A 144,179-nucleotide genomic window follows, 5' to 3' on the forward strand; every position below is an offset into this window, starting at 1 on the left:
GCCAGCGGGAAGTACCCTATAGGTTTTGACGGGGGAATTTGCGAGCATCAAAGTATGTGACTTAGAAGCTGTCTTTTCTTACAGCGTCAAGGGCCTATAGGTATTAGCACGTAATATGAATTTTAACTTGATACTTTACCCGTTGCTGAGAAAAAGGGTTCTTAATAGCCGGACGAAGAGAGAGTCTGATAGGAATGAAATAAAATTTCTTTCTTCTGATAGAATAAGAGATCAATAGTTTTCGAATTTCTTGCTTAGCTTGTACTGTCAAGCCTTGATTATTGCCAAATTAATGATTCTAGGCCAATGGAAAGTACCCTCTATGATTTAATGCGTGAGTTTGCGAGTTCGAAAAAATCAGACATAAATGGCCGTGTCTTTGGATACAGTGTCTTAGACGTTTCTATTTTTTACAACGCGAAGGAACCTTAGGACTTAGTATGCGCCATAAATTTCAACTTCAAGCGACTACCCGTCCCTAAGCAAAAAAGGTCTTAACACATGGACTAACAGAGTCAGATAAGAAATGAGAACAAAGAATATCGTGTGATATTATTACAAATTTATAGTCTTCGGGCTTTTTTCTTTGGTTTTACGGGCAAACCTTTCTTTTTGGCAAATTTCGTGGTTCTAGGCTTACGGGAATCACATTACGGCTTTCAAAGAGTGAGTTAACGAGTATCAAAAATTAAGGTATCTTTTGAATGCATTACTACAGAAGCTTCAATTTTTTACACCACTAAGGAGCCGCAGGCCTTAGCATGTACCATAAATTTCCACTTGATGCGTCTACCCGTTCGTAAGAAAAAGAGTTCTTAACAGATGGACGAACAGGCAAAAAATTAGATAAGAAACGACAAGAAAACTTTTTCGTGTAATATAAGATGAACATCAACAAAAGCAAAACGAGGATAATGGAATGTAATCGAATTATGTCGGGAGGCGCTGAGGGTATTAGATTAGGAAATGAGACACTTAAAGTAGTAAAGGAGTTTTGCTATTTGGGGAGCAAAATAACTGATGATGGTCGAAGTAGAGAGGATATAAAATGAAGATTGGCAATGGCAAGGGAAGCGTTTCTGAACAAGAGAAATTTGTTAACATCGAGTATAGATTTGAGTGCCAGAAAGTCGTTTCTGAAAGTATTTGTATGGAGTGTAGCCATGTATGGAAGTGAAACATGGACGATAAATAGTTTACACAAGAAGTGAATATAAGCTTTCGAAATGTGGTGCTACAGAAGAATGCTGGAGATTAGATGGGTAGATCACATAACTAATGAGGAGGTATTGAATAGGATTGGGGAGAAGAGAAGTTTGTGGCACAACTTGACTAGAAGAAGGGATCGATTGGTAGGATATGTTCTGAGGCATCAAGGGATCACCGATTTAGCATTGGAGGGCAGCGTGGAGGGTAAAAATCTTAGAGGGAGACCAAGAAATGAATACACAAAGCAGATTCAGAAGGATGTAGGTTGTAGTAGGTACTGGGATATGAAGAAGCTTGCACAGGATAGAGTAGCATGGAGAGCTGCATCAAATTAGTCTCAGTACTGAAGACCACAACAACAACAACAACAAGTACAAATTAACAGTTACGGGATTTTTTCTTTAGTTTTACTGTGAAACCTCCCTTACTGGCAAACTGCATGTTCCTAGGGGATAAAATATCTATGCCTAACTATCCAGAGCGACCTTAAGTGGAATGACCATATAAAACAGACAGTAGAAAAAGCAGACAGCAGACTCAGATTCATCGGAAGAATCTTAAGGAAATGTAACTCATCCGCAAAAGAAGCGCCATATGGGCTCTTGTTCGCCCGATTCGTGAGTATTGTTCATCTATATGAGATCCCTATCATGTAGGACTGATAGAGGAGACAGAGAAGATCCAACGAACAGCGCCATGCATCGTCACGGGCTCGTGTAGCTGGAGAGAAAGCGTTACCTAGGTGGTAAACAAAGTCCACTGGAAGACGTTACAAGAGAGGCGTTACGCATTACGGATACTTTTACTATTGAAATTTCGATACAGCACTTTTCAGGTTCGGGAGGAGTCGGACAACATATTACTTTCCCCCCCCCCCCCCCCCCCCTCCGCCACACACACACACACACACACACACACACACACACACACATACACACACATTGACAACGAGGAGAAATTAGATTCAATACAGAGGCTTACCGACAATCATTCTTCCCACGCACTACTCGCGAGTGGAACAGGGTTGGAGGGATCAGATAGTGGTACCGAAAGTACCCTCCGCCACGCACCATTAGGTGGCTTGCGGAATATGATGTAGATGTGTACACCCATTCCTGCCAAAAAAGTTTGTAACAGTCGGACAGACAGACAGACGTAGAACGAAGTGATTCCATAAGGGGTACGTATTTACCAACTGAGGTACGGAACCCGAAAAATGAATGTACGTATGGATGTACGTACATATTTATCTATGTGCGTTTGTCCAACCTCTCTTGCTAAACCACTGGACCCATTTCAACTAAACTTAGTAGACATATCACTCACTATCTGGAAAGAATCGCTGTTGGGGAAGGAGCCACCTACCTATCATGGGGTGGCGATGGAAAAGCAGTGTAGCTCTCGACGCACGAATGCCCATACCTTGTTCCAGTATCTGAGAATTTTAGCACTTAAGGACTTGCAACAAACACTACACATAATTTCAAACCTTTACAGTTTTCTGGCAGGTAATGCCCACAAAATGAGGAATGGGAAAAGTTTAACTTGCTACATTTTCGCTGTTCACACAGTAAAACTGCAGATGAACCTTGACTTTTAATTTATTTCTTTTTTGCTACTGACTGTATTCACGACACATTTTGCAGGTAGCACTCACTTATATCTCTGAATGTACCAGCAAATATATCATTTTACGACACATAGTTTAGCAGATATAATACAATGAACACTGAATGTACCAGAAAAATTATATTACGACACATAGTTCAGCAGATATAATATAATGAACACTGAGGTCGTGAGAAAACGCCGCATCAGGCACGACGGTTAAATTATTACTTCTTTACTACTAATTCTGTTCGCAACATATTAAGCAGACAGTATCCACATACGCTGCCGAATGTTCCTACAAAAATATTTTATTGTGTGACACATAGTCCTGGAGATAACACGTCATAGGCTCTAAATGTTGAGTATGTGAAATTGAAATTGCAGGGAGAAATTTGCTAGAGATACAGGTGAAGTATGTGTACAAATACGGTGAAATATTTTAAACACGTGTGAAATACACTCCTGGAAATGGAAAAAAGAACATATTGACACCGGTGTGTCAGACCCACCATACTTGCTCCGGACACTGCGAGAGGGCTGTACAAGCAATGATCACACGCACGGCACAGCGGACACACCAGGAACCGCGGTGTTGGCCGTCGAATGGCGCTAGCTGCGCAGCATTTGTGCAGCGCCGCCGTCAGTGTCAGCCAGTTTGCCGTGGCATACGGAGCTCCATCGTAGTCTTTAACACTGGTAGCACGCCGCGACAGCGTGGACGTGAACCGTATGTGCAGTTGACGGACTTTGAGCGAGGGCGTATAGTGGGCATGCGGGAGGCCGGGTGGACGTACCGCCGAATTGCTCAACACGTGGGGCATGAGGTCTCCACAGTACATCGATGTTGTCGCCAGTGGTCGGCGGAAGGTGCACGTGCCCGTCGACCTGGGACCGGACCGCAGCGACGCACGGATGCACGCCAAGACCGTAGGATCCTACGCAGTGCCGTAGGGGACCGCACCGCCACTTCCCAGCAAATTAGGGACACTGTTGCTCCTGGGGTATCGGCGAGGACCATTCGCAACCTTCTCCATGAAGCTGGGCTACGGTCCCGCACACCGTTAGGCCGTCTTCCGCTCACGCCCCAACATCGTGCAGCCCGCCTCCAGTGGTGTCGCGACAGGCGTGAATGGAGGGACGAATGGAGACGTGTCGTCTTCAGCGATGAGAGTCGCTTCTGCCTTGGTGCCAATGATGGTCGTATGCGTGTTTGGCGCCGTGCAGGTGAGCGCCACAATCAGGACTGCATACGACCAAGGCACACAGGGCCAACACCCGGCATCATGGTGTGGGGAGCGATCTCCTACACTGGCCGTACACCACTGGTGATCGTCGAGGGGACACTGAATAGTCCACGGTACATCCAAACCGTCATCGAACCCATCGTTCTACCATTCCTAGACCAGCAAGGGAACTTGCTGTTCCAACAGGACAATGCACGTCCGCATGTATCCCGTGCCACCCAACGTGCTCTAGAAGGTGTAAGTCAACTACCCTGGCCAGCAAGATCTCCGTATCTGTCCCCCATTGAGCATGTTTGGGACTGGATGAAGCGTCGTCTCACGCGGTCTGCACGTCCAGCACGAACGCTGGTCCAACTGAGGCGCCAGGTGGAAATGGCATGGCAAGCCGTTCCACAGGACTACATCCAGCATCTCTACGATCGTCTCCATGGGAGAATAGCAGCCTGCATTGCTGCGAAAGGTGGATATACACTGTACTAGTGCCGACATTGTGCATGCTCTGTTGCCTGTGTCTATGTGCCTGTGGTTCTGTCAGTGTGATCATGTGATGTATCTGACCCCAGGAATGTGTCAATAAAGTTTCCCCTTCCTGGGACAATGAATTCACGGTGTTCTTATTTCAATTTCCAGGAGTGTATATTTGACTTGAAAAAACAGAGGCAAAGCCACAGGTAAAAAGCTCACCCTAAGCACAAGGAATCATTTTAGTAAAATTTGGTACACATATTATTTACGATCTGGAAAGAAATATTATCGGTAAGAACCGCCAGCCTCCCTTTGGGCTGAGCATGATAATGTGGAGAGAGGAGAGGAAAGGTGGAGATAGACAGACGGTGAATGAAAAGGGAGATGGACAGAGACAGGGTGAGGAAGAGATGGACAGAGAATGGGAGAGGGAAAATGGACAGAAAGACAGATAGATCTAAATGGACAGAGAAATGACAGAGGAGGAGATGGACAGAGGCAAGTGGGGAGAAGAGATAGGTAGTTAGAGGGAAAGCGGAGATAGACAAAGAGAGGGAAGGAGGAAATAGTCAGAGAAAGATAGGAGGTGGACAGAGAGGGGAGATGAGAAGATGGACAGAGGAACGAAAGAGGGGAAGACGGACAGAGGGCTGAGGAGGAGATGGATGGCGAGAGGAGGGAGGAGAAGATTGTCAGAGAGAGAGGGGTCACGCAGATTGACGAGAAGGGTTAGAGGAGGAGGTGGGGGGGGGGGGGTGGTGGTTAGTGTTTAACGTCCCGTCGACAACGAGGTCATTAGAGACGGAGCGCAAGCTCAGGTTAGGGAAGGATTGGGAAGGAAATCGGCCGTGCCCTTTCAAAGGAACCATCCCGGAATTTGCCTGAAACGATTTAGGGAAATCACGGAAAACCTAAATCTGGATGGCCGGAGACGGGATTGAACCGTCGTCCTCCCGAATGCGAGTCCAGTGTGCTAACCACTGCGCCACCTCGCTCGGTAGAGGAGGAGGTGAACAGAGGCAGAGGAGGCGAAGAAATGGACACAGAGTATGAAAATGTGAAGAGGAACAGTGGGGAAGGAGGAAAATGGATAGAGAGTGGGAGGAAATAGGAGGTGGAATTAGAAATAGGAGGAGGAGATGGACAGAGGGTAAAGGACTACTGGGTGTTACAAAAAGGTACGGCCAAACTTTCAGGAAACATAAAGATGTTATGTGGACATGTGTCCGGAAACGCTTAATTTCCATGTTAGAGCTCATTTTAGTTTCGTCAGTATGTACTGTACTTCCTCGATTCCCCGCCATGATTTCATACGGGATACTCTACCTGTGCTGCTAGAACATGTGCCTTTACAAGTACTACGCAACATGTGGTTCATGCACGATGGAGCTCCTGCACATTTCAGTCGAAGTGTTCGTACGCTTCTCAACAACAGATTTGGTGACCGATGGATTGGTAGAGGCGGACCAATTACATGGCCTCCACGCTCTCCTGACCTACACCCTCTTGACTTTCATTTATGGGGGCATTTGAAAGCTCTTGTCTACGCAACTCCGGTACCAAATCTAGAGACTATTCGTGCTCGTATTGTGAACGGCTGTGATACAATACGCCATTCTCCAGGGCTGCATCAGCGCATCAGGAATTCCATGCGACGGAGGGTGGATGCATGTATCCTTGCTAACGGAGGACATTTTGAACATTTCCTGTAACAAATTGTTTGAAGTCACGCTGGTACGTTCTGTTGCTGTGTCTTTCCATTCCATGATTAATGTGATATGAAGAGAAGTGATAAAATGAGCTCTAACATGGAAAGTAAGCGTTTCTGGACACATGTCCATTTAACATATTTTCTTTCTTTGTGTGTGAGGAATGTTTCCTGAAAGTTTGGCCGTACCTTTTTGTAACATCCTGTATATGGACAAAGAGAGAAGTATCATTTTACACCAATGTGTGATTCTCCTCTATATGGCTCTGAAACATATACATTAAGGAAAACAGATGAACAAAAACTGCCAGTTTGCGAGAGAAATTACGAAAGAAAATATTTGCTCCAGGAGGGACACCTACTCACATGAATGGAGGATATCAAAAAACCAGGAACTTTCAGACCTATACACAAGAGCTGGTATTTTCGGAAGGATGAAGAAAAGAATACTAAAGTGGGCGGGACACTTCATCATAATGTATGAGGACAGACTACCACAAGCAAAATTTTCAGGATCTGCAGAGGGCAGAATGGGCCGAGGAAGACCTCGAACATGATGGAGGGATATTATAAACAGGTATATGGAGATAATGGACCTGAGAAAAAGAGAATGGACCACGAAATTCAGGAACAGAAATTATCGATGGAGAAATGTAGAGAATGCGTATGGTCACTCATGCGAAAGCGATAACTGTGAAGAAGAACTAGGCACAATGCATTTAGTAAACATTGTGGAAGGCTTATTAAATATTTCAGAGAGAGAATTTAAGGGAATGGAGGTCAGAGAACAAACTGAATTCAGAGCAAGGCGATCAGCTACAGACCATAAATTTTTCGCAAGCAATACTTCAAAAGAAAAATACTTGAAATCAGCCTCTTCACTTGGTACATATAGACATAGATAAAGTCCATGGTAACACACATACAAGCAGCTAGTGGAAGGATTTTGAGATAATTTCATATTAATATGATAATTAAAGAATTTAGAACCTCTATGAAAATTCTACCGTAAGTATAAAAACAGAAACGCATCTCTCACCTGGATTTAATGGTAGAAATTATGCCAGAGATGGGGCCTATGGCAACACTTTCTTGTCATGTACGACTTTGTACACAACTGTAAGGAGAGGTGGGTTACAGAGTAGTACGGCAACTGTAATGATAATAAAGGTGGACATGACCAGAAATGATTAGCGAGTAAATTAACACAGTAAATACACTACTGCCCATTAAAATTGCTACACCACGAAGATGACGTGCTACAGACGCGAAATTTAACCGACAGGAAGAAGCTGCTGTGATATGCAAATGATTAGCTTTTCAGAGCATTCACACAAGGCTGGCGCCGGTAGCAACACCTACAACGTGCTGACATGAGGAAAGTTTCCAACCGATTTCTCATACACAAACAGCAGTTGACCGGCGTTGCCTGGTGAAACGTTGTTGTGATGCCCCGTGTAAGTAGGAGAAATGCGTACCATCACGTTTCCGACTTTGATAAAGGTCGGATTGTAGCCTATCGCGATTGCGGTTTATCGTATTGCGACATTGCTGCTCGCTTTGGTCGAGATCCAATGACTGTTAGCAGAATATGGAATCTGTGGGTTCAGGAGGGTAATACGGAACGCCGTGCTGGATCTCAACGGCCTCGTATCACTAGCAGTCGACATGGCACGCATCTTATCCCTATGGCTGTAACGGATCGTGCAGCCACGTCTCGAACCCTGAGTCAACAGATGGGGACGTTTGTAAGACAACAACCATCTGCACGAACAGTTCGACGACGTTTGCAGCAGCATTGACTGTCAGCTCGGAGGCCATGGCTGCGGTTATCCTTGACGCTGCATCATAGACAGGAGCGCCTGCGATGGTGTACTCAACGACGAACCTGGGTACACGAATGGCAAAACGTCATTTTTTTCGGATGAATCGACGTTCTGTTTACAGCATCATGATGGTCACATCCGTGTTTGGCGACATCGCGATGAACGAACATTAGTAGCGTGTATTCGTCATCGCCATACTGGCGTATCACCCGGCGTGATGGTATGGGGTGCCACTGGTTTCGCGTCTCGGTCACCTCTTGTTCGCATTGACGGCACTTCGAACAGTGGATGTTACATTTCAGATGTGTTACGACCCGTTGCTCTACCGTTTCATTTGATCCCTGCGAAACCCTACATTTCAGCAGGATAACGCACGACCGCATGTTACAGGTCCTGTACGGGCCTCTCTGGTTACAGAAAATGTTCGACTGCTGCCCTGGCCAGCACATTCTCCAGATCTCTCACCAACTGAAAACGTCTGGTCACTACTGTTGATGAACTGTGGTATCTTGTTAAAGCTGCATGGGCAGCTGTACCTGTAGACGCCATCCAAGCTCAGTTTGACTCAATTCCCAGGCGTATCAAGGCCGTTATTACGGCCAGAGGTGTTTGTTCTGGGTACTGATTTCTCAGGATCCATGCACCCAAATTGCTTGTAAATGTAATCACATGTCAGTTCTGGTATAAAATATTTGTCCAATGAATACTCGTTTATCATCTGCATTACTTGTTGGTGTATCAATTTTAATGGCCAGTAGTGTAGAGGATTTACTTAACTTGAATTGCTCCAAGCATAAGAAGACATTATAAAAAGTGCAGCAAGAAACGAAGTCCTCAACGAAGAGTCTCTCTGAACCAAGGCATGAACGATGGTGTCAGTTCCAGTGGCTTCTGAGCAGCTTCATGTAAGAGAAGTGGTTCCGAGTACGAGTGACTTGTGTGACTGCCACCGCCCGTCCTATATCGTGGCGGCAGATGGCTCGTGGTATGGAGCTGTGGTATGGAGGTGTGGGTCAGTGAGTGTCCACCACTGGCTCCGCCGGTTCTCACACGAGCGCTGCTAGCCTCTGACGGAAACTTGCGTTGCCATTGGCCACTTTGCGACGCTGGGAGCGTGGTATCAGTATGTGATACTGCATTTATAAAACTGATACTGTGAATGTTTTGGAAAATTGAATTAAGAACTGTAAGAACATGGGAGTCACAATGAAATGGAAGGAAGGTTAGGGTTTAATGTCCCATCGACTTCGAGGTCATCTGAGACAGGGTACAATCTAAGATTGTTGCAAGGGTGGAGTTGGAGATTGGCCATGCCCTTTGAAAGGAACAGTCCTAGCATTTGCCTCGAGCGATTTAGGAAGATCACAGGAAACATAAATCCGGATGGTTAGGAACAGATTTGAGCTGTGATACTGCCGAGGGATCCCAATATACGATATTATTATAAATTTACTACGATTTGATGGTGAACTGCTAATTTGGCACAAGTTCAAGAATGTATTAAGTACATCAGCAAGAAATTGGTAGAGGAGTATAAAAGTAGGACTTTCCGGCCAACATGAACAAAAACAAAGCGAAAAATTGTAGGAGGAATAAATCAATATTTGACGCTGCAAGAAATGATTGGGACGATTACACTCACTGAAGAGTACAAACATCAAGGACTAAGTATCACACAAAATAACAAAGAAGACAAGAAAATTGATTCAAGACATTCTGTAAAGTGCATTATTACTAAGCTAAATCAAATTTAATAGGATCAGCGAATCAAAAAACAAACAAAAGAATAAATCTTCATAACAAATATTAGAAGTTTCAGAAATATGGACGGTTAAATCCCAATTAATGAGAAGACTGATGGCAGCTGAACTTTTCGATACTGTCTGCAAGGATATTCTGGTTGAAGACGGTGAGAAATGAAGTCATCAAGAAGAAAATAGGTGTCGCAATTTCTATTATCGATTTTGTGACGAAAAGCAATTCATATGATATGGACACATGAAAAGGTTGTCAGAGGAGACATTGCTACGAATGATAATGGTATATAAACTAATGGTAAGGAAGAAAGCAGGGAGACCACTGACAACATGTATACAAGGAACTCAGATGTTTACAGAAGATGAAATAATGAACGAAATTTATGGTCTGATAGACGAAGATCTATAATGTTAATGATACTTGATTTGGAGCACTGAGTTACCGAAAAATGTAAAAACGTTGTAAAACCGGGAATAAAAACATTTCGTTTATCTAAATCTGACCAAAACCTGCTTTAATCAAATGAGACACTCCCTGGTTGCAATTTACTCATACACTACGTAGGTTTCACTATGGGTCACGTTACTGTCTTTAATTTACAAATTAATTCTTAACTGTACGACCCTAATTTTACGTCTGCTCATCCACGATTTAATTTAGTATAGAACTTCTGAAGGTGATGAAAAATCTGCCGAAATCGTTTAAGTGCAGTGAAGCACTTCAGTTATGCTGCAGACAACGGATTTTAAATTGAAAAATTAAGATTAGAATGGCCCAAACTGATAGGAAAACAAAGTACATGGCGTTTAAATGGGCGTATAAGAACAAAAACTAGTAAAGAAGATAGTCTTGTTGTATAAAATTGTGAAATAAAGCTTAGAAGAAAATTTGTAAAAAATTGTGTCTGTCTACAGAGAATACAATCAGATACCACATATAAAATTTTAAAATAGTAAGTAAAATTTGACATACGCATTTTCAGCCCAAGACAGAATGAAATGAAAAGAATTAATGAATATTTTTAATTCGTGACCGCTTGAGGTAACTGATTCATTCTTATAATGCTTTGATGCAAAGCATTTTACACTTTAGCAAGTACATCAATGTATGTACTCACGAAGCCACAGTACTCAGCCAGGTAGAAGGTACTTCACTCTGCATGGTTTCTAATATCCAGTATCATATTGGTGTCGTTTCTACCTTACGTGTTGACTGATACTAAAATATTAACATATCTAGTTTACTTGCAAATATCTGAATGCTTTAGCTGGATTTGATCCTAAACTTTCCGTCGTGAAACTACAAGCATTGAAACAAAATATCAGCGGAGTCACTTACAGGTGCCTTCGATATTCGCATTGTGTTTTTGAAATACAACGTAAAAATCTGTCCTTCAATTGAATGATCCGTTATATGAAAGGAAATCTCTCGTGAAGGAAGTCACGATCGCGTTTAACTATTACTGGGAGGTCCATAACGGCTAAAGAGATACCAGTCACGGTCGAAACAAAACGGACCTGCCGCTTCTTCCTCACAGCGCAGAGGTGACCTTCGAAGATCGGCAAGATATTTGCCTGCTCTAACGCCGGCAAACTTTTGGGAATGACGTGGACGTTGTGCATAAAGTTCATGATTTCCAATAGACGCTTACTCATCTTCTTTAAGGCAGAAGGGGTTTTCAAACTCTACGGCGTGGAGGCATCAGTAAACTGATAGTGGCAGTTGTAAAACAACAAAGTGCCAGTATAACAGCACGCGAATGATTTGCATTGATAGCCTTTAAAAAAAATCTACACCAAGCGTGACTTGAACTTCTTCCAAGTGAACGATACGGTACGTCTCAAGAACCAGTTAAAATTTCTACCTGCCCCTTACTGAATTGTGCTCCTGCCATGTCTTATACTGACTGCTGTGTTTCTAGTCAAACACTGATCGAGCTCAACACTATATCTTCTTTAAAATCTATATGAAGATTGACGTCCGAAAAAACAGATACCACTGGTGATCTTGCAGCCCTCGAAGAATGCAATTACAATGAAATCCAGACCATTAACTGCTTACAGGAGTCGATAAATACACTCCTGGAAATGGAAAAAAGAACACATTGACACCGGTGTGTCAGACCCACCATACTTTCTCCGGACACTGCGAGAGGGCTGTACAAGCAATGATCACACGAACGGCACAGCGGACACACCAGGAACCGCGGTGTTGGCCGTCGAATGGCGCTAGCTGCGCAGCATTTGTGCACCGCCGCCGTCAGTGTCAGCCAGTTTGCCGTGGCATACGGAGCTCCATCGCAGTCTTTAACACTGGTAGCACGCCGCGACAGCGTGGACGTGAACCGTATGTGCAGTTGACGGACTTTGAGCGAGGGCGTATAGTGGGCATGCGGGAGGCCGAGTGGACGTACCGCCGAATTGCTCAACACGTGGGGCATGAGGTCTCCACAGTACATCGATGTTGTCGCCAGTGGTCGGCGGAAGGTGCACGTGCCCGTCGACCTGGGACCGGACCGCAGCGACGCACGGATGCACGCCAAGACCGTAGGATCCTACGCAGTGCCGTAGGGGACCGCACCGCCACTTCCCAGCAAATTAGGGACACTGTTGCTCCTGGGGTATCGGCGAGGACCATTCGCAACCTTCTCCATGTAGCTGGGCTACGGTCCCGCACACCGTTAGGCCGTCTTCCGCTCACGCCCCAACATCGTGCAGCCCGCCTCCAGTGGTGTCGCGACAGGCGTGAATGGAGGGACGAATGGAGACGTGTCGTCTTCAGCGATGAGAGTCGCTTCTGCCTTGGTGCCAATGATGGTCGTATGCGTGTTTGGCGCCGTGCAGGTGAGCGCCACAATCAGGACTGCATACGACCAAGGCACACAGGGCCAACACCCGGCATCATGGTGTGGGGAGCGATCTCCTACACTGGCCGTACACCACTGGTGACCGTCGAGGGGACACTGAATAGTCCACGGTACATCCAAACCGTCATCGAACCCATCGTTCTACCATTCCTAGACCGGCAAGGGAACTTGCTGTTCCAACAGGACAATGCACGTCCGCATGTATCCCGTGCCACCCAACGTGCTCTAGAAGGTGTAAGTCAACTACCCTGGCCAGCAATATCTCCGGATCTGTCCCCCATTGAGCATGTTTGGGACTGGATGAAGCGTCGTCTCACGCGGTCTGCACGTCCAGCACGAACGCTGGTCCAACTGAGGCGCCAGGTGGAAATGGCATGGCAAGCCGTTCCACAGGACTACATCCAGCATCTCTACGATCGTCTCCATGGGAGAATAGCAGCCTGCATTGCTGCGAAAGGTGGATATACACTGTACTAGTGCCGACATTGTGCATGCTCTGTTGCCTGTATCTATGTGCCTGTGGTTCTGTCAGTGTGATCATGTGATGTATCTGACCCCAGGAATGTGTCAATAAAGTTTCCCCTTCCTGGGACAATGAATTCACGGTGTTCTTATTTCAATTTCCAGGAGTGTATCAACGGAGACAGTTGAAAATATGTGGCCCGAACGGGTCTCGAAACTGGGATCTCCTGCTTACATGGCAGACGCTGTATCCAACAGAGCCATCGAAAACACAGAAGTGAGTGCGACTGCAGGGACTTACCTCTGACACGCTCTCCATGAGACCCACATTACCAACTTACTGTCCACCTGGTACATTTGTAGTGCCCTTTTCAGACTATTAACGGTACCGGTTACGTCACAATTCAATAAATAACTGTAATACTGAAAACTCAAATGCCTGCATTGCTACTGGATTGCCATACAAGATCTGTTGGTTTCCATGCAAGAATAATGAAAATACGCAACAACAATACCACATAGTGCGTTTAACTTCTGGAATTCACATTCAGAAAGTTGATGTGTGGTATCTCAGCCATCTACTGAGCAGGGCATGAGCATCTCTGGTGGTCAGAGTATATGTATGGGCTTTTTAGAAATGTATGGCATGCGATTACAAACTTAATGCATCAAAACACTTCAGAGCATGTCTCCACTACTAATTTTGATGTGTCTTGTTCTTCAGTATACTGTATGTATGTTGCATCAGCATCGTCACTACCTGATACTGCTAGGTCGTTACATGAATATATTTGCTTATTTGTATACCTTACAATACTAGCTCAAATTTTTAAAAAAGGAAAATAAATGAGTATTTATCTTCCTAAACTTTATTTTATCAAAAACTTCAAACATGTTGAATAAAATAAACAGTAAAATATTACTAAAGCACAAATGGCAGCTTGAATGATTTACATGTTCAGTAACGTAGATAAAAAGGCAGTTGGGATGTATCTTTAGCAGGAACTAGAAACGTTTGCCTGTGGGCAGGAGTTTACAGAAGAAATGTGGGTCAAGTTTAAATGAATAGTTGTCCATGCACAGGATACATACATTTCTAGTAGAGCAGTTCTTGATGTAAGGGGCCATGGCTTCAGAGGCCAGTTATTGCTATACCGAAAAAACTTAGCACATTTTTCATTACTTTAAACTAAATACTTCAGCTGTTGCAGTGTTAAAGTGTGAGAGAGGTATGACAGTTGTTGGAAAAGTACCCCATGTCATAGTGAAGTCCTAACAAATTTCTTCATATGTAACAAAATTCCCCTCAGTGTACATAAATGCTAAGTAGCTTTACAAACGGAACTCTCAAAACAAAGTACCTCAGATTTCCACTGTATAACAGGTGTAAAAGCATAAAACTACAGCTTGAAAGGAACTTAATAGTCCAAGCTGTTGCTACGTTCATGGGACGTATTTTATATGCGATAAAACTTAATAGTTCAACTGTCGCATTGTCAGAGAAAGTCTTAACAGTTCATACCTTTTCAATTGTTCTCACTGTGTTAGAGAAACTAGGCAGTTTATGTATTTTCAGCTACTGTTGGATTTAATAGTTCATTACTGGAAGAAATAAAATATATGTGGAAAGTGGTTGCTCAAAAAAGTCCGTACAGGTGTACCATGCAAGTTGTCTACAAGGGGAAGAGACACAATGTCCATACACAAGTGCCACCCTTAAGCCCGTTTCACACCAGACGTGCGACTCTCACAAGAAAGTCGTCATCTACTGCAGCGCTCCAAGCGGTAGACCGTTCAACCACAAGAAGGCGTTTATACGTCACGTGTTATGTAGTCGTCTCCTCTACGTGTTTTCTCCTTTGTTAACAGCTTCCAGCACGTGAATTGACAACTTTAGTTCACATTCAAAACTATCAAGTATTTTACACCTTTTTATAAGGGCACTACATTAATTTGTTCTTTAGACGGTCACTATGATGCTTCTATTGTTTTCATGCAGTTTATATGAAACTTTCGGTAGCTCACATGTGTAAATGCTCTCATTAAAAAAGGCGTTTAAATACTTCCAGAAGACGAGCCTTAGAACGATGGGAGAAGATATCGCGTTAGCTCTTATTACCGTAGGTGCGACTTTCATCGTAAATAAAAAGCCGGAAGAAAGACGCTGCAAAAAGAGAAGGTGCTGGGTTCGGCCCTGCCTTCAAAGAAGGAGTCAGGAAAATGGCTGCTATGCCTTATTGATGAAGGAGTCGAGGCTAGAGGATACACTGCAATTCAAAACTTTTGTGAGAATGGATCCAGCTTGTTTCACAAGCAGTTCATCGAGCCGAATATTTGCCTGAGGGAGGTAATTTCACCAAGCAGAAGGCAAGACTTTAATTTTGTGTTTATATTTTATCAAATGATTGTTTGTTCAATTATATTAGCTGAAAAGTCTTATATTTTATTCGTTTCTAGGTTAGCAGTTACATTGAGATTTTTGGCGACTGGCGAATCCTACAAGAGCTTGTCATTTGCGAATTGTATTTCAGCTTCGAGTCTGTCGAAAACTGTTAATTACACGTATGCTGTGAAATCCGTAACGCTTTAAGGGATAATTATTTGAAGGTACATGTTTCCTGCATTACTGACTTTACAAAACAGAACCAAGTGAGAACTTTCACTTCACTTCTGCTTTCTTACAGGCTCCAACAACTGAGGAGGATTGGTTTCAAATGGTTTCAAACAACAGCAGGTTTTGATAAACTGCAGCAGTTTCCAAACTGCATAGGTAAGCTGCTTACTTCAAAAATATATTGTTTCTTTTCTTATCACTTACGAGACAACAGTAAAATTTAGGAATTAGTTGAACCATGATTGAGGTACTGATTCTGGGCATTTAGTGAGGCGTGTTACTAATACATTATGATACCATTAGGCTTGTGTTCTCCAATGTAATAAAAGTTTAGATTATCCCACCCTCCTCCTTTGTTTCATATTAAAACACTATACGTGTCTGGAAGGATTTGGTTGCATTTAAGCACAATATATTATAACCATTGCGTATATTTTTTCTGACTGCTGTCCTACCTACAAAGCCAACTTGCACATACAGTCTGTGCAGTCAGACTTAAACGTCAGACTGCAGTGCTCTTATTCTGATCACTGGTCAACTGTAAAGTAGTGCGAAGCAGGGAAATTCAATTTCTATCATAATTTTTAATGGTGCTACAGTTTGTCTTAGTTGTCAGTCATGGATTACTTGAAATGTTACTTACTGGGACACTCATGGGATTTCTTCAATGTGTAGCCATCTGCTGCAGCAAGAGTTACTTGTTAATATCTGCCATATACATTCAGTAGATATGCAATAGTTTTAAAATGTGTCACTCTTAAATGCATATTGTATTGAGACCAGTGTTCTAAATAAATAAAAATAGTGAGACATTAGGTAAACAAAGCTGTGCAAATATTTTATCTGCAGTTAATGCAGCTTGTTGGCGCACTTCATTAGACATACTTATACTGACTGCTTCATTTGTACATGTGCCCTTAGTTGATGCATTGTATGTGTCAGAAATACATATTTCATAGTGTTCATATCATGTGGTATGGAAGATATTCATTTGCTTAAATGATATCCCTTGTAAACATCTCGATTGTCGAAAATACACTCTTTGACCGCACAGACAAAATGTGTGTCTGTGTTTTCTTTCATCACACATTAACTGTAACTACAGTCTGGTAATGAGTACTATATTGGGATGTTTTTTTTTCTTTTTTTTTTTGCTTTAATAAAAAGGTATGGTTGCTGTAAAACACAGCCCACAATCTGCTTTGCGATGTGATTGGCCCTGCATTGGCAGGTTTCGATTTGTTTGGTATTACCTCACTATATAAGAAAAAAATCTATTTTAAAGGTTTTCCATTGTGGTGAACATAACAAAATGATTTATGATACTTCATAGTTATGGCAAAGTGCACCAGCAATGATTTTCTATAGAGTAAGCATGGTGTAGAGCATCAGTGCTTGATTTGTTATGACCACAGAAGCTATTTAGTCATGATCATAAATTTAAAACAGCTGATAATTTTCTATTAAATTTGATGCCACCTCACAGAATTAAGGATCTTTTCAAACCTCTTCAATTTACTTTTAAGGTGCTACAGATGGTAAACACATTGCATTCTCCTTACCACAGTTTGCAGGTTCACATTTCTATAATTACAAAAAATTCAGTAGTGTTGTGCTGCTTGCAGTAATGGATGCACGTTAGACGTTTCAACTTGTTGACATTAGATGCAATGGGCGTGTGAGTGACAGTGATGTTTTGATGAACAGTAAAATAAGTGCTGCCCTGAGAGAAAATCGGTTGAATGTGCCACAGGCAAAATCCTTGGAGTGCAGCAATATTACTGTACCATATGTAATTGTGCCTGATGATGCTTTTCGGTTGGAGCCACACATTATGAAACCATTCAGAAATTGTGGTGGTGATGAAACCAAAAAGTTTTCATCACAGACTATCACAGGCAAGAAGAGTGGTGGAAAATACATTTGTCGTCCTTGCAAATAGTTTCAGAGTTCTTCTTCTGGGTACGATAAGGCTGACAGTTGAAAAAGTGGCGCTAATTGTGGAGACACTATGTATCTCACACTATTTTTTGGTAGATAAGCAGATGGAACATATTTTCTGGCTACAGTTGTGGAGGATACAGAATTGTGCATAGTGGAGGAAGGAGCGTGCAGGATGGATGCTGCTCTACAAGGCATTGCTCAACAAAGATGTGCGTGATAGGTTCTGTCAATATTTTAATAGGAGTGGGTATGCCCGATGGGAATGGGAATCGCTAAAAAAATTAATTGTATAGGAATATACCTATGAATTTAAAATGAATTTTTTGTGTTAAGAAATTAGGAAGCCAGTTAAAAAAGAGGAAACAATGCTGAAAACGAATTTCTTGGTTTTTAATAGTCTTTCTCAGTTAAATAAAATGAGCATTTTGTTAATGAAATTGTATGTAATCAGCATTTTAAAATATCAGTCAAATTCAACTCCTGGATTCCATTGTGTATTATAAAATTTCACACGTCAGGTAGTTGTATTTACCTTTTTTCCCCATTTGCATGTAACACCTCATACCAGTGTAAGTTTCTCTGTGAATATTCCAATTTCTCTGTAATTATGTAGCATGAGTAGTGAAGGCCAAGCCTTTTATGTTTGTGACTGCAAAATTTCCATGTCCTCAAAACATCCATTGTCAGAGTGTCAAAAACAAAGTACATGTGTTCAACACACCATACAGCCGTTCAAACGAATACAATATTAGCTGCTGTATGCAGTAATTCATTAAGTATTATCAAATGTTTCTCATGCCTCTGTAGTATGTGCTGTACATTGGTAATGAGTAAAAATGCAACTGTACCACAATGACTTTTTGGACATCAAATATTTTTCCTGAATATGTAGAATCTTGTCATTCACATGAAGCCCCAAGTCAGCCAAATTACTTTTGTCAGCTGGAAAATGTAATTCAGGTTGCTGAATATATGAACAAGGCTATGAAAGAAGGTCTAAAATATCAGCCAAAGAGCAGTGGGTCATCCTGGCAAGAGCCATCATACAGAAAAGTTTCCACTGTTGTGTACCCACCATTTAACCCTTTATTTTTATTAACTGTTTTTCTGTGTAAGAGATCCTGTTTCATGATTATATGGCTTGATTTGTCAGAAATACGTGGAACTTGGAGTAACAGGACACTCACACATAAATCTATGAGCACCACTATAGGTAGTACGTTCCTTAGGATGGTTACAATGTGTAAACATTCAAATACCACATGTAACAGTGAAATGTTTCCTTAGTAAAACATTCATATATAGGATAAGCATTCAAGGCCCCAAGCAGGAGATTTCAACCTCCTAGCCAATAGATGACTGTTCAGCTTAATGCTGTAAAGTGAAGAAACTTTTTTCATGCGTAACATATTACAGTGCAACCTTACAGAGTAAATAACACCAGTAAATCCGAGGACAAACCAGTAAATTTTACGCAGGAATTAAGGCAGGAAATTTGAAATTATACAGGAGCTCACTTTTTAAATTTAAAATCGATTTATTTCTCCAGTTCAGCAAGCAGCTCACTCTGCCCTTCCATTAACACCTTAAGGATTTTGTTTTTTGTTCTTAAGTGAATAATCAGCTTGCACACAATTTTTTTTAGTTCACTGGCAACAAATTTATCAACAGGTTCTTTGGCACCCATTTCGAGCCTGGCATTCGCTTTCTCCAGAACTGCTGCCACTAGGGCTTCCCTCTTGCAATTTTTTCCTTGCCTGGAGTAATGTGAAGGTGTATTACATTCATAACTGGCAATTTGGCCAGTTCTAAGTGGAAATCAACCACAAAAGGGCTGTTCTGCAAATAAAAGTATATAAATTAAATTACTAATACATTTACTCTGTTGGGTGGTTTAAATACAAATGTTGTTACTATTACTGCAAGTGGTTTTTGTGACTAAAATCAAACAAAACACTTTCAATGGAGTTTAATTAGAAATAAGTCATGCTTTTTTATTTGTGTGTTTATTTAGTCTAACAACAATAAAAATAGGTATGCTATTCTCGACATAAAATTGTTGAAGACTGTCTCACTATGCCGCCGCAATGTATCAAGTAGTTTCACTTACAGTCTAACTGTCTACGGTGCTATCAGTTGGCACTAGCAGCTGACGTGATTTTGATTCCTGAAAATAAGATGTCCCACTTAATCTAATAAATTTTAACCCCAGGGATAGAGTGGTATGAATGGGCAACATTATACAGAGCAATTGTAGAGTGAATAATTTTCATAGCTACTGTCACGGAATACAGTTGTTGACCGGCTTTGTATCCGAAATTATAATGTTTGCAGTTCATACCAACAAAAATGTTCCAGATAGTTATATCTAGTGTTAATTTCAACTTACATTGTAACTGTGGTCGACGTGGTGGACAATCTCACACTCTGTGTCAGTGCGATAGGAAGCAGGAACCTGAAAAATAAATTTCACAGCATATTCAATTTCAGTTACATTTGAGGTACTTCCATGTTCAAATAGTAGTAAGGTTGTCCACATAATTTGTGCAGTTAATAACTGACAGTTCATAGCAATAGCATACACTGTTTAGTGTAGTTAATGTTTAACCTCAACAAGTAATCCAGTAAAGTATAATAATAAATTTATTACAGGCTACAACTATTCATTGCCTGTATATGGACTAAGTAAATAATTTTAAAATCGGAGTACTTATAAAGAAAAAGAACGTTCTCAGTTCCACAAACAGGTTGAATGAAATGGGCTATTCTGTCTAATATGAACAGAGCAGCCATGTGTCTGCTCCTCTTTCTGCCAGTCAGTGACAGACTTTATTTTAAACAATTGTGCAATTTTTCACCGATAAGAATGTTTTCTTAATGAAAAGAACAGATCAAATGATACTTTTTGTAAAAGTCCATAAACTGTTGATCTCATAAGTTACCTCTCAGCTTAAAACTCGTTTACTTCCAAAAACTAAAACAAAAAAATTAGTAAATCTACAAGAATTACATTTATTGAACTGGTTACTGATTAACCTTTTACAGTGGAAGACACCTGAAGTAGTTATTTTAGAATGATTGCAGTCAGCAGCTATTGTATGAGATCTGCCAGATGAAACGTCATCTTACAAAACTGTATATTTTAAATAAGTGAGAAAGGTATTCACTGTGCACAGGAAATATAAATGCAAACACGTGTTAAAACTGTGTTTCAATTAAAATAATAGAATTATTCCTCAAGCCAGTCCTGTCAACCCTTATCAGTTGTAGTCCTTAGGCAAATGCAAGTGAACACTGCAACACCACATGTTACATATACTGCCCAAAAGTATTAGGTACAAGCCAGTGAAAACTAATAAACAGTAAGTAAACTGCGATGTATCAACTTACTGGTACTAAATGTTATTCATATTTTGCTAATACAAGAACGATAATGTAAGAAATAAAATGACTCTGAGCACTATGGGACTTACCATCTGAGGTCATCAGTCCCCTAGAACTTAGAACTAATTAAACCTAACTAACCTAAGGACATCACACACATCCATGCCCGAGGCAGGATTCGAACTTGTGAGCGTAGCGGTCGCACGGTTCCAGACTGAATCGCCTAGAACCGCTCGGCCACAACGGCTGGCTGTCAGGTATGTTTATTGAAGTGTTTCTTGGAATTATGTGGTCTTTTAAAAAATGGAGAAGTGGAAACCACAAAACATTTGGCTTATAAATTATATAGTACCAACACCACTCGCGCGAATTCTCCTCCTCTCTGCTCCATAATGCTATTCTAAAGAGGAAAACTTCGTTTCACATTCTTCCACTGTGATGCCAGGCAACATTACTCTTACTTTTTTCGCCATCTCCATCAGTTTTTCTTTTCTTACATGCTAAAGAAAAGTTATTTACTTTATGTAAATAGTTTATTCACTTTATGTAAATAGTTTATTCACTTTGTGCTCGCGTTTACAATTTCAATGAACTTATAAAACGTAAAAAGTAACAAAAGATACAAAAATGTAAATACTGTGCAACTATCGATGCACAAGTCTAAAAATAGTTATTACTGCCTTACCTCATTATGGTACAAAGGATCCTCTGTATTATACTGGTATGTTGCAATCAGCAATTGCACTGATCTTCTGTTCCACTCCACTTATACAAAATAATATATGCACACTATGTACAAATATTATTCATCCACGATAAACCTGAAAAAGTTTCTATGAAAGTCTGTCTACTAATAGACCTGTGACTGAGATAAAGTTTTAAATAATGCTTACCGAAAAGTACAGGTGTTTCACAAGTTAACTATTTGTGAAACGAACAACCTACTGTACTACGTTCCACTGAACAGGAGCCGAGACACACATTGGATAATGCACATAGAACTTCGCGCCGTTTGTCAGCTGTGATCCCCCCCTCTGTCGTCTGGGTACGAAACAACTACACAGGCGTGAGAATAGGATCCATCCTATACCGCCTTCTGGCGATCGTAAGCGTGAATCACATGTGGGTCCCGTTTACATGGTAGACGCCGACAGAAATGGTGCATCATGGGTAATCTTGCAAGCTCACACGTCCAATGTTGAACGGTGTTTACGGATAGGACAGTATGACGTGGCAGTGTTCACAGATGCAGTGCCTGGATTAATGTGCATTGGAACACTTTAGTGATTTTTTGTGGGGTTAAGTTGATGCGGATATAAAGGACATGATATTTTTAACACTCTTTCAGTGCAATGTCCTCTTTTATACTGAGTGAATAGATGAAACTTCGATAGTAATATGCACCCTGAGACAAACGTAAACCAATACACGTCTGAGAACAGACAATCTTTAGAAGAGCATTCAACTACCATTTTTGTTCTGGTCTTGAGTGTGGTCAACACTAACTGATCTTCAACCTGGAAATAGTTGGTCTTGTTCTCGGCGGTGGTATACATACAATACCCCATCAAATAAATCTGGATATCTACTAGTGCACATTAATATGCATTGTCGATGGTGTCCCATTTCACTCCATTTCAAGTGTCACTTAACACTGACTGCAGAAATGTGTGTCTTAGGAGGAGCTGCTGGACAACTGTACACAATTCGGTTTCACTTCTTGCGCACAGTCATTGTGCTAGCTGGGCTACTGGTAGTACTTTGCAACTCGCGAGTGATTTATTCTTCTGATTTCATACCATTTTTTCCAGTTACCATCCTGTTCATCAGTACATAAAGTTTGCCTAGTCTTGGTTTAGCTGTGGTTGTCACTTCGTGTTTTCACTTCACTATCACGTCACCAAAGGTCAATTTGTGAAAGTTTATAGAGGTTGAAATGCCTCTGATGGTTTTCTTGCTGAAGTGACATCCGATGACTAGCGGACGTTAGAAATCAGTCAGCATTCGTGACCGACCTCTTCAGCTGCTACTGGGTTGGGTTGGGTTCTTTGAGGAAGGAGACCAGACAGCGAGGCCATCGGTCACATCGGATTAGGGAGGGAAGTCGGCCGTGCCCATTCAAAGGAACCATCCCGGCATTTGCCTGGAACGATTTAAGGAAATCACAGGAAACCAAAATCGGGACGGCCGGACGCGGGATTGAACCGTCGTCCTCCCGAATGCGAGTCCAGTGCGCTGCTACTGCTTCTCTACTGACAACATAATACAGGGTGTCCGAAAAGTCTTTCCCTGATTACATAATTGATAACTCAGGCTAGAAGTAAGATACAAATATAAAACTTGTGTCGAATTGTTTACAACTACCAAAGTTTATTTTTCTGTTTTAGGTTCACGGTACATAAGTAGTGGATGAGGTGCAGTGCCCAAGAAGCCATGTTAACCAATCAGGAGAAGGCACAGTGTGTCCTATGGTATCATGAGACTCGATCACCAACCACAGTGCAGAGACACTTCTAGACAACATTTGGAAGGAATCCACCTGATGTCAAGAGCATTAAAGTCTGGTATGAGAAGTTCAAGAACACAGGATCGGTTGCTGACCATCCGAGGTCTGGTCGACCAAGAACCTCAGCAGGCAGGGTGGAAGCTGTAAGGCAGTCTTTTCTGCGAAGTCCGAAGAAATCTGTGCGCAGGGCCTCACGTGAATTACAGATACCAAAAAGCTCTCTCCATGACATTTTACACAAACATTTATTGTTTCGTGCATACAAAGTGCAAATCGTTCAGGCCTTGTTGCCCAATGACAGTTCATATCGATATGACTTTGCGGTCGAAATGCTATCACGTATTGAGGACGACGATGGTTATCTCAGACGAATTGCCTTTCCCGACGAAGCGACCTTTTTTGTCAGTGGAGTAGCGAATCGCCATAATGTGCGCATTTGGGGTTCAAAACCCCCTGGATAGGTCATGGAGTGCACCAGAGGCAGTCCAAAGGTGAATGTTTGGTGCTCGCTATTGCGCAATCGAATTATCTGGCCATTCTTCTTCGCTGAGGCTACCGTCAGACCTGCAGTGTATCTGGACATGTTGCGACTGTATGCTGTTCCTCAGCTGCTTCAGTATCACACCGATGTCTTGTTTCAGCAAGACGGTGCACTTATTGGGGTTTGGACGTCCGTGCCTATCTCGATATGACCTTTCCTGGACGATGGATTGGTCGTGATGGGCCAACGGTTTGGCCTCCACGCTCTCCTGACATAACCCCATTAGACTTCTTTTTGTGGGGTTATGTCAAGGACGAGGTCTACCGAACACGTGTACCAGATCTTGAAACCCTAGGGTAACGGATAACCACAGTCGTTGAATCGATCCATCCAGTGATGTTGGCTAATGTGTGGACGGAAATTGAATATCGCCTAGATGTGCTACGTGCTACCAAGGGTGCTCATGTGGAAGTTTACTGATGTGTGAAAAAAACTTTGATAGTTGTAAACAATTAGCCATATTTGTATCTTACTTCTAGCCTGAGTTGTCAGTCTATGTAATCAGGGAAAGACTGTATTCGCCGTCTCCGTTTATAGGGGGGGGTCCACTTCTCATGACATTTGGTGGTCACTTTCATAGAGTGGTGGCTCATGTATAGAGACTGGAGAACTGCAGCACACCCTACTTCGACTTGATGTTAACAATAATATTTAATATAATATGCTCTCTACAGTTAAATTCTTTCATTATACTTACACCATATAAAGCCCTTATGCTTTATGAAAGAAAACACAAAAAAATTTTGCCTGGTGTTTGGCTGTTGTGCGCATCCACAAATTGGGAGCCACGCTCAAGGCTTGAAGTGAGAGAGAGCACTGTCTGTTCTGCAGCGCAAATTCTCGCATACTCGTGCTGGGGGAAGGCAGCATGTTTAAAAAATATAAATCCGTGTGTGTTGTGCTTAAATGTGTCCGATTTTGTCAAATAATATAAAGTGTGGAACTAGATTATTATTATGCATCCAGCTGTTCTATTTGATTTTTTTTCAAGTCGCTCATTTTTCAGAAAACTTTAGAAATTGACTTCAACCCCAGGAAATTAATTCTGTGACTGTACGTGAACTTCAACATCTTCAATTTTCACAGCTGCCTCTCCAAGAGAAAGTTACAGTTACGAAAGGAGGTCGTTCAACACCTGATCTTCTAATATATCCGTAAGACACAAGCAACAGCAACTAATATTTTTGTAACTTTAATTCTTAATGCTTCGAATGGAAAAGATGGATTGCGGCTGTGAAGTAAGAAATGTATTATTTTTCTTTCCCTGTTTCTGTTTGGAGGAGACGTAACGTAGAAAAAAGGTGGTTTTAGAAATATAATCAAAAGGAAATAAAAATAAAAACAAATAAAGAAAGCATGTTGATAATGTTATTTCGCAGTCATTTTTAGGAACCGTTAGAATTAAGGAGAAATTTAGTGAGCCACACAGACTTTCAGTCAATGGGCACAATATAATTCTTAAAAATAACAGTAAAATTTTGTCCAAAACAATAGAGTGCAGTTACTTTTGTAAAACTTCCTGCAACTTGACTGCTTGCTACAAATGAGATAAGTATGGAAACTAGAAAATGCTTCTTTTGTAGCTCTCATGGCTCATTACACAGAAGTTGTTTCGGAACACAAGCAAATGGTTCTTGTTCTGCAGTACATATTGAATATAGAAGTATTTGAGTGATATTCAGAAATCTTTATTCCAGAAAATGAAACTGCAATTGGTATATCGAAACCTATTATTTTTTAAATAAATAAATAAATATTTTGGAATAACAGGACATTATCTTCCAGGGAAAGGGACAAAATCTGATGCTCAAACCTTTCGTGGTGCAAATGTCACGAAACGCAAAAAATCGGGGATTAAAGCAAGAATCAAAGCAGTTTATAGTAATACACGTTCCATTCACTGTTATACACATCGAATAACTTAATAATTAGAAATGCGCGAAACTCAAGAATATTTTTCCTTAACATTCTGGGTTTTCTTCTCAAGATCAGCGCAACGTGTGTCCATTCTTAAGAATCATATGGACATCAACGTTCCAAGTACACCTGCTTCACGGTGGAACTTCAAAATTTGCAACCATTAAAAATAGCCTTCCTCAAAATTCAGTGAACATCAAATGTAAATCAAACCATTGCAGAAGCAACAGGAATTTTAGGAATTTTAAAATACCTAAACTATGATCATTTGAAGTTTTGGTTGTAGATTTTCTATCAGATTATGACTCATTTTGAAATAATTTACAGTCAAATGCAATCTCAATAAATTAGTGTGTTTGGAGTCAATGAACTTACAACAACATTGAAAATGCTATTTTACATGTAAGAAACTCAAAATTGTCAGAATCTTTTAAAGAAACTATGGTAGAAGGTAAAAAGCATGTGTATATTTGTTGACATAATGGACAGGTAGTCTTCCATTAAACACTTACTAGCAGCTAAATTTTTCAGCAAGAAATGCCTCGCTAGTTCTAAGAAAACTAGCTGGCAACCATAACATATCTCATGATTGTTTTAATCTGAGCTAAAGATTTATTGTTGGTCTGATATTCATGACTATTTTTAAATTAACTAAGCTGCTGAAATTTATTGTGGTAGAAAATATAGACATGTTCTTAGGCAAACTCTAAAACCATTTTGCCATATTCTATAACCGTATCAGCGGTAGAGCGATGCTTTTGAAAACCAAAGAGAAAAATGGACTTTTGCAAAGAAGCACTACGAATTCGGAAGGACTACATGCGCTTGCATTTCTTTCAATGGAGAGAAATTTCCTCAAATACCATGCAGACATCAAGAAGAAAATTATTGATTTTTTTGCGCAAATAAGGATTAGAAGAATGGTTTTATTTTTAAATGGATAAATCAAACTTAAACTGTAACAATTTAGGTTAAAATAAGTAAAAATGCTTGGCTTCGTTCATTTCGGATTTTATCAAGTATCTGAATAAATATTCTTTTTATACATGTTCTTTCCTTTCATGCGGTTTCACAACACAGGCTAAAATTTTATGGAGCAGGACCACACAAATTTTAGCTACGAGCTGTCGCTTTATGGGAGTTTCCGGATACTTTTGATCAGCGAGACTAGATGTGGTATACTCGACGTCAGTTCTCGACAACACCGAGAACGCGTTGGAATCGAGTTTTTAGTTTCGGACTGTCGTCACGAAATCTTTTCAGTGTGCAGTGAACCGTTAACAGCGGACGGTGTGAGGCGGGTAGCGGCCCCAACTCAGGCATAATCGGCGCAGGCCTGAAGTCATGTGGACGGCAGATGGTCACTACTAAATCCATGTCCCCAGTACCGCAGTCCACGGTCGCTGCGGGGTGCCCCAGAGCATTTGTTACCCGCGCCTCGGCGTTTCTCATCCTTACACAACTTACGTGTGTTCTCACAGACGCATACACTCCACTTCATGCGCGCCAGCATCTTTTTTCAAGGCGAGCTCTTCCTCCGTGTCGTAAATATGTTCCTGGTTCAATGGGTATGCTTTATCTCTGCAGTGTGTCCTCATCTTCATATAACGACGACGTTCCTTGCGATACGTCACAACGGCATATGTGTAGGAGTTACGGTACTATAAATATCGGAGGGAGTACAGTTCCCCAGGTCATCCACTGTTGGTTAACACAGAGTAAACTCAGACTTTACTGACAAAATGCTGGAGGTTCTTTAAGGAAGTTTATTGACTATTTTAGTGTGATTTGTCATCTTTGGCAATAATGTAATTATGATTTATTAGGTTTTTACATCAATTATCTTTCTGTAAAAATACTTTCGCAACAGTGAAAGAGCGTGCAAAGACATGCGTCATCAAAATGTACAAGATAGTCAGTTTGTCATAGGAACCTACAGTAAGTACAAATACAGGAAGTACTGTGATGAGTTTGCTGTCACAATTCAGAATATCGTTGTGCCACTTTTCTATTGCATTAAGTGAATTAATACACGAGGTACATATCGGTGAATCTAAAAAATGGCTCTGAGCACTATGGGACTTAACATCTGTGGTCATCAGTCCCATAGAACTTAGAACTACTTAAACTTAACTAACCTAAGGACATCACACACATCCATGCCCGAGGCAAGATTCGAACCTGCGACCGTAGCGGTCACACGGTTCCAGACTGAATCGCCTAGAACCGCACGGCCACACCGGCCGGCGGGTGAATCTTAACAGATTCGTACACAGTATTAGTTGAGAGAGAGAGAGAGAGACATGCTGTTATTTATTAAATGAGTTAGAGACCTACGATGCCTCTACATGCCTACGCAATTTTCCACTTACGGCAGATTTTTTCAACTTTTCTAGCTATCAAGGCGTTCAAAGCTGATATCGTTGTTCCAGATGTTCCTCATTTACCCCCCCCCCCCCCCCCCTCTGTTCCACCACTCTACCATTTCTACTGCTTAATTTCCTTGTATTATACCTTCTCACTGGATATTTATCATGTTATTTGATGATAATTGACGGAAGACCAGTAACACAATAACGTAACGCTGCTTTCGTTTGGTGCAAGGTGCAAGTATCAGATATAGGGAACAATTCCTCACAGGTAATGTCATGTTACTTAATTATCTCTGTTCTATTCCTGCTCCATTTATAATTACCTCGTCGTAGATAGTACATTAAAGTAAATCATCTTTTCTACTATTTTCATCTGCAGTACGTATGTTACGTCGTTTGTAACACCATTGTCATCTTACAAGCTAATGCTCTTTGTTTTCATTTTTCTTATCTTTGAGACTCTTAGTGCTTCGGTTTCCCTAATTCTAAAATAACATTTCTAAAAGTATTTCGGTTGTTCTCGTTTTGTAGATATACCGTTTCTGTATCGTTCCCATATCAATATTTTGCAACCCCTAATAAATCTAGTTCATCTTTCTCACTGAGAATAGTGATCTCACTCATCATCTTTCTAATTCGCCAGAGAGCCAATACCGTGACAGCCAACCTTCTTAAATATCACAACAAGTACGTTTTAAGGTAAATTCTTGTTCGATTTCTTCTCTCTCAGAATGTATTCAGCTGTCATTTCATTACCGTTAATCTAGTTTTGGAGCACTTACGCTGTCGGCTTCTGTCACAGTTCATTGCAATTTATTAGCTTCTACGTTCCACACAAGGCATAGATTCATTGCAAGGCTTTGCAACTTGTCTCCTTTCATACTGTGCGAGTGTAGTTCATCCCACTGATTTATCATTTGTCACAGTTTTGTACTAAAAGAAATTATGGAATACATACGGCGTTATTTGATGTTCAAGAATTGTGATACAAATTATTAAAACAAATTTGATTTTGCAACATTAATTATAATGAAAAATTCCACATTTCAATTTGGCTGCGTGTGTCAAAGAATAGACAGTGGCACTAGTTTCTACTTGAGTGCAAACAGATGGTGTTACATGTCTGATGGGATATCAACGCTTCTTGTGTACCTTTTCTATCACACAAATGTCTTTGATCGAAACGGAGTCTATTAAAGAAATACTGAAGTAGTATATAAAAAGGTATCAGTTAACGGCATACAGAAAAGAAGACCGATGTTATCTGGGTTATCTTACAAGGAACATTTTGGGAAAGATATTATGGGGCGAAAATCAAATGGCACACCGAAAACACCCCTTCTTCAAAGTGTGATCGGGGATCTGACTGCAACAGTTATAGCCAAGTGATGGACTTGCTAGACATGGAGATGGATGACTGTATCAACGAGGATTTCCTTTTAGTGTATAGTGATTTGACGGTGTGTTTCTCAAATGGAGTATCGTTTTCTTTTTCTATTTGAAGACGTTGTTATGAAAAATTTTAGGTGTTTCAAATCAAACGTACGCATGGGCATGCGACATGACTATGGCACAGGATAATTTTTACAGTTTGTGATTCAATTAAAATACAGCACTATGTCGTTTAATGCTATTAATGCTTTACATGTCACATTCTTCCTTTTAGAGGCGATCCTTCATACGATTATTTCTTCAGGAATTCCTCTACTTCTGTCAAGCCATCGAGATTGATGATGATGCAAGGCTTTTCACTGTCATTGTTTGATTCCAGTAAATGTATGTGATAAACTCTGCTAATGCTTTGCAGTGCATGACTTATAGCAACACAGGTACACTGCACATTTTGAGGACCACGTATGGACTCATGGAAAACTTAATGCTAATCGAAAGCTATATTTAAGCCATTCAATTAGATTGAAACGAACCAGTCTGCCCACATTCAGAGCCACCATGAATGAAAGGATGTTGTTAATGCCAAGGTCAGAAAATGTCTACAGGGGGTGCCTAACTGATGCTATAGAAACTTAGCACAGAGTAACTATGTTAATCAGTAAGTTCACTTTATAACTATTCCCCTTGACATGTGGGTTCTACGTCACGAACAAACCTCAAATTAGGATCACTGACAGTTGACTTGCATCTATTCAGAGATGTTTGTGTACTGATGGAGCTAGATATTAACAAAAGGGACATCTGTGGCCATTAAAACAGCTTACGGAGACAAGTGTGCGAGAAGACTGAATACGAGGGTTGGAACGTAAGTAGTGGCAACTATTTGCTCGCAACTGATACAAAAGAGTTTCGTCTTTTCACCTGTTACTATCCTTCAAAGCAGTCACCAACGTTGCCAGTGATGTGGAAGGCGTAGTATAACATTAGCAGACGCTGTTCTGTTGATGGTGCGAATGGAGCGGTCTACTGCCTGTCGAATCTCTGGAACAGTTCTGAAGCGAATGCCACGAAGTGGTTCCTTCATCTTCGGAATCAAATCAAAGTCACAAGGACTTACGTCCGGGGAGTATGGTGGATAGTTCAGTACTTCCCACTCCCATCCACCGAACAGAGCAGCCAAAGCGCAGAAAGTGTTGCCGCTTCTTTCGCAAAGCTGGTCGCAGTGTGATGCTCCAAAAACAAACAGTAATAATGTGCATTGACGGTCTGCCGGAGGAATGTAATGCATTAGGATAACACTATCACAGTTGTACACAAGAATCACCCATAACTTTCACTGTTCTGGTGCTCTGACGTACTTACGACTTTCGCGGCGATCCAAAAATGACGCCATTTATTGGATTGGCATTTCAGTTTTGGCTCATACGATGTGGCACATGTCTCATTCATTGTCATGATACGGCGTAAGAAAGCCTCTCCTTCGCGCACATAGCGCTCCAACTGCGTCTGAGCAGCGTCGTTACGCATCTATTTCTGCATTTCCGTCCAGTCATGCGGAACCTATCGTGATGCAATTTTTCGCATGTACGATTCAGCTGCCCCTAGCTATGGCTTTTATGCAATGCACGATGCTTTCAAATTCCACAAGGAATATTTTCATATTCTCTTCATTGATACGTGCAGACTATTAGTCCTACAAAAAATGAAGTGGACCTTTTTGTAGAAACTTTAAATCTGCCAAATTTTGTATTGGGATACGTTTTGACTAGAAACTGTAGTTCTCGAATTATTCAAGAAAAACGCGCAAAAGTAACATTCAGTAACTCAAAAACCAAGGCCTACAGCGAAAACGTAACATTACGCAAAATTAAACTACATTAAATTTCCTACACAAAGTCCCTGCTCATTTTTTTTCTGTAGGTCTAATAGTTTGCGCTCAGCGAGAGAGAGAATATGTAAAAATACCGCACGTGATTTTTGAAGACGTTGTGGATTGCATAAAAACAGTAGATACGTGCACTTGAATCCCTTTGTATTTTCATTTATATTTCGGGTGTCATGTGATTGAACAAATGAACCAGAATATTTAAAAAGGACATAGATTTGTTGTTTGGAATATAATTACTATTTTTGTACCAACGTAGCTGCCGACTTTTAGCAGTTCTCAAACAATCAACGAAGATGGGTATCACATCGAAAGACAATAATGAATGGTTTATGCAGTATGCAAATATCTAGTTTTGTAGAAGCAATTGTGGGAGCATAGCAAAAGCATGTGTGCGTTGTCTTTAAGTTTTAGAGTAACTTTTTAATGGCGAATAAATATTATGCCGCTGAACTGCAACAAAATTATGCATAGTATAACCTTTATAATATAAGTTACTTAAAATGAACCAACAATCAAAGTTTTAACAACAGTCTCGATAATATACGATGTGGCCACTCTCAGGTTCCGACAACATATAGAAAAAAAATGTAAATTGTTGCCACAAAGAAATTTCCATGGAAATAAATTGTGAGTTGAAGATCTGCGGCATAGAATCATATTTTTATACATGAGGTATTAGATGTCTGGTGTCTTACTGAATATCAAATTTCTAGAAATCGTTATTGATTCTATTAAAACGAAGTCAACTAACACACTTTTCTAACATGGTCCCTCTTAAGAAATTTCAAACGAATCTTCTTGCCGCCTAGTGAGCAACATGACTCTGAGATACCAGTGTTCGTGAGAGATACTGCATGAAGATATTCCCGTTTCTTCGGTTATATTTCTTCTTGTGTTGAACCCACTCCACGTCTGCTTCCACGAACTACTGCTGTAAGTTTGCACAAAACCACTCGTTCATCAAGCCAGAAGGCTTCTAAGATCAGTCTTTTCCTAGAAAATCCCCTTTCTCCCTGCACACTTTTATACTGTGATATAAAATTCACAGCTGTCATGTCAGGAAAGCACACGCACATGCCAGCTCTTACTCCACAGTATTTTTTATTTTTTTTATCTTCTCAAGACATTGTCGATTACATCCATCGAGACTATGTGCCGATTACACAAGGTGAACCCAACTAAATGTGGAAGAATGTTCAGGAACATTTCGTGACTATCTCAGTGGTCTCCGGTGGCCCATTACAGAGAACCGCATATGGTTTGATTTCTTTCCTCATCTTTGTATAAATATTACAGTGAAAATATGTGAGTATGATAACGATATATGCTATGTGCATTGTTTGGAAAGCAACATATTAGATTCATTCACGTGACGTGATATTGACGACAGAAAGATCGCCTTCACTAATCACCCTCAGGCTTATTTTCAGTACCGGCCTTTGTCTGGCCTTTGATTTTCGACAGTTAGTAGGACATTAAAAGTGATATGTCCTGTCTACGAGCGAGTGTTTAGAAATTGATGAGAAATAGAACATAAATAATATGGCATTACCGATATGTAAATGTTCCGTCCATCTGGGAAATGCACCAAACAAAAGCAGAATTACGTTATTGTGTTACTGAACTCGTGCAGATTCTCATCAAATAACATGTTGAAAATTAATTGGAAAGATGTAATATAGGAAACGTAAATAGTAGAAATTGTAAAGTGGGATAAATAAGAAGTATGTAGAGTATATGAACTACGACGTCAGCTTTGTAACCCTATATAGATGAAAAAGTTAGTGAAACCTGTTACAAATGAAGTAGTAAGTAACTACAGAATGGCATGGTAGCTCTATAAGTCATGAAATAAAAAACTGAATATCTCTCTTGGCTAACAGAGTGTACGAATCTATTAAGATTTCCGACTTCTCGGTGTGTCGACTCTTGAGGTCGTTCGTTTTTGCAACGGACTGTAGGATAATACGTTGTCAGACCGTTACTGCACCCATGAAATCGAGTGCTTTCCTTGTACAGAATTTGTAGTTACTTTCATTCGTCACGGCACTACTACCTGGCAATTTCTGCAAGTTACTGCATATTGGATGCCAAAGCGGCGCTTGTTAATATGTATTACACGTCGTATTAATCACGTGAGACACTGTCTCCTGACAACGTAAGGTATGAAAATATCTATTTTTAATATTCCTATTTTACTCCTCCCGTACATATTGTCAGCCCTAGAGACATTTGTCTTACAATATCCATTTGCAGGAACGTATAAATGGCATATCCCATTCTCTCGAGAATGTATGTACATAAGTTCAAAATGAGAAGTGGACAAATTTTGAACGAATTTTCATAGCATTTTCGCAAGTAACTTGAGTATAGCTTGGGGCTCGATATAGCTTTACTTCGTCAAAATAGGATCAGGAAAAAAGATACAGTGATTGGAAATTTTATCTAAAATCGTCGTATCTCTCTGCTTGTCTGTTTGAAAAATCTAATATCTGAAACTACTAGGTGAATTTCCATATGTTTCTCACAGGTAACTTGAGCGTAGCTTGTGGCCTCGTAAAGAGTTTACTTCCACCAAAATCGGATCACGGGAAAAATCGTATCTTAATCGAAAGTTTTATACGTACTGATATAAATGTGACAGTAGCCCTGTCACGTTTTCACGACTAACGTGCTGAGCGATTGTGATGATATTTGGCGTGGAGAAAGCTTGAAGTCTGAGGAAGAACATAGGTTACTTTAGAAAGTGTGTAGCATACGACACTTATTAATTCAAAGAATATTACGTGAATTAGGGAAAAATATCTACACTTTGAGAAAGTTTTTTACTCTTCGACTTTTAATCTTCGTCACGCTTGTAAAATGATTTTATTGGTTGATCTGTGCTATGTGATATAATTCAAAGTAATGATTACAATGGTTATACAATTTTCAGGGTGTTCAATCCATACTCCTGCACTATTCGTTACATAAAGTACGCGTTGTATAGTGTATGGCTACTTTAATAGCACAATGCGTTGACGCGCGCTCCTGCCCGTGCCTCCTTGTCCGCACTGCTGAGCAGCGACGCTGTACATTCTGACGCATCGTGCATTGGGACGGCTTGGGAGGGTGGAGAACCGGTCTCACATCACGAGCTACACTTTACCAAATAGGCAGCTGTTGTAATTGCACATACAGTGACTTACTTTAGCACCGTCACCCATCACAACAGAGCCTCTGATATGCGAGACAGCTGCTTAATACGTATTTTTGAAAGACATGTGTGACATTTTTCAGAATTGTCATATTAACAACTCAAATAAAGTCACATTTTTATTATAAGCCAACGACGTTTTGTCTGCGCTTTTAGTACAAAGTAGTATGTACACATAATGGTACATACATTACGCAATGTTAGATGCAGTGCCCATTCCAGAGATGCTACTGTGAAATGATTCTAACGATTGTGGAACAAAATGATACACTCTCTAATACGATTGAACCGTGATTTTACTTTCAAAATCTTAAGAATTTACTTTATTTACTAGTGATTCATCAGGAACATAACACATTTAATCACACTACGTGAGCGTGGAAGTAGTTGCTAGGGAGTAACTGATGAAATCAAAATGAAATTGCTTTTAACAAATGGGTATTTTATTCCTAAAAGCTTTTTTTTTAAGAAACAGATTTAAAATTATACGCAGAAAGCGCCCTCTAAATATCAAGTTATAATTTATTCAGAGGCAGAAAGGAACAAATTTTTGAGTGTATGAGCTTTCGAGCTGAGAACCTTGCCACTCCCTTTTGACACGGCCGTAGTCACGACGGCTTAAAACAACCTCTGAAAGACTACACAGGTCCAAATCTGCAACACACCAGATTACCTTAAAATAAAAGTTTTAACAATTCACACAAGCACACAAACTATGCACCCCATAGGAGGTATGGAAATGGTACAAAACACTAAAATTAAAAATGGCTCTGAGCACTATGGGACTGAACATCTTAGGTCATCAGTCCCCTAGAACGTAGAACTACTTAAACCTAACTAACCTAAGGACATCACACACATCCATGCCCGAGGCAGGATTCGAACCTGCGACCGTAGCAGTCCCGCGGTTCCGGACAGCAGCGAATAGAACCTCACGACCATCGCGCCCGGCACTAAAATTAAAAGATTAACTTGCCACCGAAGGTGCAACTTGATTTTAACTTCTAAGAAAAGTCTTACGGCGGGTAGGTGGCAACTTTATATACTAAAATTACCATTTAAATGAAAGCCTATGAAATGCAATCTTACATAAAATTATACAAGGTTGAACAAACATGCTCTACAGTACACATATACCGCCTCTCAAGATGATAGGCAAAATAAAAACATATTTCAGGAATCAGGCCGTTACACTTCAAGCAATAAATTCGTTAACACACCGAATCCGACAAATATGACAGAGACAGCTCTTAACGTACGGCAGATTGATAGGGAGATTACCGAACAACCCGAACCGCAGGTTGCTCTAATCCGCCCCTACTCCACAAGGGAAAAACGGACCACCCAATTCATAAACAACCACCTTCCCGCGGGTGGGCAAACTGAGAAGAATGGTGGGACGACCTCAAGACATTCTGGGGCAGCACCCCCAAATCGCTCTCCCGAACCGTCCGCTGCTAGTCGCTTCAACGGACGCAGGAAGGCGCGCCGATCTCCCGTCTCACGGCGTCGCAGCTCGCACCGGTCAGACCGATGTGGGTTGACTCCTGTTGCTCTCTTGTCAGCCGCGAAGCCACTACCCCTCGCTATACGGCGCGGCCCAGTGGACGCATGTGGCGGCCTCACATGCGCCGACGCTCAAGGCGGACAAGTCATCTTGTGTCTCGGTGCGCGACCGACTAACCGATCGATCCAACCACCACTGACCGTTGCCTGAGCAACTCGAGCAGACTGGCGGCCTAACGCACAGACTCAGATGCAGGAACTCAGCCCCCGACCGGGCGACCACTCGTTGAGTTCTCTCACTGCGCCACAAATTCGGACGAGAGACAGACTAGCAAGCTGGGGACAAGATACTGACCCCAGACTGACCTCAGACTCAGACTGACAACCCCTGCTCATAGCTCATAGCGCCCCTTAAATACACGTGAACAGGCAACCTTTCCCCTTTCCCACCAGAGGGAGACACCAAAGCTGCAATTGCCACAGCGGCGCCACCGCCAGAAACGGAGGGCGACTGCTTCACACTACGCGCTGCAGTCAGAAGTTTACGCCGTCAAGAAACCGTAGAACTTAATATGTGACATAAATTTCAACTTCGTACTTCCACCCGCTAGGGATCAAAAGGGGTCTTTAACATCGGACAGATAGCCGGACGACAAAGTGACTCTACAAGAGTTCCATTTTTACCAACTGAGTTACGGAATCCTAAAAAGAACTCGTAGAAGGGTTTCAGCACGACTGCACGCATTCGTTCCTAGTTTGAAGATCACTTAGGCAGCCCGCTAAACGTAGACCGGTATTCTTAATCACCCGATTTTTAGCCCATAAAAATGTATGGAACTATGTGGATCTGGTACCTGAAGAATATTATTTGCTACCTCGCCGAACTGCGTCTATAATTAATGCTAGAGTCGGTTATTAGTGTGAAGTCTCCTGGGGGTAACTTCTCGTCTGGAATGCTTATCTAATGGCATTAGGGAGGCCGTGATATACAGCAGTGTGATGGGCTTTAATTATACCACAGTCTGCAACGTGAGCCAGGTACGAGGTCGTCAATATGCAGCGGCAGCCACGTGGGCTGCACGTGCGTGGCCCGCGCCGCATCCGGGTGGCGGAGGTTGCGTCACTGCGTCTGCAGAAGAGCGAGGCTATTCCTGGCTGCAATCTGCCGCCATAAAGCTTGTGGGGCGGCGGCTACGGGCGCAGAGCGGAAGGCGGTAGGCAGAAGGGCAAGGGCCGGCCGTGCGGTGACCCGGCGCACCGCCGCGGCCTTGGGACCAGCCGGGCAGTGGCGTCCAGGACACGGAGGACCTTCCGGTGCGGCCGCGGACTGCAGCTGATTCATCCCGCAGCTTCTCTACACCGCCCTCGATGGACTGGTTACTGGCATTTCTACAAGCAGACACTTGCGAGAGACGTTCAATAAGTAAGGCAACACCTTTATTCTGAGAGAAGCTTTGCTTTATTTAGGATTCCAATACGTCGTATTATTCCCCACTCTTTTGCTACAAAATCCTATTTTTCGACACAATCTCCATTCAACGTGACGACCTTACTCCACTTTCCTGGGAGCGCCCTTATGTCCCCATGGTGCCACTCTATTGGTCGACGTCGGAGCCAACGCATTGCTGCGTCAATAACCTCCATACCATCGACGTACTGTTTCCCGCAGAATGCATCCTTCATTGTCACAAAGAGATGGAATTCGGAAGGTGCGAGATCCGGATGGAATAGTGCAATGAATTTTAGTGAGCTCCTTTACTAACAGAGACGTCCAGCAATGCAGCGAGGTGTTTGACAGTGATCTGCCGATCACCTCGAATGAGAGTGTCCACACGTTCCAACACTGCAGGAGTCATAATCGTGTGCGGTCAGCAGGCACACAGGAGATCGAACAGGTTTGGGTGATCTTCTCGCGATGATGATAGACGCATCGCCCAACGATTCACCGTGCTTTTGTTCACTGCCGCGTCTCTGTAGGCATTCTGCAAGAGTCTATGAGTATCTGCGATGCTATCGTTTTCCGCCAGAAGAAACTCAGTGACTTCTCTGTACTTGAAACGCACCTCCGTTACCATTTTGAAGGCTACGTATAGCGTCGCTACCTATCGGAACTTCATGGAACTATAGGAGTTGAAGACGGAATATTTCGCGGTCCCACAACAAATGCCGCATTTTTTTTTTCAACCAGAACTGACCGAGTAAGAAAATGTGTTGCATTACTTATTGGGCGGCCCGCGTATTTCGAAACTAATTCTCTGCCTGCCAATTCCTTGAAATTAGAGGTGTAAGACATAGATTCACTACCCAATAGTGACGTACGAAAATTTGTGCTAGACCGGGACTTGAACCCGGGCCTCTCACTTATCGCAAGTGGTCGCTTTACTCACTTGGGCTATCCGTGCACGTGGACTACGATACAAGTATGTAGATAGTGTGACATAAGGAAGTTTGGGTCGATCTGGGGAGCCTGCACGGACAGCCGAAATGGTTAAGACAATCGGTCGCGGTAAGTTGAGAGCTAGGTTCGAGCCTCGATCTGGCACAAATATTCCACAGCGATTTTATTCATGCTCTGCTGTTATCTTCTTAGAGCAATGCCTGTCGAAGTAGGATGTCGAAAATGAATTGCTTAAGTCCAGTAGAGTTGGATCACAGGGTGAAAAGGGCCAGTGGCATATTTGACAAATGCGCCGCTAGGGAGCGGCTCCCGCTACTTGTGAAGAAGCTCTTTTGCGAACAAACGTGTTGCAAAAGCGTTCCTGTTATGTTCGTGATAGATCTCGAGGAAAAAAATCACATTCTCGTATGCCGAAGAGTTTTATCGTGTAGTTACATAATTTTAGTATTGAGGTTTGGATTACACAGCATTCATGCAATACTTTTATTGCGAGATTCACAGATGTGTATTCTAAAATGTCTACAGAGTTCCCTACCTGCAATTAGAAGTGGCGATGGTCCATCTCTCCCACATAATCGAGAGAGATGCACCAGCGTTATTTGGAATGGACGGACCACTTGTTCTAATGAGGGAGATATGGAGTGCAATGAAATTCATCTTCAACTCATGTGGAATAATGTCACTGAAGATGACTGCAGCCGCAGACTAGCCTTACTTGTCGGAAGATACGTCTGCGCCAACAAATAGACGAGCAGAATCTCTCACAGAGGCCAACCAGGTCAAAACTCATCAAAAGGCCAAGCGATCCCAAGCACATCGAAAGAGTAGTTATCTGCACAAGTCGAATTCCCTCAATGACTCAACTTCAGACACCACTACTACCAAATCTAAAACTTCCACATTACCAAGAGACTACTCCTAAGCCAACACAGACAAAACTTTTATAATCAATATCACCTGTTCCTTCCATTGATAAAAGCATGAATTTTAGGAATTAGGTAGCGACCGTATCCGAAGGGTTGAATTCTGCTGAAAATACTGAAACTGTAACGGAAAAGTGGTATAAGAGAGGAAAGGAAACAGAAAAAGGCACGAATTAACACAAAAGGGCAACACTAGTGAGGGGAAAAACAGGTTGCAAAACATAAAAAAGGAATACAGAAAATAGCTCACAATGTTCTTCAGATGAAGAAATTGCAGAAGATTGTGAAAATAATATTGATTAACATGATGAAAAGGGATGTGTTGGCTGTTCTGGAACCTATTACGGAACTAATAAGAATGGCTATTGAATCCAGTGTGTTTCCCGTACACGATGGTCACATGAGTGTTGTTCAGCATTTGGTAGTAAGTGTAATTGCTGTGGTGAGAGGAAGATAGGTTAGTGCATGAACAAAACCTTCATTAGAATATCCAATGTGTAATGAAGTTTTATAATAAACTGATAAAATTGTTTTGGACAGAAATATTTAATAGTATAATTCTATATTCATTACGACATATTGTAAATAAAAAAATGTAGTTTTAACCGACTCTTTTCTTCAATTCTAGCTATTTTTACGCGATCCATCTCACCCAGTACAGCTGTCCGTCTCACACATATAACTATGGGGCAGATGGACTGCTCATGTATATTTTCATTTCATCATATTTCTTGTATTTTAAGTGGCAATGCCTCAATAATATATTGTACTTTAGCTTAAAATGACACTCTATACAAAAATGCTGGCAGAAGTTGAAAATGTTGAAAAACACAATAATTTTATCCTGAAGAATAACAGTTGTCTAAGTCACCAGGCTTATCCTAAGTACTTATGCGATCTTGGCTATAGAAAGTTCATCACGAAGTAAAACAGATCGTTCCTTCCCATTTCTCAACATGGGAAATTTCAAACAAACATTCACATGTCGCTGTTGGATAGTAGATATAGGTCTAAAACAGCTGATGTTAAGGAATCCACAGTAAGCCAATTAATTCCAAAGTTTTTCGTAAAGCTGTGGATCGTCAACAGTGCCTGTTCTTTCAGACCTGCGTGTAAGTATAACAAGCAGAGTTGTAAAACTGCCGAAGGCTACCGCAGACTGCCGTAAGTATGCATGGACTACAGAAGTTTTCCTAGTAGTTTTGGTCAGTTAACATAGTAGTTGCGTCAACTCTATATTAGGTGTGATGCATAGCAGTGAGGCCTTACCTCATTTCGATCGTTTTGTTTGCCTTTGTTATCAGTTTCTTTCTACACTGGAGCGCCAAATTAACTGGCATAGACATGCATATTCAAATACAGAGATATGTTAACAGGCAGAATACGGCCCTGCGGTCGGAAACGCCCATACAAGATAAAAAGTGTCTGACGCAATTGTTTGATCGTTTACTGTGGCTACAACGGCAGGTTATCAAGATTTAAGTCAGTCTGAACGTGGTGTCTTAGTCGGCGCACGAGCGGTGGGACGCAGCATCTTAGAGGTAGCGATGAAGTGCGGGTTTTAGTGTACGACCATTTCACGAGTGTACCGTGAATATCAGGAAGCCTGTAAAGCATCAAATTTCCAATAACGCTGCGGCCGGAAAGATCCTCCAAGAACGGGACCAACGACGACTGAACAGAATCGTTCAACGTGACAGAAGTGTAACCCTTGCACAAATTTCTGCAAATTTCAGCTCTAGGCCATCGGCAAGTGTCAGCATGCGAACCACTCAACGAAAAATCATTGATAGGGGCTTTCGGAGCCGACGGCCCATTCTTGCACCCTTGATGACTGCAAGACCAAAAGCTTTACGCCTCACTAGGGCTTGTCAACACCGACCTTGGACTGTTTATGAGTGCAAACATGTTTCCTGGTCGCACGAATCTCGTTTCAAATTGTATCAAGCTGATGGACGTGTACGGGTATGGAAACAACCTCATGAATCTATGGAACTTGCATGTGAACAGGGGACTGCAATGGTATGGGTCGTGTGCAGTTGGAGTGATGAGGTACGTCTAGATACGACTCTGACAAGTGAAACGTACGCAAGCATCTTGTCTGATCAGCTGCATCCATTCATATCCATTGTATATTCCGACGGACTTAAACATATCCAGCAGGACAATGAGACACCCCACAATTCCAGAATCATTACATAGTGGCTCCGGAAACACTCTTCTGAGTTTAAACACTTCCGCTGGCCACCGAACTCCTCAGACGTGAGCATTATTGAGCGTATCTGGGATGCTGTTCAGAAGAGACGTCCAGCTCCTCGTACTCTTACGGATTTATGGACAGCTCTGCAGGATTCACGGTGTCAATTACCTCGAGCACTACCTCAGACATTAGCTGAGTCCATGCCACGTCATGTCGCGGCACTTCTGCGTGCTCGCGCGCACCCTATACGGTATTAGGCAGGAGAGCCAGTTTCTCCGGCTCTTCAGTGTAGATTCCATTAAAAACCGGGAGCGATGAACCATCTAAGAAGTCAGTGTAGGTCTATAAAGGAGCACATAACCTTCAGAGCAGTTTTGTTCTATGATGTTATCCTCTTGCCTGTTACTTAAAAATAAACAGTATTTACAGCAAAATTTAAATTGTCGTTATTTAATTCAAGTTGTATCAGATATTGATTTGTAACGTGAAACATTACCCCGCTTCCCTTGAACCATGGACCTTGCTGTCAGTGGGGTGGCTTGCGTGCCTCAGCGATACACATAGCCATACCGTAAGTGCAACCACATTGTGGGAGTATCTGTTGAAAGGCCTGCAAACGCGTGTTTCCTGAGGAGGGGCAGCAGCCTTTTCAGTAGTTGCAAGGGCAACAACCTGGATGATTGACTGATCTGGTCTTTCAGTATCAACCAGAACGGCCTTGCTGGGCTGGTACTGGAAACAGCTGAAAGCAAGGGGAAACTACAGTCGTAATTTATCTCGAAGGCATGCGGCTCTACTGAAGGCATTAGTCGGCAGTGCAGCCATGTATGGAAGTTAAATATGGACGATTGATAATTTGAGCAAAAAGAAAATAGAAGTTTTCAAAATTTTGTGCTGCAGAAGAATGTTTAGGATAGGATTAACCTATCATGTAAGTAACGAGAAGGTACTGAATAGAATTGTGGAGACAAGAAATTTGTGACACGAATTGACCAAAAGAAGGGACCGGTTGATAGGACACATTCTGGGACATCAAGAGACCACCTATTTAATATTGGAGGGAAGCGGGATGGGGAGGGGGGTGAAAACCGTAGAGGGAGACAAAGAGATGAACACACTAAGCAGACTGAGAAGGATGTAGGTTGCAGCAGTTATTCAGAGATGAACAGGGTCGCACACGTTAGAGTAGCATGGAAAGCTGCTCAGACCAATCTCTGGACTGAAGACCACAACAACAACATGAAACAGAGGGATGTTGTAGTAAAATATAAAAAAAGCAATACAGGTTTATCATATTGCGCTAGGAAAATCGCACTTTCCTCAAAAATAAGGTGAAATTTTAAAAAATTTAAAAATGTCAAACTTTGCTTCATACTTCGCTGAGCTTATAATGTTCCTGTAATTAATAAATATCTTTCAAACCTATTAATCATAACAGAAAACTCTTGTACTTGATCATGCTAAAAACATTTTTTAGTACAAAATAATAATAATAACAACAATAATTATACAGATTTTTTGTGTTTGTCCATTTGAACTGTACTTGCATCAGAAATAACTATTTGTTTATATAAGAGCACAGTAGTTACGGCAGCAGCTACTCTGTTTTTACTTACAAAACGCTACTGATATTTTGTAAGGACATAAAATACACTATGGGCTATCACTGAACGCTGAGCAATTCTGTTTATGGTAAACAAACAATCAAAACCAAAGAGAAGTTGTCGGCTCCCAGTTCCTCCCTCACACATTCAGTTATTTTTCTTTCCCTGTCAATGCTATCAGTACTACCGGTAATCCTATTGTTTAGTACGTCATTTATATACTGTACCAAAACTGACGAACCGTAGTTTTGGTAGAACGCAACTTTGATTATAAGCCAAGGCGGCCACACGACGATAGCAACGTTGGCCTCGGATCATCGTTGTCACATTTTTTCTGTTGCACGAATCCAAGTAATGCTAGGAACATTAGGCAATGAGTTAGTGCATTTGTGATATAAGGAGGGAGTCAGAGAGTCATGTGGAAGTTTGGATCCGTTCGGGTATGGTGCATAGACAGTGGAAATGATTAAGGCAACCGCTTGCTGTGCGTGGCAAATACAGGTTCGAGTTCCGGGCTCGCAGTAATTTTCGCACGTCCCTATTGATAGTAGATCTATTCCTTTCTCAGCTGTTGTCATGGAGTTCACACTCAGTGAATTAATTTCGAAGTATTTCGTACAGTTGTGGATATTCAAGGTGGTTGCAGAAACCATCTTGTCGCCGAACATCCGACTCTTTGGTTTCTGGTTGGCTTGTAGTTTAAGGCGATTCCAGGCTGACGACTAGCTGCAATCTTTCTAAAAGGATACCCCAGTTGCCTTAATCGAGAATTTTTTTTTAAATTTTTCCATCCAAAGAGAAAATTTGTTTCTCCTTTCTTATTTCCGTGTCTTACATTTTGTTCATTAGTCTGTAGCCTTTCGCTGCCCTGAGAAACTTCGTCTTTGCTGACGTAATTTTACTACTTTCTTTCTTCGCCAGTACCAAAGTCTGGCTTCCATATACTACCAACACAACCGCCATTGTTTAAAAATCTTGACTTTAGTTTGTTTTCTGGTCTTATTTCTCAGAGTTCTGTGAATTGCTTCTCATATATGTTTAAATTTGCAAAGTTTTGTTTCTGTGTCGCCATCTATTGTTCTGGATATTTCATAACGATATATAGTTAAAGGTTGACACCTGCTACAAATATACTTTTGTATATGTGTAGATATTACAACCCATTTTGTTCTGGTACATTTCTTAAGATATACAACCCCCTTTGCAAATTGTCCTCTGTCTGTTGCACAAAAATAACATCGTCTTCGTATAAAATATTACTTAAAGTACACTGTGGAGAGATTATTATACAACATTTCAATATTTATTCCATCTTGCTAAGACTTCGCCCACTTTGATATTAAAAAGAGTTGGATAGAGACAGAATGCTTGTCTAAATCCTCTCTTTGTTTTTACTGTTTTTTATCAAAATTTCCCATAGCACGTCTCTATTCATCTTGTCAAATGCCTTTTGAAAACCAATGAAGGCGAGGTGTGTTTCCAAACTGAACTTAATTCTCTTCTCTTTGTTTTAGTACGAAGATGGTATTCATCGTAGAACAATCTCGTCTAAACCAGATTTCTTCTTGCCGATGATAGTCTCTGCTGTGCCCTTAGGCCTACTATTAATACTATCGTAGACACTTATTTTAATCACATCTTCTGGGAAGAAGTTGGAAATCAGCCACAAACATTTTTGGAAAGCAGACGCACATCCAGGGTTCCCTTCTAGGTGTCGAAGAGGAGATCGCAGTTTGTTACAGTCTCTCCTCATCCTTATTATAAATCTAATTTGTCGTTACAACCACTTTTAATCTACAATAATAATAATAAGAATAAGAATAATAATACATCGTAGGCATCTATGGAAAGTTAAAAGTAGTGGTAACTGCATGCTAGATATCGGGCGGTGAGGGGGGGAGGGGACGAATTGGTGAGGCTGTAAATAATTAAGTTATAATAAATAATAAAGCATCTAACACAAATACAACCAAAAAAATGGAAATGGCATTATACAAGCAAATTACATGTGTAATAAGGATACCTTGTCTATTAACTCTTAATTTAAAGTATTACATTATAGTGATTAAAATCAGGCGTCTTTATCCCTCAAAATGCTGCTCTTTAAACACAGTCAAACGTATAAATAGTGATTTAGAGAAAAAAAGAAGACTAATTCGAAAAACTGTGGGACTGAAGTAAGAGAACTAGATATGGAAACTGAGAGGCAACAAGGAAGCGTATGAAAAATTCAGTATGTAATAGATGAAGAGGAAAGTGGAGAATTACATTTCAAGGTCTCTTAAAAAGACTGGTTAAAATGAGGTTGACAAAAAATGCTCAGATTAGATGACAAAAGTTCCAGAGTTCATATTTCATGATTTTTAGAAGTTCAGAAACGTGAATAGTTGTTGGGGATAATCATCTAAGACATAAAAGGCGATATTGAACTCAGGTAAGATGTTCAAAAAGTCAGTGGTTTCCAGTAAAAAGTGAAAGAAGAGACTTGGGGCATGGGCAGAAAGAAGAGAACAACAGAGAACTAGAATAAAGATTTACTGGGGAGCCGAAAACATAGGAAAAGAATACAATATCATAAATCAGCTGTTTTACATGGTCCTGAAGTGTCCACACTCTAATTATAATACTAATATAAGAAAGACTCGAAGACAAAACGAAGCACGACGAAGAAGTTACCAGAATATGACAAAAATCTGTATATGTGATGTTCATGTTTAGACGAACCACTGATAACAATTTTAGAAAAATGGATAATTTATTCAAGAGAAAAAGCTTCACAAGCTGAGCAAGTCAAGAAAGCGTTGGTCCATTTTTGGGCCTTTTGGAAGCAATTATGCGGCTTGGCACTGATTTATAACGTTGTTGGATGTCCTCTTGAGGATATCGTGCCAAATTCTGTTCAATTGCGCGTTATCCCGAGAGGGTTGGAGGGCTCCACCCAGAATGCTCCAAACACTCTCAGTTGGGGTAACTTGCTGGCCAAAACAGGATTTGGTAAGCACGAAGACAAATAGCATAAATAATGAAAGAGACTTTATAGACTTTGTAAATGTTGTAAGGTACAGTAGAACCTCTAGCCATGTGCGAGCAGGGATTATCTTGCTTAAATGTAAGCCCAGGTCCTCGGGGCTCAGTTGGATGCGGCACTCATCACTGAAGACAGCCGGCCGCTGTGACCGAGTGGTTCTACCCGCTGCAGTCCGGAACCGCCCTGCTGCTACGGTCGCAGGTTCGAATCCTGCTTCGCGCATGGATTTATGTTATGTCCTTAGGTTAGTTAGGTTTAAGTAGTTCTAGGTCTAGGGGACTGATGGTAAGTCCAATAGTGCTTAGGGCCATTTCAACCATTTGAGGCGCGCGGGATTAGCCGAGCGGTCTAGGGTGCTGCAGTCATGGACTGTGCGGCTGATCCCGGCGGAGGCTCGAGTCCTCCCTCGGGAATGTGTCCTTAGGATAATTTAGGTTAAGTAGTGTGTAAGCTAAGGGACTGATGACCTTAGCACTTAAGTCCCATAAGATTTCACACACATTTTTTGAACCATTTTAACTGAAGACAATTGTACTCCAGTCAATGATATTCCAGGCAGAATACGTGCCGGGAGATGCCCCGACACCAGTGGGATACCAGCCTGACTTTCACCCACCATACGGCCTAACAACCAGGAGTGATCATCATGGGTGCCATTTCTTCTGACAACAAAACCCCCTCGGTTGTCTTCCGCGCCGCCCTTGCAGCACAGTGGTACGTTGATGAGATTCTATGAACCGTTCTATTGCCCTTCGTGGCAAGGTATCTTTGGCTTACGTTTCAGCAAGATATGCATGCCTATACACGGTGAGAGTTTCCACTACAAGTCTTAGTGTTTGCCAAACCCTAGCACGACCACAAAGCTCACTTGATCTCTCCTCAATTGAGAACTTCTGAAACTTCACGGGCAGAGCCTTCCAATCATCTAGGTGATTTGACGATATGACTCACCAGGTGGACAGAATTTGGCACGATATTCTTCAGGAGGACATCCAATAACTCTGTCAACCATTGCATAATGGCTTGCATAAGGGCTAGAGGTAGAGCAATGTGTTTTCGACTTGCTCTATGTGAGAAGTTCTTTCTCTTGAATAAATAATTCAGTTTTTCTGAAATCTGGAACATTTGTTTGTCTGAACATGTACATGACATCTACTGATTTCCACCCCATTCCAATAACTCCTTCCCGGTGCGTCTTTTCTCTTCGTCTAATTTTTTTGTACATCAGTGAGTACACTGCTTTAACTTTACATCACACTCAAGATATTCCATTTCAAAGAACTATTGCGTATGAAAAGCATTCGTTAAAAGGTTTTTGGCAGCGCATGTGTCACGCAGTTGATTTATGAATTCTGACAGCAACAACCTCCACCTCCAAACTCCTTGGATCCGCGTCTTAATTGAAAGTTTTTGATGCTAGAATCAGTCGTAGCCAGATAGAAAAAAATCATTGTAGCGAACCATACAGAGTGTGAATATCAAGAGAGATATTTTATGTCGACACCCGATAAACACGAACTTTGTAGGGCAATGAATGAATACTCAAATCAGTGCCGATGAGCAGAGTTATACTAGTATTAAACACCGAAAATTAACCAATAAGAATTTCAAAAAAAAGTCAAACTCCAGAAAAGCAAGGTAGCAGTTCTATTCGTCGCTTAGTATGAGGAGAGCTTCAAAGACGAGATACGAACTACTAATCAACCATCCAAGTTGGGTATATATAGTTACTGCTTCATGGTAGTTCAACGACAGGAAAGATAGAAAATGGCGAAATTGTGTTTATTTTGCGCTTTCACTATAGCAGGAAGGATGCGCGGTAATTGTATAAGTGGTTTGGGATATACAGAGCGCAAAATTTAGTATACATGGCTGATATCTTTTGCGGCATGGACGGCTCCAAATTGGCCAGCCAACGAGTCGAAATGATGCTCGATAGCAAATACATTGTTCCATTCTGATTCAATTCTGTGTTAGATTTCATCAGTCGTAGTGTCTGACGAATGGTGGTGTGCCAGTCTCTCCGCAACCCATGACTAGATGTTTTCAGTCGACTACATATATGGAGAAAGTGCTAGTCAGTACAAACCTCTGTACCAAGGAACATCGTGACAGCAAGGACAACTTGTTGAAAAATAACGTCACTGTAGCCTCGAATATTGGCTACAACTACCTGTCTTGAAACGTAGAAATGTGATGGCTGATGTCCACTTTCCATGTCGTAGGAACTAGCGATGAATATGTTGTATACCCGGTCGCCATCTATGTCATTAAGGCAGGGGCTGGGCCAGCGTTTTGAAGACTAGTGTAATATGGCAACGTTCTTTTTCATTGGAGGTTCCAGACACGGATGTATTCATCAATAAGTTCAAGCCAAAACCGGGGCATATATCAAAAGACGTCGTGAGGCCACTCAGCTGTCCAGTGTTGACGTTGAGCGCACCTCTACTGGAGCGCATCTCTCTGCTGCTGCGTCAAAAAAAACTGCAAGAATGGTCGCCCTCTTGAGCAATCTCTTTCTCCTTGTGGTCACCTGTCTTGCTGCAAACAAGCTCAGTTTCTTCCTCAAGGTAGTGGCTGTAGTATACTGCACAACCGAGAGAAAAATGTATGTCCTCTCGAGCGCTATTCGCGTGGGATCATTCAGGTTACGCATCACATTGAGTATGGCCCTCTTGTAGCTATCGATTTCGTAGTTGCGAGATGGTCGTGCTATTCCGACCATCGCGAGCAGCAGTACCGTGAATTAACAAAAAAACAAAAACAAAAGTCTTGCTGAACTACTATCCTGCCGCAGCCTAATTCCGATACCTTCCAATCACACGACACATAAAACTATCTTCTAAAAAGCAACCAATATTAAAATGCTGTTTCTGAATGGAAGCCTTTTGTGTAATCTTTAGTTATAAGCAAAATGTTATAGCATTATTCTACGGGGTGATCATAAAGTTCCACTTTCAAAACACTGTAAAGAAACGACCGCTACTCAAAATGACGTCAAGTTTTAACGTAATATTGTCCAAGAAGGGGAAACCACTATGGAAACAAAAAAAATTACGAAAATTTTCCCGAGTACATAGCACTTTAACGTCATAACGTCAATGGGTTCCTCTACTAATGGCAGATGAAACGCAATAGGATGGCTATTGTACGAGTTGCGCATTACAACAACCGTACTGCGCAACGTGCATGATCATACACGTTGGACATTCAGCAGTTGTGGTACTTTTAGTTAGGTAAGTCAATCCATGATGGTAAGGACGCACCATACCAGACGGGAAAGGTCGGTTTATAATAGTCCTGATACCAAAAACTGCATAAAAAGCAAAATTACATTGGTTTTGCATTGTCCTGGGGCCAAAAACCGCATAAAAGGTAAAATAACATCAGTTTCTAACTCTCGTGAGACTGGCGCAAGACATGTTCAAAATACTGTTCAAATGGTTCAAATGGCTCTGAGCACTATGGGACTTAACTTCTGAGGTCATCAGTCCCCTAAAACTTAGAACTACTTAAACCTCAGTAACCTAAAGACATCACACACATCCATGCCCGAGGCAGGATTCGAATCTGCGACCTTAGCGGTCGCGCGGTCCCACACTGAAGCGCCTAGAAACGCTCGGCTACATCGGCAGGCTCAAAATACTGTCCACCGTTTTTTGCCACAAGTTTAAATCGAGAAACAGCATGTTCCACAACACATCGGAGTGTTCCGTGGGTCACGTTCGAAATGCGTTGCCGAATGCGGGCCTTCAATACAGATACGTTTGTAATTGGAGCGCTGAACACAACAGGTTTCAGATAACCGCACAGCCATAAGTCACACGGATTAAGATCTGGTGATGTGGACGGCCAGGCTGAAAGGAAACGACGGCTGACAATTGTAACATTTCTGAAACGCTGTAAAATTTCTGAAATTCCCCTGCAGCAGCAGCTTAACTGGCTGTGCAGTGCGCACAGGAGCGCCAAATTGCATAAAATGATCCCACCCACACATCCATGCTGTCGAAGTTCTGGAATGACATGGTGCGCAAAAAACTGTCACATCAATGACGGTACAAGTAATAGGCTCCGCAGGACCCATTTGTTCGAAATAATGTGGCTCTAAGATAAACGATGCCGTCAGCCTGCACCAACAGTTACCTATGCATAATAAAGCCGTACCGGTTGATGTATGAGCGGATTTTCCGTATTCTGCAATTCTGCTTATTTACATGTCCTTGGAGATGGAAATGGCGTTCATCTGTACACGCGATGTTCCATGATTATTCATTGTTCACTTACGTGCGAGCAAGAAATTCCGGAGCGGACATCTGTCTCGCTTGCAGGTCAGCAGAAAGCATCTTCTGAACATGTTTGATTTTGAATGGACAGCAATGAAGGATGTTTCTCAGGATTTTACGCACGGTGCTCACAGCTATGTCCAACGTCCGGGCAATAACCCCGTGCAATGCAAGTTTCGCACACCACCGCTCGACCGCACCTGCAATGCTGTGGACCCATCTTCTACTGACATCGGATCAATTGCTTTCCTCTGCCACATTGCATCTCCAAAGCATCTGTCTTTCCGAATTTCGTAATTATTTTCTCCAGATCCCTTGCAGACATCGAACCAACGCCGTTTTTCATATCCTTGACTGTCCAGAACTTCTGTAGAGCTACTGGCGCACAGTCACAGTTCTTCTAAAAGAGTTTTAGCAGCAGCACGCGATCCTGCATTGAGATGGTCATACTGAACGTCGCAGACGCAAACTCATAATAGCCAAATACAGCGTGTGTTTTATTTAGCATATTCCAACCGAGAGAGGTTGCGCAGTGGTTAGCACACTGGATTCGGGAGGACGACGGTTCAATCCCGCGTCCGGCCATCCTGATTTAGATTTACTGTGATTTCCCTAAATCACTGCAGGCAAATTCCGGGATGGTTGCTTTGAAAGGGCACCTCCGTCTTCCTGCCCCGTCCTTCCCTAATCCGATGAGGCCGATGACCTCGCTGTCTGGTCTCCTCCCCCAAAAACAAGTAGCACATTCTGTGCGAATCAGTGGTAAATTTTTCGCTAAATGTTTTGATATCCATAACTTTTTCACGTGTTGGATAATATTCCGTTTAAATTTTACTTCCTTTTTAGCAATGGTTTGTTTTTTACAGCTTTTTGAAGCCGGAAAATATTAACAGTCTTCCAGCCAAGGGTGCAGTGCACTTCATACCATATTCATGTTTGTTACATGCTGCCTTAGTGGCGTTGCAGTTCTAATGGTCAACAGTGTATTTTCTGTTGCCGGCCTGCGGACATCTCCACGTGATAAGTTAGCTGCAATCCCTGGAATCGCAGAAGCCAAAACCGGAGCTATAAGCGACACAAATAACATCGCTGCAACTCTCTGTCGCCGCATCCCTGGAGTGATGAAGCGTTAGACCACAACCACAAGACGTAGCGATATTATGCTTTTAGTAAGCAATCACGGAAAGGTAAATATAATAAGTCAATGGCGCAACTAAATGATATGAAGCAGTTTATAGTCAACAATTATCAACGTGGTAGCCGTTTCTCTTAAAAGAAAGTCCCTTTTGCGAAGAGGCCCGCTTTCGCACGCGTTGTGAAATGGCTATAAAATGTCGCCATAGCCCAAAAACCAGACATCACAGCGCGGTATCTCAGAAACTTGCTGCAAAAGGACAGACTTAGGTCGGCTATTAAAAGTACTCCCATCTTCGTCAGTCAACTGTTTTTCCCCATACAGAAATCTTTAAATAGGACTCAGCACGAGTAGTCCCAACACCAAAATTTTTAGCTGTATTTTGAGGAGACAACACGTTCTCATGCTCTCTGTATTGTCCCCAACCAGGCCAAATGCTCCTGCAGTTAGTGAATCATGATGGTGTTGGTACCTACCCACTGCAGAAGTGTCAGAAAAATAGACGCAGGAGGTAATTCGAAGAGTAGTTATTTCGTTCATTGTATTACTCAACTGTTGGCGTACCAGACCCGCTAGTTTAACAATGGTAGCAGGGCCACAATATTCCACGGTGATATTCAGGTAAGGACGAATGTGTTCCTTTGTCGGTGAGTCATGATCTTTCTACCTCACTGGTTTCATTAAATAATCTTTCTTCAAACAAGTGAATTTCTGATATTCAGTTATCTGGGCAGTGTAAACTGCAATTATCCTTGTCTTATGTGTGATGATTTAAGCACTTTTTGCCGCCTTCTCAGTGTTATTCAATTGTTGAGCTCTCACTCTATGTAGATTCAAAGGCATTAATGAAAGGTGATTGCCTGAAGATTTTACAAACTTTCAGGAATAATGAAGATGGCTAAATGTTTTATTTGAGGTAAGACATTCTGTTCCGGAGGTGAAAGAGTCGAAAGTTATAAGCGAAAATACACTGCAACAAAATAAGGGATCATTGTTTCGAAACTCCATAGTTGTCTCTAAATGGAAAGCATAGGTTTGAAATTTGGTTCAAAGGTGCCTACAGCCTTTGTAATGCTCCACAAGCGTGGCATTCTGCATCGTCATCCTTGGACTCGACGGTGCTTCGAAGAACAATGTCGACTCATACGAGAAAAAAACCACATCTCAAAAGTTTATATGAACTGCAAGGTGGGTTAATACTGTCCGACTGGCAATGGCACGCCACCGTGGAGGATCACACTATGAGAAGGCTGTCACAGCCTCGCTTACCCACATTTCCCCCTTTCCTTAAGCGTCTGTGCTATGGAGGTAAGAACCACGACACCCAGCACTGAAATCACACGGTCTTCTTACGGGTGACCGATGAAAACGTTTCAGACACACCGCCTCCCGGAATCGACAGTAAAAGGCCTGCAGAGAGGACATCAAAATGGAATCGGCCTTTTCCCTCTGGCATTGATTACCACGCATTACGCGGTTGAAAACGACAGTTCTCAGTGCGATGAGCAACAGTAGCACTTCTGACACACATGGACTATTCAGCCCTTCTCTAAAGGCATTGTTGGGCTGCATCCCTATTGAACGTGATCGAACTCCTTTGGCGTGCAGCGCGACAGCGATTTTTGCTCTCGTGTACAGGCTGGAACTAGTAGCGACGGTTCAAAACAATTTGACGAAATTTGAACGTGATCCGAGGCATCAAAGGATGATTATGATCTTTCAACCCTCCTGTTTTCTGTCCTCCTGTGGCATGGTCACACCAGAGTGCAGAATTAACATGTGCGTGAATAAGACTCCCCAGTTCGGCAATAGCCTTGGTGCCATCCATGCAACTTGTTTGAGTACGTTACAAATGTACCTGCCAAACACGCCGACAACAATTCAGCCTCAGAGCTGCTCTAGCTCCTAAAGTTTGTGCAACCATTTCGACTTCGCATGCCTACGCTCTTGCGATAGAGTAGCCGTCACGCTGAATTGATATCGACAGGTACCTTCGTAGCGTGTTCAACAAGGTTTCGTGGGTGGTACGAGAGTGTTTACGAACTGGGGGCTTGTAGAGGGATCGGTTTTATTCACACACATGTTAATGTATCCATCCGGCGAGATCACATAATATGAGGGAGGGGAAACAGGGGTGTTGAGAAAGCACAAGGAAATTTCGATGCTTCAGATAAAGTTAAAATTTCGTCGAACGATTTTGAACGGTCGTTAGCGGTTCCAAACTATGGACAAGAGCAAAAAAATTTGTTCGCAGTGCATTCTACAGGAGTGCGATCACATTCAATGGGGATGCAACTGCACATTGCCATTAGAGAAGTGTTGAAATGTCCGAGGGTGTCAGCAGTATAAAAGGTTGACAAGAACCTCTTCCTGTTAGTCATCGCACTGTGAACTCTCGTTTTCAATCGAGGAATGTGTGGGAATCAACGCCCCAGGGAAAGGAGTGTTCTCATTGACGTCCTTTACGCCACCCTTCCACGCTTCAGGCCTTTTCGTGTTCATTCCGAGCGGCGGTGTTTCTAAAATCTTTTCCTCTGTTACCCGTGCGAAGACCGTGCGATTTCAGCGCTTGTAGTAGCGATTCTGATCTGCATCGGAAAGACGTCAAAACAAGGGGTGAAATGTGAGTAAAGGAGACTGTGACAACCACATAGTGTGACACGTCCATGGTGGCATTAGGCATAAATTTGCAGTCAATGTGGGATTATTAACCCAAGTTACAGCTTACGTAAACTTTTGAGCTGGGACCTTTGTCTCACATGTCTCGACGCTTTGCTGTTCAAAGGGTCGCCGAACCTGATGATTACGTCACAGGGCCCCATGCTATTGTACTATTACTTAGGAAGATTGTGGGCATGTTTGAGCCAAACTTCAAACTTACGGGTAGCAATGAGAGGCAATCACGGGATTTCGCAAAAGTGAACCTTTAATTCTGTTCCACAATCTATTTCTGAAACCTCTGACAGTGGAATGTATCTACTGTTGTTGCTGAGATCCTACAGAAGGCAACTTTCAGAGGAGGACCGAAACAAGAATAAACAAGTGCGGTAAACATGCGCTCTAAAACACTTGCCTTGAGAACTATGGAGACTAGTCCACAGGGAGAGATGTATTTCACATTAGCGAAGATGAACAAATGCTCATATCTGTTAAGGTATGCATTTTGGAGCCTGTATTTACTGAAACTGAAACATCTGTGATAGCTGCGGTGCATTATCGGTTGCAGCTGTGGCGCCTCAGCAGGTGGTGGGAGAGGTGTGTTGTTCTTGTTGGAAGAGATAAAAAAACAGACTAGGTAGGCAAGAAAAATTAGCACGAAACCAAAGAAAATTTCTGCAAGACCTACCTGAAAACATTGTATAGCAAAAACACTATAAGAGATACGGTTAAAGCGACTAAACACACCGCTGCAAAGAAAAAGACGAAGAGGAATTAAGGCGCCAGCAAAACAGGAAAGAGAATTCGTGGCCGCCAGGCACTGGGTTCTTCTTATAACTCGTCGCTTATGTTGAATAGTCCCTAGTTGTCAAAGATGTGATGTCCAGGAAACCTTCTTCTCTGATCGCTAGACAAAAATTCAAGCAAATCGTATTAATGAGTTTTATTTCGAAAAGTACATGACAATACCTAACTTTGTGTTAAACTTGTGGGGCAAGAAAAGAGCGACAGAGGATCTACGAAAACATGTGATGAAATTTCATATGGGGCCAGAATGTCTGACACATTAATTTACAGACTCGGAAATAAATATTTAAATATTAGGAAAGGTGCTGCCAGACGGGTTTCACATGATCTTAATGAAGAGCAGAAAGCAGGTTGCAAAGTAATCGCAGAAGAACTGTATCAGCGTTATCCAATAGAAGGAGAATAGTTTCTGAAAAGGATTGTTGCACTTGACGAAACCGGTATTCGAGGTTTTGAGCCAAAAGTGAAGTCTCAGTCGTCACAATGGAAAATTTCCGTCTCCCCACTCGCGAAAAAAAATCCGCCGCCAACAATGAAAGGTGGAACTGGTGATGATCTTTGCGTTTGCGTGTGACAAGAATGGAGAATACAGTGCTCCAGGGGAGGTATTTAACGGGAGTGTGCTACAAAATATATCTGCAAAATTTTTTTTGCGCCCGACAATTCGTCAAAGAGGGCCTAACGTGCATGGCTTGCAGCTGAAGTCCTCATTTTGCACGATAATGCAAGACTGCATGTTGCCCTACAATAAGATAAATGCTCGACAAATAGGGGTGCGATATACTTCCCCAACCAACCTATAGTCCTGATAAGAGCACACAAGACTTTGATTTGTTTCCCAAATCATAGCAACATCTCCGTGGAAAATATTTTGATATAACTGATGAAGCTTTTAGTGAGGTGACACGAGTAATCAGACAGCTGAACAATGAAGGTGCCCTACCCAGAATAAAGAAGTTGCCAAAACGTTGAGAACTTGTCATAAGCAAGAATGGAGAATATATTGAAGGCCTTTTATTGAAGGACTTAACATCGGAGGTCAACAGTCTCTTAGAACTTAGAACTACTCGTACTTAAACCAAACTAACCTAAGGACATCACACACATCCATGCTCAAGGCAGGATTCGAAACTGCGACCGTAGCGGTCGCGCGGTTCCGGACTGAAGAGCCTAGAACCGCTCGGCCACCGCGGCCGGCGATGGAAATAAAAGGAACGTCACAGGGAAGGATAAAAATTAATGGTAACGGAGTACCAGCGATATGATTCGCTAGTGACATTGCTGTTCTCATTGTAAGTGAAGAAGTATTGCGGGATTTCTTGAATGGAGTAAACAGTCTAAAGAGTACGGTGTACGAATTGAGAGTAAATCGAAGAAAGACAAAACAAAACGCGACTGGTTGCAGTAGTTTCAAAAACCGTTAATTCATCACAGTCGCAGTGATCCTCATCCATAGTGGATAAAAGTTTTGAAGTTAAGGGATACTCCTACGTCAGAAGCAAATTAACACATAACAGCCGAAGCAAAGGGGACATAAATAGCGTGCTGTCACAGGTAAAAAAGGCATTCGTGTCCAAGAGAAATCTACTAGTATCAAAGATCGGCCTCAATTGGAGGAAGAGGTATCTAATAATGTTTGCTTGGAGCACATCGTTGTACGCAATGAATTACATGGGCTGTGGGAAAACTGCTAAGGAAGAGAATCAAGATATAGTTCCTTAGAGGGTTGCTGGAAATTAGATAGACCGATAACAGAAGGAAAAATGAGGTTCTCCTTAGAATCTGAGAAGATAGGAACACACGGCAGACACTGACATAAAGAATAAGGAAGTTCTTCGTAGACTCTGAAAAGAAAGAAACATACAGCAAACACTGACTAAAGGAATGGACATGATGATACGGTATGTGTTACAACATCAGGGAATAGCTATCATGGTACTAGAAGGAGCTGTAAAGGATAAAAACTATAAGCGAAGACAAATAATTGAGGATTTAAGGTGCAAGTGCTACTCTGGAATAAAGAGGTCGGCACGAGAGAGAGGAATTCCCGACGGGCCATAGTAAAACCTGTCAGAAGACTGCTGACTAAAACGTAATTTTAAACAACATGACGTTAGATGTAAGAGAAGGTACGAGTGGAAATTTTGTGTGACCTATGACCTGGTGCAGGCTTCAGGACTCTGAAGTAAACATTGCCGCGACAGTCGAGTAGTTACACATCATGACTTGCAACCCTCGAACGCCGCACCTTTCCTGGACTGTGGTCCTTCTCTTGAATCGCTCATCTACGCAGTCCCACGCACTAAGTGCCTTGTCGAAAAGTTGTGTTGTCTGGCACAGACGTGTATATACACTCCTGGAAATGGAAAAAAGAACACATTGACACCGGTGTGTCAGACCCACCATACTTGCTCCGGACACTGCGAGAGGGCTGTACAAGCAATGATCACACGCACGGCACAGCGGACACACCAGGAACCGTGGTGTTGGCCGTCGAATGGCGCTAGCTGCGCAGCATTTGTGCACCGCCGCCGTCAGTGTCAGCCAGTTTGCCGTGGCATACGGAGCTCCATCGCAGTCTTTAACACTGGTAGCATGCCGCGACAGCGTGGACGTGAACCGTATGTGCAGTTGACGGACTTTGAGCGAGGGCGTATAGTGGGCATGCGGGAGGCCGGGTGGACGTACCGCCGAATTGCTCAACACGTGGGGCGTGAGGTCTCCACAGTACATCGATGTTGTCGCCAGTGGTCGGCGGAAGGTGCACGTGCCCGTCGACCTGGGACCGGACCGCAGCGACGCACGGATGCACGCCAAGACCGTAGGATCCTACGCAGTGCCGTAGGGGACCGCACCGCCACTTCCCAGCAAATTAGGGACACTGTTGCTCCTGGGGTATCGGCGAGGACCATTCGCAACCGTCTCCATGAAGCTGGGCTACGGTCCCGCACACCGTTAGGCCATCTTCCGCTCACGCCCCAACATCGTGCAGCCCACCTCCAGTGGTGTCGCGACAGGCGTGAATGGAGGGACGAATGGAGACGTGTCGTCTTCAGCGATGAGAGTCGCTTCTGCCTTGGTGCCAATGATGGTCGTATGCGTGTTTGGCGCCGTGCAGGTGAGCGCCACAATCAGGACTGCATACGACCGAGGCACACAGGGCCAACACCCGGCATCATGGTGTGGGGAGCGATCTCCTACACTGGCCGTACACCACTGGTGATCGTCGAGGGGACACTGAATAGTGCACGGTACATCCAAACCGTCATCGAACCCATCGTTCTACCATTCCTAGACCGGCAAGGGAACTTGCTGTTCCAACAGGACAATGCACGTCCGCATGTATCCCGTGCCACTCAACGTGCTCTAGAAGGTGTAAGTCAACTACCCTGGCCAGCAAGATCTCCGGATCTGTCCCCCATTGAGCATGTTTGGGACTGGATGAAGCGTCGTCTCACGCGGTCTGCACGTCCAGCACGAACGCTGGTCCAACTGAGGCGCCAGGTGGAAATGGCATGGCAAGCCGTTCCACAGGACTACATCCGGCATCTCTACGATCGTCTCCATGGGAGAATAGCAGCCTGCATTGCTGCGAAAGGTGGATATACACTGTACTAGTGCCGACATTGTGCATGCTCTGTTGCCTGTGTCTATGTGCCTGTGGTTCTGTCAGTGTGATCATGTGATGTATCTGACCCCAGGAATGTGTCAATAAAGTTTCCCCTTCCTGGGACAATGAATTCACGGTGTTCTTATTTCAATTTCCAGGAGTGTAGTTTCATGGAGTTCCGATGGATGGTGGCGCTATACATAGCCTTCAAAATGGCGTCTGTAACGGAGGTGCCTTCCAAGCAGGGAGCTTTCACTGAGTTTCTTTTAGTGGAAAAGCAGAGCATCTCAGGTATTCATAGGCGCTTGCATAATGTCTACGGAGACATGGCAGTGAACAAAAGCGCGATGAGTCGTTGAGAGAGGCGACTGTCATCATCGCGAAAAGGTCGCTCAAACTTGTTCCATCTCCCCGGCGTGCCAGCGGGTCGCATACACCTGTGACACCTGCAATGTGCAGACTGTCTCAGTCGAGGTGGTTGACGGATCACAATCCAACACCTCGCTGCCCAACTGGACGCCTCTGTTGGTAGTGCACTACTCCACCAGATGTATTGTGCTACCCTCGGAGAACTGAGGAATTGACCTCAGCGTGGTCGCCGCCCAAAAAATGCAGACGAACTTATTTTTCCCATGACAAAGCAAAGCCTCATGCAAGTCTGCGCAAGCGAAAGGAGCTCACAAAACTTCATTGGACGGTTCTTCCTGTTCCGCCCTACACCACGGATCTCACATCTGACGACATCCATCCGTTTGGCCCAACGAAGAATGACTCCGCGGAAAACTGTATGTGGATGATGAGTAAGTTACTGATGCAGCAAGGCGTTGACTCCTACGTCGAACACAAGAGTGATGCTATGGGCGCATACATGTCTACTCACTAACGTGGAGTACGGCAGTCTCACTAAACGGAGATTATGTTGAAAGGTAGGGTTTTGTAGCCAGAAGATCGCGGAATGATATCGTGTTTTGGAATCCTGAATAATACCAACATTCTTCCAGAAAAAAATTGTTGCATTACTTATTGAACACTCCTAATATCATGGCAAGACAGAGATTTCAGAATCAGATTTTAAACTGTAAAACATTTCCAGAGGCAGACGTGGACTCTGACCACAGTATAATAGTTACGAACAACAAAGTAAGGCTGAAGACATTGCAAAAAGGTAGATATTAAGATAATGAGACCTAGATAAATTGAAGGAACCAGAGGTAGTTGAGAGTATCTGAGGAAGCATTAGACAAGGACTGACTGACAACAGAAGAGAAGGCAGCAGAAGATCAAGTAGATAAAAAGACAAGGCCTAGTAGAAGTCATTGGACAACATAGTAGGTATTTCCTTTAATTGACGTAAGGCGACTGTGCAGCTGGTCCCGACGGAGGTTCGAGTCCTCCCTCGGGCATGAGTGTGTGTCTTTGTCCTTAGGATAATTTAGGTTAAGTAGTGTGTAATCGTAGGGACTGAGGACCTTAGCAGTTAAGATCCATACGATTTCACACACATCTGTACATTTGGCGTAAGGACAAAATGTAATTCAGTAAATGAAACAGACGGAAGGAAATAGGACTGTCTAAAAAGTGAGAATGGCAGGAAGTGCAAAATGGCGAACCAGACATACCTTTAGGACAAATACAGGGCTGTAGAAAATACTTTATGGAGAAACAGGCCACTTGGAATAGACAATATTACGTCTGAATTTTGAGATCTTTGGGGGACCAACCATGACAAAACTATTCCACTTGGTGTGCGAAATATGTGAGATATGTAAAATGTCCTCACACTTTGCGAATAATGTAATAATATCACTCCCAAAGAAGACAGGAGTTGACAAGTATATATACTACCAATCGGTTTAATGAATCATAGTTGAGAAACAGTGGTGAATAATTTATATAAGAACGTTCTGGAGAAACGTAAGAAATCGTCAGGCAATACAGACTTCAAGATTTATCTTAGAACGTAGGCTAAAGAAAGGCAAACGTACATTTGTAGCATTTATAGACTCATAGAAAGCTTTTGATAACGTTGGCTGGAATACACCCTTTGAAAATCTGAAGACAGCAGGGATAACATAAAGACGAGAAACGATATATACAGCTTGTACAGAAACCAGATTGCTGGTATGGGAGTAGAAGGACATGAAAGAGAGGCAGTGTTGAGAAGGGAGTTAGACAAGTTTGTAACTTATCTCCGATGTTATGTAATCTACACATTGAGCAACCTTTAAAGGAAACCAAGCTGAAATTTGGAAAGGGAATTAAGGTTCAGGGAGAATAATTAAAAACTTTGAAGATTGTGGATGACATCGTAATTCTGCCAGAGTCAGCAAAGGATTTGGACTAGCAGCTCAAAGGAATTGAAAGCACCTTGAAAAGGAGTTATAAGATGAACATTGAAAAAAAAAAAAAAAAACAAAGTTAGCGGAATGCAGTCTGATTAAATCTGGCGCGCTAAGTGAGTTAGACTATAAAATGAGACTCTATAATTAGTAGATGAGTTTTGCTATTTGGGCAGGAAATAAGGTGATGGTGTCTGAGGTAGAGAGGATATGAAGTGTAGACTGACTTTAACAAGAAAAGGAATTTTGTAAAAAAGGAATTTTCTAACATTTAAAGTAAATTAAAGTGTTAGGAATTCTTTTCTGAACTGTCTGTACTGTAGTGTTGTAGCGAAGTAGACATAGTCGATAAATAATTCAGACGCAATATTTTGCATTGTCATGCTACAAAAGAATGCTGAAGATTAGATAGGTTGATCGAGTAACAAATGAGAAAGTACTGAATACAATTGCAGAAAAAAGAATGTATGCACAATCTGACTAAAAGAAGGGGTCAACGGTTTTAAGATATCATGAACTATCAAAGAATAGACAGACTGGCTGCAGAGAAAATAGTGTTGGACGATAATTGGAGAAGTTGGTGAAGGCATTAATACAGTAAACAGTTTCAAATGGATGTAGGTCGCGGCAGTTATTCAGAGATGAAGAGCCTTGCGCAGGGCAGACCAGCTTGAAGAGCTGCATCAGTCATCTATGGATTGAAGATCACAACAACTTAGTTTCAACACTGATGTGTACAACAATGTATTTTTGTGAATTCTCCAAAGATGAGTTGATGGTTATGAAAGCCTCTCACCCATATTCGTCATTGGGAATTTGTTGTACGCAGAGAACGGGATAGGACTAGACAGAGCAAATTCTTGTTAATCAGTCGCTTGTAAATGTGTTTCAATTTTTTTAAGCGACTAGTGCAAGGACTCGTAAAATTTCTTTGAATACTCATATACATAGAAAAGTTTTCTCCACTGCAGGAAAATGTTTAATTCACGGAGAGGCTTACTATTGAAATTTGGAGAGAGCACTTTCCGGAAAGAATCGGACAACATGTTACTCCCACCCACATACATCTCGTGTACTGACCACGACGGGAAAATTCGAGAAATTAGAGAGAATACAAAGGCTTACCGACAAGAATTCTTCCCAAGCGCCATTCGACAGTGGAACAGAGTAGAAGGGATCAGTTAGTAATATCAGAAGTATTCTCCGGCACTCACCAGGAATTGCCGAGTTGCATGTAGATGTAGATGTTGCATGAATTTGCGGCTCGTGATATTTTTCCACAGTGAATTTAACAGACGTGTGAGTAATTCATGGAAAACAACGAGTCTACAGAATTTAACTTATTTTCTAAAATAACGCACTTGTGACTGGAGCGCTGAAGTGTGAACAAAAAGGAAAGCACATCAGTCTGCCGTTGCTGTCAAAACTTATAAAAATCTTAATAATAAACTGTAGCCACACTGTATTCGTGACTTTTATTTTCCGCCATATCCTACATGTGGCTTAAGAAACTTTTTATAGGTATCTCTTGACTAATTGGGATGTTTAGGCACCCTAAGTACCAGTCGTAGCCATACAATATTAAAGACCCGGCCATCCAGTGCCAGTAACGCCTTATATCAACGGTTATTATTATTATTTCTTTTCTTTCTTAGACGTTATGTCTGGTTAAAAATGGAAAGTGACGCGGATCTTGATCAAGCATGACTTCCTTTTAACTGTACGGTGTATGTTACATTGCATTTAGGAACTTTCTGGTATATGAACAAGTATCAATAATTACAGATTTCTGTAGTTGTATATATAAGTTTGGATGTAGCTGTATTGCGTTGATGTACTGGAGGATATTGTGTGGTATGACTCTTGTAGTTGATAGTATGATCGGTATAATGTCAACTTTATCCTGATGCCACATGTCCTTGACTTCCTCAGCCAGTTGGATGTATTTTTCAATTATTTCTCCTGTTTTCTTCTGTATATTTGTTGTATTTGGTATCGATATTTCCATTAGTTGTGTTAATTTCTTCTTTTTATTGGTGAGTATGATGTCAGGTTTGTTATGTGGTGTTGTTTTATCTATTATAATGGTTCTGTTCCAAGAAAAATTTGTATTCATCTATCTCCAGTACATTTTGTGATGCATACTTGTATGTGGGAACGTGTTGTTTTATTAGTATATGTTGTATGGCAGGTTGTTGATGTATTATTTTTGCTGCATTGTCATGTCTTCTGGGGTATTCTGTATTCGCTAGTATTGCACATCCACTTGTGATGTGATCTACTGTTTCTATTTGCTGTTTGCAAAGTCTGCATTTATCTGTTGTGGTATTGGGATCTTTAATAATATGCTTACTGTAATATCTGGTGTTTATTGTTTGATCCTGTATTGCAGTCATGAATCCTTCCATCTCACTGTATATATTGCCTTTTCTTAGCCATGTGTTGGATGCATCTTGATCTATGTGTGGCTGTGTTAGATGATACGGGTGCTTGCCATGTAGTGTTTTCTTTTTCCAATTTACTTTCTTCATATCTGTTGATGTTATGTGATGTAAAGGGATGTAGAGGTGGTTATGAAATTATAGTGGTGTAGCCGATGTATTTATATGAGCGATTGATTTGTGTATTTTGCTAGTTTCTGCTCGTTCTATAAAGAATTTTCTTAAATTGTCTGCCTGTCCATAACGTAGGTTTTTTAATGTCGATAAATCCCTTTCCTCTTTCCGTTCTGCTTAATGTGAATCTTTCTGTTGTTGAATGTATGTGATGTATTCTATATTTGTGGCATTGTGATCGTCTAAGTGTATTGACTGCTTCTAGGTCTGTGTTACTCCATTTCACTACTCCAAATGAGTAGGTCAATATTGGTATAGCATAAGTATTTATAGTTTTTGTCTTGTTTCTTGCTGTCAATTCTGTTTTCAGTATTTTTGTTAGTCTTTGTCTATATTTTTCTTTTAGTTCTTCTTTAATATTGGTATTATACATTCCTATTTTTTGTCTGTATCCTAGATATTTATAGGCATCTGTTTTTTCCATCGCTTCTATGCAATCGCTATGGTTATCCAATATGTAATCTTCTTGTTTAGTGTGTTTTCCCTTGACTATGCTATTTTTCTTACATTTGTCTGTTCCAAAAGCCATATTTATATCATTGCTGAATGCTTCTGTTATCTTAAGTAATTGGTTGAGTTGTTGATTTGTTGCTGCCAGTAGTTTTAGATCATCCATGTGTAGCAAATGTGTGATTTTGTGTTGGTATGTCCCAGTAATATTGTGCCCATAATTTGTATTATTTAGCATGTTGGATAGTGGTTTCAGAGCAAGGCAGAACCAGAAAGGACTTAATGAGTCTCCATGGTATATTCCACCCTTAATCTGTATTGGCTGTGATGTGATAATATTTGAATTTGTTTGGATATTAAGTGTGGTTTTCCAATTTTTCATTACTGTGTTTAGGAACTGTATTAGTTTAGGATCTACTTTGTGTATTTCCAATATTTGTAGTAACCATGAGTGGGGTACACTATCAAAAGGTTTTTGGTAATCAATGTATGCGTAGTGTAGCAACCTTTCTTTAGTTTGATATGTCACCTCTGCATCTATTATCAGTTGCTCTTTGGATCATTGTGCTCCTTTGCAACAGCCTTTTTGTACTTCATTTATAATTTTGGTCTGTGTTGTATGTGTCATTAATTTCTGTGTAATGACTGAAGTTAATATTTTGTATATTGTTGGTAGGCATTTTATGCGGTGATATTTAGCTGGGTTTGCTGTGTCTGCTTGATCTTTGGGTTTCAGATAAGTTATTCCATGTTTAAGTGTATCAGGGAATGTGTATGGGTCTGCAATGTAACTGTTAAATAATTTAGTTAGATGTGAATGTGTTGAGGTGAACTTCTTTAGCCAGAAATCTGATATTTTATCTTTTCCAGGGGCTTTCCAATTGTGAGTAGAATTAATTGCTTGGGTGACTTCATGTTGCAAAATTATCACTTCAGGCATTTGTGGTATCATCTTGTATGTGTCTGTTTCTGCTTGTATCCACCGTGCATGTCTGTTATGTTGTACCGGGTTTGATCATATGTTGCTCCAGAAGTGTTCCATGTCTGTTATGTTTGGTGGATTATCTATTTTAATGTGTGTGTTATCTATTGTCTGGGAAAATTTCTTTTGGTTTGTGTTGAATGCTTGGTTTTGTTTCCTTCTGTTTTCACTTTTTTGTATCTTCTAAGTCGTTTGGCCAATGCTTGTAATTTCTGCTTCTCTTCATCTAACTGCTCTATCGCTTCTTGTTGTGAGATTTTATCTAACCTTTATCGATTTTTGTCTGATATTTCATTTCTTATAAATTGTGTTAGCTGTCCGATGTCTTTTCTCAGTTTTTCTATTCTGATCCATAGCCTGTGTTGCAATGCTGGTTTTGTGGGTTTCTTCTGTGTGTTGGTTGGTTCTAATTTCTGCCTAGTGTGTATATTTAGTGTAGTGAGTGCTCCTATATAAATCAGTAGTTGTAGCTCTTCCATAGCTGTATTTTCATTTATTTTGTAGTGTATGATTGTGTTGATAGTTGTTATTGTTGTTTCGACTTGTGGGTTATTTGGTGGTCTATGCAAGAATGGTCTAATGTCTGTATTTGTGTCTTTGTATTCTATATATGTCAGCTGAAATTTTTCTTCTATATCTAACATGTGTGTCACTTCATGTTCTATTTGTGCTTGTTCTGGTGGCTGTCTTAAGATTTCGTTTTCCTCTCATTGTTTAATTGATGCGTGTTGTTCTTTGTTTGTTTGCTCTGGGATGTTTGAGTCCATTACTGTATTTTCTTCTTCTTCTAATTGCACATAATTTTGTTCTAGAATTTGTTGTACTTGTTGTTTGATGTTTTCTAATTCTGACTGGGGTATCCTGTTATTTTTGATTATTACACGGATCTGATCAGCTAGTCATTGTTCTGTTAAACATTTTAATTCTGGGTATCTGGTAATAAATGTTGTGTATACTTCTGATCTGTATCCAGTTGCGTTTGTTCCTAAGTTTGTTGCTTGGTAATAACAGTACATGAGTTGTCGGTTAACTTCATCTTACTATCTCATCGAATGTCTTTGTTTTCCTTCTAGAGTAGTTGCAGGAAGCATATCCTGCAAAAACACCTCTATTTGGATTTAAATCAATTTCCGTGTGGCTAGCAGTGTCATTACTATTGTGGTCGGGCATAGGGTTCAAGCGTCGTCCCTGACCATGACAGCGCTTGTCCGAGGCTTCATTAGTTCTGTCCTGAACCAACTAATCACACTAAAAGGGGGTTAGCGCTATTAGTGGTTTGTTCTTTTCGTCGCCTTTTACGACTGGTAGAACATAACAGAGGCCTATTCTTTTCCCGGGCCTCCACGGGGATTATTATTATTATTATTATTTTTCATATGATCACACAGAATAGTAATCGAGATACTAATAATGTAAATAACCAATAAATCCTGCTTATGGACCGTAAAAAAAGTTTAATGAACTGGAGTTGAAAGCCACATCCACTTTCTCGTATCAAGTATCTGTTTCATCATGGGTAGAATGCGCGCAGACCAATATTTTGTTTGGAAGCCGCCAGAGATCGTAGCGAGTCTCTTCAAGAATACCACATGTCTTAGTTCTAGGACTTACAGAGAGAATACGATGTTAGCAAAGCGGCCAAAACAAAATAGAGTAGGTGATGAATAGTTGACAACATTCCAAAAATACAAGCAGACATGACAAAAATGTTTGCATGTCTTTTGTGAAATACATTAAGTTTCTCATAATAATCGTATGATCCATGTTAAAGAGAGTATACAGCAATTGAAAATAAAATCTAACAACAGGAATAAAGGTGCAGAGATACTGCATATTACTACTAGTGTTATGAACTATGATTGATAATTTCCTGATGCCAGTCAGTGATGTCGACAAAGAATAATACGAAATAATATGGACAGGAAGGCGCTTCTAAGGATCAGAACAGAGGAACTTAAAGCAGTTGTGGATAGACCCAAATTTCCGTGATAGTCAGCGACTTGGCTCCCTGCTGTGTTTGTGTCTCTCCATTCTTAGCCACGCTCGGGAGCAACGCGGTCTAGGACGTCGTGTCACTGCCAGTGCGGATTCCCCCGTCGGAGGTTCGAGCCCTCCCTCAGGCATGGGTGTGTGTGTCGCCCATAGCGTAAGTTAGTTTAAGTTAGATTAAGTAGTGTGTAGGCTTAGGGACCGATGGCCTCCCATAGTTTGGTCCCATAAGACCTTACCACAAATTTCAAATGTTTTCTCCATTTTTCTGACACACCCTCGTAGCAAATCGTAGAGAAATGTGCGAGATAGGTTAGAGGTGTCCAAAGTCAATTGCTAGCAGAGACAACGCTTATTTTTTGAATAAGTATTGTTCCTGAGCTTCAACTGGGAGTTAATAGTTGCTAAATTAACTATGTCATTGACAACACGGGAGGGACCATGTTCCGAATTTCTTTTACGGTTCTCCACCTATAAACAGCATATCGGCTGTACAAATATACAGCATATGGAGAAGAAGCTTTTGAGCAGCATTTTATCAAAAACGTTTATGAAAACTCTAACACCAAAGGGATTGAACTTTATACCAAATTGTAGGTAGACGTCAATATTGATATGATTACGATTACATAATTGTCTTTAATTTCTGATTTAATAAATCAGTACAATTTTAATCCTCCAAGTTCTGCAGTTGGTGTTGCTAAACGCGATTTCACGGAATTGAAGAGAGTCTAGATTTGTTCCTGTGGAATCTCCATTCACGCAGGTTGTATGCAAGTCTACAACAAGGTTGCTGGAAAATCATAACGTAAAAACCGGTGGCCAATATATCACAGAGACGGACAACTTGTCAGAAACGCTTACAGGCAGGGTAATGAGCAGTATCAGTCGAGCAGCGGAGAGGGTTTCCACATTTTAGGCATGTGATGTGAACATGCACTGTCGTCCTGAGAATGTTATGTGAAATTTCCTCAAGAAGAGATTCACTTACCTCTGCAAGGTAAGGCTGCTACTGCGCCAGCAGTGGTCGTACGTCGTATGTATCGGCGCGTAGATCGTTCTTGGCTTTTCCCTGCTGGAGCGTTAATCAATCTGCGGTCATCAAGCTAGCGTCCAACACGTATAAGTGACTATAGTATACTTTGTAGAAGGACTGGACCGAAGATGTTGCTTTTCGTTACTCAGTGTGACAGTCATTTTTTTCTTTGATTATTTACTCTAATACTATTTACTAGGCTACTACTTTACAGTAGACTGTATTACCTGTCTATAACTATATTTCTGTAATAATTACTGTTAAAAAAGTAAAACTTTCATATTTTTATCGCCATTAATATCGCTAAGTGATTCCCACAAGGTTCAGTTTTGGGTCCATTTCAATTCGTTATGACCATTCACTTAACATTCACCAAGCAGAACTAGTACTTATTTGCAGCAGACAATACTAGTCTTATAATACATATTACAGAAGAAACATTTAATGAATTTCTTCAAGCAATTATTAAGTGATTCTCTGAAAATCCACTCTCAATTTTGATGCCAGACCGCGACTGGATTCGTGAACCTTTGCCTTTCGCGGGAAACTGCTGTCAACTTCAGCGAATTCTCCTGCAACCTTGCGTAATTAGCACTCCTGGAAGAAAGGGTATTGTGGAGACGTGACTTAGCCACAGCCTGGATGATTTTTTCCAGAATATATTTCCATTCTGTAGCAGAGTGTCCGCTGATTTGAAATTTCCTGGCAGATCGGAACTGTTAAAAAAACCTGTGAAAGTTTGACTAACACTCGTGTTGTTGAATAAAAGCAGGAAAGATCGTTGACCGGCTGCCAGTCTTCTGGTTCCTCCTGAGAAATGCCAGTGAGCCGCTGTGACGAAATGGGCAGCGGCAGCGCCTCCACACCGGGAGGAGGCAGCGCTTTTCGCTGCGGATGTGGCACCTGGAGAGGACCCTTGACCCTGCTGGAGGTGTCTGGAGGTCGCTGCAGACATTCCTCGCGCGTCGAGTGGGGCTTCCCTGTCGCCAGCAGCCAGCTGGTTGGCTGCTGAAGAACCTGACCAAATCAAGAGGGAAACCGGATTTCCAGAATACGGTTGTTGTAGTTCTTCTCCCTGCTCCATGCCCTCCATTGACTACTTCTACACTAGAGATTATATATATATATATATATATATATATATATATATATATATCAATTGTTTTATCTCTGTTCTATCCAGTTTAACCATGAAATCTACACTACTGGCCATTAAAATTGCTACACCACGAAGATGACGTGCTGCAGACGCGAAATTTAACTGACAGGAAGAAGATGCTGTGATATGCAAATGATTAGCTTTTCAGAGCATTCACACAAGGTTGGCGCCGGTGGGTACACGTACAACGTGCTGACATGAGAAAGGTTTCTCCTAGAGAGACGAGATACTGGCAGAAGTAAGGCTGTGAGTACCGGCCGTGAGTCGTGCTTCGGTAGCTCAGATGGTAGAGCACTTGCCCGCGAAAGGCGAAGGTCCCGAGTTCGAGTCTCGGTCGGGTACACAGTTTTAATCTGCCAGGAAGTTTCATATCAGCGGACACTCCGCTGTAGAGTGAAAATCTCATTCTGTAGTGTAAACAGTTTACTAAACAAGTTACATTTTCTAAGTGTTCAGTCAATGCTTCCCCACAACGTTAACTACTTGATCGATACAGATTTAGTTATTTGTAACTGTAATCCCTAAGTGTTTAGCTGAGTTTACAGCCTTTAGAGTAGTGATATCTATCATGTAACAGGAATTTAGCTGAATGTTTTTAGTGGCTCATGTGGACGACTTCGCAATTTTCATGATTTAGAGTCAATTGCAAATATTTGCACTATACAGATATTGTATCTAAATCATTTTTTAACTAGTGTTGATCAATTGATGTTTTTAAAACGGTAAATGAGAGAATCATCTGGAGAGAATCTAATAGGACAGCTCAGATTGTCTCTTATATCATTCATATAGATCAGTAACAATAGAGGGCCCATAGCACTTGCTTGGGGAACGCCAGATATTACTTCTGTTTTACTCTATCGCTTTCCGTCAGTTATTGCAAAGTGTTACCTTTCTGACAGGAAATCACGAACCCAGTCAAACAACTGGCACGCACTTTAATTAGAAGTCGCCTTTGAGGAACGGTATCAAAAGCCTTCTGGAAATCTAAATATGAGATTCTATGATAAATTTAAACTGAAACAGTAGCAACCCCGGGCATGTGATTAGTGAGTCAGACATGTCACTCACCACCATCTGAAATATAACTCAGACATATATTCAGTTTTGAGTAATGTAATGTTAGTCTTAAATTTATTGGGTACACATCAGGAAACTGTGGTGTGTCCTCGAAAGAGATGGCTAACGAAATACAGGGTGTCTATAATTAAAGTTCCGGTTTCATAACGCTGTACAAAGTGAACCACTGCTTAGACTGAAGTCAAATTTGAACAGCGTATTATTGACGCAGGGGAAACACCATGGGACAAAAAAATAAGGAAAATTTGAGCAATATATGGTGCTGTAAGTGTCAGAATATGCACACCAACAGATGGGTGGCACAGGGCTATTCCTCAGTTAGCGTCCGAGGCACAAAATAACTCCATGACGGATCGGATGCTGCTGGTAAAGCTACTGTGCGTCACTAGCCCTGCACAAGTTCCCAACACTCAAGGGTATCGAGAAAGAGGTTGGCCCGATGCCTGTTAAGGCTCCGGGGGAAACGACTGCAGAATTTGAAAAGACCGGTTCTTTTGAAGTGCAGTGTGCAATGTGCTCATCTGCCGGCAAGACAAATGTTCGCTCTCGTTTGCCACAAATTTCTTGTATTCAGCTCTTCCTCATCAGCTATGTAATCTTTCCATATAATATTCAGCATCCTTCTGTAGCACCACGTTTCAAAAGCTTCCATTCTCTTATCTAAGCTGTTTATCGTCCGTGTTTCACTTCCATACATGGCTACGCTCTACACAAATACCTCCAGGAATGACTTCACAACACTTACAGCTACAATGAAGTCCGCCTCCGCTGCGCAGCGGCAGCGTTACCGTTACCGACTACCATTCAGGGGGCCAGGGTTCGACTCCGGCAGGGGACTGAGTGTTGTGTGTCCATCATCATTTACATTATCATAAACTCGCAAGTCGCCGATGTGGCGTCACCTAGAAAGGACTTGCAATATGGCGGCCGAACTCCCCCGAAATAAACCTCCCGGCCAACAAAGCCACACGACCATTTTTTTTTCCATCTGTACTGAAGAACCAAATAAACTTGTACACCTGCTTAATATCGTGTAGGATCCCCACGGGTACGGAGAAGTGCCACAGCACGACGTGGGATGGACTAATGTCTGAAGTAGTGCTGTAGGGAATTGACACCATGAATCCTGCAGGGCTGTCCTTAAATCCGCAAGAGGAGTGGGTGGAGATCTCTTTCGAACAGAATGTTGCAAGGTTCCCCAGATATGCTCAATAATGGTCATGTCTCGGGTGCTTGGTAGCCAGCGGAAGTGTTTAAAACTCAGAAGAGTGTTCCTGGAGCCACTCTGTAGCAGTTCTGGACGTGTTGGGTGTCGCATTGTCCTGCTGGAATTTCCATTCAGAATGCGCAATGGACATGAATGGGTGCACGTGATCAGACAAGATGCTTATATCTGTGTCACCTGTAAGTCATATCTAGACTCCAACTGCACACGCCCCATACCATTACAGAACCTCCACCAGCTTGTACAGTCCCCTGCCGATACCTACGGATTTAAGATGTTGTCTCCATACCCGTACACGTCCATCTGCTCGCTACTGTTTGAAACGAGACTCGTTCGAGCAACAACATGTTTCTAGTCGTCAAAAGTCCAATGTCGGTGTTGACGGGCCATGGCGAGGCGCTAAAGCTTTGTGTCTTGCAGTCTTAAAGGGTGCACGAGTGGGCCCTCGGCTCCAAAAGCCATATCGATGATGTTTCGCTGAATGGTTCGCATGCTGACACTTGTTTATGGCCCAGCATTGAAATCGTCAGCCATTTGCGACAGGGTTGCACTTCCGTCAAGTTGAACGATTCCCTTCAGCCGTCGTTGGTCCCGTTCTTGCAAGATCATACTCCGGTCGCAACGGTATTGGAAATTTGGTGTTTTACCGGATTCCTGATACGCACGGTATACTCATGAAATGGTAGTACGGGAAATTCGCCACTTCATCGCTACCTCGGAGATGCAATCACTCGTCCGCCGACTATAACAGCACGTTCAAACTCATGTAAATCTTTATAACCTGCCATTGTAGCAGCAGTAACTGACCTAACAACTGCGCCAGACACTTGTCTTATGTAGGCCTTACCATCTGCAGCACAGTCTTTTGCTTGTTTAAATATCTCTTTATTTGAGTACGCATGCCTATACCAGTTACTTTGACGCTTCAGTGTACATTGAAGAATATAGTTTCCATATAAGGCGAAAGTAAGGTATGTTAATCGTATACAAATTTCAGTTAACAGATCACTTAGCATTAACCGAATTCCTCATCCATAGTAGACTGAACAAGAAAATAACTTTGAAAATCAACCATTTTCCTGTCTTGCTACATATATTATTCTTTGATCAAATAAATCATAATAGTAGAACAATAATAGCTTGTTTCCTTTTTAAGTCTCTTAGCTCTATTAACTCGTACAGCCCGTGGAGACGAGTGGTGAAAGCCACTAGAAGGCTTAGCGAAATAAGTAGTAGAAGCCAGCTCGAAAATTTATTCACGCTGCAGTAAAATTTACGACTTCTTTGTTGTCGCGAGAATAATGGCAGAGTTCCTACAAGTGACGCCAGCGAAAAACATCGTAACGCAGCAGGTACCGGTAGTATTCAAGGGGACCGCGGCATTGACCGTGAGCGTTATGTGCAAATTTCTGCTAGCCTCTCTTTTTGGTATGTCAGCAACCATTGTCTACCCGTTAGGTGAGTTAAGCAACGGACCTCAAAGTGGTATGCGAATGTGATGTTTAATTTGTAAATGTTCAAACAAAATGTATTCTCCATTAGGAGATATCGGTATGAAGATGTATTTGTCGAAACGTTTACCATATTTGCTAGCAATGCTGAAGTTCTCCATCCTGTTGTTAGATGACTCTAACATTCCAGAAATGTCTGCTTTTAAACTTGCAGCGCAAATCGACGTCTGATGACGATAGAAACTATATAAGCTCCTCTTTATGTGTTTCTGTATGAAATTTAGCCCAAATTTACCTCTCACTCTATAAAAAGTCTACGTATTACTAAAACTATGTACCCACAAAGTATTACCCAACTTTAACTCGTATCCTAACCTTTGACCAAACAAAACCTAATTTGAACTGAACTGTGACTTGTCTGAATACAACTTGTCTTAATATTAAATTGCAACTAAAGTAAAACAATTATCTGGCCATAATAAAAATTTCTACTCATCTGGGGTCTTGACAACACTGTTGCAGTTTTCTCTAAAGCACAGCAGCAAACAGCAAGCAGGCCGGGTCATCATCATCATCATCATTTAAGACTGATTATGCCTTTCAGCGTTCAGTCTGGAGCATAGCCCCCCTTATACAGTTCCTCCATGATCCCCTATTCAGTGCTAACATTGGTGCCTCTTCTGATGTTAAACCTATTACTTCAAAATCATTCTTAACCGAATCCAGGTACCTTCTCCTCGGTCTGCCCCGACTCCTCCTACCCTCTACTGCTGAATCCATGAGTCTCTTGGGTAACCTTGCTTCTTCCATGCGTGTAACATGACCCCACCATCTAAGCCTGTTCGCCCTGACTGCTACATCTATAGAGTTCATTCCCAGTTTTCCTTTGATTTCCTCATTGTGGACACCCTCCTGCCATTGTTACCATCTACTAGTACCTGCAATCATCCTAGCTACTTTCATATCCGTAACCTTAACCTTGTTGACAAGGTAACCTGAATCCACCCAGCTTTCGCTCCCGTACAACAAAGTTGGTCGAAAGATTGAACGGTGCACAGATAACTTAGTCTTGGTACTGACTTCCTTCTTGCAGAAGAGAGTAGATCGTAGCTGAGCGCTCACTGCATTAGTTTTGCTACACCTCGCTGGCAACAATCAGAGCAGGCCGGGTCTAAGCTAGATTTCTGTTTTTAAATAAAATTTCCGAACAATATTCAAACTGTTGCATATCATAAGATGAAACGTAGTAATGCGTTGCAATAAACCTCCTTCGTTTAACCAATATTTCACTGTCTTTTGTCGCTGAAAACTGTTGCAGTACGTGTTTCTTTTCTTTTTTTTCTTTTTATTTTATTTTTTTTAATTGAAGCTTGGAAGGTATTCTTCAGAACATTTACTGGCACAACTGACGTCGTCCGAACCACAATTCATGGAATCGCCACAGTTATTTCCTATTTCTTCTAACGTATCCTAATTTCAAACGAAATGTCGATATCATTCGAATGAATGTCAAGGAAATCAACTAACAAATGACACATATGTACTCCCTCAGAAGAAGTGGGTGATTTCGGCTGGAAACCATATTCTTCACATTTCATCATTGCTAAATTGAGAACGCTAATTGGATTCCACATTATTGTGAAACTGGAAGAAAAAAAAGCATTATTTGCAGGCATGCCTTACAAAAGCACAGTAAATATTAGTTCAGCTTTATCTGTATTGTCAATACTTAAAAATAATGCAAAAGGCCACTGATAATTTGTAATAGATGTTACTTGAGTGACTAATTGGAGATAACAGTAACTGTGTACTGTAGTGTCAGAGAAACTATCAACGAACGGTAACCTGCTACCTCCGCCTTGGCGCTGTCAATTTGGCAATTATCAGCTATTTTTTTAATACTTGCAGTGCCTCTTAGCAGCTAAAATTTTGACAGTACATTTCTCTCATTGTCTTCTTCCTGTGCAAAAAATTTCAGGGTAGTTTTCGACATGCTGGTACTTTTTGCCGATGATACAAGTATAGGTATCACACCCGAAAGACAAGAATTAACTGGTGAAATTGTAAGCGATGTTTTTCAGAAAATCATTAAGAGGGTCTCTGCAAATGGGCTCTCATTAAACTTTGACAAAACACAGTATATACAGTTCCACACAGTAAATGGAATGACCCCATTAATAAATATAGACTTCGATCAGAAATCGGTAGCTAAGGTAGAATATTCAAAATTTCTAGGTGTATGCATTGATGAGGGGTTGGACTGGAAAAAACACACTGAGGATCTGCTGAGTTCAGCTACTTATGCTATTAGGGTCTTTGCAAATTTTGGCGATATACATCAGAGTAAATTAGCTTACCACGCCTAGATTCATTCTCTGCTTTCGTATGGAATTATATTCTGGGGTAACTCATCATTGAGTAAAAGAGTGTTCATTGCACAAAAGCGTGTAATCAGAATAATTGCTGGAGCTCATCCAAGATCATCCTGTAGATTCTTATTTAAACAGCTATGGATCTTCACTGTAGCCTCACAATATATATATTCACTTAAGAAATTTTTTATTAACAATGCGAACGAATTCAAAAGTAATAGCAGTGTACATGGCTACAACACTAGGAGAAAGGATGATCTTCTCAACTCAAGGTTAAATCTAACTTTGTTTAAGGGGGTAAATTATGCTGCCACAAAAGTCTTTGGTCACTTACCTAATAGCATCAAAAGTCTGACAGATAGCCATATAGCATTTAAAAGGAAATTAAAAGAATTTCTTAATAGCAACTCCTTCTACTCATTAGATGAATTTTTGAATATAGTAAGTGGGTAATTTCCCAACTCCACAAAAAAAATATTGAGTGTCATGTAATATTTTGTCTAATGTAATATCTTGTATAGGCACCTTTGATTAACCTGACACGTTCCACATCATTACGAAGTGTCGTATTCATGATCTATGGAACAAGTACTAATCTAATCTAATCTAATCTATGGAAAGAATAACTATTCCTACGAAATGATATTCCAAAGCGAACAATGACTGGAAATGGGTAAAACGTTAACAGATAATTTCTACAAATACCAAACAGCTTAATCAGTTGATCTCTTAATGCATGGCTCATGGTCGTGGCGTGGTCTTCCTCTCAGCTCTGAGCAAATTAGCTTGCTAACAATAAGCATTCCGACAAACTAGCTGCGCAGTGCTTCAGTCTTACCTCAGACTTCTCATCAAAAATAATAACATTGTCCAAAATTTATATTCTTTTCGCCTTCCAATATATACATCTTATTCATCCCTATACATATAATATATACATCATTCATCATATTCATCTGTCCTTTACAATACATCTTTCTTCATATAACACATACAATTACAAGTCAACACAGCACTACTGTAAACGTTAGTTAGGTTTAAGTAGTTCTAAGTTCTAGGGGACTGATGGCCTCGGGTGTTAAGCCCCATAGTGCACAGAGCCATTTGAACCATTTCTTTTTTCTACCACGTTTCAACTAAGAATGTATCCGACTGTGCAGAAGCAAAGACTGTGTCACGACAACACCAGAGATTTTTTAACAGTAATATAACTTGCTCCCTCTCTGACGTGCACATCGATAACTTACAAAAATCGGGTTTGATAGGAATGTAACGAGGATAAAATCCTCAACGTTATGGAGAGGGACATACAAAACAAATATAAAGAGAAAAATAGTTTTGCAAAAATATGAGTTAAAAAACTATAAGTAAAAAATTTTTACAAAATTCAAGAATATGTTAATGAAGTAATCAGTAGAATTCACCAGACATAGGTTATCATGTTTCATGAAGTCTATGAGAAAGTTCTGCACAGGTTTTTTTTGAAAATTTATGTGTCACATTCTGTATTGTAGTAAGCAGTATTTGCGATCTACACTGTTTCTGTAGCACACAGGAAGTAGGTTCGCGTGTCTATATCACACAAGGCTTACATTTCTGAAGCACAGTCACGTATTGCAGTAGTAATTTGCAGGATGAAAGTAGGCAGTAGAGTGTCCTTGTCACAAACAACCAAACTTTCTTTAGATCGTTGCAATTATGTCACTGTTGTGGCAATTTTCGTGGATGCTACTGACCACCCCACACATGCATAAACACTAAAATACGTAGTAGAATCTGCTTGAAGCAGACTGTGTATCCACTGATAATTGCAAAGTCATCTTTTAGTATCGAAAAGTTTCTTTTGAAAGCCAGTTGCAGCTCGTATCGGTGAAGTATGCCAACATTTGGCAGAGAGTATTTCAGTATACAATCAATAGGCATATTTGGTCTGCACAGGCAAGGCTCAATCATTTGTGGTGAATGGTGAATCAGTTACAGTTCGCTACATTTACAATACAAAATTAGATATATTACGACAGAAGTAAAAAGATTTTACGTAGCTGTACATGTGGACTGCACATGTAGTGTAATGTTAATAACAGATTTCTATCTCTATAAAAAGTAAGAAAACATGTCACCATATTTTTATAATAATCAATTACAGGAACATTAGACAAGTAGATCATGTGAAACAGAGAACAGTAATAGGCATGGTAAGAAACAATAATTATATGTGTACAGAAGGGCTACAGAAAATTCTAAATCTATTGAAATAAATATGTATGCATGAAACCATTAAAATATTAGAAAGTATAAGGAATAAAGTAAATGGAGACTCATAAGGATAGTGAACACACACAAGAAATAAGCACGTGAGGATAGTGGTCTCACACACACAGATAAGGAGAACAAAAATATATTGTTAGGAAAACCATGGATTATGGAGTAACCAAGGTTCATATCGAAGAATACTTTATGCAGTCGATCAAACGTCAGTCTATTATTATACCTAATATGGTCACTAATTAGCACGCTGTCTCATTGTATTTAATTCTTTAGTTTGTGCATCTTTAAAAAATTTTACTTATTATTTCATCAAACATCCAACAAAAAACACTGTCAACTTTATCTCTGTCCTTCTTTTTGTCATATTTTTCATAGAGTTTTGTAAGTTCATATTATTTAGTTCCGTTGCCATACCTAACCATTTGTCATCTTTGCTCTAGCTAATCATAATTCATCTGATATTTACCAAACCTAATCATTTCAGCTCAAATTCATCTTTGTAATAATTTCTTTGTTCAAGCATATGTTGTAAAACTTCTTTTCTTAACTTTTCCTCTCTGCTTCCTCCTTACACATTTTTCATGACCTATGAGAGCTGAATAAAATACTACACTTAACAGAATTATTATACTAATAGTGCTCCAACCTACAGTAATAATTTATACAGAGCATATACGTTATAAGGAATCTCAATAAATAAAGTATATGCAACAGGAAAATTCAGCTTGAAAATTCCTTAAAGTAAGGCAACGCATGTTATTATGTTGCGTCATATGTAAATACAAGAAGACACTTAGTCTGCAATGTCACACATGTTGGTAGAAAGATATAGATATAAAAGAATGTTATCCCGTGCTGTGGCCAAGAGAATAAAGCAGAACAAATCATCAACAGTATCCCAATTACTTGCTGCATCTCCTTTCTCTAATTGCTTTTTTTCTCTTTTTTTATTCTAGGTATCCATTTGACACCTCATGAGTCATGAGTTTCATCGTCACTTCGAAAATTTCCCAAACACCTAGACTAATGGACAATGTTGTTATGACATCGTTTCATACATATGTAAAATTTATCTGTCAGACAAAGAAGAGGCAGATTGGCTCCACAGAAATTCAATAGAAGTTTAGTTTTGCATGCATGTCACTATATGCAAATCAGAATAAATGTCATGCATTAGCATTCACAATAAAATAGATGCTACCACAAAGGGAAGTCAGGTGTTGTATGCTAAAAGAAAATCACAGATTCAATGCCGAATCAGACATTTGCAAAACATTTTTCTTGCACAAATGGAGACAAAAACGTACACATCTCGAATTACTGTAAAATTTGCATAACTGTTACGTGCTGTGTTGTTCAGAAGAAAAAGATACCACTGTAGGTTCAGTGAAATGATTAAATAATTTGCATCAGATATTCATAAACTCCATACCAATGAAATAACTGTGTTGTCTCATATCGTGTTACCTTCATTCACTGTCATCATACAACCACAGACTTGCATTTTATTCTTATAAACACGAAGTGCATCTACACGTCATAAAAATTGACAGCAATAAGAAAAAGTGTCTCTATGCCCCAATCAGTACCCACTTACTCTTTTTCTACATTAACAATCATAATCATTTTCTCATTCTATTACATTATGCATCACAAATTTCATAACCATCGTCTCGTGTACCTAGCCAACATAAATCTAATTATCCTATTACAAAATTAATCACTTTCGTTGTCTTCGTCTCAATGTACACTTTAAATAACAATTCTCTAATCTGTTTTCATTTCCACATAAACAACATCTCATAACTATACTATTTCACTTCAGTAACCACAGCTTCACAACCTCACAATTAGAGCCATGGAACGTGCCACATTTACCCGCCCAAGCCGTTCTGCCTGTAATTATATATATATATATATATATATATATATATATATATATATATACATATATATATATATATCTTCATCTAACAGATACAATCAGAAGTCAACACAGCCGTACAGAATACGTCCATCACCTACCACACTTCAACTAACAAAGTATCAGAGACCAAGATTATGCCACAACAAGACTAAGGATATTTATCAGTAACATAACTCGCTCTCTCTGTGACGTGCACATCGATAACATTAAATCAAACTGACATTCACGTCTTACAACTTTTGTAGAGATAGACTCCACATTTTTGGATGCATACATTTAAGTTAAAAAAATACGATGCTACTAGTTTTGTCCATTTCTGTGTTTCTCAAAAACTATAATGATTCGTTACATATCCAGTTACAACCTATCTAGTTTTGTACGTGGTGCGATTTGTATAAAAAATTTGTCTGTTGCAGTATAAGTAGTCGAGGAATGCCACTTGAAGGTAATTGCACCTGATGGCCAGAAGCGAATCTCGTTCGAACAACAGACTTGCCTTTCTTAGTATATACTTGAAATTGTAAAAGAAACATAAGGCATAAAAAATATTCCATTCTGATTAAAGAATAAAAAAGAAAACAGTAATATACCATCATAACTCCAGTAGTCTCATCTATACAGTGACCTACATATACCTACAAATACACTGAGCTCGATTTTTAATAATCGGAGCTGAAAACATTGCTTTCATGTTACTTTGTTTAAAAACTGTAACAGGTTTTGCCTACAAAAAAGACTGTCTTAAAAGTACCCCATTGCTTTCAACGTAATGCCATGATACAAAGAACAGCACTTACTCTTTTCTTACAACCTCTGACCTCGCTAAACCACAGCAATTTCCGTGTTTCTGTCAGAAACAGGATTTTATGAAAACCAACTGCCTGCCATTGTGGCCGAGTGGTTCTAGGCGCTTCAGTCTGGAACCGCCCGACTGCTACGGTAGCAGGTTCGAATCCTGCCTCGGCCATGGATGTGTGTGCTGTCCTTAGGTTAGTTAGGTTTACGTAGTTCTAAGTTCTAGGGGACTGATGACCACAGACCTTAAGTACCATAGTCCTCAGAGCCATTTGGACCATCAGACATGAAAGAATCTCTTCAATGGATGTAGTACTCGTCATACGAATTAAGAGCAAGAGCCTGTGCAGATCTTCCCAGAAGCTAGCACCGACAGAAGCACAGATGTTCACTCCAGAACATGTCCTCTTCGTCCCAAAATCGTGTTCTAGAACTTTTTCTTCAATTTTCAATGCTCTGGGATTTAGACGTTTAGAATTGTGGGCTCTAAAGTATCAGTCGCTATCGAAAACCCCAAAAAGTTAGTTTAACGGCATTGTTCAGTATTCTAAGGACAGTCTACACGTAGCGAAAGTGTTAATCCTCATTGCTGTGTGATCTGCTGATAAAAATTTCTAACTTTTCGAAACCGTGTTGATAGCCATCATTAACTAATTAATTTATGAACCTCAAGGTGGGAAGGTGAGTAGAATGGGGAGAAGGGGTGACTGGCACAGAGTTGGGCGATTTTTGTTCTAAATAAGTCACTTCCTTAGTTTTTATGTCTGCTCATAAATTCAAAAAATCTATATGCTTATTTTCCTACCTCCGTTTGCACTTCACTGGACCAGTGTAAAACTGCTAGTCGATGATTCAATGTGTCGATACCTAAAACGAAGAATGATTAAAAAAAGGCGTAATAATAGTGGTAGGGGATACTATTCACAATTCCGCCTCTAGCTAGCTCTGTAAGTTTAATATATTTTCTTATTCAATTTTTAAATGATGAAATTCACTTTTTATGGGCTGTAGTCCCTTTCTGAAATCAGAAAAATGCTTTGGTAAACTAAGGTTTTTTAAATCTGAAAACATGTTCCAAGGCACGACACGGTCATATACATAGGAGCAAATATTTTATTGAAATTTTAAAGCGTTGTAATCGAGAACGTCTTATAAGTACTGTATTTGGTCGTCCGTCTGTTACATCGTTACTCTGCTACACATTAGCCATCACGAAGAGAAGAAATTTAAGCAGAGGTATTATCAAAAACTAGATAGATGTTAAACGAATGTTGAAATTGAAGCTAATGGAAATGAAAACAGATTTTCATTTCAAAACAGGTAAAATTGTTAACACATTAACTAAAATCAATTTGCAGGTATGAGATGGTCCACGGTAGACGACCTACTTCTGTTGAAGGCACAAAATGGTGCACGATCGACAAGATATGGCTTCACACTCCACAAGCAATGTAATCCGTTTTAAAAATATATGGAATTACACTTACCCTAAAATTCTGCAACTGAAGCATTAAGACCATATTCCAAATAGCTTAAATATGTGGAGTAGAACTCAAAAAACTTTGAAATGCTGCACAAAGTACAACCTCATGTCTAGTGACAACAGAAGATGTAGAAAAAGGCAGAAAACGATTATAGAGGTCTCTAGTGCTCATTCCTCCATATGATTCTATAATAAAACACTAAAATGAAGTACCGACTAAAATGCCTAAATTTTTCCTAGGTACACTGTCGTGTAGGTGCAACACTCTTCGCTAACAATAACAATAACGACTCTGTTCCAGATGACATTAACAAATTAGTGGAAGATACTTGTTGAGAGTTTCAATGCCACTACAGGAAACAATTCACCGAAACAGGGGGAAGTAATACGATAGACGACGAATGAGTAGCTTTCAGAGAGGAAATAGTGAAGATATAAAAGGCAAAAGGAGCATACCCAGTATAAATCGTTGGATAACGCAAGAGTAACTGAATATAATTACGAAAAGAAAACAAATTTTAAGTGCAGCAAATGGTGGAAAAGCAAATACAGGAGTCTTAAAAATAAGACCGACAGAAATTGCCCAACGGTGAATCAGGATTGGCGAGAAGCGAAATGTAAAGCATGGATGAGAGTGGCAAAGATAAATGCTGCCTATAGAAAAATAAAAACTTTGAATAAAGGGTAAGCACCTATATGAATAACAAGAGCTTAGATGAAACGCCAGAACCAACCGAATAATTGACGAATGAAAGTGAGAAACACTATAAAGGATGGATTCCAACTCCACTTAAAAAATTTCCGAACTTGTTTGAAGGTATGTTCTTTCTTTTTTGCTGAAAAGGACCCGAAATCTCCGATTGCTCGTTATAAAGTTGTACCGTAACTATGATTTTTGCCTTAATTATCAATTTTTAAGAACATGCCTACACAACAGTATAAAAATCTGTATTACGCGATCACCAAGTAACACGGAAAGATCCGGTTTCTTGTACGCGACTATAAACAAGTGCTGGGGTAGTATTATGTTGTCGCCTTTGCTGCAGGAACTTCTTCAGTATAACATCGTGGTCTTATTCAGTGAACCCATGCATGAGGAGCATATCTGACAGCTCTTCATGAGTGAACCGATCCATACTGGTTTCTATCACTGTTATAGTAAAATAACACTGCCACAAATCAAACCCGTACAAAACCCAGCAGACTCGAAGACTAAGTATAAAGTCGACATTATTGTTGTGGTTTTCAGTCCAAAGACTGGTTTGATGCAGCTCCCCATGCTAGCCTATCCTGTGCAAGTTGCTTTGTCTCCAAGTACCTACTGCAACCTCCATCCTTCTGAAACTGCTTAGTGTATTCATCTCTTGGTCTCTCTCTACCCTCCACGCTGCCATCCAATACTAAATTGGTGATCCCTTGACGCCTCATAACATGTTCTATCAACCGATCCCTTTTTCTAGTCAAGTTGTGCTACATATTCCTCTTCTCCCCAGTTCTATCCAGTACCTCCTCATTAGTTGTGTGATCTATCCATTTAATATTCAGCATCCTTCTATAGCACCACATTTCGAAATCCTCTATCCTCTTCTTGTCTAAAGTATTCATCGTCCATGTTTCACTTCCATGTATGGCTACACTCCACACACATACTTTCGGAAAGGACTATCTGACACTTAAATCTATGCTCGATGTTAACAAATTTCTCTACATTTTATATCTCCTCTACTTCGACGATCATCAGTTACTTTGCTCCCCAAATAGTAAAACTCATCTACTACTTTAAGTGCCTCATTTCCTCACCGTCGCCTGATTTAATTCATTCTTGTTTTGCTTTTGTTGATTTTCATCTTATATACTCCTTTCAAGACACTGTCCCTTCAGTTCACTGCTCTTCCAGATCCTTTGATGTCTCTCACAGAATTACAATGTCATCGGCAAACCTCAAAGCTTTTATTTCTTCTCCTTGGATTTCAATTCCTACTCCAAATTTTTCTTGTGTATCTTTTACTGCTTGCTCAATACAGAGATTGAATAACATCGGGGATAGGCTACAACCCTGTCTCATTCCCGTCCCAACCACTGCTTCTCTTTCATGCCTCGCGACTCTTATAACTGCCATCTGGTTTCTGCACAAATTGTAAATAGCATTTCGTTCCCTGTATTTGACACCTAGCACCTTCAGAATTTGAAAGATAGTATTCCAGTCAACACTGTCAAAAGCTTTCTCTAAGTCTACAAATGCTAGAAACGTATTTTTGCCTTTCCTTAATATTTCTTCTAAGAAAGTCGTAAAGTCAGTATTGCCTCACGTGTAAATAAGGAACAGGAGTGGCCCCAGCACTGACCCCTGGGGCACCCCTCATTTAACAGTGCCCCACTCGCCGTAGCACTGTATTGAGATGATTTAGTAAGACTAGGAGGATGTTAAATCGCGATAACTCGAATTAGTGTCACTCTGCAGCCGCCATTGCAAGAATAATGGTTTGAAAATTACATTCGTCTTTATTAGTCTCATTAACAAAGTCCAGTGCTATGTGAAACTTATTTACTTTTGCAGAAAGCAGTAGCCGGTGGACAGCTCAAAGGCTTCACTATAGGCGCGAAAACAGCGCGTTATAAATTTGCGAGATATAATCCATATTTGGTCTATATGCGGTAAGTATGGAAGTACTAGGGAAAACGTACGCAGCCCCTTAGACGATTTCAGTATCGGTACCCACAATTTGTTCTTACAGCCTTTATCAAATTTCATCGATATGAGTGTGATTGTACAGCTTGAATTACGACCTATCAGTTCGTGATTTATGTGATAGTATTTTTCGCAAGTGTCTGACGTCATAGCTTGGTCTTAAGAAAACTTACTTAGATCGCTGGAGATTTAAAATAATGACTCATGGGTTTTAAGAAAATTTATATCGTTCACTAGAAATTTAAGGCATTCAATGTTGAACGTTAATTTCAACCTACAAACAAAAAATGAATATTATGCTTTATTGTGCGAAATGACACATAACAATTAAAAAAATATACTACACTGCGCTTTTCTGGAAGTCAGCTAACAGTTAGTAGTCCGCAGACCGATTGGTCTTTCGTTTTGTGTACATTATATGGGTGCAACTGTCGCTTAGAGAGAATTATATTTTCCCACGAACAGCGTATTATTATTTTTAAGCTAACTGTTTCCAAGTGTATAAAAATGAGGTATTTGTGCGTTAGGTATAACAAAATAAGTTCGTGCAGTTTTTTAGACACTCAACCCAGATTCAGGTGGTTGGAGCTTCATGCTCTATGCAGCAATTCCTTATATAGTTTCCTTATTTCTAAGTAAATTTGTTTGGAAAAACATTGATATGTTCAAACAGCTTCTGGACTGGGGTTGCTGTAGCTGCTGCACTGCTATGTCAGTTCAGTCGACACATTCAGCTTACGTCGTAGTAATCTCGGTAACCGGTTCGTTTCGCCAATTTGTCTTATTCACCATCCCGAATAAACATTTGTTATGCGCGAGGTACGCCGTGAGTGTTTTTGCCTGGCGCCGCACCCAGGTCTGCAGGAGTCGGCAGATGACGCTCGCGTACGTTCTTGAAACCGATCCACACATATTTTTAACGGTGACGCGGCTTCATCTAGACACAGACCACTGCCGATGCTGCTGCGATTGGAGTTTGCAACGGGGCCCTCAAGGACACCCTAAGATGGCGTCACTTAAACAAGAAAGGCTTATATCCGCACTTCTGCGACGCCCAACGGACCTAAGAGTCCTTGTAGCAGTTACTAGCGTTTACAATTGGGTTGTTCGGTATCAGGAAAACACTCATTTGCAGCAGTAACGGTCCTGGTTTACCTATTTCAGTACGCTCCATTACCTCGCTCACTTCTTGTTTAATATGCATCAATCTGAGTTAGATTTTTCAGTACGATTGTCTGTGTAGAGGATAGTAGATTGATTAAGGAAAATATCTACCATCAATGTTGCAGTTACTTGTGATAAGAATATTCATCTAAATTTGGCAAATTACTACAAATTCAATGAGAAATGGTTAATTTAATGTCCCCCACAGCTATTTTCCGTCTGCATTCGAAACCATATCTCAGGAACTGTTGTTGGGATTTTGATATGGTTTTACCTAGTAGATAGTGTTGTGATGTACATCACAGAGTGGTGTATTGCAGGCCAAAGATACGTCTGTTTCTCAAAGATGACTACATGACTACAAATGAGAGGCTTAACAAAAGTCAAGACAGTAATTCAAGGAACGATACACGCAGAATCTCATGAGAAGACTGGAGAAAATATACATTGAAAAAGTAACTAGTATACGCATGCGCATTCAAATACAGAGAGATGTAAACAGGCAGAAGACGGTGCTGCAGTCGGGAAGGCCCATATAAGACAACAAGCGCCTGCCAAGTTGATTGATCGGTTACTGCTGCTACAGTGGCAGGTTATCAAGATGTAAGTGAGTTCGAAAGTGCTGTTACAGTTGGTGCACAAGCGATGGGACACCGCATCTCCGAGATAGCGATGAAGTGGGGATTTTCCCGTACGACGATCTCACGAGTGTACCGCGATTATCGGGAATCTGGTAAAACATCAAAACTCCGATAGCGGTGCGATAGGAAAAAGATTCTGCAAGAACGGGACCAACGACGACTGAAGAGAATCGTTCAACGTGACAGAAGTGCAACCTTTCCGCAAATTGTTGCAGATTTCTATGCTGGGCCATCAACAAAAGTCAGCGTGCGAACCATTCAACGAAATGTCATCGATATGGGTTTTCGGAGCCGAAGTCCACTCGTGTAGCCTTAATGATTGCACGACACAAAGCTTTACACCTCGCCTGGCCCCGTGAACACCGACATTGGACTGTTGATGACTGGAAACATGTTGCCTGGTCGGACGAGTCTCGTTTCAGATTGTATCGAGCGGATGAACTTGTACGGGTATGGAGAAGACCTCATGGATCCATGGAACCTGCATGTCAGCAGGGAACTTTTCAAGCTGGTGGGGGCTCTGTAATGGTGTGGGGTATGTGCAGTTGGAGTTATTTGGGACCCCTGTTACGTGTAGATACGACTGTGACAGGTGACACGTATGTAAGCATCCTGTCTGATCGCCTGCATCCATTCATATCCACTGTGCATTGCGACGGACTTGAGCAATCCAGCAGGACAATGCAACACCCCATACGTACATAATTGCTACAGAGTCGCTCCAGGAACACTCTTCTGAGTTTAAACTCCCGCTGGCCACCAAACTCCCCAGAATTTTAGAACATGTTTTTTGCTCGTGTATCATGTCGTTTTTGGAAACCCAGAATCTACTATGTAGGAATCAACATGGACTCCGGAAACAGCGATCGTGTGAGACCCAACTCGCTTTATTTGTTCATGAGACCCAGAAAATATTAGATACAGGCTCCCAGATAGATGCTATTTTCCTTGACTTCCGGAAGGCGTTCGATACAGTTCCGCACTGTCGCCTGATAAACAAAGTAAGTGCCTACGGAATATCAGACCAGCTGTGTAGCTAGATTGAAGCGTTTTTAGCAAACAGAACACAGTATGTTGTTATCAATGGAGAGACGTCTACAGACGTTAAAGTAACCTCTGGCGTGCCACAGGGGAGTGTTATGGGACCATTGCTTTTCACAATATATATATAAATGACCTAGTAGATAGAGCCGGAAGTTCCATGCGCCTTTTCGCGGATGATGCTGTAGTATACAGAGAAGTTGCAGCATTAGAAAATTGTAGCGAAATGCAGGAAGATCTGCAGCGGATAGGCATTTGGTGCAGGGAGTGGCAACTGACCCTTAACATAGACAAATGTAATGTATTGCGAATACATAGAAAGAAGGATCCTTTATTGTATGATTATATGATAGCGGAACAAACACTGGTAGCAGTTACTTCTGTAAAATATCTGGGAGTATGCGTGCGGAACGATTTGAAGTGGAATGATCATATAACATTAGTTGTTGGTAAGGCGGGTACCAGGTTGAGATTCATTGGGAGAGTCCTTAGAAAATGTAGTCCATCAACAAAGGAGGTAGCTTACAAAACACTCGTTCGACCTATACTTGAGTATTCCTCATCAGTGTGGGATCCGTACCAGATCGGGTTGACGGAGGAGATAGAGAATATCCAAAGAAGAGCGGCGTGTTTCGTCACAGGGTTATTTGGCAACCGTGATTGCGTTACGGAGATGTTTAGCAAACTGAAGTGGCAGACTCTGCAAGAGAGGCGCTCTGCATCGCGGTGTAGCTTGCTAGCCAGGTTTCGAGAGGGTGTGTTTCTGGATGAGGAATCGAATATATTGCTTCCCCTACTTATACCTCCCGAGGAGATCACGAATGTAAAATTAGAGGGATTCGAGCGTGCACGGAGGCTTTCAGACAGTCGTTCTTCCCACGAACCATACGCGACTGGAACAGAAAAGGGAGGTAATGACAGTAGCATGTAAAGTGCCCTCCGCCACGCACCGTTGGGTGGCTTGCGGAGTATAAATGTAGATGTAGATGTAGACATGAATACCATCGAGTATATCTGGGACGCCTTGCAACGTTCTGTTCAGAAGAGATCTCCACCCCCGTTGTACTCTTATGGATTTATGGACAGCCTTCAGGATTGATAGTGTTAGTTCCCTCCAGCATTACTTCAGACATTAATCGAGTCCATGTCACTTCGTATTGCGACACTTCTGCGTGTTCGCGGGGACCTTATACTACATTAACCAGGTGTACCAGTTTCTTTGGCTCTTCAGTGAACAAATTCGTTAAAGATAACTTAAAACCCAAGTTTAAAGAGGATAAGTTATGCATTCCTGATTCAGAGTCCAATCCAGATTATCCAGCTTGCTCAGCATAGTATGGCCTGTAAGTATACATAAACCAGAGTAGAAATCTGGAAGGTCTTGGTTATAATGTTATTGACATCTGTCGTGTAGTAAACCCAACAGACCGGGCTGTACTGCTAGAGGGCATTATCCCTGGTATGCAGCAGATATACCTACCTCAAGGAAGGTTTGTGCATACGATGTACAAAGGGCGATCGAAAAGTTTCCGTTCCAAGGCCACGCAGTTTAGAATAGGTATGCCAATGAAACAAAATGGCCTAGAGCATAGGAGCAATTAAATCACTTTCGCCCCAGGTTGAAGATACCTGCTTGGTCAAACACTGCGTACTGCAGCGTGAAGAAGTCCTTAACTGCCTGCTGTACATCCTCTACCATTGGGAGTCGTCGACCGTTCAGAACCCATTTGAAGGGACCTAAGGCGTCATAACCGCAATGGGAGAGATCAGGATTATAGGGCGAGTGTCTCCCAGTAGAGTTCGCATAATTTCTGCTGTTCAATAATTGTAGTGTAGGTGTGTGTTATCAAGCAGCAGCAGCAGCATCCCTTGTCGCAGTTATCCCGGACCATTCCACAACGGTGATTTTCGGTACACGTGGTACCCCGTACACATTCTTCATTCTTTTATCGGTGTCCACTGGTGTTTATACTTTACGCGCCAAGAAAAGACCAACAGCACGTTTGTCCTATATGGACGTCGCCATATTTCACGTTTCCGCATCTACCGCACACGCGTTGGAAGGTCACGCATATCACACTAATCCCATGCCAATACGTCGGTGGTCATATACCTATATGGGAGTCGCGCTTCGTTGCAAGTTCGCTGCAGTAACGCCCTTAACTGGAAACTTCTTCATCGCCTCTTAATGTTACCACTAGTTCAGACAAGCCAGCCAAGTGCAAATACTTAGCTTTGCCTGTTGAATTCCACAGAGGGTCGCTCATTAGAATTTATTGGAGATTGATTCATGAATGAACTGCAAGCAGCAATTCTGTTTGAAATTATACGTTCATGACAGATGCAGTGTCATTCTCTTTTGCAAATATGCTGCATGTTTTTAAGCTCTCTACTAGTAAACTATTATCAAAATATAATTAATTTACGGCAATCTGACTGCTTAATTAGTAGCAGAACTCACATCCGTTTGTTGCATTCGCTTCTACCCACCATCACGTGACCTAATCAACACGATCATGGTTAAGGTCATTTTTTGTGAGTATGTAATACTAACACAGTTTTGTCTGGGAACTTACTGAATAATGAAAGTGCTAGTTTCACCATACTTTTCGAATTTATTATCGTGGATCAGCCACTATGTGTCTAGCTCTTGACATGTACACAGTTGAAAAAACATTTGTACCGTTCATACACGTTAAGTCCATTAACAGCGGTAATTTTTCTAGTTATTTTTAATGATCAACGTGAGATGCATTATTATGGCTGAAGAAAGGGTACACCGACCTGGCTAAGGTATAGGTACCTTTATATGTTGCACAGGCACGTTTATGAATCTCTTCCATAAAACGTGCTAGCTTTTGACTCCAGGATATACGAGTCCCATCATGAGCTGGAAGTGCTGTAAAGACATTTGGAAGTAAGACTGTGTGGGAATTTGATGTGGAATTATTACGTATGTTTAACCGTAGGTGAAACAAATGCCTGCTTCGTTGGTAGGCTGTAGATAACTAAAGTTCGTCTAAAAAATACGTTGCTTAAAAATAACACTTGTGCCGGTAATAGTAAAATAATGTATGAATGTGTGGGATCCATATCACACGAGGGAAACTAATAAGGAACGTCTGACATCTAGCAAGTATGGTAATACAAACGGTCACATACATGTGTATGTAGCGTTTGTGATTATGTACAAACATTCTTCAGCTGCTGTGTATGATGCAAGTAACGTTTCGCTGTTAGTCAAGCGTTATGCCACACCTCACAGACTGACAGCTAATATTCTTGAGCCTATGTCACTACATGAAGAGACCCCTGGCATCTTGTGTAGGTGATAGAGATTATTTGGCGATGATTTATTCTAAACTGTTATATTCGTTTTTGAAATTTACGCGCATAAATCCACACTGAAAACAAATCTGTATCAAAACTATAGTATACACTTTCTAAATCAAGATACTCTCCACTGGATGACCACTTTTTGACCGAGCGAGGTGGTGTAGTGGTTAGTACTCTGGACTCGCATTCGGGAGGACGACGGCCATCCTGATTTAGGTTTTCCGTGATTTCCCTAAATCGTTTCAGGCAAATGCCGGGATGGTTCCTTTGAAAGGGCACGGCCGATTTCCTTCCCAATCCTTCCCTCACCCGAGCTGGCACTCCGTCTCTAATGACCTCATTGTCGACGGGACGTTAAACACTAACCACCACCACCACCACTTTTTGCGGCTATAATTTTTCTTGTGCAAACTATAGTCAGTGATGAAGTATATGAGTCGCCTTTTAAGAATTTTTTCATCCTACTATGTCTTTTAACCGCAGTTTCTCTATTGGTGATGTCAGAAAGTGAGCTACGTCGTCCGTTGCTTTTTTGACGATGAGAGGTGTTATAGAACACAATTTGGCGTTGTCCTACAGCGTGCAGTAGTCTGCTACGTATGATCATAAACTTGGCGTTTATGGCAGTTGAAGTAAGACAATGACCGTTCAGATTGACGTAGGGGAAGGTTCTTCTGATTCCCATTTTCTACTGAGACTTAATTTTCGCAGGAGCTCTGAAAGACATGGTTCAAGAGATTCTGACTACTGGTGAAGGTATCAAAACCTTTGTGTACCTTGACGATATACATTTCCATATTCACTGGACGTCCTTAAAGAGTGTTTAAACACCATATCTAACATTTGCATTTTTTTTAGATTGCAAATCAATGTAAGAAAAGTAAAATTTACAATTATTCCTACGAAAAAGTAAAAATGTTCAGTACAAACAATATGTGAAAGGTGCTGGAAGTAAAAGATTTGACAAAATAAAATGTTGAAAGCACTGATAATTCACGTGACGGCTCTTGAAGCCGAATTAAATCTCATATTTAACGAATACTTGCAGTATTTACAAACTCATTTTCGTGCTAAAAAATGTCAAACTTCAGGTCAAACTACAGCTGCTTAAGTGTGATGTCTTTGCACTTTTTCTGTTTTGATCAGATATAATGACACTGAAAGAAAAAGTAAAACGGTGATGAGATGTGGAGATACCACTGCAACACTTCACAATCATCAAAGAACAAAGGAGATATGGAAATATATAACAGAGGGTGCACTGACCCGTACACAAAAAGTAGGTTTAAATTATGGAATTAATTGTATTCTTCCAGCAGCTGGGAGTGGTTCAGAATGTCTGTCTGTCTGTCTCTGTGTGTGTTTGCGTCCTTACATTAATATTTTAGCCAACACACTCACGCACACACACACACACACACACTTAAAATGTCAGCTACCTGTTTGGCATCTTATTTGTAACTATTTAAGCGTAGAAATAACCTTGTGGTCTTGATGTAAACATTGCATTTTTTATTGCTCCTGTATTTAGGAAAAGATTTTAGACAGGAAGAGATTATTATGACACTTGACAAGCAAACTTCCTGGCAGACTAAAACTTTGTGCTGGACCGAGACTCGAACTCTAGACCATCGCCTTTCGCCATCTGAGCAACCCAAGCACGACTCACGACCCGTCCTCGCAGCTTTACTTCCGCCAGTACCTCGTCTTCTACCTTAAAAACTTCACAGAAACTCTCCTGCGAAGCACTTGCGCACGAAAGGCAAAGGTCCCTAGTTCGAGTCTCGGTACGGCACACAGTTTTAATCTGCCAGGAAGTTTCATATCATCACACACTCCGCTGCAGAGTGAAAATTCCATTTTGGACCTCGTCCTTTATCTGCAGGAGCTGTGTTTCACTTGCGTCACACTAAATATCTCGTCCCCTGAACTGCAGCATGCCATAGCTCGAAATTTCATCCAAAGAAATAATGATAACACCATGCACTGGAATAGTTGTAATGCAGTAAAGAAAAGGAAATAAAAGCGTCACTTTCAAGCACTCTTACAGTTTTACCCAACCCCAAAAATGTATTTCCATGATCTACATAGCGTTGAATCGAACCTACATGTTAAAATGAGCAAAAATTTATCAGTCGAAACGGCTTGATGCTTTTCACCTTTTTTGTAATTTTGGGGTATATGCTCTTGAACAAGATGCAAAAGAGATCAAATAATTCGCAAACTTTAGAAGCAAGGTGCCTGCCTTTTTACTAAACTATCATTTCATTTTAATGCCCAGAAAACAACTAAGATACAATTTATTTAAATTATACATCTTTATAATTATTTATACTATTTATTTTATTATTAATTAAATTATTACAATTATTGTGATAGGGAGAGAGAGAGGAAGGAGAAATGGGTAAGGATTGCAAACTTTAACTGGGCTACATCGTCCATTTCATTTTTTTTCTATTTTTTGCCAATTTTCTTTTTGTTTTGTTTTTCTGAGTTGCCACCATCTTTCCATATTTAATTTCTCGCCATTCTGCATTTTAAAATTTTCTGCCACCCATCATCTTGGACGCTCGAATTCCCTACCGCCACCAGCGACTGCTGCACCGCAACTACGGCGCCAACTAGTAGTGGAAACTTGAACTGTGCTCCAGAGGTTCCTTCTGTATACTAATTTTGTAACATCACGTAAAACGGAGTTAGGTAGTCCGTTGTGAGGTGTTAGCCTCGAGAATAGCGTTGCACTGAAGTGAAACATAGGCGATCAGCGGTTCACATAAGAATAGAATTGTAACTTTTGAAATGTGGTGCTCCATAAGAATGTTGAAAATTAGGTGGGGAGATAGCGCAACTAACGAGGTGGTGCTGAACAGAATTAGGGAAATAAAAATTTGTGGGAAAACTGGAATGAAAGAAAGTCCCAGTTGATAGGATGCATTCCGGGACATCAAGAAATCATTAATTTAGTATCACAGATATGTGTTTGTGGCTGAAAACCGTAGAGGGATATCAAGAGATGCATACAATAAGCCGGTTGAAATGGCTGTAAGTTGCATTACTTAATCGGAGAGGGGAGGCTTGCACAGGATGAGAGCGTGGTTAGTTGCATTAGACCAGTCTGTGGACTGAAAACCATAACAACGACCTTTTCCTACAAGTTTCAAGCCTAAGTGAGCGCGACAGTAATTGTGAATTGGCAATATTAGTGATGGATGCCTTTGGCTCGTATGTTTTCTCGGGTTAGTTATAGCCGGTCTGAAATACGACCGACCATAATACACTTCGTTTATTTCTTATAAAAAATGTCCTCCGAAACCGATAGATTTTTTTTCGTCGTTGACAATCATACGTAACTATCTACTGAAGTGATTGTAAAACTTTTATACTTATCTTTACTACTTTATATTCATCTGCATAATACGGAGGTCTAAATGAACAACATGCTTGGAGCTGTAAACATTTCATTGCTTCCCTGCTGGAATGGCGTCACTGATTGCGCAATGGGCCAACTCAACACTCGCCAGTCTACACTGAGGTGGCAAAAGTCGTGGGATAGCGATGTGGCGCTACTATCACGTACACAAAGTATAAAAGAGCAGCGAATTGACACAGCTCTCATTTGTGCTCAGACGATACATGTGAAAAGGTTTCCGAAGTCATTACGGCCATACGACGGGAATTAACAGACTTTGAACGAGGGCCGGCCAGAGTGGCCGTGCGGTTCTAGGCGCTACAGTCTGGAACCGAGCGACCGCTACGGGCATGGATGTATGTGATGTCCTTAGGTTGATTAGGTTTAATTAGTTCTAAGTTCTAGGCGACTGATGACCTCAGAAGTTAAGTCGCATAGTGCTCAGAGCCATTTGAACCAAGCCATTTTGAACGAGGAATGGTGGTGGGAGCTAGACGCATGGGACACTCCAATCGTAAATCGTTAGGGAATCCGATATTGCGAAATAGACAATGTCAGGGGTGTGCCAATAATACCAGATTTTAGGCATTACATCTCATCACGGACAACTCAGTGGCAGACAGCCTTCACATAACTACAGTGGGCAGCGGCGTTTTTGTAGAGTTGTTTGTGCTAACAGACTAGCAACACTGCGTGAAATAACGGAAGAAATCAATGCGGGATGTAAGAAAAACGTATCCGATAGGATGATGCGGCGAAATTTGGCGCTAATGGGCTACCAACGCGAGTTCCTTTTCTAATTCCACGACATCGCCTCAGCGCCTCTCATGGATCCGTGACTATACCCGTTGGACTCTAGAGGACTACAAAACCGTGGCCTGATCAGATAAGTTGGGTTGTTTTTGGGGGAGGAGAGCAGACAGCGAGGTCATCGGTCTCATCGAATCAGGGAAGGAGGGGGACGAAAGTCGGCCGTGCCCTTCCAATGGAACCATCCCGGCATTTGCCTGGAGTGATTTAGGGAAATCACGGAAAACCTAAATCAGGATGGCCGGACGCGGAATTGAACCGTCGTTCTCCCGAATGCGAGCCCAGTGTTCTAACCACTGCGCCACCTCGCTCGGTGATGATCAGATAAGTCCCGATTTCAGTTGTGAGAGCCGATAGTGGGTTCCAGTGCTGCGAAGATCCCACGAAGCCTTTGATCCAAAACAGTGTGTAAGCTAGTAGTGGCTCCATAACGGTATAGGCTGTGTTTCCACGGAATGGAATGAGTTCACTAGTCCAACGGAACAGGTAACTGACTGGAAATGGTCATATTCGGCTAGCTGGAGACCATTCTTAGCCATTCATGGATTTCATGTTCCCAAAAAACCATATCATATTACCGGGTCACAGTTGTTCGTGATTGATTTGAAGAACGTTATGGACAATTCGAGCGAATGCTTCGGTCACCCAGATCGTCCGACATAAATCCCATCGAACATTTATGGAACATAATTGGGAAGCCAACTGATACGCAAAACCCTTAACGGGGAACACTTTTGTTGTTATGGATGACTATAGAGACAGTGATGAGTCTGGTACCATAGGAATCAAGAGAGCATGTTGTTTGGTGGCAGGTATGCTCTTTTTACAACACAACTGCACACATATATTTAACAGCATTCTTTAATGAAATTTTCTCTCTACAGCGGAGTGTGCGCTGACATGAAACTTCCTAGCAGATTACAACTGTGTGCCGGACCGATACTCGAACTCGGGACCTTTACCTTTCGCGGGCAAGTACTCTACCAACTGAGATACCCAAGCACGACTCACGCCCCGTCCTCACCGTTTTAATTCCGCCAGTAGTCTCCTACCTTCCAAACTTCACAGAAGCTCTCCTGCGAACCTCGCAGAACTAGCACTCCTGAAAGAAAGGATATTGCAGAAACGAGGTACTGGCAGAAGTAAAGCTGTCAGGACGGGGCGTGAGTCGTGCTCGGGTAGCTCAGTTGGTAGATCACTTGCCCGCGAAAGGCAAAGGTCCCGAATTCGAGTCTCGGTCGGGCACACAGTTTTAATTTGCCAGGAAGTTTCATATCAGCAGACACACCACTGTAGAGTGAAAATTTCATTCTAGGAACATCCCCCAGGCTGTGGCTAAGCAATGTCTCCGCAAGGAGTGCTAGTTCTGTAAGGGCCGTAGGAGAGCTTCTGTGAAGTTTGGAAGGTAGGAGAAGAGGTACTGGCGGAATTAAACCGGTGAGGACGGGGCGTAAGTCGTGCTTGGGTAGCTCAGTTGGTAGAGCATTTGCCCGCGAAAGGCAAAAGTTCAAATGGTTTTGAGCACTATGGGACTCAACAGCTATGGTCATCAGTCCCCTAGAACTTAGAACTAATTAAACCTAACTAACCTAAGGACAGCACACAACACCCAGTCATCACGAGGCAGAGAAAAACCCTGACCCCGCCGGGAATCGAACCCGGGAACCCGGGCGTGGGAAGCGAGAACGCTACCGCACGACCACGAGCTGCGGATGAAAGGCAAAAGTCCCGAGTTCGAGTTTCGGTGCAGCACACAGTTTTAACCTGCCAGAAAGTTTCAAGAGCATTCTTTATTTACATAAACAGGAAGCTACTTATCGTAAGAGAGTCCATGGCTCTTCAAATAATATTCCATGTTAACCTCACTGCTGGTAAAGTATAGCTCCCTCTGTGTGATGAATGGCTGACGCCAAACTGAAGTGAGTCAGTGAGAGTGTGACTGAGCTAGTGACTGAGCGACTGCACTAGTGACTAAGAGACTGAGACTGGGACCGAGACTAAGACCTGTGGTCAGCGGCAGCGATCCTAATACTTGTGGTCGAGAGGGCATTGCCGGCGTGTTGTGTGTGAGTCTGTCTTTGGCCCTCTCTTGTTAGGCGCGCTTGATCCACCGCCTACTATCGATCTTCTTGCCTTGCGACAGCTTATGCCACCACATTCCTCCCATCCCCTCACCGAAATGCCACACTGTTGTCGTGTATGGAAGATGCAAACGACTACGGGGAGGGAGGCAGGGAGATGGACGTAAAGATGAGTCGAGAGCCATGACTGTGGAGGACAGAGTACTTCCAACTGTACCCTGCCGTCTGGCTTGCGAGGCAGTAGGAACATCCTCCGCAAAACTGCTTCCGGGGCACACGTTCAGGCCTGAGGCGATGACGGCGACGGAGACGGCGACAGAGACGGCGATGGTGGAACAGGTCCATTGGGTCCGCGAGTGGGGCGGCGAGGGCGAGGGCGCATCGTCCATCCGCTCCTCCAGAGGTGCCCTGGTGGCACCAGCGGGCGGCTGCGAAGGTCGCGCGGTCCCGTGAAGCCGTGAATCTGGGGGAAGAAAAGCAGCAGAGTCATGGGGCCAATGACACGCACGAATTAGGTTCTAGTGGCGGCGCTACAAACCATCAGGACCTACCATCAAGTACATAAAAGAGCCAATGCGTTCCTGGATCACACTTCTTTCCCAGCGCCCACGGTTGCGATAAACCCTGGAAACAACAAGATTGTGCTGCGCAAAGCGATACTTGCGGACCATTGGCGGCGCCGGATGCTCCGGTGAGTATAGCTAGAGTAGCAGCATCCGATTCCGGCGGCCATGCAGAAGTTCCGCCAGTGGTGGTACGTCTCGTGGGTGGGAGCGATAGGAGGCGAGAAAGAGTAGCAGCGCGTTCCCATGTGTGGGAGGTGCGAAGCTTGCCATCTGTTGCATAAAAGTGCGTACAAAGTGTTCTGCAGCTCCATTGGACTGTGGGTGAAACGGAGCCCTTGTTAGATGACGAACGCCGTTTCGTTCACAAAACTTCTCAAAGTCACGTGAAGTAAACTGTGGTCCGTTGTCCGACACAAGTACAATTGGCAAAACTTCGATGGAAAATATGGAATACAGTGCTTGATTGGTGCTACGTGATGTGGTAGAAGCCATAGGCACCGCAAATGTGAACTTACTAAAAGAGTCTACCACTATGAGCCAACGAGTGTTCCAAAATGGTCCTGCAAAGTCTATGTGCACTGGTTGCCGTGGCGATTGATTTTTACGCTAATTCCCCTATGTCCTTGATGGAGCAATCCCAACACATCCTTTTTCAACACTTCGAAATAAGCGTACGTGATTGTCTACTGCCATTTTGAACAAGAATCACATCCTGTTGAACTGAAAGGTTATTCCGACGTGCAACTCAGTTTTGAATACTGTTCAAGACGTGTGAATGCAATCCAACAAAATCTTGAGGTCTGGGTCTGCTTCCGTGACCTGTGCAATCTTTCTGTAGTCAAGGGAAGGGATTCCAGCAATTCAGAGTCCTGCGCACCGATTTGGAAACAAGATGCGGCAAATGCATCAAAATCAGAGAGATATGGCGTCCGCATTACCATGCTTTGCCGTAGGTCTGTACCCAATTTCATACTGATACTACGAAAGCAACGTTGCAATTTTTGAGTGGGACATGTAGGAATCGGCTTTGACAGATGAAACAAGGACTGCAAAGACATGTGACCTGTCACTAAATATAGCCGGCCGCGGTGGCCGTGCGGTTCTAGGCGCTCCAGTCCGGAGCCGCGCTGTTGCTACGGTCGCAGGTTCGAATCCTGCCTCGGGCATGGGTGTATGTGATGTCCTTAGATTAGTTAGGTTTAAGTAGTTCTAAGTTCTAGGGGACTGATGACCACAGCAGTTGCGTCCCATAGTACTCAGAGCCATTTTTTTTGTCACTAAATATAGCCGGCCGGAGTGGCCGTGCGGTTCTAGGCGCTACAGTCTGGAACCGGGCTACCACTACGGTCGCAGATTCGAATCCTGCCTCGGGCATGGATGTGTGTGAAGTCTTTAGGTTAGTTAGGTTTAATTAGTTCTAAGTTCTAGGCGACTAATGACCTCAGAAGTTAAGTCACATAGTGCTCAGAGCCATTTGTCACTAAATAGAACTTTCAAGCCGACAAATAGTGATGGAATTTTGTCACATCATACACAATACCGAGAGCTTATTTTTCTATTTGAGAATAATTCAATTAAGTATGAGTTAAAACCTTTGAGGCAAAAGCAATAGGTCTGTCTTGTGCACCAATTCTGTGGGAAAGTACAACGCCGATCTCGTAGGAAGAAGCGTTGGCTTGCAAAACTACTGGATTGGCAAGATCAAAATGCAGTAAACATGTGCCGCTAAACAAAACACTTTTGAGTTTCTGACATACGTCTTAACAGACTTTAGCCCACACAAAAACCTATATTTTTGCGACGCAAGCGGCGCAATGGAGCCGCTATCTGAGCGGCATTCGGTATGAACCGAATGTAATACATATATTGCCTACTACTGACTGCAGTTCAGACACATTGCGAGGCGCAGGCAGGTCACCGATTGCAAACGAATGAGATTGAAGGGGCTGCACACCTTGACTGTTTATCACATGACCTAAGTACTGTAGTTCAGTTTGAAAAAAGTCACAATTTTCGTGACGACACTTGAGTTCCGATTCTGACAACACTCGAAAAATAGTACGCAGATTGGCAATGTGTTCCTCTGGTGTACGACATAAGATGAGAATATCGTCAAGGTAGTTTGAACAAAATGGCACGTTTGCAGTCAACTGTTCCAAGTAACGTTGAAAAATGGCGGGTGCGGAAGCACTTCCGAAGGGCGAACGTAAATACTTGAACAGTCTTAAGTGCGTATTTATGACAGTCACTGAACCGTGGCGCGGCTCTCGGGGGCAAGACGCTGTCGACTACTCCTCTGGTTGAGGTTGGCACTATGTGCGATCGCGAGCGCCTCCTGTCGGAGCGGGTCCTAACGAGGGAGTGAGTGCGAGTACGGGAGTCTGGGGCGGACAGCAGGGGAGAAAGGACATTGCGGCCACACTCTGAGGCCACAAGAGAAGAGTTGTTGTGCACGGCATCGCTTTCCGGGGGACAGAGTTGGGGCAGTCCAGCGAGCAGACACCAGCTCCGGGAGCAGTGCTCCGGTTTGTGGACGTGACGTGGGTCGTATTTTGGCGCAGTATAGTTTGCTTGGTACGCATCTGCTGCTCCCTTTATGCCAACGTGTGTTGTTCTGTCCGTATGTGCATTTAAAAGGTTACGCTCCGGCTGGGACAGTGGCTTGTGCTTTACGTTCATGCACCCTGACTCATTTGTTTTGCTGCAGGCAGCTGTAATTTCAGAGATTTTTTCTCGTCGCGATTGTCTTAGCCCGGTGGTGCCTAGTAACCGAGAACAAGACAGCTAACGTGTGACCTGTTGTTTTGGGTTTCGGAGTCCTGTTTGGGCAACCTAGTTATCACGCACACAAATGTATTGCTGCCGAGTGAGGTTAGTCCTAATCTTGTGGAGCTGAGCTTTCAGTGACTCGCTCGCCTGCAAATTAATTAATTTAACCGTTGTGGTGTGTTGTTTTTTTTGCTTTCAATGGCGAATTTCTTGTCATTAATTTGTGTATATTTCGCCGTTAATGATAACTGTAAGTTAGCAAGGTCTTGAAGGGCTTGCGTATCGTGACTATTTTTGGTAACTGTTTAATTTGATTTCTTGTTTATCGGTCTGGTGAAAACTTATGCGAAGTTTACTAATTTCCACCTGTGGTCCGGAAGTTGGTTTGAAGGTAAATCCGTTGGTAAATCTTTACTGGACCTAACTGTTAACTGATCTTGCGCTGAACTAATGCCATTATTAAATAGTTTCTTGTGTGCTACAAATTTTATTACCATAGACAAGGAGACAGGGCACATTCTGTGGTAGAGGGGTAGGCACGGTTGCTGCTTTGCGCGTGGCGTCTTGTCGCTCGCTATCATTTCCCGCGTTAGTACGGGCGGCGTGAGATTTGTTTGCTCTCGGTCGTATGGCCGCTAGTCAGCTGTGCCTGCTCCCGCTTCAGGGTGTGCAGTGTTTCGTAAGGCGTACGCCGACTTTGTCACCGTTACTCCTATGTTGCTGTCGGCCGCTTACCGAAATGTTAGTCTGTTTTAGCACGGTGGCCACTGGGCCGTGACGATGTCGGTTGATGACCAGCGCTGGGGCGGTCGTCCGCTCTGAGTGGCTTCGGTCGCTTGGACTTGGCAGTTACCTTCTGGTTAAACACATCAAACTTGTTTAGTTGCTGTAAATTCCTAAGTAGTTTGTGAGAAAAGTTGTAACTCAGCTTTTCATGATTTTACACAATTCAAGCATTTTGGTAAGGCATTTTCCTATCTGTTTTATTTAAATGAGAATTCTTTATTGGGGTTATTTATCTGTTGAAGCTTAACATAAAATTTGTAACTTTGCTTTCATAATTTTACTTAATTTAAGCATTCTTGTAAAGCAGTCCCTTGTCTACGTTTTATTGATTGGTAACTCTTTATTGGGGTTATTCACTGGTTGAAGGTTAACATATGTTTGTAACCAAGTTTATGTCCTTGCTTAATTGAGATTTGTTAAGAGCCTTTATTGCTGGAAGATCATTACAGCTTGGGTGCTTGTAATTGTGAATACTGTTTATGTTGTGGGCTACCCTTCCACTTCCACAGCCAAGCTGTTCTATCTACCAGTACAGTGACTTTCTGTGATTCTTCATCCAACGGAATTTTCAAATAGGCATCACCAAATCTATCTCAGAAAAGTAGCGTCGTGCGCGAAGCCTGTCCATGAGTTCCTCAGGACGAGGTAACGAGTAAGTGTCAGCTATTGTCTGCAGGTTAACTGTAGACTTGAAGTCAACGTAAATCAAATTGCGACCAGAGGGCTTAGGCAACAAAGCAAGAGTACTTGTCCATTGACTAGCTTGAATAGGAATAATTACACCACTATCTTGCAATTCTTTCAGTTCACCGGCTACTCTGACTCTTAAAGCAGTGGGCCTGGAGAAACTTAGGCAGTGCATTGTCTTTCAGTGTAACATGAGCTACAGACTTAATTGTCTTTCCCATTCCTTCGAAAAATAGTAGAGGAAAGTCATTAAGCAAGCTAGCGACACTCTTACGATGCAAAAGTCGATACTGAAAGTGCATTCTCTTGGATGCTAAGGTCAAACAAGTCAAAGGCATCTAAATCGAATGTGTTCTCACTGTCTTGATTTCAAGTAAAATTCACCGTCCTAGTGTGAGAAATGTAAGGGGCAAGCAAACTACACTGTCCAAGCACTGGAATTCCCTGTCCGTTGTAAGCAGTGAGGTGCTTGCTAGACTTAGAAAGGCGTGGTGAACGTAACCGTTTGTACGTGGCATGATTAAGCAAAGTTATTGACGCACCTGTGTCTAACTTAAAGGTCACACGACGGCCAGTAATGCGTAATGAAAAATAGTTTGGTAGAACATCATTGCACAGCATTAAGGGCGAGAAGGAAACACAACCTTAATCTTACTTTTGTCAGAACCTGTTGTAGATTTTGAAAACAGCAGTCACTGCATGTGCACAAGCCTGTTTTTTCTGGGAGCAGGCAAAATTGGTGTTTTTTGTGCCGTTGCAAACAAACTGCTTAGATATGGTCTTTTTTCTCCACACGTGTAACACGTTGTGTTACGCGGTGGGCAGTCCTCTATTTTATGGGGAGAAAAAGATCTAGGACAAGCCTTCACAGGTCTGCTTATCTGTCTACGTGGCTATCCGATAGGCTGTGTAAGCGCTGGTTGTTGTGACTGCTTGGGACGGTCACGAACAAGGGGCGACACGACCCGACAAATCGGGGCCTAAAACTTACCGACCGCTATTGAACCAGAATCATGTTGCTCTAAGATTTACAATACTTGAGGAAGTGAGGGGACAGTCTGTTCCAGTATTTTATCTGGATCACTGAATGTTATAGCATCACGTATCGTAAGATCACTGTAGAAGTTTCCACAACTACATTAAATTTTTCACTTCCTAGTCATGTCCGTTATTTGGTAATTTGGTAAGTTGTGGTCTTATGGGACCAAACTGCTGGGGTCATCGGTCTCTAAGCCTACACCTTACTTAACCTAACTTAAACCAACTTAGGCTATGAACAACACAAACCTATGCCTGAGGGAGGACTCGAACCTCCGACGTGGAGAGCCGCACAGGTCTCGTTAGTTCTGTGTATCGCTGACGGTATGTCTGTTCCGGCTTTTTCTACAAACGAAAGAACTGATATTGGGGTGCAGCTACTTGGGTTTGCTGGTCATAGTACTTAATTAATACAGCAATTACTTCGTCATAACTGAGTTCGTCGAGACACGCTGTTGGGAATAGTTTTTGTATTAACCTGAACACAGGGGACCTTGCAATCGAAGGGAAATATTGTAACTTTACAGTACCTTCAACACGATTAACTTGACAATGTGCTTGGAACTGAGTCAGGTATTCGAGCCATTCCTCTTCTTTGCCGTTGAATTGCCGGAACGTTGATATGCTGGTCGGCGGCACTAGTTGGGCTGGTTGGGTGGTCCGTTCTGCGGTCGCCACAGCGTGTTCAGCCAGCAGTTGTACCGTCGTTAGCAGGGCAGCAATTTGTTGATTCTGAAACTGAAAACTTGTGTTAGATCCATCACACTGGGCGTCTGCGACTGTGGCGCAGAGACAGAGGGTGGAGGGGGGGTGGGGAATTATGGTTTACACAGATATGTTTAGCAAAAAGTGAGCAACGCCCCTGAAAAGAGAAATACGATTAGTTCTGCCACTCCCCTCCTGAACGCAGCAACAATTGAGCAACTAGAAAAGAGCATCCCTGCAAGCTAAAACACAAGAGAAGCAAGTAAAATCTTAAATCTGCACTGAATTATCCTCGTCGCCCCTGTAGCGAGTCACTGAGAGTGTGACTGAGCTAGAGACTGAGTGACTATGCTAGTGATGAAGAGACTGAGACTGAGACCTCCGGTTAGCGGCAGCGATCTAAATGCTCGCAGTGAGATGGCGTTGGCGGCAAGTTGGGTGCAAGTCGGTCTTTGGCCTCTCTCCTAATAGGCGCACTTGATCCAGCGGTTACTATCGATCTTCTCGCTACATCTTTGCCGGCTGGTGTGCTAGCGACAGCTTACTCAGCACAGGCAGTATGACTAATAGTTTTGGAGGGGACTTTCAACGACTTTCTGAGTCCACACGACCTCGAAATGCTGCACTATGCTGGGAAAAAGGAGGTCCGCCATGATATTAGAAGGTATCCCATGACGTCTATCACCCCAGTATGAAGCCTGGTTTACACCGGAGCGCGCACAAGTGGGTGAGCATTAGCGATTGGGTATTCCCTCTGATTTAAACAGTGGGCTGAGTGGGAGCGAACATCACTCGAACGTGCTCAGATCACATTTGGTGGTCTTCGCTCATCTTCTGCTTATTTTCGGTCTTCCAGCAAACTTTGAAATGATATTCGTGTCCTCTCTCGTTCACCACTAATGTTACAGAGAACATTCGTCTGGTGTTTTACGTGCAATCTACTATTGTTATCGACATGACGCATGAGTTAAGTGGTCATAACAGAATGTGGAGCCTCTGGTAGAACAAATATAGATAACGTAGGTGCTTATGCGACTCCAGGAGATGGTCAACACAAATGATGAAGAGAAAGATATAAACTGGGTGGAAATTTGAAGAAGCAATCGCAGGTCCAACTGGTGCCGTGCAGAATACGACAAATTCATTAACTGCTTAGAGGCATGAATTCCGTATTTCATGTTGCTTAAACCGATCAACAGAGTAAATTTCTATATGCTGATTAAAATTAAAAATATATGAAAGACCTAATCATCCTCATTGCCAATATTTCAGGTGACTAATTATATGACTTACGAATCATTATTATGTTAGACGTTTTCGATTTAACACCCAAATAAATGAAAATAGTTTTCCCCACTGTCAGAGGGGTGGATAAAAATATGGAAACATCTCAAGAAATACATTCCTGAGCATAAATGCAGATGCTGTCCACGTCGGCAGATTGTGCTGTTGTATTTGACCACGAACGTCTTCTGTCCAACGTCCTCAATGGGTTACAAGTGGCAGTCGTGTCAGTGTGCTCCCTGCCGCCGTTGGATAAGCAGCTGCAGCAGCAAGTCGTATACTCCTAGCTCACTCATTTGTTACATAGTTTAATTCTTAATTTCTTTGCGTGTTTTTGGTACTTGCATTGTTTAATTCATAAATTTCGGGCGTATTATAGTATTTGAGAGTTGTAGCATCGCGTTTTAGTACCTGAATAGAGTAAATTCGCGTAGTCTCCTTCCGCCAACGAGCAGTGTCAGCAGTGCGCAAGTAGCAGCATTACTGCATTTACTAGGCAATCTTGTATTTTAATAACCGTTTAAATTTTGTCGATTTGTTTGCGCTCTCTGTAGATTAGTTCAGACGTTCTTTGCAAAACAGTTTTTAGCATGGATAGGGACTGCAACTGCTGTTCGGATGCAGGCTGAGTTGGCATCCCTTCGCTCCCAGCTTCAGGCAGTGTTGGCTTCGGTCACACAGCTTGAGGCTGTTGCCAATGGGCATCGCTGTGGGGGTCCGGATGGGGGTTTGTCGGGGACAGCCAGCTCGTCCCACGCATCCCCCGATCGGACTACGACTGTGGTTGCCCGGGATATTGCCCGCATTGAGGCTGATCCCTCACCTGTGGTAGAGTGGGAGGTCATCTCAAGGTGTGGCAGGGGGCGAAAGACATTCTGGAGGGCTGAGCGGAAGGCCTCTCCAGTTTGTCTGACGAACCGGTTTCAGGCTCTGTCTCAGGCTGATACTGATCTTCGGCCTGACATGGCTGCTTGTCCTGTTACAGAGGTTGCCCCTCAGTCTGCAAGATCCGGGCGGTCGCAGAGGGTGGGCTTACTGGTAGTTGGGAGCTCCAACGTCAGGCGCGTAATGGGGACCCTTAGGGAAATTGCAGCAAGAGAGGGGAAGAAAACCAATGTGCACTCCGTGTGCATACCGGGGGGAGTCATTCCAGATGTGGAAAGGGTCCTTCCGGATGCCATGAAGGGTACAGGGTGCACCCATCTGCAGGTGGTCGCTCATGTCGGCACCAATGATGTGTGTCGCTATGGATCGGAGGTAATCCTCTCTGGCTTCCGGCGGCTATCTGATTTGGTGAAGACTGCCAGTCTCGCTAGCGGGATGAAAGCAGAGCTCACCATCTGCAGCATCGTCGACAGGACTGACTGCGGACCTTTGGTACAGAGCCGAGTGGAGGCTCTGAATCAGAGGCTGAGACGGTTCTGCGACCGTGTGGGCTGCAGATTCCTCGACTTGCGCCATAGGGTGGTGGGGTTTCGGGTTCCGCTGGATAGGTCAGGAGTCCACTACACGCAACAAGCGGCTACACGGGTAGCAGGGGTTGTGTGGCGTGGGCTGGGCGGTTTTTTAGGTTAGATGGCCTTGGGCAAGTACAGAAAGGGCAACAGCCTCAACGGGTGCGGGGCAAAGTCAGGACATGCGGGGACCATGCAGCAATCGGTATTGTAATTGTCAACTGTCGAAGCTGCGTTGGTAAAGTACCAGAACTTCAAGCGCTGATAGAAAGCACCGAAGCTGAAATCGTTATAGGTACAGAAAGCTGGCTTAAGCCAGAGATAAATTCTGCCGAAATTTTTACAAAGGTACAGACGGTGTTTAGAAAGGATAGATTGCATGCAACCGGTGGTGGAGTGTTCGTCGCTGTTAGTAGTAGTTTATCCTGTAGTGAATTAGAAGTGGATAGTTCTTGTGAATTATTATGGGTGGAGGTTACACTCAACAACCGAGCTAGGTTAATAATTGGCTCCTTTTACCGACCTCCCGACTCAGCAGCATTAGTGGCAGAGCAACTGAGAGAAAATTTGGAATACATTTCACATAAATTTTCTCAGCATGTTATAGTCTTAGGTGGAGATTTCAATTTACCAGATATAGACTGGGACACTCAGATGTTTAGGACGGGTGGTAGGGACAGAGCATCGAATGACATTATACTGAGTGCACTATCCGAAAATTACCTCGAGCAATTAAACAGAGAACCGACTCGTAGAGATAACATCTTGGACCTACTGATAACAAACAGACCCGAACTTCTCGACTCTGTATGTACAGAACAGGGAATCAGTGATCATAAGGCCGTTGCAGCATCCCTGAATATGGAAGTTAATAGGAATATAAAAAAGGGAGGAAGGTTTATCTGTTTAGCAAGAGTAATAGAAGGCAGATTTCAGACTACCTAACAGATCAGAACAGGTACGTGCCGAGTAAAACTGTGAGGGACGGGAAAAACCCACCGTGGTTCAAAATCAAAGTTAGGAAACCACTGCGAAACCAGAGAGCTTCACTGCAAGTTTAAACGCAGCCAAAACCTCTCAGACAAACAGAAGCTAAACGATGTCAAAGTTAGCGTAAGGAGGGCTATGCGTGAAGCGTTCAGTGAATTCGAAAGTAAAATTCTATGTACCGACTTGACGGAAAATCCTAGGAAGTTCTGGTCTTACGTTAAATCAATAAGTGGATCGAAACAGCATATCCAGACACTCGGGGATGATGATGGCATTGAAACAGAGGATGACACGCGTAAAGCTGAAATACTAAACACCTTTTTCCAAAGCTGTTTCACAGAGGAAGACCGCACTGCAGTTCCTTCTCTAAATCCTCGCACAAACGAAAAAATGGCTGACATCGAAATAAGTGTCCAAGGGATAGAAAAGCAACTGGAATCACTCAATAGAGGAAAGTCCACTCGACCTGACGGGATACCAATTCGATTCTACAGAGTACGCGAAAGAACTTGCCCCCCTTCTAACAGCCGTGTACCGCAAGTCTCTAGAGGAACGGAGGGTTCTAAACGATTGGAAAAGAGCACAGGTAGTCCCAGTCTTCAAGAAGGGTCGTCGAGCAGATGCGCAAAACTATAGACCTATATCTCTGACGTCGATCTGTTGTAGAATTTTAGAACATGTTTTTTGCTCTACTATCATGTCGTTTTTGGAAACCCAGAATCTACTATGTACGAATCAACATGGATTCCGGAAACAGCGATCGTGAGAGACCCAACTCGCTTTATTTGTTCATGAGACCCAGAAAATATTAGATACAGGCTCCCAGGTAGATGCTATTTTTCTTGACTTCCGGAAGGCGTTCGATACAGTTCCGCACTGTCGCCTGATAAACAAAGTAAGAGCCTACGGAATATCAGACCAGCTGTGTGGCTGGATTGAAGAGTTTTTGGCAAACAGAACACAGCATGTTGTTATCAATGGAGAGACGTCTACAGACGTTAAAGTAACCTCTGGCGTGCCACAGGGGAGTGTTATGGGACCATTGCTTTTCACAATATATATAAATGACCTATTAGATAGTGTCGGAAGTTCCATGCGGCTTTTCGCGGATGATGCTGTAGCATACAGAGAAGCTGCAGCATTAGAAAATTGTAGCGAAATGCAGTAAGATCTGCAGTGGATAGGCACTTGGTGCAGGGAGTGGCAACTGTCCCTTAACATAGAAAATGTAATGTATTGCGAATACGTAGAAAGGAGGATCCTTTATTGTATGATTATATGATAGCGGAACAAACACTGGTAGCAGTTACGTCTGTAAAATATCTGGGAGTATGCGTGCGGAACGATTTGAAGTGGAATGATCATGTAAAATTAATTGTTGGTAAGGCGGGTACCAGGTTGAGATTCATTGGGAGAGTGCTTAGAAAATGTAGTCCATCAACAAAGGAGGTGGCTTACAAAACACTCGTTCGACCTATACTTGAGTATTGCTCATCAGTGTGGGATCCGTACCAGATCGATTTGACAGAGGAGATAGAGAAGTTCCAAAGAAGAGCGGCGCGTTTCGTCACAGGGTTATTTGGTAACCGTGATAGCGTTACGAAGATGTTTAATAAACTCGAGTGGCAGACTCTGCAAGAGAGGCGCTCTGCATCGCGGTGTAGATTGCTCGCCAGGTTTCGAGAGGGTGCGTTTCTGGATGAGGTATCGAATATATTGCTTCCCCCTACTTATACCTCCCGAGGAGATCACGAGTGTAAAATTAGAGAGATTAGAGCGCGCACGGAGGCTTTCAGACAGTCGTTCTTCCCGCGAACCATACGCGACTGGAACAGGAAAGGGAGGTAATGACAGTGGCACGTAAAGTGCCCTCCGCCACACACCGTTGGGTGGCTTGCGGAGTATGAATGTAGATGCAGATGTAGAACAGTGGTCTCAATACTTGTGAGTGCATTGTCAGATCTGAGCACTCGAACTTGTTGATGCTCATATAGGGAGTATCTCCTCAACATGGCAGCCGAAGTGTTTGGTGTTTCGACAGGCACCATATCGATTATTTATACCATATACAGGAAATTTTAGCGATCAAGGACTCCCAACTTTCTTATTCTCTCGCTTCCATTTCAGCCATTGTCTGGTATGGTCATAAAATATATTCCTTGGTTTATTTTATGTAGAGATTTCGTTATTTGTGCCCATTTGGCTAATAATAACTATTTAATTTCATTGTGTTTGCTATTACGACTAATCATACCTTTTTCTCCTCAACTTTTTTCCATGAATTTGATAAAGAAATGTGGCTTACTTTGTGTGGTTATGTCTGTTAGTGAATGATGCGTATTAACGGTACCAATTAGTATAATACGTTTGGTTTCCTTTCAGAACAGAACCTGCATCAGAAATTTAACTTTTCGCAAAACAAAGTCCGATAACTTTTAGGCGTAAATCACATCCCGAAATTATACTCGGCAACAATCAGTCCTGTTAGAGGAACCTGGGTAAAAGGTATCAATCATTAATTATTATGGTAGTAATATCCGGAAGATTGCATTGAAATTTCAATATTTAAAATTATTTTCACGTAATTTTTCAAGTATGTAATATTCATGACTTAATTGAAGACTCATTTAGCGAAAGATAATTTTAATTCGAATCAGACTTGCAGCTGAGTTCAAAAATTTTAAAAGCTAGAATAATATGAAATTAAATACTAATTTAAAAACCCAATAATAATAAATAATAATAAAAAACCTCCATTAAAATAGAGACAGTGACAGGACCTATTTATGTATGTATATGTATCATTTTAATTTTGGAATCTAAATTTTTTTTTATATTTCTGTTCCATGAAAAGCAATTGTAACGAGATACAAGGCAATTTCAACAACCTGGGTAATACGTGACGTGGAGTATACTCCTTAAAAGAGAGAACCACAACTCGAGACGTTGCTGAAGCACTGTAAGAAAGGAGATAAGAACATTACTGTTTCCCTTTGCCTTCGTGTGCAAAAGTCAGTTAGGCAGTGTTAAATTCCAGCAACGTTGAGCACAATACCTTCAAAATTTTTTGGTGTTTTTTGCAAAAGGAAATATCGGCAAGATGGCTGCTCTCTAGAACGACTGAGAATTGTCTTTATCCTCATTTATCTATTAACAGTAATTCCTATTAAATAAAATTTTCCATGTGAAACTTGAATAGAATTAACTGTCAATTTTATTAAATTGAGTGAAATGTATTTTCTTTTAAATTCGTGGGCAAAGTTGGTAGAAACATTAAAATGACTACACCGCCCGGAGTAGTCAGATACAGTGACGAGCAAGATATGGTGAATCACGAAACTCAAAATAATGAATTATCGGTGGGTGAAAATGCACCTACGGCTGAACATACTGGAAAACCCAACCAGGGTAAACCACTAGCTACAAATTTCGCGGACCTGTTCACATTTTTCAGAGAACAGATGTAAGGTTTACATGGCGCTGTTCATGAACAGAATGCACTCTTTAAAGTAGTTCAGAAAAATTTAACAGTTTAGATGCAAAACCGCAAAATGTAACAGTTAGTTCAGACGCAAAACTACGGAAAACTTCAAACTGCGGCCACTGAAATTCAAAATAATGAAACCATAGTAGTAAACGAAAATTCGAAAGCCATAACCCATCAGATACAAGAAAATGGCGCCCCACCAATTCGTAACGACCTTGATAGAAAATTCAGTAAAAATTGAAACTAACTTCAAAAATATTAGTGATGAATCTAACGAAATGCGAAAAACATAAAAGCACTGGCCGTAGCTGTCAATGATTTAACCAAGCAGGCTGCGCAAGTTAATGCAGCACAAAGTGCATTAGAAAATGCTGTTCAGCAAATAGCTACACAGGTACAGACACTCGCTATCGAACAGGAGAAAATAACGAATGGCTGTCACCTTTACCGCCGGCTGGTGTGACCGAGCGGTTCTAGGCGCTAAAGTCTTAAACTGCGCGACCGCTACGGTCGCAGGTTCGAATCCTGCCTCGGGCATGGATGTGTGTGATGTCCTTAGATTATTATTATTATTATTATTATTATTAAGCATTACAATCCATGAAGGCTTTTTGCTGCAGAATGGACAATGTTGAACCACTTTGCTCTGTCTTTACAAGTAATTTGCCACTGTCTGTCATGTCCTAGTTTTCTGAGATCGTCTTGAATATTGTCCAAGTATCTCATGCGTGGGCGTCCAAGAGGTCGTCTTCCGGTGGGAATCTCTTCAGTCACTTTCTTGATGGTCCTGTTTGGTGGTGCTCTGATGACATGCCCTATCCATTTCAGTCTTTTGGCTTTAATTTTGGCCACTATATCGGAGTCTTTATATAATTTGTAAATTTCATTGTTATTTAGCAATCTCCATTCATCACTGATCCTATCTCTTATGGGTCCAAATATTTTTCTCAAAATTTTTCGTTCAAATACTCTTAATCTGTTTTCCTCTTTTTTTGTGAGAGTCCAGGTTTCAGATCCATAGGTGAGTACTGGTATAATCAATGATTTGTATACTTGTAGTTTGGTGTTCCTAGAAATTAACTTGCTTTTGAAAACTGTCAAGAGACTATAGTAGCATTTGTTAGCCTTCTGAATTCGTGATTCTATTTCAATTTTTATGGAGTTGTCAGAGGTTACTATTGTACCAACAGACCTAGACCTAACAGATCGACTATTGACAATATATATGTCCTAAGGATGTTGGGGGAAAAGAAATATGAATTCAATCAAAATGTACATATGCTTTTCATTGATTTTAAAAAAGCTTTTGACAGTATCAACAGGGAATATTTATGGAAGTGCATGAGGCAGATTGGCATCCCTAACAAATTGATAAATTTAATAAAATCTTGCACTTTAAACTCAAAATACAAAATAAAAGTAGCTAGCAAACTTTCTGAAGACTTTGAGGTTAAAACTGGAGTCAAACAAGGGGATTCACTCTCACCAGTTCTTTTTAACATAGTAATCAATAGAATAATCCAAAAAGTAAAGCTACTACAAATTGGAGCACAACTGGAAAGCAAAATTAACATTGTAGCATACGCTGATGACATTGCATTATTATCTGACAGTGAGAATGATTTGAAGCTTCTTACTGCACAATTAATTAAAGCCACAAATGGCACAGGCCTCCAGCTGAATACAGACAAAACAATGTCCTTAGATTAGTTAGGTTTAAGTAGTTCTAAGTTCTAGGGGACTGATGACCTTAGAAGTTAAGTCCCATTGTGCTCAGAGCCATTTGAGGCATTTTTTGTCACCCTTGCCCTGTATACCAAGAAGAATTAAGTTGGAATGAGAAAATAAGACAAGCTGTCATTTCTCTAACACATCATGCGAATCTGAAGAAATCAAGATATGACAAAAAGCTATCCAAAGTACAGACTTATAACATAGGGGAAAATGTGATGCTTAAGGCTCATGTGTAACTCTCACTACTAAAGAAAAGAAACAAGAAGTGGCAGATGTAATTTTCTGGACCATTTAAAGCAATAGAACAACCACATGGTTGCAGCTATCTGCTAGAATATCCAGAATCAAACAAGATCAAAGGTTTATATCCACACCGGGATATAAAGAAATATTTTGCTGAGTAGACATTTCGCAGGGTGGATTAGCTATATAAATATTCTGGGAATTTGTAAATACGTTAGTATGTAAGACATTTCACAGTATACACAGTAGTCTTAAGACAAATTTACTTTCTTCGTGTGCATGAGTAAATCTTAAGTAAACCTTTTGCTGAGCAACAAACTTTCACATTAATAGTTCAGGTATAGCCTTTCAAGTAAAGTTCGTTCATTAATATGATGAAGAGAAAAGTAAACAGGAAACTTGTTTTGATGTAATCGTAGTAACATTTCTCATGGATGCAATTATTTCATTTTTTTATTTTGCTATGCAATTCTAAGTAAAAAAAGTAAATCAGAAGCCATACAGATGATAGAAAAACTTTATCAGCAGATTTTAATTTTTGTACAGATGCAATGATTTGTAGTGCAAAATAATTTCCCTGTTTATGCCTAACAAGCAGTTTGCCAACGTAAACAGGAAGCTACTAAGGGTCGTGTTTTTACAGTGAAATGATAAAACAATTGAGATTTTACTCCTATAGTATGGAAATGGCAATGTTGTGCCATAAGCAGATTTGTTTTCTGCACTAGTTCTCGCGACTAATTTCAATGGAACACACCAGTTTGTGTGAGGTAAAAAGTCAGTGATGTCCTTAGCTTCAGTAGTAATGCCTGAACTCGCATCACACACTGAAAAAATATTGTAAAGCTAGACTTTACTACCTGAACAGCCACAAAATGAAATTAATGTCGCGAAGAATTGTAAGAGGAAAAATTTAAGAAGTTATATAGCATAAACATTATGTAAATCATACAGTTAGTACCTACAACAGAGTGCATAACCTGTGGGATTTTTCTTGAAGCATATTTGTAAGTAACGTGACATGTACCGACAGACGCTGAGTAATAAATTGTCAATAGCAAACAGAACTGTCAGTGGTGAAGTAGTGTGCGTAAATTTGTATTTCACGGGAGGACTCTTTGTACAAGAGCAAAGAGAAATGTGTTATCAAGAGACGTTATACGCGTTATAATACAATTTCACCTGATGAAATAAATTCACACACATTGCACTAATGTCGAATATAGACGTCACTCTTAGTAGCAAGTGAACTTAATTTGTGTACTCAGCCAGAGGACAGCATTGAAGTGATGTGATGATCCACTGCAGTGAAACACAGTGAAGTGTTATTGCTTTAAAATGAAACTCAGATAATGTGTAGCGCGCATAAACTGTGTAACAGACTGTAGCGCTGTAACTTTGCGAATGTGACGTCATGTGTTATTACACGCCGACGCGAAGCTAAGCGCTTAAGAAACGAAAACTTTGAACACTTTGCAAACATGTGTAATGTACGGTACTCTAATGAATGTGCAGAAACCGAAACTACCATGAATGTGTTTGTGCAGTAACGGTGTTGATGTCAACCGCCAGTAAAGGGCATGAACAGAAAGCATACTTCAGACCCCTTGTATCACAACGCAAACATGCATACCATGTAACCTACAGCTATCACGGATCAAACTGATGTAAATTAGTGTTCGAAGTGATTACAACTACGAACTAGCCAAAATTCTTTTTAGGGAATGTGTATTAAAAAGTCAATATTGTGTTATTGACAGCAATCTACGAATGTTTCATGTAATCCCTGTGCCCTGAGCTAACCGAATCCCGTCGAGCACTACCAGTCCAGAACTCTGCAATCTTCTTGTTCCATCGCAGATAACGTAGATCGGCTCACACGTTTGCAGATTTGTCAACATGGCGAGCACGCCGCCCTGACCGCTGTATATAACAGCAACGGCGAATGCTGCAGCACGTCTGACTTCGCCTCCAAAGCGTCGCCTTTACAACCGTCAAGAAAGAATAAATAATATTCTACTGAGGCATTATTGTTTCAAAAACCACACGTATTTCTGTAACAAAAGCCCATACGACGATTCCTAAGAGTTTAAATTGAATATTTCAAAACTCAAACTCAAATCACAAGGACATATAAGTGTCAAAAATGAAAATTTCATACCTTGATGTTTTCTTTCCTAATTACGTAATTTGTTCATTCTGATTATTTACTAAATGATCTGATTTCGTCAATGTGTAATGTTTGTAAATTTTATGAGAAAACATTGCATGCGAAAAAAGAAATTGGATGCCTATGCTCTTCCTGTCGTTTCGCCAGTTTCCGGTAGGATCACATCCAAATGGGAAGGCAAATAACGTTCCTGGCAGAGCTAAAACAGTCTTCAGCTCAAGAAAATAAAATGACATCACTAATTCACATTACTGAACTGAAAATTATGTAATTATGTATTTGATGTACCATAAACTGAAGTGCTACGAAAACTAAATACGATATACAGTAAATTGATGCAAAAAAGGCAATCTAAAGACTGAAAGTTAGTGAAGCGATGTAAATTTGGAAAACTTTTTACAAAGACATGACAAACTTAAAAATTTAAGCGGCTGTGTAATGTTTCCCCAAGTGTTTGTGGATTTCGTGACTATGTTCTCGTGCAATAGCGCAGAGGCGATTTTATCGCTGACCATAAACACTGCGATTACAACAATTAACATCACTATAACTGGATTATGTATGTAATTGAAGCGAACAAGGTCTCGCAACTTTTTCTCTCTTCCTTAGCAGCAGTTGTGTGGTACAGTTATAAAATATATTGCTTGGTCTGTTATGTAGAGATTGTTATTTCTGCTCATTTTGCTTAATAACTATTTAATTTTATTGTTTGCTGTTACGACTAATCATACTTTTTTTCCCTCAGCTTTTTATATGAACTTGATAATGAAATGTGGCTCACTTTGTGTGGTTATGTCTGTTAGTGAATGATCGCGTATTAACGGCACCAATCAGTGTAATACGTTTGGTTTGCTTTCAGAATAGAACCTGCATCTAAAATTTCACTTTTCACAAAACCAAGTCCGATAACTTTTGTGCGTAAATCACGTCCCAAAATTATACTTGCCAACAGACAATCCTGGTAGAGGAGCCTAGCTGAAAGATATCGGTCATTAATTATTATGATTGTAGTATCTAGCAAAATGGATTCAAATTTCAATATTTAAAAACATTTTTACATAATTTTTCAAGTACGTAATTTCCTTGATTTAGTTGAAGACTCATTTCACCAAAGATAATTTTAATTTGATTCAGAGTTGCATTAGAGTTCAAACATTTTGAAAGCTAGAATAAAGTACTCCGTCTTCAGGCCAGAAGTGGCCCATCGGGACCATCCAACGGCCATGTCAACCTCAGCTAAGAATGCGGATAGGAGGGGCATGTGGTCAGCACATCACTCTCCCGGTCGTTATGATGGCTTTCTTTGACCGGAGCCGCTACTATTCGGTCGAGTAGCTCCTCAGTTGGCATCACGAGGCTGAGTGCACCCCGAAAAATGTCAACAGCCCATGGCAGCCCGGACGGTCACCCATCCAAGTGCCGGCCACGCCCGGCACTGCTTAACTTCGGTGATCCGGCGAGGAACCGGTGTTTCCACTGCCGCAAGGCCGTTGCCTAAAAGCCAGAATAATATGAAATTAAATACAAATTTCAAAACCCAATTATAATATAAAGCCACCATTAAAACAACCACTCGTCAGTGATGCAAATGCCAATAACTGGGCAATGTGGCTTCAAAGCCATAAAACCTGGATCATGGAGCAATGGAAGAATGTCGTTTACGTCCCAAGAATGAAACAAGTCAGCAGTTCGTTGATGATTTGGGCAGCCATAATATCGTATTCCGTGGGCCACATGCTTACTGCCAAGGATTATACGACCATTTTGGCTGAACAGGTCCATCCCATGGTACAATATTTCCCCAATGATGATGCTGTGTACCAAGAAGACAGAGACCCCTGTTCACACCGCTAGGAACATACAGGACTCGTTTTGTGAGGCCATGAATTAACTGTCGCATGGCCCTGGCCAACACAGTAACTAGATCTCAATATTACTGAACCTTCGTAGTCTACTTTGGAGAGAAGGATGCATTATCCGTATCCACTTCCATAATAGTTATATGGATATCATTGTTCTGTAGGAATAATGGCATAATAGTCCATTGAAAACCATTCAGGACCCGTACTTACCCACTCTGAGACTACAAGAAGCTTTCTCGAATGCCAATGGTTTCCCTGCACTGTATTACACAGTAATGTTGCGGTTTAGGTGTTTGCATTGTTTTATCAATTAGCCTATGTGACAGTTTGTATTTAAATGCAGAACATCATTAATCATGCTTTAGTGACATTACCTTGCGCAGATCGCACGAAGCCATAGACCCAAGTTATCAACAAGGCACAGTGTAAGCTGGAGATGACTCCATAATGGTGTGGGCTGTGCTTGCATGCAATGGACTGGATCCTCTGGTCCAACTGAGCCAACCGTTGACTGTAAATGGCTATGTTTGGCTACGTGGGGAACGTCTGCTGGCATTTATGGACTCCGTGGTCCCAAACAACGAAATGAATTTTTATGGATGACAATACGCCTTGTCAGGGGGCCACAGATGTTCTGGGCAATTCGAGCGAATGATTTGGCCGCCCAGATTACCCGACATGAATCCCATCGAACATTTGTGAGTAATCAAGGGGTCAGCTGGTACACATTCCTGCCCCGACAAGAATTTCGCTGTTATGGACAGCTAAATACGTAGCATGGCTCAATATTTCTGTAGTGCTCTTCCAAAGACTTGTTGAGTGCATCCCACGTAGAGTTACTGCGCTTCTTCTCGTAAAAGGGGGTCCGACACGATGTTAGGTAGATCCAACTTTTAGCGCCTCAGTGTATAGAACTTAATGCAAAGAAAGGAAAAGGGAATACATCAGATCTTTCTTTTCCAACATGTGAAGAGTTTCTATCACATTTGGCAGAAAGAATGCTGAAGTATATTGTAGATGAATTGTAGGAACTAAATTCTTTTCCGCAATATTAGACTTCACCCCCGAGGTTGCACATGTGGATCGTCTGTCTTTTGTTAAGATATTTGTTGTGGGTTGTCAGGAGAGCCAACCCCGTATTATTAGAGGAAGCCGAAAGGCACGCGTTTTAGCTCACGCAGGCTGGCGTGAGGTCATGGAACACGTCAAGGAAATTAGAATTTAGAAAAACGGACGTAGCTGGTGAAATACTTAACTTTAATCCATAAATGGTGAACGTCGCTCTTGTCTGTACATTATTTACAATATCAATAGTAACTGAACATGGCACCTTGCTAGGTCGAACAAATGACGTAGCTGAAGGCTATGCTAACTGTCGTCTCGGCAAATGAGAGCGTATTTTGTCAGTGAACCATTGCTAGCAAAGTCGATTGAACAACTGGGCGAATGCTAGGAAGTCTCTAGACCTGCCGTGTAGCGGCGCTCGGTCTGCAATCACTGATAGTGGCGACACGCGGGTCCGACGTATACTAACGGACCGCGGCCGATTTAAAGGCTACCACCTAGCAAGTGTGGTGTCTGGCGGTGACACCACAATATTTATCTAAAGATATTTATCGCATCGAAAGAAATATCTATTTCGTTCGAAATTCGGGTCACAAATCAGTAGAATTAGCTGATTCACCAATAAATTTATTAAGTAAATATGATTCTGGACACTCGCTTATCAGGAGTAAGTCATATGACAATACAAGCAATATGATGGATGTTACGTTGGTCTGCAAGCTAGAATTAAACGAAGCATCCTTCTTGTTGTGTGTATTCCGTGAGCAGCTGACTCTCTAAATTCGTAGGATCGTGTGCAGCTAGGTGTTGTCTTCAGCCGGCTCCATTCTACCGTTTGTTGCAACGAATTTACACCTTCTCTTCTTCGACGAGCCGTTGGAATGTTTTGCAGTCAAAATATCTTCAGAATAGTACCGGTCAGGGCGTCAGTCCTGCTGCTATAGTCTCAGTATTACCTGGTAAGAAATAATATCAGCTCTGGAAGTTATTCAGGATGATCAAACTCAAATGGCATGACTGAAATGCGGAACAGTCTATACAGAGTCTGGAAACTGCGATAATGACAACTTTTTGGTCAGTGATTAAAGATATTTAATACTACACATAAAGTGCAGCAAAGAGTTGATACCGATATTGGGATTCGAACAAAGTTTCGATTCTAAACTTGAATGCGCTTGAGACGGTTGTTCTATGTTCGATACACTTCTGAACGTTAGTGCGAAAAGAGGGAAATAAATATGTACAAAACAGCCACAAAAAGGAAAAAAGCTCAAAAAAACTAAAGTGGACGAAACTGCCGCGCTTGATACTACTTTTGAACGGAAGGAAAATTTTCGGGTGAATGTATTTCTGGTTATTATAGGCAGACTGTTATCTGAATTATGGAAAAGAATATAATTTTCTTGCAGTTTGGAGTTGCTGATTAATATTTCTGGACAGCACAACAATTTTAATGCGCAAGAGAACTACTACAGTGCTCCAGAGACATCTTGGAAGCCTTTTTGAGTGATGAGATTATTCATTTCAAAATATATGTGAAGAGCAACGACACAAAAACCTCCTCCCTTAGTACTTTGTTGTGTGAAAACCACTTTCAAAAACTGTTTCCTAATTTGGAGATTGAATTACGAATATTTTTGTCAACCATTGCAACCAGTTGTTCGGGCGAGAGCTTTCTCTCACTCCTCAAACAGTTTCAAGATTTATTTGCGGCCATCCCTGTCGCCGTCCTCTCCATGAATTCTGACATAACGCAGTAAGTAGACTATGAAGCTGTGATCGACGAATTTGCTACAAAGAATGCACACCGTAAAAATCTTTCACTGACTTGAGTGTGGTGAGTCCAACACACATGTATTTATTATTATTCATATTATTATTACTATTTGTATTATTATTATCAGTAGTAGGAGTAGTCGTAGTGTTCAGTTACGTACAGATATAAGTAACTTGATGGTGCAGTCGACATGAGCAGCAGAAGTATTTTTCTCCCCATAAGGGCAGCAAGTAGCTAAATTCGCCCCTTACAACAGGACGATGTTCTTGACAATCGTTCACATTTCTTACACCCCAGGACGTTTCAGCCCTTGCCTAAATACATTATAGGACTGCGTCCCCATCCAAAGCGATCGCACTCCTTTGGAGAGCAATATTTTGGTTCTCGTCACAGTGTAGAACCACTATGGACCATTGAAAATCACTCGAAGAAATTTGAAAGAGATCCAAACCAGCAAAGGTTGTTTATGCATTTTCAGCTCTCCTACTTCGTGACCTCCTGTGGCGTGATCTCGATGATGGCTGGAGGGTGGGGGGGGGGAGGAGGGGTGATGGGGTTGGAGGGTGGAGGGAAGGGGATAGGTGTGAAGTTGACACATGCGTGACTAATATGACAAAGGGTCCCTCTAAGATCCCCCAGTTCGGCAACACCTTTGGTGGCACCTGCCCAACTGAGAATTTTAAAAATGTACTCGTCAAAGTACATTCTGCAAAGTAGTCCTAGACGCCTACAGTCCCTGATCGTGACACCTCTCTGATACTAGACGGCTACCTGCAGGCATCTAGGACTACTTTGCGTATTTTAGGGGTACATTTGTAATCTTCTCAATATAGGTATGTGTACGCTTCGGGGGGTGTTTCAGCCATAGTGGGTTTTAGAGAGATCACTTGCCATTTTATTCACGCAGGTGTCAACGTCATATCCCCCCCCCCCCTCCCCGTCCCTCGCTCTCGTGAACACACGACAGAAGGGTGCGAAACAGCAGGCCTCAAAATGCATAAGCAGCCTTTTCGTCTTCGGATGACATTTAAATTTCGTAAAATGATTGTGAACAGTCCCTGATCATTACAACCTGTACAAGAGAGCGAAACTGTGGCCGCGCTGCACACATCGAATGGTGATGCAGTCCCACAATGTTCTTTATGTTCTTTGTCAAAGAACTGAAATGGCTAGATATATCAACAGCGCCAAAGATTATGAAGACGTAGTTATGTTGTTCGTCGCACTGCCAACTGGCCTGAGAAATGTGTGTAAATCAGTGACTCAGGGAAAGTTATGCTTTCGTTGATGCCATTTCTGCCACAACCTAAAGCCTTTCCATCTCTATTCTGAGTGGCGGTGCGTCGATTCGCTTTTCTCGACCACCCAAAAAAAAAAAAAAACTCAAATTTAACGCTGGGTGTCACGATTGTGACCTCCATCGCAGAACGTCAAAAGAAGTGGTGAAATGTGGCGGAGAGGGGTTTTTCCAACCTTTACATGGTGTGACATGTCCTCGATAGCGTTGGGCAGAACTGTGGTGACATTTGGTGCCAAAGTGAGATCATTAACCCACCTTACACGTCACATTAACTCGTGAGCTCTGGCTCTTTTTCGCATGTGTCGTCACCATGCCCGAGGGTGACGTCGCAGGACGCCACGCTTTCGTAGTAAATTGCAGGAAGGTTGTAGGCACCTTTGAGCCAAATTTCAAATTTGTGCTTCGCAGTGGGAGACAATTACGGTATTTCGCAAAAGAAATACTCCGACTGTGTTTCGCAGTGTAGTATTGTATTGTATGGAATGGAAACTGTGTGACGCCTATTAGCACCAAAGAAACGTACAAGAAGCGCTCGTAAAGGTGGCATGCTAGGCTCGCTCTTTGGTTTTTTCTTCGGTTCCCTCTCGTGTAAACGTTTCTTCAAAGGTAGAAGCGAATGCTAGTGAAAACTGGCCAGCCGTCTACGAATTGTCGTTCCCTTACTTTCCCTTCCATTCGCTCTAGTGCAAACGAGACAAAGTAGGTTGGGAAACGAAACTCTCTGATTGCGCATTACCGTGACACGGAATGAATGGTACTACTTTCTTAATTAATCACATTTTACCAACAACAGGAAAGCCACTGTAATGAAAATTGTGTAGCTCTGTCGTTGCTATTCAAAAACTAACTTTTCTGTCAATGAATCCCATTCTATTAAAAACTGAATGGGGTCCAATATAAAATGTGTAAGTGTAATAGCTTTGTTAAATAATTCCTGTCGTTAACTGTCGATATTGTAACTCGGACACAGTTTTTTATATGTCCATTTGCTAAAAAAAGAATACAGACCGCAGGACAATCGAGGTGACCACGTTCCTATTACGAAGGGCTAATTGCATTGCATTGCGCGGAAGTCATGCACCACAGTATAGGTCTATGAGGAGAAAAATAGCTGTTCAGTTTAATGAAATGAAAGCATAAGGATCAAAACAGTATGACTGCATTGGTCTTCACGTCAAAGTGGGAAACAAGACTACACATATTACAGTCATACATATAACTGCAGATAGACACAAAATAAAATCCACAGGTCATACAAATTAATCACTTATAGCCCGTACACTCATTTTTACATCCTTATAAATGACCGAAGAAATATAATTACACACATACAATAATATAATTTTAAAAAATGTTGTAGGTCAAAGACAAAGTAGTGGAAATATTATGTTGGCAACAGTACAAAACACAAACAAAAACATATACTTAAAGTACAAAAACGAACAGAATACAGTGGTGTTCATAAAAGTGTCGTGAGAAACTTAAGAAACGCATAGTGCTGCAGAACATCCAAAAATTAGACCAAAATTACCAGCGTCTAACACAGAAAAACAACGATGTGCTAGCAGACGGCATTTCCCGATGTAAGCGAGAAACCAGCCGAAAAATCATCGTAAGTACAAATTAACCTATTCTTAACGAACTGTTTTTCGATTTAAAAGCAAATCAAAATGTAAATAGCTTAATTACAGGCCACTGAAGAGGCTTTACCTCAATAAAGCGAAACGCGTCTGGTGAAAAAAATCACTCATTTGGAACGACAGAACCAAAATACCCAATACCCTCAAGAATTATTAAGCAACTACGGACACTATGGCCACACAAATAAAGAACTTAATCATTTCCATCACTTACATTGCATTCCTCTTCCAAACACGATTCTTTGATGCCTCTCGGTGGGTCCTGTTAATCTATCGCTTCTTTCAGTAATCCTATAAATTTCTCTTCTCCTGAAATAGACTCAGTACCTCTACGTTAGTTATATGATCTTCCCATCTAATCATCATCCGTCTTCTGTAGCACCACATTTCGAAAGCTTCTATTCTCTCCTTGTCTGAATTGTTTACCATCCACGCCTTACCTCTGTACAAGGCAACATTCGAGACAAACACCTTCAAAAAAGGCTTCTTGACGCTTGAATTAATATTCGAAGCTAACAAAGTTATCTTTTTCAGATATGGTTTTCTTGCTGTTGCCAATCTGCATTCTATGTCTTCCCTACTTCAGACGTCATCAATTAGGAGGGGCTTTCGGTAACTATTACAATATTTTTTTCTGAAGGGAGATTGTTTTTAAGGCTACAAAACCGAATTTTTCAACGTGAGCTCCATTCAATGCTACGGCCTTACGCTACCCTAATGGTAGGGCCTGTATCCCCGCATGGTACCACTCTACTGGTCGACGTTGGAGCCAACACCTTGCTGCGTCAGTGCCATTCCCATCAGTTACAGTACATATCGCTTCCCGCGGAGTGCATACTCCGCCGAGCCAAGTAGATGGTCCTTCGTTTGGTTTTATGATCTTCTGTTAGGCGGTGACGAACCTAGCAGCCACACACCTTTGAGTACCTCAGCTGGCGGACGATTATGTCAGCATTGCCAACAGAGATGCTCATTTGAGCAGCGATGTATTTGATTGTGACCCGTCGGCCATTTCGAATGAGTGTGTCCACACGTTCCAACACAGCGAGCGCGACTGCTGTGTGTGGCACGTGGGAGATCTGACAAGTTCCCACCACCCTCATGCCACAATAACAGACGCCTTTCCCAACGACTCACCGTACTTTTGTTCACTGCCAGATGACAGGCCACAGACATTCAGACATTCTGCAAGCGCATTGTAAACATCTGTGATGCTCTGGTTTTCTACAAAAACAAAAATCTGCTTTCTTGGAACGCACCTCCGTTACAGATGCTATTTTGAAGGCCGCTACCTGTCGAATTGTCGAATATTCATGAAACAACAACTGAAGCGAGGATATTCCTCGACGTTCCACAACAAATTCGGTATTTTTTTAACCTAAATTGACCGAGATAAGAAAAGTATTGCATTATTTATTGAATGTTCCTCGTATTTTACTGCACAGATAGTAAAACTCATCTACTGTTTTTCATTTGTCATCACCTAAACTAGTTCTCTCAGCATGACCTAATTTTATTCGACTTAATTCCATTATGCTTAAATTAGTTTTCTTGCTGTCCATCTTATAACCTCTTTTCCAGACATTATGATTTCCGATGAACTGCTCCTCTAAGTCCTTTGCTGTCCCTGACAGCATCATCGACACACCTCTGAGTCTGAATTTCTCCTCCCTGAGGCCGGCAGGAGTGGCCGAGCGGTTCTAGGCGCTACAGTCTGGAGCCGCGCGACCGCTACGGTCGCAGATTCGAATCTTGCCTCGGGCATGGATGTGTGTTATGTCCTTAGGTTAGTTAGGTTTAAGTAGTTCTATGTTCTAGGGGACTGATGATCTCAGATGTTAAGTCCCATAGTGCTTAGAGCCATTTGAACCATTTTTTTCTCCTCCCTGGACTTTAATTGCCTTTTATAATTTCTTTATATAGCTTCTTTATATAGCTTCTTCAAACTATACTACAGTTTGGATTGACTGCAACCATGACTCACCCTGTTCTGAACTACTCCTTCCCTTTCAAGCCCTTTGATTCTTATACCTGCAACAACGGTAGGAGTACTATTTATGTGCAACATATCTTTCATGTTTCTCTACCAAAGTTCCACAGCGCTCTTTGTGTAAATGTCATTCTCAAACTGAATATGTTTTAATTTATGTCAGCAGTTATTATTTCCACTCCTTGTTCATGCACCAGGCCAGCACGTTAAAAGAATATACCGTAACAGCCACACGCAGCAGCATCTGCTCTACTCACAACTAATAACAATGATTTATTACCGTTAAACTAATACAATTGCCTCAGACTAAAAGACGGTTATTTTCTAATACCACCAAACATTAGTCGACTAGACGTTTGGAACATTTAGGAGACACAGGCTTCAGTACAAATCACCAAAATAATTCCACATGTAGCTACATCTCTGCACTTGACAATGGCTGTACTGAGCTGTTGGGAGCTGTATATGCCCCTGTATTGTTTTTTTTTATTAACTGTAAGTTTGTTTCATATGTCCTTATGTGTTAAAACGCTTTGTGCGTTTCTTGGGGTTCGATTCTTACTCACAAGTGCGTATGCAGATCCGAGAACATAACTTACTGCAGCTGTCAGTAGAAAGTGGTAAACAAATCAACATTCCGCAATTGCAAGGTTCATTACTCGGGGTCACAGCGGAGTGACCCACGTTCCGACCAAATGTCAAGAAGCGGAGGTGAAGTTATGGGCCCCACGGCCGCATACCACTGCCGGTACGGTAGTATGATCAGCGCAGAAGGTAGTGGCTTCATACCGCGGTAACGGCTCCGGTCCCAGATGCGGTAATGTTCAGTGCCAAAACAGCGTCTTGTCACTGCACCAGAGATACATTTCACGTTCCGTTTTGGACAAATACGCTAAACAGCTTGTCTGTCGGGCGCTTGAACGAAATTTTCTCAAGGCAGGTGACGATTTCTTTTCATTACTCGTTCCCGACAGGTACACAAGATCATTTACACGACGTATCGTTAATCTATGAAATGAGTTATACAGACGCCACATGTAATAGGGGAAGTTCAGGTAGTAACGAACACGTTATGCTTTTATGAAGTAATAACTTTTTTCTAAACGTAGCGTTGGGACAATCTTCACACTAAACTGCACTATAATACGTTACTTAATACAAGTGTAAAACTCACTGTCATAAGAATGTACATTCGTTGGTTCTTTATTTTACCATCCTTTGATTTTGTTCGTATGTTAATTTGACCGTAAACTGTTATAAACGTTGAATTACAGTAAGTACGAGTTATATGGTAAAAATTTGTGATAAAGCTACTAGATTAAAGTTTTGAACAGAATAGGCCAATATTGAAATATTTATCACAGGCATAGCGAAGATTGTTCACTCATGGGCATAACTCTCTTGGGTTCAATCCTCACAAATATGGCATCGAATCCAGCGTTCTTCGGAGTCTGCGTTGATCCCGCAGTACTGTTTCCTTTTCATCATTGAATCGTCTCGGAAAAAGAGCTTCTCATTTCCTAATACGTGTTTCATAGCAGCGTCATTGATTCCTCGTAAAGCTTGAGTCTATCATCTAATGTACTTCTTGGAACTAAATATTTACCATTCGCTTCCGTAACTGTCGATGCAGGACGTCTACGATTTTCTACGCTTTATTCTCATCCCTTTTCTGTCGCGATTTCTCCATATTTGACTTCTGAAGGAAAAAAAAGTAAAAATTTGATCAATTATTATTGGTTGCTCCTTTTCGAGCTTACTGTAGTTAAAGAGTATTCTGCACGAGATGCGTTGCAGTTTTACAAAGCATTTTCTGTAGTTACACTGGAATAAGGAGTCACAATATGTTTGTACACCTTGGTTATTGTTGTTGTTGTTGTGGTCTTCAGTCCTGAGACTGGTTTGATGTAGCTCTCCATGCTACTCTATCCTGTGCAAGCTTTTTCATCTCCCAGTACCTACCGCAACCTACATCCTTCTGAATCTGCTTAGTGTATTCATCTCTTGGTCTCCCTCTACGATTTTTACCCTCCACGCTGCCCTCCAATACTAAATTGGTGATCCCTTGATGTCTCAGAACATGTCCTACCAACCGATCCCTTCTTCTAGTCAAGTTGTGCCACAAACTTCTCTTCTCCCCAATCCTATTCAATACTTCCTCATTAGTTATGTGATCTACCCATCTAATCTTCAGCATTCTTCTGTAGCACCACATTTCGAAAGCTTCTATTCTCTTCTTGTCCAAACCATTTATCGTCCATGTTTCACTTCCATACATGGCTACACTCCATACAAACACTTTCAGAAACGACTTCCTCACACTTAAATCTATACTCGATGTTAGCAAATTTCTCTTCTTCAGAAACGCTTTCCTTGCCATTGCCAGTCTACATTTTATATCCTCTCTACTTCGACCATCATCAGTTATTTTACTCCCTAAATAGCAAAACTCCTTTGCTACTTTAAGTGTCTCATTTCCTAATCTAATTCCCTCAGCATCACCCGACTTAATTTGACTACATTCCATTATACTCGTTTTGCTTTTGTTGATGTTCATCTTATATCCTCCTTTCAAGACACTGTCCATTCCGTTCAACTGCTCTTCCAAGTCCTTTGCTGTCTCCGACAGAATTACAATGTCATCGGCGAACCTCAAAGTTTTTACTTCTCCATGAATTTTAATACCTACTCCGAATTTTTTTTTTTTGTTTCCTTTACTGCTTGCTTAATATACAGATTGAGTAACATCGGGGAGAGGCTACAACCCTGTCTCACTCTTTTCCCAACCACTGCTTCCCTTTCATGCCCCTCGACTCTTATAACTGCCATCTGGTTTCTGTACAAATTGTAAATAGCCTTTCGCTCCCTGTATTTTACCCCTGCCACCTTCAGAATTTGAAAGAGAGTATTCCAGTTAACATTGTCAAAAGCTTTCTCTAAGTCTACAAATGCTAGAAACGTAGGTTTGCCTTTTCTTAATCTTTCTTCTAAGATAAGTCGTAAGGTCAGTATTGCCTCACGTGTTCCAACATTTCTACGGAATCCAAACTGATCTTCCCCAAGGTCCGCTTCTACCAGTTTTTCCATTCGTCTATAAAGAATTCGCGTTAGTATTTTGCAGCTGTGACTTATTAAACTGATAGTTCGGTAATTTTCACATCTGTCAACACCTGCTTTCTTTGGGATTGGAATTATTATATTTTTCTTGAAGTCTGAGGGAATTTCGCCTGTCTCATACATCGTGCTCACCAGATGGTAGAGTTTTGTCATGACTGGCTCTCCCGAGGCCATCAGTAGTTCTAATGGAATGTTGTCTACTCCCGGGACCTTGTTTCGACTCGGGTCTTTCAGTGCTCTGTCAAACTCTTCACGCAGTATCTTATCTCCCATTTCGTCTTCATCTACATCCCCTTCCATTTCCATAATATTGTCCTCAAGTACATCGCCCTTGTATAAACCCTCTATATACTCCTTCCACCTTTCTGCCTTCCCTTCTTTGCTTAGAACTGGGTTACCATCTGAGCTCTTGATATTCATACAAGTGGTTCTCTTCTCTCCAAAGGTCTCTTTAATTTTCCTTTAGGCAGTATCTATCTTACCTCTAGTGAGACAAGCCTCTAAATCCTTACATTTGTCCTCTAGCCATACCTGCTTAGCCATTTTGCACTTTCTGTCGATCTCATTTTTGAGACGTTTGTATTCCCTTTTGCCTGCTTCATTTACTGTGTTTTTATATTTTCTCCTTTCATCAATTAAATTCAAGATTTCTTCTGTTACCCAAGGATTTCTATTAGCCCTCGTCTTTTTACCTACTTGATCCTCTGCTGCCTTCACTACTTCATCCCTCAGAGCTACCCATTCTTCTTCTACTGTATTTCTTTCCCCCATTCCTGTCAATTGTTCCCTTATACTCTCCCTGAAACTCTCTACAACCTCTGGTTCTTTCAGTTTATCCAGGTCCCATCTCCTTAAATTCCCACCTTTTTGCAGTTTCTTCAGTTTCAATCTGCAGTTCATAGCCAATAGATTGTGGTCAGAATCCACATCTGCCCCAGGAAATGTCTTACAATTTAAAACCTGGTTCCTAAATCTCTGTCTTACCATTAATAATCTATCTGATACCTTTTAGTATCTCCAGGCTTCTTCCATGTATACAACCTCCTTTTATGATTCTTGAACCAAGTGTTAGCTATGATTAAGTTAAGCTCTGTGCAAAATTCTACAAGGCGGCTTCCTCTTTTATTCCTTCCCCCCAATCCATATTCACCTACTGTGTTTCCTTCTCTCCCTTTTCCTACTGACGAATTCCAGTCACCCATGACTATTAAATTTTCGTCTCCCTTCACTACCTGAATAATTTCTTTTATCTCGTCATACATTTCATCTATTACTTCATCATCTGCAGAGCTAGTTGGCATATAAACTTGTACTACTGTAGTAGGCATGGGCTTTGTGTCTCTTAGCCACAATAATGCGTTCACTATGCTGTTTGTAGTAGCTAACCAGCACTCCTATTTTTTTTATTCATTATTAAACCTACTCCTTGGTTATTACAGATGTGTATTTCTTTACACAGTTGGCATGCAATTAAATTATGACATCAATGCTCTTGTTTACGTATTCTCCAAACCACTGCTTTTTCAAAAATGGTTCAAATGGCTCTGAGAACTATGACTTAACATCTGAGGTCATCAGTCCCCTAGAACTTCGAACTACTTAAACCTAACTAACCTAAGGACATCACACACATCCATGCCCGAGGCAGGATTTCAACCTGCGACCCTAGTGGTAGCGCGGTTCCGGACTGAAGCGCCTAGAACCGCTCGGCCACTCCGGGCGGCACTGCTTTTTCCTTAGTTGCTACTGGACGCTGATGCTGAAAGAAACAGGGGTTTTACATTCACTCTTGCCAAATTTTCGACTTTTTTGAAACGACTTTTTCTTACGCTGCATTAGCAATATTTCGCTTCGCCTCACTCTGTATAATTCCTCACGAAAAACAGAACTGCAATTACATGTGATTCGCACTCAGAAGAGTGTTCATATTTATTCATTTTTTTACTGTGTAAGGTGCGTTGCCAACCTGGGTGTGGGTGTGAGAAGGTGTAAATTACCGAAGATGTCCTAAATGGTCAGCAGATGTTTGAGTGGCAGGGAGGGAGATGAAAGTAGGAGTGGGTGATAGCGATTATAGGGAAAGCAACTGGCAGGAGATGGTATTGGTGAATGAGAACTGACCAAGGTGTACTTGTGAGTGGGTGACATATGTAAGAATATAGTGACATGGCTATGTTTAATGCTATTTTAAATGGTTTATTACTGTAAAAAGTGTGTGTTTTGCCAGGTTGGTCTGATCGTTTATGTAGTATTTATTTTCTGTTATGATTTCTTGAAAGTGGTAACTTTATTATGGTATGAGAAGGTATTTTTTTTGTTGTTTATCCTAGTGATTTCCATATCTATGTCTCTGGTGGAAATTTTGTGTTGGTGTCGATAAAAATGTTCTGCAATAGTGAAATGATTTTTGCCTATACTTCCATACTCAAGAAATGAAAGAATAATTAGGCAAATCGACATTTTAATTGGAAACGTTAGCAAAAATAAATTACGTAATAAATTCAATATTTATTTCGATTTGAAACTTGAACATTACCGTAGTGCAATGTACGATAGCTGCAGATAGATAAATACATCGGGTAATGGAGGATAGTTTTCCAAGTCTCCCACGTCGGGAAATACACTATATCTGCATCCTTTAAAGAATTCTGCACGTCAATGGACACGAGTGCCGTCTATCCCAGTGGCGCAGTTCATGCATATGCTGTGGCGCCGGTGCGACTTTGTTGTACTACAACATCGAAGAATATTCGAGGCTGAGTGCACGAGAATATCATGCTGGTATACCGGTTCGTTAAGTCCGACATTTTAATTTAAAAATACTCTGCCCGTGACCTTAAAAGTAAAAAAGGAAATCTCTGCTTCGAGGTACGCAGTCTACCACTGACGCATTCCAGCGCAGAGGTGCAAATCCTCAAATTTGACGACACTGCACATACACCCCACATTTCGCGACACGTGAACGTGAAAACCGGAATAACACAATGAACGAACTATCACCTTTCATAGCTCAATTTTATTTATGGTCCAACAATCATTGCTACGTAGCATTACTGCGGGACAAAATTACACACTTTGCCGTCGTTCTGCTATGTAAGGTAGGATGAAGAACCTTGTACATTGTTTCAAATGTTCTTCTGGCCTGATCTTGGTTTGATGAGTTCCATTGTTTCTTGAAAATACTTGTAACCTCCCCCTCGCTTATCGACCTTAATGACAGTGAAAAATTAAACCGCGTGTACCTAATGGAAATTTGGGAAAAGCAATCGTCACCGAAGTTAATTTGTCGGTAAAGAGGGAGGAAAGGGTTGCGTCTAAATGAAAGGAAAAATGCAAATCAAAGTGGTGGAAATTAATTCTGAAAAGGGGTAAAGTTAATAAAGAAAGTAAATGTGCGGCCTTTACGTTAACAATTAACTAGCGGTAATTAGATATTTGAGATTTGGGGGAAATTACGGTCGCTAGCCCTAAGGACAATTACTATAGTAACTGAAAAAGAAAGGTTATTACACATATAATTAGCAGTAGAAGCGTGGCAACTGAAGGTTGACACGTGTAGTGTGAAAACTGAAAGTCTGTCAGAAGTAATAAATTTCGCTACACTCTGACTTAATTTAGCAAAAGAATTAATGAAACCGGAAAATCGAAAGTTAATTTAGTGACTGAAGTTAATAGTGAGCTTTCTTTCTGAAGCGCATCGAAATTCAGTAAAATACGGTTAGTCTTGGACTACCTCAACAATCATTTCAAAAGCTACTTGAATCTACGCAATTTAGAAATGAGAGATTTAACTTTGAACTTGAATTAAATGATTCTCAACAATTAACAATAGTAAAATTTAGTACGTACCAAGCTGAGCTGCAGTCACAGGTAAGCTAAAATACGGTAACATAACTCGCACTCTTAATTTGTGCTTGTGTAATCTAAATATTGTAGCCAGCTATGAATACCTTAACTGAACTTTGAAATTAAAGCAGTGAAATCGAATGATGCTGGCGTTTGAATTTCAACGACACTCGGGTTCATTCCGGAAAAGGAAGGGACCCTGCTCGGTAATGCAATTGGGACAATGAGCAACAAAGGTTCATGCTACGTTGCTGTCATTTAGTTATGAAAATTGAACAGTTTGAAAAGCTGAGGTCTGCCATACAGTTCTAAAACTTTACGTGCTTTGTAGTGGGACGCGAAATTGGAGCGTCACCTCTCCACCAGTGTCAGCCCAGTGTGCAGGTGAATATAAGTTTAATTCGGTTTTTGTTTATGTATTTTTTGTAATATTTGTAGTGGTTGTGAATTGTCTAAAGTTTGTATTTATTTTTTATGTTTCATGTACGGAGAGGGCGGCGCAACGAACGGAGACAGCATCTTCGCTGCCGGGACCAGAGAGAAAATTGCTGACCACTATACGTCGCGGGTCGACAGCCAAAGAGCAACAGAAGATCCTGAAACCGAGTTGTTGCATCGTGCTTCTAAAAATTGAAAAGAGAATAGGAATTTGTAATGTTTGTACAACAGTGACGTCATAGAAAGTTAATCATGTTGTAAATGTTCAGTTCTGTCTTGTCAAGGCTCAGGTTCACGTCTATATGTAGGAAGATAATAAACTAGTGGATGCTACAAAAGTTTAAATACGTGTTCCGAGAATTTATGTATGAAGAATTATGTTAAGTAATTTATTTGACAAGATTATTAATTTTTGACAGCGTTCATCGCGAGTGTGATTCTTGAAAGTTTATTCAATGTGGTTCTAATATTTATTAAAGCAGATCACTTGCATTAATATAATTTCTGAGAAGAAACAATCGACATCTAAATTGAAAAAGCTTGCGCAAACCAATTGGACTGAGTGACGTAATTCTGCGCATACGACTCAAATGATGTTTTACAGTTTCATTCAAGAACCATTCAGAGACAATTTAAAAAGAGTTTAAATAATTTTGAAGTGTGTTCTAACTGACGTAGGTGACGAAGTCTGCACGTGGTCATATGTCAAAAGAAAATCATTTATACAAAACTTACGTCGTTACACTACACCGTGGCGACCTTATAAACAGGACTTGTGTGCAACTAAGGCACACAGGTTCGAAACAATTAAAACATCTAGAGTCCTTCGGAAGTCAACGCGAGTCTTCGTGGAGCCTTCACCCACCAGCGGCGACTTCGCGGGTGTGGGCATCTGACGGAGCGCAGGCAAGCAGTACGGTCACGCAGTTATTCCACGAGAAGGCGCATCTGTTGGGCAGCAGATGAACGCTGGAAACCCCGACAACCTTTTTCTCCCTAAACTAACAAGCCCAGTACGTCAGCTGGGGGGCGGTCCTCCGGCTGGTATTAGAGGTGTTGCTGAGGGCTTCGCCTGTCTACGGTGCGGCCGGGCGTGGTTGCAGCCAGTGACGTATCCGGTGTTCGACTCAGCGTCCTGCCGGTTGCGGAAGCGGGGTCGTACCATCTCAGCGGCTGCATCGACGGCTGTTACTTCTGCAGCCCATAGCAGCACACTGATCATCGAGAACTACAAACTAAAATATTAGTGTCCGGTGAGTCTGTTTTAAGTTGGAAGTGGAGTGTTGTACATAGGGAGTGTGCTTTTAATAGGATTTTTGATTACAAGTCTGCCTGTGTAACTAGTTAATATCTTACAATAATGTCGGGAAGTGAAATGTCAGACGATGAGCAATCTATGTCCGACAGGAGCATGAGATCCCTTTTTGAGGCGATCGCTAAATTAAAACAATCTAACGAAGAATCCACTGCTAGATTAAAAGAGGAACTAAAACAGGAATTAAAACAGTCTAACGAAGAATCTACTGCTAAATTAAAACAATCTAACGAAGAATCTATTGCTAGATTAAAACAGTCGAACGATGAATCTAAGGCTAGATTAAAAGAGGAACTTAAAGGGAGCTAACAAAATCGACAGACAGGTTACAGGAACATCTTAATGAAACCAGTCGAAAATTAAGTGATAAAATAGAGGCTTCTAAAGTTGAAATGCAGGAAAAACTAGTAGGACTTAGTAATAAGATTGCTGATAATTGTAAAAGGTTAGAAGAACATATCCAGGAATCGCGTGAGGAAAAAGCTGGCATGCGAAATATTACTGACTTAACCAAGAGACAGATAATATCAATGTCTTAGTTGTAAATGAAATAGAGAAAAATAACGATGAGTTACGAGATGAATTTTCTATGCAAACAGAAACTGTTCGTAGAGAATTATTAGAAACTATTAAAGAGGTTTCTACCAAACCTGTAGAGATTTCTTCAATAGATAATGTAGAATTAGAGACATTAACTCATCGATTAGAAAAAGATCATACTGAAATAGAAAACATGAAATTTTTAATTACCGAAATATGCAGTAACCTTGAGACTTCCAAAGATAATAACACTGACGAAGGTACAGAGCGTTCACATAGTGAACACAGTGAAGAATCGATATTAGCTAACCGCGTATCCGATACAGAGATGCGAATACAGGAAATTAATAAACGGCTATCGGAATTAGATAATAATGAAAACTTTTCAAATAGTAGAAGCAATAACGTAATCAGAGACAAGTCACATCGTGTTTGCTAGCTCGGACGACAACAATACAAATAAAGAAATCACGGCAAGCAAATCCGACGCAACGCCGTCTCTGCAATCTAAACAAAATCCAACTACGTCTCTCACATAATGTTGGGATGATATAACGACAAATTCAAATGAAGCAAGTCGATTTCCTGTATTCAAACCAGGAGGCGAACTTCACCCTATAATCTTTATAAAAGCCTTTGAAACTTCATTATCTCCTAAATGGAGTAATGAAAAACGGATTCAATTTGTAATAGGACATTTAGAAGCAGAAGCTGCGGAATGGGCAGTACTGCATAGAACTGAATTTAGGGACTGGGATGATTTCGTTAAGCAGTTTAAAGAAAATTATTGGTCAAGAGGAAAACAACAACACTTAACTTTAGAGTTGTTAGGCCCTCCATATTCTAAACGGTGGGGAGGTTATAGGAATTATTTCGAATGGCATTTAAACCGTGCTAAATTAATTGAAGAACCAATTATTGAAAGTCATCTAATACGAGTCCTAATTAGTAGGTTGCCGTATTATGTAAAGGAAAGAATGATAGAAAGGGAATGGTCACAACCTTGTGAATTATTAGGATATTTAGAACAGTTAGATATACTTAATAGAGAAAGGGAAGACGAGAAATTTAGATTTGGTAGAAGTGACAATCCTCGAAATAATAATAATTCAGAACAACGAAAATTTAACAGCAACAATCATAGCCGGTTTTGTTATATAAAACGTCAATCTAAAGATAAAGAGAGCCAACAAAATCGTGGTAATAACTCTAAAATGCGGAAATTACACAGTAACGATAATGAGATAAATCATCCTCAAGTAATTAATGACGGTCAAGTTGTAGGTGACGTTATCATAGAAAGTTCGGAAAACTAGTAAAGTCCTTTAATATAAGGCTTTTCTTTTTGAAGGCACATCATATCAGTTCCAAGTTTTACCTTTTGGACTTAATCTATCAGTGTCAACTTTCGTTAGGGTATTAGATTCTGCTTTGGGTCAACAATTATTACAAAAGATTATTTTATATGTAGATGATATTTTGGTAGCCACTAACACGTGGGAAGAACACGTAACGATATTACGGGAATTGTTTAACCGTTTAATTGACAGAGGAATTACTTTAAAATTATCTAAGTCTTACTTACGAAAGGAGGAAGTGAGATTTTTGGGGCATATAGTGGACAGTAAAGGTATTGGGCCAGACCCAGCACGTATTGAAGCTATTTCTCGATGCCCGAGTCCTAGAAATCGGAAACAACTGAAATCATTCTTAGGAATGGTAGGATTTCTGAGAAGATTTCTTCCAAGGTAGGATATTGTTAATCCTAAATTACTGGATTTATTAAAAGAGAAGTCAGTATGGCTCTGGGGAAAAGAGGAAGAGGAAGTTTTTAATAAGATAAAGGAAGCGTTAACAGAAGCCAAAATGTTATACCTTCCAGATTTCAATCAGGACTTTTGTACGTGTACGGATGCCTCTGATTATGGTGTGTCTTGCGTAATATTCCAAGGTGATCTGACCAATGAAAAGGGATTATATCAGCCTATTGGATTCGCTAGTAGAACTTTAAATAAACATGAAAGAAATTATTTTGTAACCGAGAAGGAAGCTCTCGCAGTGGTATGGGGTTTTCAAAGATTTAGAGGATTATTAATGTGAAGAAAAACAATTGTATATACTGAAACAGACTTTAACCTTTTTGAACAATTGTCGGTTACTTCACCGTAGATTATTACGTTGGGTATTATGCTTGCAAGAATTTCAGTACGAAATTAGGTATATAAATGGATATCAAAATGTAGTTTCGGATGCTTTGTCGAGACTTCTAGTAGGAATGGAGAATATTAATATTGCAGAAGAACCAGGAACAAATTACCATGTTTATTTCCTTTTAACTCAGGAGAACGAACGTAAGGTTAAACGGATAGTAACTGCTATTAGATGCAATCAAAGAAATGACGATCAATATAGGGACCTTATACAAAACCTTAATAATGGGGGCGAAACAGTTAACACCCGGGGTGTGTGGTTATATTTCAACGACTTGCTGTATTGGAAAGCGCAGAGGGAACACCAGAGATGGAAAATCTGCATCCAGGAAACTTGTGTACGAATTAATTACTTATATTCATGAAGGTTACGGGCATTTTGGAATTCATAAATGTATTAAACACCTAATGAAGTATTATTATTTCAGAAATATGTCCCGTATTGTGAGAAGTATTATTAGGACTTGTGAAACCTGTCAAAAGGTTAAAGTTAATAACAAATCTAAGCGTTATAAATTATACGCTGTAATTCCTCGAGGTCTGTGGGATCTACTGTCATTAGATTTTTTCGGCCCTTTGCCTCGTAGTTCAGGAGGATTTACTTATGTGTTTGTTGTAACGGAATGTTGGTCCAAACACGTGAAGCTATATACTCTGAAACGAGCGAACACAGCAAGCGTTATACGCTGTCTTACTCGAAATTACTTTGTTAACTGGGGCATTCCTAAACAACTTACGTCTGACAACGCTAGTGCCTTTATTAGTCAAAAGTTTCAAGATATGATAAAACAATATGAAATCAAACATATCTTAACTTCGAAGTATCACCTTCAAAGTAATTTAGTAGAAAGAGTCATGAAAGAATTAGGACGATTATGTAGAACTTATTGTGCATATAAACATACTCGGTGGGCCAAACTAATGCCTGATTCGAAAAGATATTAAATGAATTGCCTCATCTAACGACGGGATTATCACCTATAGAAATTTTAGACAAACGAATTATAGGTGAGCCTTTACTAGAAATCCAACAGTGCATTCCAAACGAAAAAATTCGCGAACAGATTGTTAAAAATGCTGAACGGAGAAATAAAAGTTATAATCAACATGCTATAGAACCTTCATTTCAGTTAGGAGATCTTGTATTAGTACGATCTCATCCTAAAAGTTCGAAGATCAATAAGGAATGTAGAAAATTTTTCTTTGTCCTTGAAGGTCCATATGTTGTACATAAGATTGTACATCCCAAAGCGTTACTTCTTATGGAACCTTCATCAGGTGTAATTAAAGGATTATATAGTGTCGATCAAATGAAACCTTTCATTCCTAAATAAGTTAATATTTAGGTATGTTACATACGGAAGAGCGTTCTTAGTTTATTCAAGTGAAGTTTTCGTGATAGTTACGTGTTATTTTAAAGAAATAACAGAAAGCTTAAACAAGTATTCTACAGTAATCTACCGGTACTTAAAAAAGAGAAAGATAACCAAAAGGGGATTTATATGGAGGAAATTGTTATTAGGTCAGAAGGAATTTTGTATATTTTATATTTACTCCGATAGTAGGAACCAAAGGGGATGGTTAATAATTTTAGGGACCATGGGCGTCCAGAGCTATATGGCTCACGAGAACATAGCAGAGTGCCTTTAATAGAGATTTGTAATAGTGTTAATATAGAACACACCAAACGGGGCTCTCTCGCTTGTTTCTCCTAAATAAATTGCCATTACCCAACAAAGTGTCCGAAGGTAAAGAAAGCCGTGCCGAGATTCTAAAGATAGGTTTGCTTGATTTCTTCTTGACCTCAGGCATAAATAAAGCATTAGGGAAAAGAACGACGTAAAGTAAATAGTACTATTAGCTATTGTGAGAAACGTATTAGTAACAAACATTTTGGAAAGAATAACTAGTAAATGAATAAAACCGAAACTAACCTATCACAATTTGAACGCTCTGTCCTAATGTAACAACGTTAAAGAACGTACTAAATTATTATTTACTAGCAACTATTAAATGAAAAGGAGTAATCTCCATATATTCGGTTGTGAATTACCATAATAGCAAAATTAAAAGTGAATGACAAATAGTCACAACAATATTGTCATAAAAAGATTAAATCTATCTAAGAGCAAGGACTTTAGATTACGGAAAATATGAGAAAAATGTATAATATTAACAGTTAAATATTGTATATAGAAGAAGTTTTATTTTCGGTTAAAGCCTGACAAACTGAGCTTGTGGGTGGGGTATGTAGCGGGACGCGAAATTGAAGCGTCACCCATCCACCAGTGTCAGCCCAGTTTGCAGGTGAATATAAGTTTAATTTAGTTTTTGTTTACGTATTTTTGTAATATTTGTAATGGTTGTGAATTGTCTAAAGTTTTTGTGTTTATTTTTTGTGTTTCATGTTTCATGTACGGAGAGGGCGGCGCAGCGAACGGAGACAGCATCTTCACTGCCGGGACCAGAGAGAAAATTGCTGGCCACTATACGTCGCGGGTCGACAGCCAAAGAGCAACAGAAGATCCTGAAACCGAGTTGTTGCGTCGTGCTTCTAAAAATTGAAAAAAGAATAAGAATTTGTAATGTTTGTACAACAATGACGTCATAGAAAGTTAATCATGTTGTAAATGTTCAGTTCTGTCTTGTCAAGGCTCAGGTTCACGTCTATATGTAGGAAGATAATAAACTAGTGGATTCTACAAAAGTTTAAATGCGTGTTCCGAGAATTTATGTATGAAGAATTATGTTAAGTAATTTATTTGACAAGATTATTAATTTTTGACAGCGTTCATCGCGAGTGTGTTTCTTGAAAGTTTATTCAATGTGGTTCTAATATTTATTAAAGCAGATCACTTGCATTATTATAATTTCTGAGAAGAAACAATCGACATCTAAACTGAAAAAGTTTGCGCAAACCAATTGGACTGAGTGACGTAATTCTGCGCATACGACCCAAATGATGTTTTACAGTTTCGTTCAAAAACCATTCAGAGACAATTTAAAAAGAGTTTAAATAATTTTGAAGTGTGTTGTAACTGACGTAGGTGACGAAGTCTGCACATGGTCATATGTCAAAAGAAAATCATTTATACAAAACTTACGTCGTTACACTACAGCTTCCAGTCTTCCTTGTTGGTTGATTGAAGGTTAGAAGCCGTCGATCGAGGAGGTAGCGACAGTCACTCATTGTCGGCCGTCGCTGTTGCAGAAGCTGGATGTTGGCGCGCCTTCTTCTCGACACGGTCACCAGGCGAAACGGGCTCTTCATGTGCGCTAGCTAATGCTTCCCGTCCGCGACACCGTGTCAGAAACTATCATAGCAAGTCGAGCGCAATTACATGCCGCCCAACCCCGAAAGCGCGGCAACTCGCGGGAGCGTCACACAACACACCTGCTCCACTGCACCACCGCACCCAGACTCCCCCTCTGCCTGCGCTCCACGCGACAGAGTTAACACTACCAAAGATCTTAAACACTTTTGTTCTCCACACGACCTATCGATGTATTCGTTCGATAGCATAGTTTTCCCTAGGCCAGGCCCAGCGTATAAATACAAATAATATTCACAAAACAAACCAACATAAATGCATAAATATATATATATATATATATATATATATATATATATACAAACAGTAAAAGTTACAAAATATAAAGACACAGAAATGTCATATCTTCAGGTAACAAAATAAGGAAAAAAATTTATAGTGCAGCAGATGGGAATAGGAGGATATGCATTTCCGGCGTTACATACTGTATGTTCTATGTGTGAATTTGTTGTTGTATGTCAATGGATATTGTATGTCACTGTTTACTGTATATCATTGTATACCATATTTTGTTTTCTTTTTCTTTCTTATTTTGTGTTGTTCCTATTCTTGCATCTTATATGTGTGGGATCTTGTCCATTTGTTGGGGACATCTGGGGATTTGCTCTTGATTTTATTAGTCAGCTTTGTTAGTAAGTTTTGTTTGGATCCATTGTTTGTACCTACATGCACTATAGTATTCATTTCTTTTTCGTGGTTGTCTGCGTCTAATGATACAGTGTTTAGTTTATGGACCATGAACCTACGTGCAGCTATTTCATGAGAGTTTGGGTGATTTTATGTATGGTGTATCACTGTATCTGTTCTTGTCGCTTATTAGTAAACGTCAAACATGTGTTGGTTGCTCTGAATCCTTACAGCAATATCCAAGGAAATTAACTGTCTATTTTGATCTTTTCCTATCATAAACATTATCTCACCATGAACATAATTTATGACATTATGTAACTATAAGTTTTACTGCTTATTTGATCCATCAGACACAGGATGTCATCCACATAACTAACACAGTATGCAACATTGCACGTATTTCACACTAGAATGACATTTTCACTCTGCAGCGGAGTGTGCGCTGATATGAAACTTCCTGGCAGATTAAAACTGTGTGCCCGACCGAGACTCGAATTCGGGACCTTTGCCTTTATATGGCATAAATAGATACGGTGCCTGTCGAAACACGAAACACTTTAGCTGCCTCGTTACGGAGATACTCGCCATATGAGCGCTAACACGTTCTAGTGCGCTGAGATCTAACATAATGCACTCACAAGAATTGAGAACACTGTCCTGACACGACTGCCACCTGTAACCCATTGAGGACGTTGGACAGATGACGTTCGTGGTCAAATACAACAGCACAATCTGCCGACTTGGCTAGCATCTGCATTTATGCTCAAGCATACGTTTCTCGCGATGTTTCCATATTTTTATCCACCCTTTTAGGTTGTTAGAGAGGTGACAGACAGTGGGGAAAACGATTCTTACTAATTTGGACGTTAAATCAAAAAGTCTAACATAATAATGATCCGTAAGTCATATAATTAGTCAAGCGGAATGTTGGCAATGAGGACGATTAAGTCCTTCACAAATTTGTAATTTTAATCAGCATGATAGATATATATTCATAGTCGTTTATTTTTACGGAAATTTACTGTATTGATCTGTTCAAGTAACATGAGGTATGTAGCTCATGCTTCTAAGCAGCTAATGAATTTATAGTATTCTGCACGGCACCAGTTGGAACTGCGAGTGCTTCCTCAAATTCCCACCCAGTTTATATCTTTCTCTTCATCATTTGTGCTGACCATCTCTTGGAACCCCATAAACACCTACAATATCTACATTGTTCTATTCAGTCCTGACCACTTAATAACTCATGTTTCAGACGGATAACAATAGTAGATTGCACGTAAAACACCAGACGATTGTTCTCTGTGAGAGGACTGAACAAGAGAGAACATGAACAGTATTTCATGGTTTTGTTGGAAGATCGAAAAAAAGCAGAAGATGAGCGAAGACCACCAAATATGATCTGAACCCTACCGAATCCTGTTCGCTTCCACTCAGCCCACTGTTTAAATCAGAGACAATACTCAATCGCTGATGCTCGTCCACTTAAGCACGCTCCGGTGTAAACCAGGCTTCAAGTCATGATAGAAGTCATGGGATACCTTCTAATATCATGGTAGACCTCCTTTTGTCCAGTTTGGTGCAGCAGGTCGAGGCAGTGTGTACTCAAAGAGTCGTTGGATTTCCCCTGCAAAAATATTAGCCATGCTGCCTGTGCTGGAGTGAGCTGCCGCCAGCACACTGGTCGGCGAAGATGTAGCGAGAAGAGCGATAGCAGGCGCTGGATCAAGTGCACCTATTAGGAGAGGAGCCAAAGACAGACTTGCACGCAACTGGCCGCCAACGCCATCGCGGCTGCGAGCATTTAGACAGATGCCGCTGAGCGAAGGTCTCATTCTCAGTCTCTTCATCACTAGCGCAGTCGCTCCATCACTAGCTCAGTCACACTCTCAGTGACTCACTACAGTGGCGACGAGAACACAACAGTGGCAACGAGATCGAAGATATTGCTTTCTTCTCTTGTGTTTTAGCTTGCAGGGATGCTCTTTTCTAGTTGCTCAATTGTTGCTGTGTTTTTGTATGCATTTCAGGAGGGGAGTGGCAGAACTAATCAAATTTCTCTTTTCAGAGGCTTTGCTTCCTTTTTGATATAACATATTTGTGTAAACCATGAATTCCCCTCACCCTCCACCCTCTGCCCCCACGCCGCAGTCGCAGACGACCAATGTTATGGACCTAACACAAGTTTTTCAGTTTCAGAACCAACAAATTCCTGCCCTATTAACGACGGTACAACAATTATTGGCCTAACAAGCTGTGTCGGCCGCACAACGGACCAACCAACCTGCCCAACAAGTGCTGCCGACCAGCACACCAACGTTCCGGCAATTAAACGGCAAAGGGGAGTGGCTCGAATATCTGACTCAGTTCCAAGCATATTGTCAAGATAATCGTGTTGAAGGTACTGTAAAGTAACAATACTTCCTTCCGATTCTGGGGTCCCTTGTGTTGAGGTTAATACAAAAACTATTCCCAACAGTATCTACCGACGGGGTAAGTTATGACCAAGTGGCTGGCCGGGGTGGCTGAGCGGTTCTAGGCGCTACAGTCTGGAACCGCTTGACCGCTACGGTCGCAGGTTCGAATCCTGCCTCGGGCATGGATGTGTGTGCTGTCCTTAGGTTAGTTAGGTTTAAGTAGTTGTTAGGGGACTGATGACCTCAGAAGTTAGGTCCCATAGTGCTCAGAGCCATTTGAACCATATGACCAACTAATTGCTTAAAGTACTATGACCACCAGACCCAAATAGCTGCAGCCCATTATCAGTTCTTCCGTTTTCAGAAAAAGTCGTAACAGACATACCGTCAGCGGTACACAGAACTAACGGGCATGAACAGGAAGTGAAAATGTAAGTGTAGTTGTGGAAACTTCTTCAGTGATCTCATGATATGTGATGCTGATGTCCCAGATAGTAGAATACGGTAACACCGAGCGAGGTGGCGCAGTGGTTAGCACACTGGACTCGCATTCGGGAGGACGACGGTTCAATCCCGCGTCCAGCTATCCTGATTTAGGTTTTCCGTGATTTCCCTAAACCGCTTCAAGCAAATGCAGGGATGGTTCCTTTGAAAGGGCACGGCCGACTTCCTTCCCCATCCTTCCCTACTCCGATGAGACCGATGACCTCGCAGTTTGGTCTCCTCTCCCCAAATCAACCAACCAACCAATACGGTAACAGATCCTAAAGTAGTTCCCTCCCTTCCTCGAGTATTGCAAATCTTAGAGAAATATGATTCTGGTGCCATAGCGGTCGGTAAGTTTGACTAAGCTCCGATTTTTCGGTTCGAGTCTCCCCTTGTTCGTGACCGTCCCAAGCAGTCACAACAACGAGCGCGTACACAGTCGCGCGGACAGCCACGTCGACAAATAAACAGACCTGTGAACTTTGTGAAGGCTTCTCCTAGATCTTTTTCTCGCCATAAAAGAGAGGATTGCCCACCACGTAACACAACGTGTTACACGCATGGAGAAAAGAGGCCATATCCAAGAAATTTGTCTGCAACGGCACAAAAACACCAATTTTGCCCGCTCCCAGAAAAAACAGTCTTGTGCACATGCAGTGACTGCTGTGTTTTCAAAATCTACAACAGGTTCTGACAAAAGTAAGATTAAGGTTGTGTTTCCTTCTCGCCCTTAATGCTGTGCAATGATGTTCTACCAAACTATTTTTCATTACGCATTACTGGCCGTCGTGTGACCTTTAAGTTAGACACAGGTGCGTCAATAACTTTGCTTAATCATGCCACGTACAAACGGTTACGTTCACCACGCGTTTCTAAATCTAGCAAGCACCTCACTGCTTACAAC

Source organism: Schistocerca americana, chromosome 8 (genome assembly GCF_021461395.2).
Source record: "Schistocerca americana isolate TAMUIC-IGC-003095 chromosome 8, iqSchAmer2.1, whole genome shotgun sequence".
NCBI lineage: Eukaryota > Metazoa > Arthropoda > Insecta > Orthoptera > Acrididae > Schistocerca > Schistocerca americana.